Source organism: Salmo trutta, chromosome 6 (assembly GCF_901001165.1).
Source record: "Salmo trutta chromosome 6, fSalTru1.1, whole genome shotgun sequence".
Lineage (NCBI taxonomy): Eukaryota > Metazoa > Chordata > Actinopteri > Salmoniformes > Salmonidae > Salmo > Salmo trutta.
In genome coordinates, this window is record NC_042962.1 from 18,598,404 (window position 1) to 18,714,264 (window position 115,861).

The window sequence follows — 115,861 nt, forward strand, 5'->3', positions numbered from 1 at the left end:
TCAAAATCAGATGCATAGAGACTGATACAGGCATTTGCCCTGAAATAACCAGTAAGCGTAGTTATTCAGTAGTGCACGCACCTCCATTTCAATAGCTATAACAGATACTACTCTTCCTGCCGTTGCATTAGTCAGCAGGAGTGACATTTGTCTGAATACAGTAGTCCAGAGGGACAGTAACTGCTTTTATCTCGCTCAATAAAGCCACTGGAATTGAGCTCCAACAGCCAGCCCACATCTGTTTAACTGACAGTAACCTTGGCCTACGAGGATTGACCTAAAGCGTTTCCTTAATTGCGCAATAGGGGGCGTGAATGTGTGGAACGCTTGGTTCTATTGTGGAGAGCGAGAGGACTGTTTTGCAGGTGAGGCACTCTGCTGAACTGCATTTAGGCTACGGCAGCCCGCCAACTAGACATTTCAGAAATAACGGGATTTCTCTGAGCGGATCGTATCAGTTGGCTGTGAGCACAAAAATACCTACAAAAATACCTACAGGAATCAGGTAAACACGTTTTCAAGTGAAGTACCCTATATAGTTCATTCGGGACGGACTTTAGCGCGTTAATGTTAATGAGAGTAGCCTAATATCTGTTCGTTTTGTTTTTGGGTCACTGAGTAATGTTAGTGTGTTTACTGTGAAGCTCTATCGATGGGTGTTTTGAAACTTTACGGTGTTTCCATTAGAAGTTGTCTAAACATTTTTGAGCGAACTCTATTGCCTTATGCGTATTTCATTATTTGCGAAAATGACTTGTTTTTACAACAATATCCCACATCCGTGCGAGGGAGATATTCCATATATTCCCTTGAATTATGACCATTTCTCCTTTTATGCGACTGTATTTTACTGTATCAGGTCTCCATGCGTTTAACAGCTGTTGATACTAAGTATTCTGTGCGTAAAGCTTTGAGCATAGACATATGGCTACTGTATTCTACATCTGCAATTCATTCTCCTGTCGCTGTAGGCTACTCTCTGTAGAATGGTTTCATTTTGAAACAGCGAATAATTATTTTCCTGCATACTGTAATAGTGAATATATGAATATCTGCAGCAGTACACCGGTCTTTGGTAGTAGGCTGTAGGTAAAATATTCGATTTCAGTCTCTGCAGTCAAGAACGTTGGTGTGCGGTGATTGTCGTGTACAGATGGCTGGCTTCGCTGCAGGCGGGTGCCACTGTCAAAAACCTTGGCGCCTGTTCTGATTGCAGTTTGGCATTAACACTGCTGTAGGCCTACAAATATTGATGCAGCCTACATTATTACTGTTTTACAAAAGTTATACTGGTGTAGCCTATTTGATCTCAAGGTTATGTTGGTTATGTTTTGCACTTTGAGTGTTGGACATCTTATCTTTTATTACATTTTTTCCCCCACGTCACTCTGGATCAACTTGAATGCAATTCTGGATGGAACCTGGATGTGCTGTATGAATTATCATGGTGAGTACAAATACATACTTCCTACATTTCCACACAAAGGGAATATAACCTGTTGGAGGGGTCTGCCCTTGTCACCTATCAACAAATGGTGGGACATTTAAGTCTAGTGTAGGTTACAACTGTTAGGCTTCTTTGCGATTGCCTAATGCCTTGGAGGCTATAAATGCCTAGCCTAGCCTACCCCAGCAAATGGCATTGCGTGTATGACCCAGAGAGAGTTGAATTGGGGTGAATTGACTACAGCCAGGATGCCGAAGTGCCTCCCTTCATTTGGCTGTGTCAAGGAAGTGAATAAACTCAAGAAACACAGTTCAGAAAGGTTATTTTCAGGACAGCCTGTTCTGTTTGGGGTTTAACCTACCGGTATTTGTCTCGTATTTAATCTTCCGAACCCCCCAAAGCTGTGGATTAACCACAGCAAATGTCAGGCAGCACAGCACTAGAAACACTAAGCTATTAAAATACTACAGAAATGTCTGTCAGTCTTCGGTCTGGCGTGCTGTTATTGTCATTTTTGTGCAGCTGATACTTCCTATTTATATGGTTGGGCTTCTTCTGTCCATTCCCTAGGGGGAAAGTTCAGTTACTGCCAGGCAGATGTGCCTCTGGTTCTCTCCTCTCTCTCTGTCTTTCTCATTCTCTCTATTCAATTCAATTTAAGGGCTTTATTGACATGGGAAACATATGTTTACATTGCCAAAGCAGGTGAAATAGATAGTATACAAAAGTGAAATAAGCAAAAAACATTTTTACAGTAAACATTACACTCACAAAAGTTCCAGAAGAATAAAGACATATCAAATGTCGTATTATGTGCAAATAGTTAAAGTACAAAAGGGAAAATAAATAAACATAAATATGGGTTGTATTTACAATGGTGTTTGTTCTTCACTGGTTGCCCTTGTGGCAACAGGTCACAAATCGTGCTGCTGTGATGGTACACTGTGGTATTTCACCCAATAGATATGGGAGTTTATCAAAATTGGGTTTGCTTTCAAATTCTTTGTAGATCTGTGTAATTTTGGGGAAATATATGTCTCTAATATGGTCATACATTTGGCAGGAGGTTAGGAAGTGCAGATCAGTTTACACCTCATTTTGTGGGCAGTGTGCACATAGCCTGTCTTCTCTTGAGTGCCAGGTCTGCCTACAGCAGCCTTTCTCAATAGCAAGGCAATGCTCACTGAGTCTGTCAGGTATTCTGCCACTGTGTACTCTCTGTTTAGGGCCAAATAATGTTCTAGTTTTCTCTGTTTCTCCTCTCTCTCTCTCTCGCTCTGTCTCTCAGGGAAGTGTTTTCCTGCAATACGATACAACAAAAGCAAAAATAATCCTTATTGATCTGCAGGTATAACTCAGACTCAGCCTCCTTTCTCAGCAGCAGTCATAAAGTGCTCCATTACCAGAATGACTCATGCCTACTGAACAGACATTTTTCATGTAGCCAAACTTATGGGATGATTATGAATGCTTAAGTGCTATGAAAGTCAAAGTATCAACTCAGCATGGTAAATATTTGATTGTAATACCCTGGCTATGCCTGCTCCAGTGTTGCTGCCCCCTGCCTTGTAGTTTGGGAGAAAACAACCACTGTTTCAGGTAGAGGTCGACCGATTATGATTTTTCAACACCGGTACCGATTATTGGGGGACCAAAAAGGGCGCTGCCGATTAATCGGACTTTTTTTTTGTTATTTATTTGTAATAATGACAATTACAACAATACTGAATGAACACTTATTTTAACTTAATATAATACATAAATACTATCAATTTAGCCTCAAATAAATAATGAAACATGTTCAATTTGGTTTAAATAATGCAAAAACAAAGTGTTGGAGAAGAAAGTAAAAGTGCAATATGTGCCATGTAAAAAAGGTAATGTTTAAGTTCCTTGCACAGAACATGAGAACATATGAAAGCTGGTGGTTCCTTTTAACATGAGTCTTCAATATTCCCAGGTAAGAAGTTTTAGGTTGTAGTTATTATAGGAATTATAGGACTATTTCTCTCTATACGATTTGTATTTCATATACCTTTGACTATTGGATATTCTTATAGGCACGTTAGTATTGCCAGTGTAACAGTATAGCTTCCGTCCCTCTCCTCGCTCCAACCTGGGCTCGAACCAGGAACACATCGACAACAGCCACCCTCGAAGCAGCGTTACCCATGTAGAGCAAGGGGAAGAACCACTCCCAAGTCTCAGAGTGAGTGACGTTTGGAACGCTATTAGCGCGCACCCGCTAACTAGCTAGCCATTTCACCTGGGTTACACCAGCCTAATCTCGGGGGTTGATAGGCTTGAAGTCATAAACAGCGCAATGCTTGAAGAATTGCGAAGAGCTGCTGGCAAAACGCACGAAGGTGCTGTTTGAATGAATGCTTACGAGCCTGCTGCTGCCTACCATCGCTCAGTCAGACTGCTCGATCAAATATCAAATCATAGACTTAATTATAACATAATAACACACAGAAATACGAGTCTTTGGTCATCAATATGGTCGAATCCGGAAACTATCATCTCGAAAACAAAACGTTTTTCCTTTCAGTGAAATACGGAACCGTTCCATATTTTATCTAACGGGTGGCATCCCTAAGTCTAAATATTCCTGTTACATTGCACAACCTTCAATGTTATGTCATAATTATGTACAATTCTGGCAAATTATTACGGCCTTTGTTAGGAATAAATGGAGTTCACACAGTTCGCAATGAGCCAGGCTGCCCAATCTGCTGTATATACCCTGACTGCTTGCACGGAACGCAAGAGAAGTGACACAAATTCATGTTAGCAGGCAATATTAGCTAAATATGCAGGTTTAAAAAATATATACTTGTGTATTGATTTTAAAGAAAGGCATTGATGATTATGGTTAGGTATATTGGTGCAACGACAGTGCTTTTTCGCAAATGCGCTTGTTAAATCATCACCCATTTGTCGAAGTAGGCTGGGATTCGATGAGAAATTAACAGGCACCGCATCGATTATATGCAACGCAGAAAAACGTTAGATAAACTAGTAATATCATCAACCATGTGTAGTTAACTAGTGATTATGTTAAGATTGATCGTTTTTTATAAGATAAGTTTAATGCTAGCTAGCAACTTACCTTGGCTTCTTGCTGCCCTCGCGTAACAGGTAGTCAGCCTGCCATGCAGGCTCCTCGTGGAGTGCAATGTAAGGCAGGTGGTTAGAGCGTTGGACTAGTAACCGGAAGGTTGCAAAAACGAATCTGCGGCTGCAGGAAGAATTAAGTCCTCCACAATAGTATGGGGCTTGCCTGTCCTAGCCACTCGGTAGCTCACCATATAAGACGCTTCTAGACCCTTCTTGGTATCTGTTGCTTTTATACATGTCTTACTACTCAAAAGTCGTCTTAATTCGCGCTCAAAAAACTCCTGTGACTTATTTTTCAAATTGGCATGTTTTGTTTCTAAATGTCTGCGTAAGAGTGAAGGTTTTATTGAGTTGTGAGATAGTAGTTTTGCACATATAACACACTGTGGCTCAGGAAAGGCACTACTCCCAATATAAGTGAACCCCAAATCAATGTAGTTCTCATCATATTTGCCCCTCTTCGATGGTCCAACGTCCCTGTCTGTTGTTCGGTGCTTTCCTGGGTAAGGGGGCAGTAGCTCTTCGGCTGCATCAGATTCACAACTGTCAGTGTCCATGCTAGCTGGGCTAACAACAAATGTAGAATTACTGATGCTAGCATTGGATGTGCTTGTGGAAGCAGAACAACTTGTATCGTCGACAGGTGCAGGTGTAGTACTGCTGGTAGTAGCAGTACTATCAGTAGAGCTGGTATGTGTCTCTATGGACGCGGGCCTTACTTTTTTTTAACCATTTATCAATTTTCTAGCAAACGGAATGAGCAGCAGCTACATTTGGCTACATACAGACCATTAGTGAAATTCCCGCGAGAAAGTAACGGTTAATGTGATTGGATGTTCATTATTTGACTAGGCTACCTGTATTTGACATTGTGCTGTTATTTCGCTGAATATTAGATTTTTGGCAGTGAAACGAGTTTACTCATGCGAGAAAAAAACCTCACCCAAACGTATAGCCCCGTTGGAAAATATAAATGGACTGTTTGAAAATGTGGGGGAAAAAATGAATATATATAAATAAAATAAATTGGCCCAGCATCGTCCAGGTTAGGGGTGGCCGGGGTAGGCCAAAGAAGCTCGACTGTCTTAGCTTTAACACAAACGCGCACATGCAGGCACAAATGCTACACACAGACACTAACACTCAAAACTATGCCAGTCTACACCAGCAGTACCCGGGGAGCAGGCCTCCACATCTTGTTTGATATTTTTCCATTGATACTCTCACTGTAATTACAAATCTGCTACATCTCACACTGGCTAAGATCAAAAGTTGATTCCATACGCAATACACTGGTCTACTCAATGATTCAACACTTTGTTAATTTGTTTTACCTTTAACCAATTGCTTGTGCCTATGTTAAACTAAAGGTTGACTTATTGAAGCATCCCTCACCCTGGACTATGTTGTATTGATGAGGGGCTTTAAATGTGATGAATGAAACTGCAATGGATAGAGGCCCGTATTCACAAAGCGTCTCAGAGTAAGAGTGCTGATTTAGGATCAGTTTAGCCTTTTAGAACATATTGAATAAGATTACATGGGCAGGGGGGACCTGATCCTAGATCAGCACTCCTACTGTGAGACACTGGGAATACAGGCCCAGTTGTATGTCAGTTGCATTGTAAATCAGGCTCAGAAAACAGATGTAGCCTACCCAGTGCCCACTGTGTGCAAACAGGTGGATTCAATGTTGTTTTCACATAATTATTTTAATCGTGTTACATTGTTATTACAGTGTTTTTACAGTTCTACCAACATGGAAAACAAAACAGTTATCAACAGACATTTTTTGCCTTTTGTACCCAATTTAAAACCAAAGCGCTATAGCTGGCCTCAATATTTGAACTCGTTCAGTTGTTTGTTGACCAGTCTTATCAATTCTCTATCAAAAGTGAACATTGAACTGACTACCGTGCTCAGTGGGTAGGTCTCAGTTAACTCAGTGCTGCTAGGTCCTTATCATACACTGTGTGATGAGTGTTGCGCGTTGACTGTAACAGAAATAATGGTCATCGATGATTTGTTTGTTCATTGACCGTTGTCTGAAATCTTTGGCCTCAAAAGCACTTCTCTTTTACTGCTGTAATGGGCCATAAACAAAAGCTAATCTCCTGAGTCAATATTCTTCCTTCCTCTATCTCCGGCCTTTTATATCAGGGTTTGAAAGATCATTGTTCCAAGTCATGCGGTCGCAATGATAATCACTTTGACAGGGTATGACTAAGTAGCTTATCTTTTGCTTGATATTTTCTTATCAAATCCTAGTTTTGGATGATTTGTCAAGTCTCCCCTTGAGTGCATTTACAGTGGATTTCTGATACCACGGCCAAAGGTTTCACTAATAGCCGGGAGTGCTGTGTAAAACAGGAAGTGAGCATGGGTAACAGAAAAGTACGAGGCAGCACTAATGACATAACCTATCATAACAATGTACCACTGTCTGTGGAATGATGCCTGTTATGTATTTAGTGGTGAGTGGGTAAACCATTGTATCCTTAGCTTGGGACTTTTAAATGTATCTATACACTCAGATGTCATCCAAAAAGCTTTTCAGTGTCTACACAGCTGCATCAACAGCTTACATAATGAATGCAAATGGGTATTAGATGGCTGTTCATGAAAAAAAACACGTTTTTCTCCTGCCTTTTATGAGTGCTAGTCTGTGGTCTGTGGAGTCAAAAACTTGATTTCCTTGTGTTTTATATATATTTCCACACTATGAGGTTGGAATAATACTGAGAAATTGTGAAAATGATGATAATGCTTTTTTAGTGTAAGAGCTGTTTGAAAAGACTGCCTGAAGTTTCAGCCTGTTTTGGTGGGATGGAGTTTTGGCCAGCCTGGTGACATCACTCCCAGACAGTCTGAGCAAAATTCTTTCTTGAGAAATTGCTCTTTGCTAAGAAGCAATTTTTTAAATTTTTTTGACCACTTTAACTGAGTACGGTACTTAATTGTTACCCACTAAGATGATAGGGTTGCCTACTATGTCGAAACATAGTAGGCGAGTCGAGGCATTTTGAGTGTCCGCTGTAGGTTCGACTCCGCCTCAGTGCTGCTCATTTGGCTGGCTGTGCTGTGATGGCTTTCTCTCCAGCAAAGTGTGCCCATTCTTCACGTTGAGTCCACTGTAAAAGTCTGATTGAGGTTTCAGACATCATTAAAGATGATCTTCCTAAAAGTCTGTGTTGAGGGACTGCCAGAGCTAGAGCCCACTTGCTCAGCAAAGCAATTATAGTCTCTGTCATATTAGATACTGTGCAGGGGAATGGCTGAAAAACAGCCCAATAGACGAGGAATGAAGTCTGGAGCTTTGAAAATGTGTGTGTGTGTGTGTGTGTGTGTGTGTGTGTGTGTGTGTGTGTGTGTGTGTGTGTGTGTGTGTGTGTGTGTGTGTGTGTGTGTGTGTGTGTGTGTGTGTTCCCACAGCAGATCTGTCAGGTTTGGCTGCATGCCCGCGGTGAAGGAGGGAAGGAGGGAACTTGCAAACCAAAACAGCAGACAAACTCTAAGAACAGAATTATCATCCTCTCTCACAAACATGTACAGTGTGTACTAGGTTAGTCAGTTGAGTAGTATACTGAGTTATATACTGAGCAATAGCAATGCAGCACAGCTTTGGATGTAGCAAGCCCAGATCTAGGCTTTATTAGCTACTGTAGATCATGTTGTCTATCAGTATACTGTGGATCAGTACCCCTCTTTTCATGCTGTTCTTATCTGAGGCATGCCTAACTGAATGTGTGTGCATGTTGTATTGGCCCAGTTCCAGAAACAGAACGTCTAGTATAGAAGTCTGTCTCTTGAGCAGGCCTATTTCACAGTCACCACCCTCCATACAGGATTGTAGGATTCCATGCAATTGTCTGTCTAGCTTTCAGCGTGCAGATGCATTCTATAGGGCTGGCACAATTACTTATAACCATGTATCTGACGGTTATGGATGAAAATAAAATAACCGTCATAACCTTTTAACCTTTTTTGTTATTTATTTTTACAAACAGCTGACTGAAGAGGGAGCGGTCGGGAATTTGTGTCAGTTTCTGCGGTAACATGGTCTCTTAAAAACGTGACGAAGCGTTGTTGCTCCTTGCTGAAACAAACCGGGTGTTATAGCAAAGGAGCACACAGAGAAAGGTGCCAGAGAGGGGCAGCAGCAGAACACAGAGAAAGGTGCCAGCGAGGTGCAGCAGCAGAACACAGAGAAAGGTGCCAGCGAGGTGCTGCAGCAGAACACAGAAATATAATTTATGGCAGCACATGCAGGCAGGAGTGGAGGAGAGGAAATTATTCTAATTTTTTGGTCTGTTATTCACACCATTATTACGGAGACCACGGTCATTTGGCTGGCCAATTACCGTCATCCAAAATTCCATTACCATCACAGCCCTAGCATTCTAGTCCATCTTAAAATGCCGCAGTTAAGACCTTTTTTAATTACGGATCCCGCATGGCTGCACATAGAGGCAATGTTTTTGCGATTGCCTCACAAGAAAAACAGCCACTACTTTCTACTCTGTGTGAGATATTCTATTGCAGTAATTGTCCCTGGTGCCTTCTTCAGCTCGTAGACATACCTTGTGATTCATCCCCCCCTGCTGAGTGAATGCCCTCTGTAGATGCGTCAGTGATGTATTCTGGAAGAGCTTCGCTGAATAGATTTGGGTGTTTTTTCGTAACTTTTTTTTAGCTTTCACTTTTTAGAATGTTATTAGCATGGATCTGACGAACATTATATAGCTTAAAACCTGTCACAGGCAAAGAAAATGTGTGTGGGGGGTGTTGTGTGTGTGTGTGTGTGTGTGTGTGTGTGTGTGTGTGTGTGTGTGTGTGAGGCGGCCGTTGACCCAGCATCGTCCGGGTTAGGGGATGGTTTGTCCGGCTGGGATGTCCTTGTCCCATCATGCTCTAGTGACTCCTGGTGGCGGCCGGGTGCATCCACACTTAATTTGGTCGCCAGCTGTACGATGTTTCCTACGACACATTGGTGTGACTGGCTTCTGGGTTAAGAGAGCAGTGTGTCGAGAAGCAGCGCAGCTTGGCGGGATCGTGTTTCGGAGGAGTCATGGCTCTCGACCTTTGCCTCTCCCGAGTCCGTATGGGAGTTGCAGCGATGGGACAAGACTGTAACTACCAATTAGATATCACGAAATTGGTGAGAAAAAAGAGTAAGTACAAATACAAATAATAATAATAATACTGCTACTACTTTGAATGTTGTAGCTTTCAATTGTCCAATTAACAGTCACACATTAGCAATTTCAAACTTCTCATATCTCTAGTAAAGGCTACTTATCGTGGTGAATGATATCTGGTAAATGTCCACGAAAGTGGTTGGTTCAGTCAGTGTTAACTTTCGGTTTAACCTACCAGCTCAAGTGCATGCTTGCATGTTTCTGTGTGAATTTACCTGTGAGTTTGTGTATGTGTGCACATGCATGCATGTGTGTGACTTCACAAGTGTGTGTGCGTGCGTGCATGCGTGCACCAGACCTGGGTTCAAATATTTATATATTTATTTGTATTACTTTCACTTACATTTCAAAGTATTTTCAAATACAAATATTGAAATATGTGAATACTCCCAGGCATTTCAACTCAGTTCTGTTTGGTCCTAGGATTATTGTTTGGTCCTGTAATGTATTTGGAAACACATATTTGAAAATTGTTTAAAATTGTTGGCTATTTATTGGAAATTATTTGAAAATACTTTCAAATAACTAATAGAAGTAGTTGATTCTGCACCTCATTATTTGAAAATACTGAAATACGCAGAAGTATTTCAATTACAAATACTTAAATACATATGTATTTGAAGCCAGCTCTGGTGTGCACTTGTCTATATGTGTTTGTATGACTAAGCTTGTGTGTGTACCAGTCGCTAGACTGTGAGGCTTAGCTACTTCTCTCCTCCTCGTCATGGGCCATGTCTGCTCTGTGACTGACTCATCAGCAATATCAACATATATACGCGCGCGCACACACACACACACACACACACACACACACACACACACACACACACACACACACACGACCACCCTGCTATTTCCCGCTTAGATTACCGATTACCACACACCACATTAGCCAGTAGCTATCAGTTAGGGCATCTCTCTCTTTGTTGTATGGCTTTGCATGAATACACGTGTCTGCTTTGTGGCGGGCGGCTAGCCTGAGGCATCTGGACTCCCCCTGGTCGTGAATAATTGAGGATCTATTTAACCAGTGTGGGGCGGACTCAGGTGCGAGGACAGATAAAGCATCCCACCCACCTACTGCTCCAGTCTATATCTGTTTCCTAGGGTGGATCTCAATAGTGTGAAGTGACGTCCTCCATCCTCCCCTTGTCTCCTTTCCTCCATATACAGTGACATTCAAGAACTAGACAGGTGAAAGTAAATCGGTGTGCATCCTCCATATTGATTTGACTTAGCCTGTGTTTTCAGTAAAGATGAAGGAGAGGAGACAAGGAGAAGAAGCCTCACTGCAGTGGTGCTTTATCGCCTAACCATGGCTTATAACATGGTAATGACATGTAAATATCCATGTACAGTCAGTTTAATTACAGTGTAGATATCTGTGAGCTTTGCATTTCTAATGGTAGGTGAAGTCCTATAGGCTTCAGGGACTGGAGTGTAGCGGAACATGCATGTCACTTAATGGTGGTGTGATGGTTGTATGGAGCCCAGTCTTGTGAAGGCAGGAGAAAGGGTATCTGAGGAGACATACCAGTTCAGCTGCTGGGCCCATACAAAGGATGGACGGGGAAAGCAGGCCAGTCATTGGGACTGGCTTCTGTCTCTCCGCCTGTCTGCCATGTTGTTTTATAGCTTGTTGCTTTCCCTTCTCACCGTCTAGCGAATAAATCTGTCCCTCAGATATTACACTTTCTCCCCTGTTCTATATTTTTTTTAATAATTGTGATTTCAATGACTTAGAGCGTGGTGATGGCAACGCCAGGGCTGTGGGTTTGATTCCCACATGGGCCACACATAGTTTTTGTCAACAGTTTGTAGTCAACAAAATTGATCCTAACCCTCCTGGTTTATCAGATATATCTTGGTGTCACTGATGTAATAATGTGTTTTTCATTTCATTCTTGCGTCCATCCTTGACAAAAGAGGCACAGTAATGTGCAACAGCAATGTAGGTGACTGTGTTAATTTGAAATCGAACTCTAAGCCGTTGGCGGCGAGGGATTGGGGGTTTACTACAGATTAGCTGTAATCCATTGGCTAAATCACAGTTTTGGACAATGTGTGGCGGATTGGTCATAGGCTGGACTGATCCTGCAGGGTGTGAAGCAACAGCATAATCATTAAGAGCAGCCGGGAGGTGTTGAATGTTGATTGAATGTTGTTAAATGTTGATGACAGTGAGATAGTGCATCTAAGCTTGGACCATGCTAACACATCAGATGGTCTGTGTACAGAGGGCTTATTTTTGTATAGGCTAAGTGATGATATAGGCTTGTAGCTAATAGGTTGACACTGGAGAGTGGCCCACCAAGCCTTGGGCACCCTTACAGCACCATCACTTAAGCAATAATACATGAGAGGCCATGTGTTATGACATTTTTATCATGGCTGTGACGTGGTCATAGCCACGAGGCGAAGCCGAGTAGACCACAACAGCCATGATAAAAATGTCATAACACATGGACACTTAATACATTATTGGTTTTATACAATGGGTTACCAGCATTAAAAAGCAATATTCTTTCCCAAACCATAACATTTTCAACAAAACTTGATGCTACATTCACTAACACTGATTGTCAAGTGCAATTTTAGGTGTTCTCTAGTCGTTAGTTTTATTTGTGGTGCCTGCCATGTAAATCAAAACTACTCAAGTGCTGGTTGATAGTTCCAGAACTTTGCAGGTTGCTAGGGCAAACAAAAATGGTTGCTATGGAGGCTCTTCCCCCTTGGTAGCTAGCCAACTACACAGCTAACACAATCATTTCAGACTGAAAGGCAGCAAACTAGCTGCATTTCATTTAGTTTTACCTGTTTTTCCATCGATTTTATGTTGTTGGTATATATCCATTAATATTATGCCGATTCATTTTGACTGGAGAAACGCTGCCTGTCTGTCTCGTCCCGACTCCCGACACATTCATTATTATGGGACACAGTGGAGATCGAATTTCAATATTGCAACAAAAACGTCAGACATCATTTCTAATTGCTTTTCATAGTGGATATCAAGTTTATAAATTGCATGGCTGGGCAGTGGATCTGTAAAAGTAGTAGTGCGTTGCTAGGTAACGACATAAACAATGGCAATTTTTATGAATGTACTGGCCATATGTATGTTGTCTAGTATATCATGGGCAGGATCTAACAATAGGAATTCCAAACCACCCATTGTATAAATTGCTTTAGATCTCTCTTACTACCTCTTCACATTAGAACATGGCTATGCAAATAACCTGCTGGCAGCAGATGGATATACAGGTCCGATCAGCAACACATCAATAACAGGACAGGGAATGCTTACGAAACTAAACGAACCTAGTGTTGTGCGGACATATTCTCAGGAAACAGCCGTTATCATGTCTTCTCCGGCGCGCTGGTTAAGTTGCCTGTCAGAACAGCCAGTGATAATATGATTCAGGGCTCCCTTCATCTTCTCTCTTCCGTTATTTCACTCACTCGTTTCACACACACACACATACACACACACACACACACACACACATCTGAAGTGTGATTGGCGATGTGATGGGTTTCTAAATATTTTACTGACTGGTGGGATACTGTCAGGCTAGGATGATTGTGATCTTCAGTGGAACATTGAAATCTTTTGGAGACTAAATATTTGACTTTGTCTCATTGGATAATAGGAGGAATAAACACTGTTTTTACAGAATTTAAGAGATTTGATGAGATTTGATGTAGTTTTGTATCCCTTTTTGGATCCTTACACTGTGTAATTAAGCATAGTTTAGCAATTCCATGATATGAAAGCTTAATTGCCCCAATAACTTTCTGTCAACATCACAGTGTAGCCTAATTTTACTCGTTCCCCTCCTTTTACCCTTTTGTAAACACTGTTAGAAGAGATTCACAAAGAGCTCGCCATTGTTGAAATATGAATTCATTATGAGACGCGCTGTTACATTGTCTTTGATTGCAAAATAATTAGGTCTTTGTGGAGTTCTTGCTTATTCAATGGATATTTATCTTGCTGTTGTGGGCCGACTGTGTTCGGCTGAGCATCGTTTCCATTTTGGATCTTGTGAAGACTTACCCTGGATTTGAAACAGAATTCTTGATTAGATGTTATTGGTGTAGAATGTGGTGCAGATCTCTGTTTTTACTGAAGATTGCCTCATATGTTTAGTTAAACATTGCTGTGTAGGCCTACAGTACCAAACCCATATTACATATATCCCTTTCACACTAAGACGTTTTTACGGCAACTTTACCATACCGGCAACTGTTTTTCACCATACGGGCAACTGTTTTACGCCTTTTCCTTATATCTGAAAGGTATTGCCGGTATGAAAGCTGAAACTTTTATTTCCACCTAGCAACCTAGTAATCATTTAGGTCAACTTCTGCCTACGGCTTAGTATGAAACGTAACCGTAATGCTGAGGTGGCATTGGCAGGCACTACGCCGTTAAACTTGTGTATGGTTGCTAGGCAGCACCCGTTAACCATCCTCCTGCCAGTTCTAAACTTTGCTTGGCATGTCACTTGTCACGTAGCCCACCACTAAGCATGCACTGTTTTCTTAACCACAACTAGATGGATTCATAAAGAATTATTGTGGGAATAAATATCACTGAATGACAAAAATATTGGAATAAAGCATCTTAATGCAATTGAAGGCATGTATCAAATTGTTGCTTACTGAAACTCCCAAAGTCATCTAACCATTGTAATAAATTTGAAGCAATAGCCTACCCACGTGTGGTCAACTAGATTATAATTTCAGCACCGTTTTGATTGGGACACCACCATCGCGCTACTTTGAGACAAGCGTGGGGACTCGTCTTGATAAATCAATGCCACATTTTACTTTTCACTGAATCTCCATTTAGATATTGGTTAGGCTACAGTTAGTTGGGGAAATGTTAGCTAAGTTGAGGTGAGTGCTGCTCATGATCAACTTGTCTAGTTGGCTCATTTGTTAGAACATTTTGCCAGCATGTTATGTAGTTTAACAAGTGGATTATTTTGCTCTTCACTCTCAGTCACTTAGTAGCCTAGGCCTCCTCCTGACCAAAACCCCGAGACCACTGACTTGTCTCAGTGTGTCTTAACTTGTCTCAATCAATGTGATTTTGTTTCACTGAATCTCTGTCTGTATAGGCTATTAGGTTAATTGGTTTCTGGCTGGGCAAATAAGTGGAGGTGATCATCTATCAATGATCAGAAACATTTAGCATGTAATAATGTAGCCTAAATCAAGTGTAGGCCTATTATTTTGCTGGATCGCGTATAGACATCTGCAAAAGCCCACATAGGTTGTGAAATATGAACACAAGACTCACATACTTTTGAAAATAGGATTGCTATTATTTTCCATCGGTATCATGATGAAGATACAGCGGTTTCAAGTTGTGTGGGAAAAATATTATTTGTATTTTATTCTGTTATATTCCATTATATTCTTACTACAAAATATATGTGTGTTTGACTGTGATTGGGGTAGGTGTGTCTTGTCTGTTTAATGAACAAAATCATGAACTATTGACTTCATTTGGACATAACATAATTAAACAAAAGATATTACATTTATTTTTGATGGTGTATATTCTCAATGGATTTATTAAAATTGACGCCCACCCACATCTTCACACCACTACTGCCACTCATCCCCAGCATGCCGCCATAAAAGGCGTATGCAGGCAAGAATGTGGTAAAAATGGGCCTGTTTATAAGGGGGTCATATAAACATTACCCCATTTTTTTTACAGGCAAAATCTGTAAATCCAATGTGAAAGCAGCAAGAGTAACAACTAGGCTTAAAAGGCCTAGTCTCTCCAAAATGAAGGGAAAATTGTACAGCATCACCCTCATTCATGACAACTCTACTATATTTGTTCTGAAAGACTTGCAGTTGAAACATGTCATCATGGAAGCTTTTAATCTGAATAAAGAAATCTTGAAATATGCCTTGATTGCTGCTGTGCTGAATAGCCTCACAGGAGAAACAGTCACATTTTCCTTCCAGTTGTGGAGAGAAAACTACCTCCATGGATTAAGCACTTATGGCAGAAAAAAGGCTTATCCAGAGTAACACTAACACAACAAAGGGTTTTGCATGGTCGGCCTGAGCTCAGACTAAACACGTTTCAGAAGACAGTTTGTTGTCTGGCTTTGAAAACAATTAAAAAAGCAAATGCAATGTTTTTATCTCTGCCATGGCTGCTCCTCCTCCTTGCCTTTTAATTTTTACCTTTACCATCTTTGTTTTGACAGTTGGTTCTTGAAGCATACTTAAAGTCATTAAAATTCAGTTCCTGATTAAACAGTGATTGACTTGCCCCGCACGTCAGAAGCAGTCGAGTGTTTAATGAATCTCCGTCTATTTTTCATCCGATAATTAGGAGTCTGTGGTAATGAGTCATACCTCGGAGTTGACTGGCGTCTCATTGGTGGCCAGGGTCGTGTTCATTAGACTCTAAACGTAACAAAACAGACTGAAACATGGAGGGCCTACCTGGACTTGTACAATAACAAACTCTCATTTTAGTTTTCCGTTGCAAAATGTTTTAAAACATTTTCCGTTAGTGTGCCGAATGGACACCACCATGGTTTTCGTTGTGTATCTGTGAAGCTCCAGCTCCTCAGTGTCCTTGCCCAGGAGCTCACCCGGCGATGACACTTAACAAACAACAATATCCTTGAGAGTCTGCAGGCGTGGAGCCGAAGCCTCTGGGACTAAGGTTTCCCATCAGCATGCAGAGAGCATTACTGCTTTAATATGAAGGGGCCATATGGAGTGCAGAGGTACTGCATAGTGGTGAAATAACTTTTCGCTTGTAAGGGTCATTTTGTTTTATAGAGCCACGTGTTAAACAGTACTGATAGGGTTGAGAAATTCTATTCATCAGAATGTAAGACATTCACTTTTTTTGTTGTAATCCATTCACAATGTAATTGCTTCCCAAGTGTTTTTATAGTTGAATTCTTTGACCTGATGATGATAGCGTGCATCAAATAAAAATGTGATTTAAAAGAGTACGGCAACAGGGTGTTACAGGGTGCAATTCCACAAGCCACCATATACTCTCTGCTGTGGAATAGTTCCATGTGAATAGTATTATGAGTATCATTACACATAGCAAGACATGAACCTAAAACAGCTAGAATTCGCTCTTGAGTGCTACTTAATGTCGTTAGTCCCACTTGCAGGATGCTGGCTCACCGTTCGAAAACAGGTTGCCAGTTGGAGTGAGATTGGCCTACACAGAAATGCATCAAACAGTAAATGAGACTTGGAGTCGGCGCCGCTCAGGCAACACTTCCAATTTGCTGAAGGCTCTGAGTCAGAGTGCTCAGTGTCTGGAAACCTTCCAAACCATTTCCTTTTCATCCCCCTACTAATCTGTTATGTGGATTATTAGTTCCCCCAAGTGGGGTTGGGGGGGGGGGGGGGCTATGACGAAACAGCCAACCATCTACCCACTCTCTTCTTTGAAGTTTCAAGTTTTATTTGTCACATGCACAAGTACAGTGAAATGCTTAACTTGCATACCCTACCCAACAATGCAGTATTCAATAACAAATAGGATAACTAATAAAAAAATATATAAAAACACGAGAAATAAAAATTGAGAGGAAGCTATACTGAACAAAAATGTAAACGCAACATGCAACAATTTCAAGACTTACACTTACAAGTGAAATAAATGTATTAGGCCCTAATCTATGGATTTAACATGACTTGGAATACAGATATGCATCTGGTTACAGATACCTTAAAAAAAAGGTAGGGTGTGGATCAGAAAACCTTTCAGTATAAGGTGTGACCACCATTTGCTTCATGCAGCGCAACACATCTCCTTCACATAGAGTTGATCAGGCTGTTGATTGTGACCTGTGGAATGTTGTCCCACTCCTCTTCAATGGCTGTGCAAAGTTGCTGGATATTGGCAAGAACTGGAACAAGCTGTAGTATACGTTGATCCAGAGCATCCCAAAAATGCTCAATGGGTGACATGTCTGGTGAGTATGCAGGCCTTGGAAGAACTGAGACATTTTCAGCTTCCAGGAATTGTGTACAGATCCTTGCGATATGGGGCCATGCATTATAATGCTGAAACATGATGTGATGGTGGCGGGTGAATGGCACGACAATGGGCCTCAGGATCTTACCACGGTATCGCTGTGCATTCAAATTGCCATCAATAAAATGCAATTATGTTCGTTGTCCGTAGCTTATGCCTGCCCATACCATAACCCCACTGCCACCATGGGGCACTCTGTTCACAACGTTGCCATTACCTTATGGTAGAGAAATGAACATTCAATTATCTGGCAACAGGTCTGGTGGACATTCCTACAGTCAGCATTCCAATTGCACAATCCCTAAAAACTCGAGACATCTGTGGCATTGTGTTGTGTGACAAAACTGCAAAAGAATTCTGCAGCATTGAAGGTCAATCAATCAAATGTATTTATAAAGCCCTTTTTACATCAGCTGATGTCACAAAATGCTATACAGAAACCCAGCCTAAAACCCCAAACAGCAAGCAATGCAGGTCCCCAAGAACACAGTGGCCTCCATCATTCTTAAATGGAAGAAGTTTGGAGCCACCAAGACTCTTCCTAGAGCTGGCCACCCAGCCAAGCTGAGCAATCGGGGGAGAAGGGCCTTGGTCAGGGAGGTGACCAAGAACCTGATGGTCACTCTGACAGAGCTCCAGAGTTCCTCTTTGGAGATGGGAGAACCTTTCAGAAGGACAACCATCTCTGCAGCACTCCACCAATCAGGCCTTTATGGTAGAACAGCCAGGCGGAAGCCACTCCTCAGTAAAAGGCACATGACAGCCTGCTTGGAGTTTGCCAAAAGGCACCTTAAGGACTCTCAGACCATGAGAAACAAGATTCCCTGGTCTGATGAAACCAAGATTGAACTCTTTGGACTGAATGCCAGGTGTCATGTTTGGAAGAAACCTGGCAACATCCCTACGGTGAAGCATGGTGGTGGCAGCCTCATGCTGTGGGGATGTTTTTCAGTGGCAGGGACTGGGAGACTAGTTAGGATCAAGGGAAAGATGAACAAAGAAAAGTACAGAGAGATCCTTGATGAAAACCTGCTCCAGAGCACTCAGGACAACAACCCTAAGCACACAGCCAAGACAACGCAGACGTGGCTTCGTGACAAGTCTCTGAATGTCCTTGAGTGGCTCAGCCGGTGCTCGGACTTGAACCCGATCGAACATCTCTGGAGAGATCTGAAAATAGCTGTGCAGTGACGATCCCCATCCATCCTGACAGAGCTTGAGAGCATCTGCAGAGAAGAATGGGAGAAACTCCCCAAATACAGGTGTGCCAAGCTTGTAGCATCACACCCAATAAGACTCGATGCTGTAATCTCTGTCAAAGGTGCTTCAACCAAGTACTGAGTAAAGGGTCTTAATACTTATGTAAATGTGATATTTCCTATTTTTTTATACAAACCAGTTATGTTGTATTGTGTGTAGATTGATGAGGGGGAAAAAACTATTTAATCAATTTGAGAATAAGGTTGAAACATAACAAAATGTGGAAAAAGTCAAGGGGTCTGAATACTTTCCAAATGCACTGTATGTACATGTAGGCAGGTATGGAACTTGGGGAGATGAGATGACAGTCAGAAGTCAGACCATGGCAAAGATTATAATTCAAACACAGATACATCAGATTGGATTACGTTAATAGGTTGTCATTTACCAATGCATGCCTTGTGCTTTTGGGAAGGTGTCCCGGGTAGTCAATGATATAACATCTTCACTTGGAAAACGACAAGTCAGATACATCAAAGGAAAAAAATAGGATCTTTATTTACTATTCTTTATGTTTTATTTTAGGGTTGGTTTTTCAGCTATTTTATCATATGCCCGTCATACGAATGATTTCACAAAATAATAACTTTTTAGCATATTCAAAAACATGGATGCTCTTCATAGGAGGTTCCATTGTCGTTTGATCTGGTAATATGACCTGAAATGTTTGTACATTTAATAATGTTTGCTGGCTTCATAATTCAACTTGCAATCTAAGTGTAATGAATACTCAGTGAGAAAAAGGTGTAGATTCACTCGCAGAGCAAGGCCGGTGTTTATTTCGCCTTCGCAGAAGGCAGGAATCGTGATCACAGGTTGGCAAACAGGCAGGTGAATCAAAACTAGGACTGAAGGCTATAACTGGTTCTCACAAACGAGCTAGGAAAAGGCTTATTAGAGTCAAAATGAACAATACCTCACAAAGACACAAACAGAATGAACTGAACTAAATAAGGAGCTGATGAGACCAGGTGAGTAACTAACACAGGTGAAATCAATGAACAAAAATGAAAGACAGAGCTACGTTCCAGAACACAAAGAACCAGAACACAAGGTTGACTAAGAAAATAAATACAGAAACTTACACTAAGTAATCTATACTAAAGTTACTTTTATGAATCTTCATTTTGAGGAGTCTAAACTGATTTATAATTTGATAGATCATAAATGCTGGGGCATTTTAATATAAATGGATATCGCAAATATAATCAAGCCAATCTGGCTGAATGGAAATGGACCCAGATGGCCCTCTGAAGGTCCTCACCAGACTGAAGGTCAGGATTCAGGTTCTTAATAGCAGAGGTGCATAAAGATACTCTCGTTTGCTAAGTTCGCCATATTGTACATTGCTTTCTGTTACCCTTTTTTTGTTTCGGCATTAGCACATTATAAATGATCCCAATTCTAGCTCCAAGACGCCTGCAAACCGAAAAAGTAGGTTATGCTGATTTATTAGCGCATTGAACCATGTCGTGTGCCATAGTTTAAAAAATCTGCGAATAGTGCTCCAACAATGACGTCATATCTGAATTCCGACACTTTATTTTTTATTTTATTTGTATTTAACCTTTATTTAACTAGGCAAGTCAGTTAAGAACAAATTCTTATTTACAATGACGGCCTACCCAGGCCAAACCCTAACCCGGACGATGCTGGGCCAATTGTGTGGCACCCTATGGGACTCCCAATCACAGCCTGTTGTAATACAGCCTGGAATCAAACCAGGGTCTGTAGTGACACCTCTAGCAGTGAGATGCAGTGCCTTAGACCGCTGCGCCACTCGGGAGCCTTCACCATTGCACATTGACAGTGTTTACCATGGTCTCTGGCAGATTCTGTTTTTATTCCAACGCTTCAAGGATGTGTGTACCTGTATGTGTTGTATGGAAGAGCTCCAACTTGAACTGTTGCCAGGGGAGTCCCTAATGCCCAGCTGTGGGCACTAATACCACTATAGGATCACCAAATTGCTCATAACAAAAATATTATGATCCTACACTCTGCTGTAGTGGAAAGTTTATATCAATATGAAAATAAGTGTAAGCAAAAATATTTGTTCAAACATTTAATGATTTTTATCATCGATATAGAAATAATAACACTACAGAAGTTTGAATAAGTAAGTTATGTATTCCCCCAATGTCCTTTGTGAGTGCGTGATAGCTCCTTGTGATTAGGACCTAAACTGCAGGGATTTTGTAGAGGTATACTTTTGTAGAGGTATAATTACACCACATAATTCAACACCAGGTATTATCCATCTCTGGGTCGTGTTTTGTCCAGATTTTTTTTCATAAAGTGGGCATTCTTGGCTATCCCAGAATTCCGTGTGCCCGGTGTAGCCTACGGTGACAAGCTAGCTTGGCTACTGCAGGCAGTGGCAGGATGACATAGGGGAGACTACCGGAGTCAGCAGCCAAAGCTTGGAGAAACTGCACCTCAGACAACGGATTTTGGAGGACACAGGATACCCGGTAATACAATAGTAACTCCGGATTTCATAAAGGGGACTCATGTATTGAATTCAGTAGTGGCACATTAATTGTGGAAAGATAGAAAATAGTTTCATTATCGATGTTTTCATCTGAAAATGTGACGTGCGGCCGTTGCATCATTTACAGGAGATGACGAGGCAATTCCCTTGTACAAAAAAATACTGCTCATGGATAACTTAGTTATAGTAACATTCAAGACGAATAGAGATATGTTGATCTTTATTGAATCTTTGTATCCCGTATCCCTCATTGTAATTTGAGAAATCATGCTTTCTGCACAAGCTACTTTGTATCATATGAGTATAATTTTCCTCTGCATACAGTGTCATGGCCATGTGATCAAAACGCCCGATGCCTAGTTGCGACTGGTTAAAAAGTGTCTAATAATTGGATTACGCACGGATTCTTGCGCATCGAAGGAAAAGTTGTCCGTTGTATTATTTTGCGGGAGTTGTGCGCTATTTTGTGCTATTTACTATGGCGGTGTGCGTAACGTCTAGCGGTTTTGATAAGTTATTGGTAGACCATCACCGGTGTATGACAGTTATGACTTCAATCCCGAAGTTCCTGTCTCGGTTTTCGGTATGTGTTTCTGCAATGCGGTGGGTGTGGCCTGACTGTTCGGTAGATGGAGAGGAGAGAGGAGGAGAGGAGAGAGGAGGAGAGGAGAGCGTCTTCTGGCCGCTCTGCCAGCTGCTTTACTCGCCCGACGGGGCGTTTTTCAGCCCACATCATGGTTAGCAAAGTGAGGGCACATGCTACAGACACAGGTGGTGCCCCATTGTGCAAGCTCATGGGTCAGATAATGTAGCTATAGTGGTCCATTGTTTACTATTTTATGGATGTGTTTTATTTTGGTCTCATCTGTCACCACGGGACATCAGAAATGGGTTATAATAGGCCAACAATGTACATCTATGTGTGTGTGTAAATGCAATAAACTGTTTACATAGGTACATGTTGGCTATTTGTCTGTTTTTATCATCATTTTGATTTATGATGTAGAAACCGCAAACTCCAGCGCAAGGTAATGCTATGATTGATTTAAAATGAAATGGTTATGATAATGTCTGCACCACTCGGGCTTTGAATGTTTAAAGTGATAAGCCTATCTGGAACTTTATTCATTTTCTTAGCATATTTGAAGAGGTGGGGCATCAATGTGTGTCCATACCAATACTTACTCTCTCCAAATAGCAGACATGGTGGTATGGTCCACAGAATAGTGATTATCATGGTTTCCTTTACGTGAGCTGCATGCTAGGGTTGTGTTGTTGACCAGTGACCACACCTCAGAAAGTGACTCACTCTCAGCCTGTTGAGGCTAACAGAGAAGTAAACAAATAAGCATATTGCTGCAGATTTCTGTTGTGCTTTTCACAAATACCTGCCCAATATCCTTTATCTTGGCTAGAGCTCAGCCGACCATTGGTCAATATTAGCAAAATAGTTTTCGATTCAACGTAATGGTTATAAGGCCTTAGATTGAAGAAAGAGCAGTGCAGCTGCTGAAGCCATGCTGGGTGTAAACCTTCTGTAAAGCTCTTCAGTCCATAAGCAGTGCAGCTGCTGAAGCCATGCTGGGTGTAAACCTTCTGTAAAGCTCTTCAGTCCATGAGCAGTGCAGCTGCTGAAGCCATGCTGGGTGTAAACCTTCTGTAAAGCTCTTCAGTCCAGGAGCAGTGCAGCTGCTGAAACCATGCTGGGTGTAAACCTTCTGTAAAGCTCTTCAGTCCAGGAGCAGTGCAGCTGCTGAAGCCATGCTGGGTTTAAACCTTCTGTAAAGCTCTTCAGTCCAGGAGCAGTGCAGCTGCTGAAGCCATGCTGGGTTTAAACCTTCTGTAAAGCTCTTCAGTCCAGGAGCAGTGCAGCTGCTGAAGCCATGCTGGGTTTAAACCTTCTGTAAAGCTCTTCAGTCCAGGAGCAGTGCAGCTGCTGAAGCCATGCTGGGTGTAAACCTTCTGTAAAGCTCTTCAGTCCAGCTGCTGAAGCCATGCTGGGTTTAAACCTTCTGTAAAGCTCTTCAGTCCAGCTGCTGAAGCCATGCTGGGTTTAAACCTTCTGTAAAGCTCTTCAGTCCAGGAGCAGTGGATGGGTTCCATTTTTCTCATGGACGTGTATCATCCTTATGTCCTACAGTATATGACTTTGATGGATGGCTTAAAGTGTGTTATGCTGACCACGGACTACTGCAACAATACTGCTACTGTGCAGCGGTGTAAGGTTACATGGGAGAATGTCACACATACAGCATCTCTTACCATAACATTTTACGTGTTGGTCATTTAGCAGACGCTCTTATCCAGAGCAACTTACAGTAGTGAGTGCATACATTTTCGTACTGGCCACCCTGGGAGTAAAAACACAAAATACAAGATTTATAGTGTGATATGTAGGGTAGCACTGTGGTGAAGCAGTGGGGGCCAAATAACAATGCTTGGCTTGTCTGGAATGGATTTCTCAGTCTAAATATGGGTCAGTGGCTTTTGGCCTCTGTGTCGAGTGTTTCAATCACTGGATCCAGGCTACAGTGGAACACGTCACAGAGCAGCAGCCTATTCAGAGCAAAGCAGAAAGAATACAAAGATACCAAGGGACTTTTCTATCAATAGCAGGGTAAAGTCCTTTGGTTGTGCACCTCTAGTACATTTTACATTTCAGTCATTTATCAGACGCTCTTATCCAGACTGATTTACAGGAGCAGTTAGGGTTAGGTGCCTTGCTCACGGGCACATCGGCAGACTTTTCACCTTGTCGGCTCAGGGATTCGAACCAGCGACCTTTCAGTCACTGGCCCAACACTCTTAACTGCTAGGCTACATGCCGCCGCTTAGTCAAGATAGTTCAAAAAGACTGCCTTGTGTGTAAGTATACAGTCACTCAGATTACTGCATGGAGACTAATTTACAAGAGCAGGCATGTTTTATGTAAAAGAGGAAAGCAGAACTTGTTTGTGACTCAAGGAGCTGTGTTTTAGCATTGCAACAGCACCAAGGACAGCGCCACAGACTTTGAATAATAGACAGTCAGGCCCAGTTCAACTCCTATACCACTGTTGTAAGCCTATTTTTCTCATAACTGAAGGGCTAGTGAATGTCAATCAGGAAGCCTTGTAAGTGTGCTGCTGCTTTGTCATCAGGATAATTCAATCTCATTGAAAGAGATATATGCAGTAACTCAGCAATTTTTTTTCTCTTGAGTTTTTTTGCGAAACATTGCCATTCCTTTCCTTGATATAGCCTATGACCCTCAAACTCAACTCTGGACCTCGAAGCCAGTTCCACTGAATTGTTTCATTGTTCCCCTCTAATCAGGGACGAATTTAGACCTGGGACACCAGGTGTGTGCAATTAATGATCAGGTAGAATAAAACACCAGCAGGCTCCAGACCTCGTAGGGTCAGAGTTGACTACCCCGTCATGAGTTGAAACATGAGCAGTTTAGAGGAGTTAAAGTCTGATTATATAGAAGTCAGGTAGTAGCCTTTGCGGTGTAAACAGCAACAACTACTGTATAACGTGTTACTTAAGCAATAAGGCCAGAGGAGGTGTGGTACATGGCCAATATGCCACGGCTAAGGGCTGTTCTTAGGCACGACGGAACGCCCTTAGCCGTGGTATATTGGCCATATACCACAAACCCCTGAGGTGCCTTATTGCTATTATAAACTGCTTACCAATGCAATTAGAGCAGTAACAATAAATGTTTTGTCATACCTGTGGTATACTTAAGCTATAAGGCCCTTAGCCGTGGTATATTGGCCATATACCACAAACCCCTGAGGTGCCTTATTGCTATTATAAACTGCTTACCAATGCAATTAGAGCAGTAACAATAAATGTTTTGTCATACCCGTGGTATATGGGTATGACTGTATTGGCTGTCAGCCAATTAGCATTCAGAGCTTGAACCACCCAGTTTATAATATACTTTAATCAAATCAAATCAAAGTTTATTTGTCACGTGCGCCGAATACAACAGATGTAGTAGACCTTACAGTGAAATGCTTACTTACAGGCTCTAACCAATAGTGTGAAAAAAGGTGTGTGTGTGTGTGTGTGTGTGTAGGTAAGTAAGTGAGTAAAGAAATAAAACAATAGTAAAAAGACATTTGAAAATAAGAGTAGCAAGGCTATATACAGACACCGGTTAGTCAGGCTTATTGAGGTGGTATGTGTATGTAGGTATGGTTAAAGTGACTATGCATATATGATGAACAGAGAGTAGCAGTAGCGTAAAAAGAGGGGTTGGCGGGTGGTGGGACACAATGCAGATAGCCCGGTTAGCCAATGTGCAGGAGCACTGGTTGGTCGGGCCAATTGAGGTAGTATGTACATGAATGTATAGTTAAAATGACTATGCATATATGATAAACAGAGAGTAGCAGCAGCATAAAAGAGGGGTTGGGGGGGCACACAATGCAAATAGTCCGGGTAACCATTTGGTTACCTGTTCAGGAGTCTTATGGCTTGGGGGTAAAAACTGTTGAGAAGCCTTTTTGTCCTAGACTTGGCACTCCGGTACCACTTGCCATACGGTAGTAGAGAGAACAGTCCATGACTGGGGTGACTGGGATCTTTGACCATTTTTAGGGCCTTTCTCTGACACCGCCTGGTGTAGAGGTCCTGGATGGCAGGCAGCTTAGCCCCAGTGATGTACTGGGCCGTTCGCACTACCCTCTGAAGTGCCTTGCGGTCGGAGGCCGAGCAATTGCCGTACCAGGCAGTGATGAAACCGGTCAGGATGCTCTCGATGTTGCAGATGTAGAACCTTTTGAGGATCTTTTTATTTTTATTTATTTCACCTTTATTTAACCAGGTAGGCAAGTTGAGAACAGGTTCTCATTTACAATTGCGACCTGGCCAAGATAAAGCAAAGCAGTTCGACAACATACAAAAACACAGAGTTACACATGGAGTAAAACAACATACAATCAATGATGCAGTAGAAAAAAATAAGACTATATACAATGTGAGCAAATGATGTGAGATAATGGAGGTAAAGGCAAAAAAAATGCCATGGTGGCAAAGTAAATAAAGTATGGCAAGAAAAACACTGGAAAGGTAGATTTGTAGTTTGAAGAAAGTTGAAAGTTAAAAATATAAATAATATGGTGCAAAGGAGCAAAATAAATAAAATAAATAAATACAGTAGGGGAAAAGGTAGTAGTTTGGGCTCAATTAAAGATGGGCTATGTACAGGTGCAGAGATCTGTGAGCTGCTCTGATAGCTGGTGCTTAAAGCTAGTGAGGGAGATAAGTGTTTCCAGTTTTAGAGATTTTTGTAGTTCGTTCCAGTCATTGGCAGCTGAGAACTGGAAGGAGAGACGACCAAAGGAGGAGTTGGCTTTAGGGGTGACCAGAGAGATATACCTGCTGGAGCGCGTGCTACAGGTGGGTGCTGCTATGGTGACCAGTGAGCGGAGATAAGGGGGGACTTTACCTAGCAGGGTCTTGTAGATGACCTGGAGCCAATGTGTTTGGCGACGATTATGAAGTGAAGGCCAGCCAACGAGAGCATACAGGTCGCAGTGGTGGGTTGTATATGGGGCTTTGGTGACAAAACGGATGGCACTGTGATAGACTGCATCCAGCTTGATCTGACCCATGCCAAATCTTTTTAGTTTCCTGAGGGGGAATAGGCTTTGTCGTGCCCTCTTCACGACTCCATGGTAAATGTGAAGTGTTATCAAAAATGTTTAGGTTTTTGGAAGTTGTAGTCTCCATTTATAATCATATTACTCTGACAGTGTATAGGTCTATAGACAGTGTATAGGTCTATAGACAGTGTATAGGTCTATAGACAGTGTATAGGCCTATATGTATCATAATCTTCACAGTATGCCTAGCGGCTGTCCTAGATGTTTGAATGACAGCCGTTAAGTTCTATACTCTGTAATTGTGTGGATCTGTGGATAGTACTGTATCATTCAGTAATATAATGGTGCGATCCTGCTTTAGAGTCCATGGGAGATTCTCTATGATGAGAACATGTATCAAAGGGGAAAAAAACTATTGGAGCTCAGTATGCAGATCAGATCAGTACATGCCTTATTTTAATTGGGATCTAAACTCAATTTCTTTTAACCTTATAATTATTATAATTTTCTCATCTTAATCAGGTTTCTGTTTGCTCTTAGATGGACCTGATTGAATAATTCATATTTCTCATTAACATTTAAATTTTAGTCACTTAGGAGACGCTCTTATCCAGACGGACTTACAGTACAGAGCTGCGTCCAGTATGAGGGAAGTTGGAGTTAGTTTCACAGGCCAATGCTAACTAGCTTAGCACAAAGAGTGGAAGTCTTTGGGTACAGCTAGCATACATAAAAATAGTATCCACGAGTTCATCCGACTCTGGGGAAGTAGATAAAGGGCTTCATTGCCAATATCCCGAACTATCTCTTTAATATCATCAATATTATGCCACATGAAACACTGTTATTACAGTTCCTGGCTTGTTTGCTTTGGCTTCAAAGGGGTGGAGTTGAATGGAAAAACATTCTAGGTCACAGTAGCTGACTCTGTTAATGATACCTCATAAAAAAACAGATGTCAAATATTAGACTTATTCTTTATTCATGAGCAGTGTTGTTTTGGGTCATCAATGATTGAGTATAAAGTCTTTAATCCACCTACCAGGGAGAGCCATACAATAAGTAACTAGGCTCATCTAAGCCGTGTCAGCTGATTTGAACCTCTCTCCCATCCAGATCAATGGTTCCCTCATGACCCTTTCTAATCTGCCCTGGTGTTATTTACTTGGACAAAACAGGTTTCTTCTGTGATGGGCTTTGAGCGTGTTGTGACAGACAGAATCAACTCCCTCCAGCATGTCTGTTGTACTTCACACTTTGGGATGCTTTGTGACGGGGGAACACAGATGTGCTGGTAGCTAGCTCTCCCTCGGTTTGTTCCTCCAATTTCCCTAAGGGAGGTCATTCGTTGTGGAAATGTGTTCCCTCACTCATGTGGGCTACTGTTGCTTTCCCCCTCTCCCTGGGTGGTCTGGGTTAACTCCTGGTATTGTGGTTGGTTAAATTGTAGGGCTGTTTGGTAAAGAGGACCAGCTGTGGCGGTGAACTGGGTAATTGGCTGGGTGGGTCTCTGGACTCTGCCAGTCCACTGCCGGCCCACCGGCTCTATTAGCCGAAGGGGAAGAAAGCAATGCAATCAGATTGAAGGAGACACTGGTTATTTGGGAATAATTGAAGGGAGAACAATAAGTTAGAGGAAGCAAGCGTAAGATAAGATCTGAAGAGGACATCTGTCGGTACTAGTGCTGAGCGATTAGTGCTTTTTGAGGTCGTTTCGACTGTTTTCGATTTCTTTTTTGATTATAATTTTTTTAAACATTAAATGCACTATGCATTTTGTGGGTTGAATGCTGTAACAACACAGAATAAAACAAGTAATACAAGTCCAATGATGGTAGTGACTACTCATTACTGCTTATCACTTATAAACATCATTTATTCACATTACTTAAGTATTTGTTTTATTCGATGACTTTATTATTTCATTCCAAGTCAACATCTCATCTCTATAGAGCTGCTGCCTATATAGCCTGACAAATTCACTATTTTAGTAGTTCTTCAAAGTAAATTAGGCACTTTTATGACTTCTGAATACCAACTATCAATCACCTAGATCATGTATTTGTAGGAAGAGAAAGCCCCGCAATGCAACTGCTTTCTATCTCTCGCGTGCTCCACACAGACCAAGACCAGACAAGTTAGCGGGCGTGCAATGGATTATGGTTATTGTAGTTAATTACCACATTTCCTGCGCTAAACTATGTAGAATATTGGCCTGTTGGAAACTATAATTCCCTACTACATTGCAGAGTTTGGGCTAGATCAGATTTTTCTCCACAGAAACTGAGCATCAAGCTCATAAAAAAACAGACAACTAAATGGAATTTAAATAATTGAACTGACGTCAGTCAATTAGTTGTTTAAAAACTGAAAAATAAAAAGCAGAGAAATGATTTAGTGTAGAGGTGCTGACTAATGGCAAATAAACTGTAAGCTATATACTCTACATATAAACTCCCAGGAATGTATTTTGTAAACCACCAACGGTTATGTAGACAATAACAATATTGAGGGGTGTGTCATAATTATTAGGTTGATGAGAATGATTTGAGTGAAACTGTTAAAAGAATAGTTTACAACATGTTGAATATATTAGGCTAATGTTATCATATGTCAACATAATTAGATATTGTACATAATATTAGCATCAACATTCTGTACATTATTATTTAATTACATTTAATATACAGTATATATTTAATTGTTTCCAATTTCATTTTTGTTACATGTAATCTTTTGGTTGAACCATAATGCATAATAAGCATTATCAACAGTGGGAACATATTGGGTGTACGCTGATAAGCTGTAGAAAGAATATATCGATTTATCAGACTTGTTGATTAAAAAAAAGGAGGATTGTTCATAAGACTGAAAACTGAAAAAGAACAGACATTTCGGTTAATCGTTCAGCAATAGTCCGTACTCTCTGTGCTGTAAATAGAGATAGGAGAAGAAGGGTTCAGATGTTATCTAGTCAGAGGAGAGGAGACTATTCAAAGGTAATACTGTCCATAAAGAGGATGTGTAGTCAGAACTAGAGGACACACTGAGTTCAAATATTCTTTGTTTTCCTTCAGATACTTTGAGCATTTGTTTGAGCCTACCTGAAATGCCAAATAAGCGGGGTTTGCACTTTTGTTTCTTTTCCATTTCTCCAGGAGCTCAATCAAGCGCAATTAAAGAATTTGAACAAAAACAAACACCATTTGAACCCAGGTCTGTCTGACTAGAAGACAGGCCATTGTTTGATGCTATATGCTCTCTAGAAGAGTCCCACAGGTCCACAGACAGACAGACGGACAGTCTTTTGATGAGGACACTCCAGATACAGTAAGTGTCAGAAAAGGTCAGAGCGGCCATCTTTTTCGACAGCAGTCGGCATTCTGTGTGTAAAAGATACCAGTACACGCATGAATTCTCTGCACAGCTGTGCCCAACCCAACCCATATTGGCATCCTTGCTAATTATAGGCCCCAACGGGCGAGAAAGAGACAGATAGAGAGAGAGAAAGGGGGAGGTAAAGGGAGAGAGACCAATAAAGAGAGAGAGCATCATTCATGATACAATGGTAGCCCAGAAAGACGTTTTCCACTGGGGCTTTAGCAAGGGGCTTGTATGAAAAAGAACATACATCAGTGTTCACCGGAGGTTGAACAAGCTACTCATTTGTTTTACACTGAACAAAAATATGAACGCAACATTTAAAGTGTTGTTCCCATGTTTCATGAGCTGAAATAAAAGATCCCAGAAATGTTCCATATGCACAAAAACCTTATTTCTCTCAAATATTGTGGACAAATTTGTTTACATCCCTGTTAGTGAGAATTTCTCCTGGGGACAATAAAAGGCCACTCCAAAATGTGCAGTTTTGTCATACAACACAATGCCCAAAGATGCCTCAAGCTTTGAGGGAGCGTGCAATTGGCATGCTGACTGCAGGAATGTCCACCAGAGCTGTTGCCAGATAATTTAATGTTAATTTCTCTACCATAAGCTGCCTCCAATGTCATTTTAGAGAACTTGGCAGTACGTCCAACCAGCCTCATAACCGCAAACCACATGTATGGTGTCGTGGTTTGCTGATGTCAACGTTGTGAATTGAGTACCCCATGGTGGCGGTGGGGTTATGGTATGGGCAGACATAGGGTTGCAAAGGGTCGAAAGTTTTCCGGTAAATTTCCGGAATATTTCCGAACATTTTCCATGGGAAGTTAAGCCCTGGAATTTGGGGAATTCTGCTTAAATTCATCAAAAACGTTGGCTTATAACAGTGAACCTTTTTTGTGGGATACACATTAGGCAATTCTAGGTCTTGTGGCATATTTTGGTTAAACTATCCCCAATTCAATGGAATTGCAACCCACCCTCTGCATGCACAGTGCATTCTTCCATCACGTGTACAGCTGATTCTCAAGATCTTTCACTTTAATGAGATGCTATTGATCCTACACTACTACACTGTCTGAGCCAAGGACTACATGCTTTCTGGTAAGTTTTGATTACAATACTGGGTGGGGGGAATATATTTTATATGACATACATTATTTTTTGTTAACTAGTAAATAGTAGCCTACATCAAAGTGTGTTTAAATAATTTCTAACTTGTTAACAATTTCTGCTAGTTAGTTTTTGCTACCATGTGGGTTTTAGCTTACTTGAGCCTACTAACTGAGGAGTGTTAATTCACCTGTTTCCATACATGTTTCATTTTAAAACATTTATCTTACAAAGGAGTTGTTTAATCTAACTACTTAACTATTTATCTGTACATGAAATTGTATTAGGATTTTTTTTACTCATTTTTTTCTAATCCTTACAGGAAAATGCCACGGGCACTATCTGATGTGTGGAGACATTTCACTGCAGCTAGTGTAGAATAAAAAACTGTGTACATTTGAAAATACTGTGCCAAATCATATGTGAAGAATGCAACAAAGATGCAGAATTATCCGGCAAAGTGCAAAAAGTTCCCTCGGCGCTCACAACAAGCAACCTCTGACAAAAGTCCCTCTACTTCTATTCGAGATGAAAATTATGAATCCGACACCTTATCTATAGCAACAGCTCATGTTCCTCCTGGAATCAGAAGTTTTTTTGACTCAATGGAGGAACGTAGTCAGATAAATGCTGATGAATGTCTTGCTCGAGCTGTGTATGCAACTGGTTCACATCTGATGCTCACAGGCAATGTGGATTGGGAGAGATTTCTGAATGTTCTTCGCCCAGCATACACCCCTTCAACCAGACATGCTTTATCTACTCATTTGCTGGATGCAGAGTTCAACAGAGTTCAAGTGAAGATCAAGCAAATCATAGAGAGAGCAGACTGTATTGCAATCATCTCTGATGGGTTGTCAAATGTTTGTGGGCAAAGAATAATTAACTACATAATCTCCACCCCCAAACAGTATTCTACAAGAGCACAGACACAAAGGGCAATAGACACACCGCTCTCTACATTGAAGATGAGCTGAAGGCAGTCATCAATGACCTTGGACCACAGAAGGTATTTGCACTGGTGACAGACAATGCTGCGAACATGAAGGCTGCTTGATCTAAAGTGGAGGAGTCCTACCCTCACATCACACCCATTGGCTGTGCTGCTCATGCATTGAATCTGCTCCTCAAGGACATCATGGCACTGAAAACAATGGATACACTCTACAAGAGAGCCAAGGAAATGGTTAGGTATGTGAAGGGTCATCAAGTTATAGCAGCAATCTACCTCACCAAGCAAAGTGAGAAGAATAAGAGCACCACATTGAAGCTGCCCAGCAACACCCGTTGGGGTGGTGTTGTCATCATGTTTGACAGTCTCCTGGAGGGGAAGGAGTCTCCAAGAAATGGCTATATCACAGTCTGCCGATATGGACAGCCCCATCAAGAGGATCCTTCTGGATGATGTATTTTGGGAGAGAGTGGTAAGCAGCCTGATACTCCTGAAACCTATAGCAGTAGCCATTGCACGGATTGAGGGAGACAATGCCATTCTGTCTGATGTTCAGACTCTGCTTGCAGATGTAAAAGAAGAAATCCGTACTGCTCTGCACACTTCACTGTTACTCCAAGCAGAGGAAACTGCAGTTCTGAAATACATCAGAAAGCATGAAGACTTCTGCCTGTAGCCCATACACGCCGCAAAGTACATGTTGGACCCCAAGTATGCTGGCAAGAGCATCCTGTCTGTTGCAGAGATCAAAAAGGCCTATGGTGTCATCACTACCGTGTCTTGCCACCTTGGCCTGGATGAGGGCAAGGTTCTTGGCAGTCTGGTGAAGTACACTTCCATGCAAGGGCTTTGGGATGGAGATGTGATATGGCAGTCGTGCCAACAAATCTCATCAGCCACCTGGTGGAAGGACTTTGTGGATCTGAGGATCTTTCCCCTGTTGCCTCCATCATCCTCCAAATCACAAGAACATCAGCCGCCTCAGAGCGCAACTGGTCCTTGTTTGGGAACACACACACCAAAGCACGCAATAGGCTGACCAATACAAGGGTTGAAGAATTTGTTGCCATCTGGGCAAATTTGAGGCTTTTTGAGCCTGACAATGAGCCATCTTCAACAACGTTGGAAAGTGACAGTGAAGATGAGGCGGACATTGAGGAGGTCCAGGGAGAAGACATGGAAGCCTGAGAGGAAGACAACCAACGCTTTAGTTTCTAGACTATCATTTTAAAGATGTATGTTAAAAACTGTTTTTGGGAGATGCGATGGATCATTGGGGATCATTCAATAGTCCCTTTCTTTTGTTGTTCAGTGAAATCATCCCATGTGAAGAGTCAACTCTTCACATGGAATCAGAAATTCCCCAGGGTAGCTGTTTAGGCCCCTTTTGCTTTTTCAATTTTTACTAACGACATGCCACTGACTTTGAGTAAAGCCAGAGTTTCTATGTATGCGGATGACTCAACACTATACACGTCAGCTACTACAGCGACTGAAATGACTGCAACACTCAACAAAGAGCTGCAGTTAGTTTCAGAGTGGGTGGCAAGGAATAGGTTAGCCCTAAATATTTCTAAAATTAAAATCATTGTATTTGGAACAAAATACTCACTAAATCCTAAACCTCAACTAAATCTTGTAATAAATAATGTGGTAATTGAGCAAGTTGAGATGACTAAACTACTTGGCGTAACACTAGATTGTAAACTGTCATGGTCAAAACATATCGATGCAGTAGTAGCTAAGATTGGGAGAAGTCTGTCTATAATAAAGCAATGCTCTGCCTTCTTAACAACACTATCAACAAGGCAGGTCCTACAGGCCCTAGTTTAGTCGCACCTTGACTACTGTTCTATCGTGTGGTCAGGTGCCACAAAAAAGGACTTAGGAAAATTGCAATTGGCTCAGAACAGGGCAGCCCGGCTGGCCCTTGGATGTACACAGAGAGCTAATATTAATAATATGCATGTCAATCTCTCCTGGCTGAAAGTGGAGGAGAGATTGACTTCATCACTACTTTTATTCATGAGAGGTATTGACATGTTGAATGCACCGAGTTGTCTGTCTAAACTACTGGCACACAGCTCGGACACCCATGCATACCCCACAAGACATGCCACAAGAGGTCTCTTCACAGTCCCCAAGTCCAGAACAGACTATGGGAGGCACACAGTACTACATAGAGCCATGACTACATGGAACTCTATTCCACATCAAGTAACTGACACAAGCAGTAAAATTAGATTTAAAAAAACAGATTAAAAAACACCTTATGGAACAGCGGGGACTGTGAAGCAACACAAACATTGGCACAGGCACATGCATACACACACACACACACACACACACACACACACACACACACACACACACACAGTGTGTTGTGAAATCTGTGAATGTATTGTAATGTTTTAAAATTGTATAAACTGCCTTAATTTTGCTGGACCCAAGGAAGAGTTACTGCTGCTTTGGCAGCAGCTAATGGGGATCCATAATAAATACAAAAATACAAACTCATTTAAGTTAAATTCGTAAATCAATAGTTTTTTTTTATTTCTATTGGAAGGATTTAATAATTTGCAATTATGTCTACTTATGATAAGGTAAAAGGTTTATGTTTCTGTCTCCATATGATATGGTAAATATATCCAATGCAAAAAACATCTAAATTTAAATGGTATTAATATTAATTTGCATATATTTCCATTTATTCCCATTAATTCCCATATATTCCCGTTAATTACCACGGAAAATTTCCACCTCAGAATATTCCCCAAAATGTGCAACCGTAGGCAGTAAGCTATGGAAAACTAACACAATTGCATTTTATCAATGACAATTTGAATGCACAGAGATACCGTGATGAGATCTTGAGGCCCATTGTCGCAAGGATCTGTACACAATTCATGAAAGCTGAAAATGACTGATTTCCTTATAGGAACTGTAACTCATTTATATTTTTGTTCAGTATGGATGACATGTTATTTTTTGTGGAACTATTGGGCTTTATCTCTGTGGTGAAATCCTGTTTTTTCTTGAATTCCCCCCCTTGCTTCATTGGCCATGAAAGTTGATTCATTCTGGTTGAAATATCAGCTCCTTTGTCAAGTACATTTTTACTCCTTTATCTGATAAATAAATGACCTTCAGATGATGGCTTGAATAATTCAGATTTCTGCATACTACGAACATAGAGAAATGCAAATTAATTTGTCTCATGATTTTTCAAGCGAAAATACAGAACATTTACAGCAGTTGATGATTCTAATTTCCTTGTATCAGTATGGCTAGAAAGGATTTCCTGACCTTCACGGGATCTTTCTTGTTTGTTCTGTTTTCTCTGCTGGTTTAATATTAGCCCAACAGAAGACTGCTATGCTGGCCTAAACTGGGCTGCAGTTTACTGGTGTTCCTGCTGTTTAGCCTGGACTATCTTTAATGTTGCCATAGTAACTACCACAACAATGGCCACCTTTGTGTCTTTTTTGGGGGCTCCTTTTGTCAAGGTGTTTTGCAGAGCATGGACAATAGTGATAATATTTTATGAAAATGTGATGCACAGTAGGCTACAGATGTAAGATCTTAGGAAGTATGAATTATTATGTGGAAATATGAATTATTATGTGGATTATAATTAATGGGCATTTTTGTAAGGGTTGATACATTTTTCGTAAGGGAAAATCAAGTCTGACATAGTGGAAATTACAAACTTCAGAAGTCTTTTTAAACCTCAAATGCACTGAAAAGTTTTTTTTTCTCAAGAGGGGGGGGGCAAAATATTATAGTAGGCTACACTGTCCCGCGAATGTTCCGCAAAATCATCCCGCATTTGGGTATTTTAAATGTGGTCACCCTACTTCCATAAAACCTAGTAATAAATGACCAGAAAGTCCTTGCACAGCAGAAAAGCATGTTTTGCAGTTGACTTGAAACTGTAACGTAAACATTCTTTACTTTGATTGAATAGGGTTCCTACACTCTCAGAAAAAAAGGGTTCTAAAAGGGTTCTGCGGCTGTCCCCATAGGAGAAACCTTTTTGGGTCCAGGTAGCACTCTTTTGGGTTCCATGTAGAACCCTCTGTGGAAAGGGTTCTACATGGAACCCAAAAGGGTTCTACATTGAACCAAAAGGGTTCTACCTGGAAGCAAAAGGGGTTCTTCAAAGGGTTCTCCTATGGGGACAGCCGAAGAACCCTTTTTGGTACTAGATAGCACCTATCTAACAGTCTTCACTCTGTGTGGCTGATTTCATCCCTGAACCACCATAGAAGAAAAAAGACATGGGGGAAATAAAATCCTACGTTAGAGGATTGGGACACGTCCCATTTCTCTCTCTCCAGGGGTCAGTGGGGCTGTCTCAGAATATTTCTCAATATCCCCTTTGGTGGAGAGCTCGGAGCAGCTCCCATCAGTACCTATCAGCCTCTGAGAAGCAGAGCATGCTACGAGAGGAAACTCAGCCGTTGCCTTCTTCCTGTTTGCTACACATTTGTTGATGTGGTGTAAAACGCAATTGAGATGAGATTGTCCTGAGCTTTTGTAAGCTTTAATCTTCTCTATCTCAAACTCGCTCAAGCGTTATCTCACTCACTAGCCCCTCCCTCTCTTGTTTGATTACATTATTCTTTTATATCTGGGCTGTAGTGCCTTTCGTCCTCTTTGACCCCGACGTGTTTAGTCTCCGTAAAGCAAAGTCAACTCTCTGTTTTCCCAAACAAAGCTAGAATCACCCTGAGACAGAGGCAAACATCAAACAAGCTTGACAGGAGAGAGAGATGATTGTGGCTCACTGTTTTATCGGAGTGAAGCTGATGTCAGTTAGTCTGTTGACATGCTGTCAACCTGTTCAATAGACCGACCAGCTTGAACCAATAAGTGCTCAGAGTCATTCCCAATTCAAACACCAGATTAAAATGATTGAAATCACAATCAACACATAGTATTTCTATGAACCAGAATTCCCTGACTACATCAGAGATGTTCTGTAGAGTCATTTGCTGTAGCCTCACAGGGCTTCCCTGGTGGTGAAGCAGTGTTGAGTCTATCCGGGCCTGGATGAGTTAACCAGCCAGTGACCCATTAGACATGAGTCATGGGATGAGTGGGAAACATACAGTATGTGCTCGTTTTCACAGCGCCATTTACACTTAATTGGTCTTTTCATTGTACTTCACAGCAGGAGGGGTGAAGTAGGAAAGCAAAGGCTAGCTTTTTCAAACAGATATTTGCATCCTGCAGCACAAACTCCAAAATGTTCTGGGACACTGTAAAGTCCATGGAGAATAAGAGCACCTCCTCCCAGCTGCCCACTGCACTGAGGATAGGAAACACTGTCACCACCAATAAATCCACAATAATTGAGAATTTCAATAAGCATTTTTCTACGGCTGGCTATGCTTTTCACCTGGCCACCCCTACCCTGGTCAACAGCCCTGCACCCCCCACAGCAACTTGCCCAAGCCTCCTCCATTTCTCCTCCACCCAAATCCAGATAGCTGATGTTCTGAAAGAGCTGCAAAATCTGGACCCCTACAAATCAGCAGGGCTTGAGAATCTGGACCCTCTCTTTCTAAAATTATCAGCCGAAATTGTTGCAACCCCTATTACTAGCTTGCTCAACCTCTCTTTCGTATCGTCTGAGGTGCCCAAAGATTGGAAAGCTGCCGTGGTCCTCCCCCTCTTCAAAGGGGGAGACACTCTAGACCCAAACTGCTACAGTCCTATATCTATCCTACCCTGCCTTTCTAAGGTCTTCGAAAGTCAAGTTAACAAACAGATTACCGACCATTTCGAATCCCACCGTACCTTCTCCACTATGCAATCTGGTTTCCGAGCTGGTCATGGGTGCACCTCAGCCACGCTCAAGGTCCTAAACAATATCCTAACCACCATCGATAAGAGACAATACTGTGTAGCTGTATTCATCGACCTGGCCAAGGCTTTCGACTCTGTCAATCACCACATTCTTATCGGCAGACTCAACAGCCTTGGTTTCTCAAATGACTGCCTCACCTGGTTCACCAACTACTTCTCAGACAGAGTTCAGTGTGTCAAATTGGAGGGCCTGTTGTCCGTACCTCTGGCAGTCTCTATGGGGGTACCACAGGGTTCAATTCTCGGGCCGACTCTTTTGTCTGTATACATCAATGATGTCGCTCTTGCTGCTGGTGATTCTCTGATTCACCTCTACGCAGACGACACCATTCTGTATACTTCTGGCCCTTCTTTGGACACTGTGTTAACAAACCTCCAGACGAGCTTCAGTGCCATCCATCTCTCCTTCCGTGGCCTCCAACTGCTCTTAAACGCTAGTAAAACTAAATGCATGCTCTTCAACCGATCGCTGCCCGCACCTACCCGCCCGTCCAGCATCACTACTCTGGACGGCTCTGACTTAGAATACAACTACAAATACCTAGGTGTCTGGTTAGACTGTAAACTCTCCTTCCAGACTCACATTAAGCATCTCCAATCCAAAATTAAATCTATAATCGTCTTCCTATTTCGCAACAAAGCCTCCTTTACTCATGCTGTCAAACATACCCTCGTAAAACTGACTATCCTGCCGATCCTCGACTTCGGGCGATGTCATTTACAAAATAGCCTCCAACACTCTACTCAGCAAATTGGATGCAGTCTATCACAGTGCCATTCGTTTTGTCACCAAAGCCCCATATACTACCCACCACTGCGACCTGTATGATCTCGTTCGCTGGCCCTCGCTTCATATTCGTCGCCAAACCCACTGGCTCCAGGTCATCTATAAGGCTTTGCTAGGTAAAACCCCGCCTTATCTCAGCTCACTGATCACCATAGCAGCACCCACCCATAGCACGCGCTCCAGCAGGTATATTTCACTGGTCACCTCCAAAGCCAATTCCTCCTTTGGCCACCTTTCCTTCCAGTTCTCTGCTGCCAATGACTGGAACGAATTGCAAAAATCACTGAAGCTGGAGACTCATATCTCCCTCACTAACTTTAAGCACCAGCTGTCAGAGCAGCTCACAGATCACTGTACCTGTACATATCCCATCTGTAAATAGCCCATCCAACTACCTCATCCCCATTCTGTTATTTATTTTTGCTCCTTTGCACCCCAGTATCTCTACTTGCACATTCATCTTCTGCACATCTTTCATTCCAGTGTTTAATTGCTAAATTGTAATTATTTCGCCACAATGGCCTATTTATTGCCTTACCTCCCTTATCTTACCTCATTTGCACACACTGTATATAGACTTTTTTCTATTGTGTTATTGACTGTATGTTTGTTTATTCCATGTGTAACTCTGTGTTGTTGTTTGTGTCGCACTGCTTTGCTTTATCTTGGCCAGGTCGCAGTTGTAATTGAGAACTTGTTCTCAACTTGCCTACCTGGTTAATTAAATAAAGGTGAAATAAAAAATAAATAAAAAAAGTCACACATACACACACACACACACACACACACACACACACAAATATTTGTAATTTCAGCCTGGAAGGTTGTGTTTACTGAGCTCATTCCCTTCATGGTCTCTATGTCACAGACTCATCACTACTCCTACAGCAGATTAATAATACAGACTCATCACTACTCCTACAGCAGATTAATAATACAGACTCATCACTACTCATACAGCAGATTAATAATACAGACTCATCACTACTCCTACAGCAGATTAATAATACAGACTCATCACTACTCTTACAGCAGATTAATAATACAGACTCATCACTACTCATACAGCAGATTAATAATACAGACTCATCACTACTCATACACCAGATTAATAATACAGACGCATCACTACTCTTACAGCAGATTAATAATACAGACTCATCACTACTCATACAGCAGATTAATAATACAGACTCATCACTACTCATACAGCAGATGAATAATACAGACTCATCACTACTACAGCAGATGAATAATACAGACTCATCACTACTCCTACAGCAGATTAATAATACAGACTCATCACTACTCATATAGCCGATTAATAATACAGACTCATCACTACTCTTACAGCAGATTAATAATACAGACTCATCACTACTCTTACAGCAGATGAATAATACACACTCATCACTACTCCTACAGCAGATTAATAGAGTTATGGTGGTGTAGTGTGGGGCATTTGGGGAAGGGGGCAACAGGTGCTTGACTCTTGACTTTACTGTATTGCTAGTCAATCACTCTCTCCTCATCCAAGCTTCTCCGCAATCTATGCTCCTATTCTGTTTTCAGTTGGTATCATTGGTAGGGGCTTGTGTGCATAATCTATTTCTCATATGTCCTTTCTCATCTCACAATTGCAGCGAAGAAGTTAAATGTGTTTAACTGACAGTCTGTAAACTAATTATAAACCCTTTATAAAGTAAAAAGATTATGTTCCAGTCTCCAATTTCACCCGTCCTCCTTCACTTTTGGCGAGATATTTTTCCCCCGTCTGCACACATGAACAGGCCACATTTGGGAGCGGTTCATTTCAAAATCTAATGCCCTTGTTGTGTGGCCGTAAATTTTATTAGCGTTTATCCGCTCACAGTCTTTTTACCTCTTTGAATTCTCCCCGTTGCATTAGTTTAAAACTTGACTTTTTGCCTGGCCAATTTACTATTTCTGTCATCTTAAAAATATGCGTTTTGTTTTCAAGAAAATACATATTCTTTAACTATATGTAAATGACGATAGATTATACAATATTTGCAGTCAACGTTAGGTTAATGAAGCTAAAGTTATGCAAGTCAGGGAAACATTGTTTCTAGTAAAAAATTATAATCATTTACCATTACGCTATAATTTTTCTGATTACATCCACACTCGCAGGTAATATGGCATCTTTTTACAAATTGATGCTAATGCATTCTGACAAGAATCTTTGCATTATGATGATGAATTTGCATTAGCCCTACATAGGGCTGCTGCAGTGACCGTATTACCGCCACACCGGCGGCCATGAGTCATGAAGGCAGTCAAATTCCACCTGACTGTTTAGTCACAGTAATTAGTCTTTTCCAAACTCTGATGCTGCTCATTAGTAGCCTACCAAACGTGCTAACTGCCTGGTACTCAGCACTCTATTGTCCCTCTAATCACTCTGACATCAATGCAAATGTATTCGAAAATGGAATCAAACACTTCATGAGCTCATGTTGCGCAACATTTCCATAGGCTATGCAATTGGTGAGAAAACAGAGTAATGGCCTCTACTAAATAGGCTAGGCCTACTATATATATTTCTCAACTTTCCTAATATTAAGCACATTGCTTATCTTTACAACAGGAGTATAGACTACCTGGCTGGCATGAAAATGAATCACTGGAAAAGCCTTCTCCATCCGCTATTTAACATTTACATTTTAGTCATTTAGCAGACGCTCTTATCCAGAGCGATTTACAGTAGTGAATGCATACATTTCATACATTTTTTACTCTGTACTGGTCCCCCGTGGGAATCGAATCCACAACCCTGGCGTTGCAAACACCATGCTCTACCAACTGAGCCACACGGGACCAGTGAATAGATGACATGTATTTCTTCCTGCTGCCACTGTTTTGATACAGGTGCATGATAATGGTCCATTCTAAATCAAAGCAAATTTCACATATATTATTTAGTATATGTAAAGACAAAATTAAATCAAGAATAGTCTGATGGGTGACAATATTAGCCTATCACTTATATATTATCACTTGTGAATGATGCCCAGCATAAGAAACAGCCTTTTTTTCTTGGCTTTTTCGAATCATAGTTGCACACATCAAGTAACCTAGCCTATAGGTCTATATGTTTTCAAAAGGTTTATATCACAACTAAAGTGTCCAAAAAACGTATTTAAATTAAGCATATTAATTTGCTTTACAAGGGGTTTAGAGCCTAACTGGCATACATAAACAGTGCGTGACTTTCAAGTTTAGGTAAGATAATTTTCACCATAAAAATGCACCTTTATAATAATCGCATTTGTAGTCACTTTTGATAATGGTGTTTTCCCGCTAATGGAACATTGCTGCTTATAGCCTACTGCCATGTGCACATTGATGCGCGTATAATGTGAAGAAATAGCCTAATAGCTTATTAACATTTTAAGCTAAACGTTCTAATCAGTTGTGTCAGCCACATTGCGTAAAACATGATTTTGATGCTAGGGGTTGTATTAATTAAAACTTTCCCAGACTACGTTTGGAATATTTATTTCTCGCATAGAATAGATCGACTTTTGTACTATGGGGGATAGTAGATTGACATAGGCTAGTGCTTTTGCTGTTTGTTAGGCCTTCCCATCTTGTTGGCTATCGAAAAGTAAGTGTGGACAGTTCTTCCAATATCTTCAATATGCTCCTCAGAACTGGATAAGGATGCACGCAGTTGCGTTCCCGATGTGTCTGTTTTCACTTGTAGCCTGTGAGAAAGACCCGATCACGTGATGGAGAGCATGCAGCAATCAGGGAGAAGGGCACAGCAAAGGCATTGATTGTTTTAGGGTGCATTGCGGCCACAAAGGGGATGCCCCTGTGAAATTCGAGTCATTATCAAGTGATTGTCAAATTGTGAATGAGAGACTAATGAAGTGTGTACAGCCTATGCAAAAAAACAAAACAAAGCGGAGCTCATGCCTTTCAAGCGACTTTTTACAAATCATCATTGGAGTCTCATCATGCAGCCTTAAAATGTATTCACAATCAAAACATATAGCCCAACGTTTGTAAAACAACTAAAGTTACATTAATAACTCTAAATTAAACATTTAGGAATAACTATTTCTTTGTTAACCACTCAACACAATAGCCGCATGTGCGCACTCCCTCAAATCGTTTGGAGAAAATATTTATATTTTATTCAGCTTTGTTCAATTGTATTCTTCATACTATTAAATAATATAAAATAATGCCACAGAATTCTAAGCACATCTTGTCTGCTAAATGAGGACAACTCAGAGTATGCTATTTTGTTCTTCTGAAATAGACTACATTTTCTTTATATCATGCTTCTTTAGAGCTGTCTAAAATAAATCCTGGATTTATTGTGATGGAGTAGACTATATCACATGGATTTATTAGACTTTTTAAAATGGAAATGTTCCAAAGGTCTGCATCAGTGGCTTGTAGGCTATGTGTGGAAGCCAGGAGATGCTAAATATGTTTATGTTAATTAACGGTCAATTGCAGTGAGACCGACAGTTATTTGCTTGACAATCACCGGCTGATGAAATTTCGTGACCGCCACAGACCTTTTTTGGGGGTATTTTGTTCATTATGCAGAGACATACTCATGTCGTAGTTAGTCTACATCCCTTCCCTTCCAGCTTTTACATCCGCTTTGTCCTGAAGCTCCGATATGGAAAATCATTTTGGAGATTGGTATTGACGTTTTTATTGCTTATCTATGGTTTTCATGGCAACAGGGTCCGGTCCTCATAGCTGGCCTCCTCCAATCCGTCACCTCTTTGGTTGGAATAAACGGATGGAGAGCTTATAGTGTGTCTGACAACCTTCTGCCTGGTCAGCAGTGCACACTGACCTATATTAGAGATTGTAGATTAAACCAAGAGAAGGTTCCACAGGCTTACGGCCCACAGAGCCTATTTCAAACCCAGCTAGGATAAACCCGTTGTTGAATGAGGAAGAATGAAATACTCTCAAAAGTGTTTCTCTAGGGCATGTGTATCTGGTGGACCTCACAGAGTCTTTGTATTATCTGTATTCATCGCAACGCTGAGCATTAATTGAATTAAAGCATTATGGAATGAACACAGTGAGTTCAATGCCAGTTCATGATGTGTTGCTGAGGGCATGTTTTTGTAAGATGTTCAAACAACTTAAGTGCTACTTTGACTTAGTTTCTGAGGTAGAAAGCAGTAAAGAACATTACTCTTAACTGGCCGTTACAGTAGTAGCTGATTGGGTGTGGTACATATTTGAACCCTGCATACTCTGACTGCCATGGGCTTTAGTGGCCATGTGTGGGTAGGGGTGTCATGGCACCTGTCTACGTGTGTGTGTGTGCATGCCTCAGCATGTTTACGTTTAATATGTCTGTGTGTGTTTGCCCATGTTTTTGTGCATTAGTGTGTGTGTGTGTGTGTGTGTGTGTGTGTGTGTGTGTGTGTGTGTGTGTGTGCACGTGTGTGTGTGTGTGTGTGTATGTGTGTGATACTGGAACCCCGGCACCATGTGTGTGGAGACCTGAAGGGGTAACTGAGCCCAGTCCCATGTTGTGGGTAAACACTGGTGATACAGTATAAATAGCCCTAAACCTCCGACAACCCTGCCACAGCCCACTGTGTGTGTGTGTGTGTGTGTGTGTGTGTGTGTGTGTGTGTGTGTGTGTGTGTGTGTGTGTGTGTGTGTGTGTGTGTGTGTGTGTGTGTGTGTGTGTGTGTGTGTGTGTGAAAGCCACACTTCCCCAGCCAAACACTTCCAGCTATGCTGGCTAAAGTTCACATACTAACGTCTCCCTTTCCTTACTACTAAGATTTATTACAGATTCATTACAGCATGGGTACATCTTAATGACAGTAATACATATTCACTGTGATTATTTTGGAGTTAGCACGTGGTAATTATTAAATGGTAATAGGTTGTTTATAAGGTGTCAAATGATAAGCGAATGAACTGTAATGGAGTCTAGAGTGTCGTTTTCTTTACAGAATAAAGACGCATTTGATATTTTTGACTGACTTTGTCCTTTCAGACTGCTGAATATATTGAAGGGGTTTTACCATTACAGTGTGTTCTCAGGGGAACCCATATACACAACATTCTAAGTCCTTATGGTTTGTCAATGGAAAATGGGGCCATCATCATGCATATCAAAAATATAGTATTGTAAATTGTACTGCACTGTTGTAGTTACCAGTTACACCTCGATTCATTTAAATTTGAAAGACACTTGGTGGACACTGATGGACTGTCACAATGAGACATTGATGTATATTCATGCTGGGGCGAGTGTGACGTGTCTCACAACTCTTCACTGATTTAATCTGAGTTAAATCACCTGCTGTCTCAAAGAAGCTTATTATATAGAGAAGTACTGTAGTGTCACCTCTGTTTCAACCTTGAAGCTATGTAAAATACATTAGTAGTCAAATCAATGCTGACTTTCACATTACAAGAGCTTCTTATCATGGCTGTTGTCCTAGATATGTTTGGCGTACTTCATTGCTATGCAGGTTATTCTTGATTGATCTCAGATGAACACATATATGGATCTCTTCCTCAGATTGACGGTGTGGTGGTTGGAAATATGATTATGTCTCTGCATTGCAGAAAGAATTTAGGGTACATATTATTATAGCATTTCATTTTCAATTTGTTAGATTTCAGTTGTATCTAGAAATGTGGCCATGTATTAGGGCATGTGCTGCAACTGTTGTCTTGTGTTGAATTAGATTTTTTTTTGTCTCAGTCGAAATTCTTCCATCTTCTTTTGTGTGTATTTATTTGCTGTGTTGTAGGGTGAATCGTCATGACGACAGAACCAAATTCAGAGTCCAGCGCGGACCAGCAGGAGGCCAGTGCGGTTCCACTCCTGGAGGCGGACTCTTTCCCCCCGGCCGCCGCCCACAGCACGCCTGTCAGGAAGAAGCAGGTTAGCCACACCCACAAAAAATAGCACCGTCACAGAGTTTCTAAACCCAGAGGCGCAACATCGCGAGACTTCCGGGAACGGTTGTGAAGCAAGCCAAGTAGACAAGGCCGGGGTTTGGGAAGTTAATGAGAAAAATTATTCCTTATTTGTTATTTGGTCCCGTGTGGCTCAGTTGGTAGAGCATGGTGTTTGCAACACCAGGGTTGTGGGTTCAATTCCCATGGGGGACCAGTACAGGAAAAACATTTATGAAATGTATGCATTCACTACTGTAAGTCGCTCTGGATAAGAGTGTCTGCTAAATTAAGTAGTCAAACATGTTATTACTCCAACCTCGTGAAAGTGACAATCTAAAACATTTTCATCAAAAAACACTTTATATCGAAGGAGTGCCTTTGATTTAACGGCCTGCACATGTGCAGTTTGGCACAAGACGGCCGTTAGACCTGGTGACCTGTTTCTGAGCATGAGCGTAGCTAGCCAGCGTTGCTATGACATCGCCTACAAGCGTGATCGTGTATTTCTATTGGAGAAGCCTATCTTCATACTGGCACCGTCATCCTCATTTAGCCTATACAGTAAATGACGTGGGAATAGGCTTTAAAGGGCTGAATTTGAAACATTTGATACAATATCAAACAGCCACAGTAGTACTATTTAGGTTTATAATAAACAAGTGTCCAAATCATTTCTCCTTAAAGGGATACTTCTGGATTTTGGCAATAAACCCTTTATTTACAGCATCATGACTGGTTGTGTTCAAGCCACATTAAAAAGTAATTTATTTTTCTCATTTAAATGATGTATTTATTATTAGGATCATTAAAAAAATTGCCCCCCCCCCCCCGAATGTCATGATGTAATTCACACTCTGACACAGAGACATAAAAATGGAATCCACAAGTTAATCCTAGTAGATACAGGGCTTCATTGCCAAAATCCAGAAGTATCCCTTTAACATTTCCGTCACATTCATCCGGCCCGCCAACTATTTATTCCACTTGACCATTCGTGTCACAACCGGTTGGGTCCAAAACAACACATTATCATAATCATACCACTTTAACATTCTCATCACAGTGCTATGGTAAAACCTGTGCCCCCCCTGTCCAGAACGGCGAGAGAGCGGAGAGAGGCGTGGTCCCACAGGAGAATCAGCTTGAGCCATCGCAGGCGGAGGAGGACAGGACCTCACACAGGTCGTCCACCAGTAAGCTGTCCAGGTCCCCCGGTGGAGGCCGGAGCGTCCGCAGCTACAAGACCATGCAGTGCAAGGTCACCCTGCTTGATGGCTCCGACTACACCTGTGTGGTGGAGGTGGGTGGAGGGGGTCACCGCTTGGGGTTGAGGGGAGTTTAGCAGGTAGGTGGGTTAACGTGTGTGTGTGTGTGTGTGTGTGTGTGTGTGTGTGTGTGTGTGTGTGTGTGTGTGTGTGAGTGTGTGTGTGTGTGTGTGTGTGTGTGTGTGTGTGTGTGTGTGTTGCAGAGTTCACCAGGGATCAGAAGGGGCAGGACATTTATTTATCAAAGTTAGTCTCACTGACTTATAATTTCTTTCTCAAGTCATACTTTGTGGGGTTGGCTCAAAGTTGGCTTGAGATAGTTTTTTATCATGCTGAATTGATGACGTCTCCTTCTACAAAGTCACCTCTGTCTACATGAATTGAGTGGACATTAATGGTATTGTTCTACTGGAAGACTAACGCTGACAATATAGGTTAGCAAGCTTATCTATATGCAGGCTTTTCCTTTATTTCCTGTATTATCTGATCTTAACATAATTAAAGACTATGGAAGCTTGCCCCAATGGAATTCACTCTGCTTTTAACGTTATTGTAATAAACTCCCCTTAGACCTATTACTTGGCTGTATACATTGAAAAACACCCCATCCCCCACCGGCGCATAATCAGACAGTTTTTTGGCCAACACCGCCGTTTTCCCTCTAAGCAGACATCATCCATCACTCTGGATAAATCTGTCCATTCCTACACATTTACTGCTTTGTCTCCACAAAAAACAGAGGTTCTGTTCTTCAGCTTCCAGGCAACTCTGTTGACCAACTACTGGAGAGAAACCAATCTATTAGTGCAGTTTGAGCCCCAGGCTGGATATGGCCAGATTAGTCGGTACATCCAATGGAAAAAGATAAAGCATTGTGGCCGGTTGGCTCGGTCGTTTGTTGGTGACTCTGTGTTGGTGGCCATGGGAAAGCGACACTGCGAAGAGAGGGGTGTGGCTCCGGGCTAAACATGCTGCAGTGATTATTGACTGGCTCTTTCCCTGGCAGAGAGGACAGAGGAGAGATAGGGGGGGAGAAAGGTGGATCAGAGAGGGGAGGAGAGGGATGAGGGAGGAGAGGACAGAGGAGAGGACAGAAGAGGAAGAGAGGGGATAAGGGAGGGGAGGAGAGATATGGTAATGTTTTGGGGGGATAGAGGTCAGGAGAGAGGAAAGGGGGGGATAGAGGTCAGGAGAGAGGAAAGGTGGATAGAGGTCAGGAGAGAGGAAAGGGGGGATAGAGGTCAGGAGAGAGGAGAGGGGATAGAGGTCAGGAGTGAGGGGATAGAAGTCAGGAGAGGGGGAAGGAGAGGTAGATTGGAGAGTGGAAAGGCTTGAGGGGAGAAGGGAGATGGATACACTCTTAGAAAAAAGGATTCCAAAAGGGTCCTTTGGTTGTCCTTTTTGGTTCCAGATAGAACTCATTTGGGTTCCATGTAGAACCCTCTGGGAAAAGGGTCTACATGGAACCCAAAAGGGTTCTACCTGGAACCAAAAGGATTCTGCCTGGAACCAAAAAGGGTTCTTCAAAGGGTTCTCCTATGGGGACAACCGACGAACCCTTTTAGATTGTAGATAGTACCTTTAGAGAGAGGTGAGAGAGGGGCAAGGAGTTTACCGAGGGGATAAAAAGAGAGAAGCGGGTGATGGCGTGACATCCCCTCCTCTCTCGCAGTGACATGCACAGTGTCACGTCTGTCACAGGCCACTCCGCTTCTGGGTCACATGGTCTGAATCATCAATGTCGCTCTAACCTCCCAAGTCACCTCTACAACATTCCACTTAACTACCCATCAGCCCCATCAATGCCACAACAACACTCATATAGTGAATCCAAATCACCCCCTCGCCCCTACCAACTCGCTCGGAGGTCCCTCCGTTGTCACGTGTTGCTGACAAAACTCGACTTTCAGTGAGTGGCGAAGGGATCAATAAACCCATCAACTTTGGGACACACTCGTTAAATAGTATTAAAAAAGCATGAAATTCAAATGAACAAATCCCCGTTGTTTTACAAGATATAAACTCAGTAACAGTTCGACATTTAATTTGGGAGGTATTTCATCTTTTAGCTTCATGTGTCAAGTCTCGAAATCAGACATAATCTAATGCACGTGGCGTATAATTAGGCACGCCTCTCCATTCTTTGGTATCAAATTGCGCCAACTCCATAGATATCGCGGTGCATGTCGGGATAGTACTTCACTCTGAAGCCTTGCTGGCTTGGCCGAAGCGGCTATCGGAAGGTCTAATTAACCTCTAAACCCTCGATAATTTTCAGTCCCTCAGCTTTGGGACACTTGTGCATTTGGCGAAGGCGCGCGGGAGCGAGCAAATGGAGGGCCGAGGGGAAGGGGAAGGGAGTGATTTGAGATTGAGCCCTAGTCATGGATGTAGCGACGTAGGGGAGCTAGGGAAGTGGAAACACCTTTTTCTCTCCATCTCTGTTTGTCCTCATTGTTCAGGAGCTACATTCTTTGTTTGGATGTTGTTTGGGTCACTCAGACAGTGAGTGACATCGCTGAAGTGCTCCTTCTGGTGATTGGAAGGGGAAATGAAGGCTGCAGAGATGATCCTCTTTAGCGTTAGCCGCTAGCTGCCCAAGGCTAATGCACGTAGTTTATATTGTTCCTATATTACTGTGTGTTTAATAAGGTTGTGGTGGTTAAGTGGCACCCCAAGAGGTCGTACGACCTGGGAAATTGCTTGACTGCATTTCACAGTAAATCCCGGAGATGAGCATTTTCCTCATTTATACAGTACAGTCGGAAAGTATTTACAACCCTTTGTCTTTTTCCACATTTTGTTACGTTACAGCCTTATTCTAAAATGGATTACATCGTTTGTCTTTTTCTCATCAATCTACACACAATACCCCATAATGACAAAGCAAAAACAGGTTTTTAGAAATGTTTGCAAAACCGGAAATATCACATTTACATAAGTATTCAAACCATTTACTCAGTACTTTGTTGAAGTACCTTTGGCAGCGATTACAGCCTCAAGTCTTCTTGGGTATGACGCTACAAGCTTGGCACACATGTATTTGGGGAGTTTTTCCCATTCCTTTCTGCAGATCCTCTCAAGCTCTGTCAGGATGGATGGGGAATGTTGCTGCGCTGCTATTTTCAGGTCTCTCCAGAGATGTTCGATTGGGTTCAAGTCCGGGCTCTGGCTGGGCCACTCAAGAACATTCAGAAACTTGTCCCGAAGCCACTCCTGCGTTGTCTTGGTTGTGTGCTTAGGGTCATTGTCCTGTTGGAAGGTGAACCTTTTCCCCAGTCTGAGGTCCTGGGTGCTCTGGAGCAGGTTTTCATCAAGGATCACTCGGTACTTTGCTCCGTTCATCTTTCCCATGATCCTGAATAGTCTCCCAGTCCCTGCCGCTGAAAAACATTCCCACAGCATGATGCTGCCTTCACCATGCTTCACTGTAGGGATGGTGCCAGGTTTCCTCCAGACGTGACGCTTGGCGTTCAGGTCAAAGAGTTCAATCTTGGTTTCATCAGACCAGAGAATCTTGTTTCTCACGGTGAGTGCCTTTTCGCAAATTCCAAACCGGCTGTCATGTGCCTTTTACTGAGGAGTGGCATCCATCTGGTCGCTCTTCCATAAAAGCCTGGTTTGTGGAGTGCTGCTGAAATGGTTGTCCCTCTGGAAGGTTCTCCCATCTCCACAGAGGGACTCTAGAGCTCTGTCAGAGTGATCATCTGGTTCTTGATCACCTCCCTGACCAAGGTCCTTCTCCCCCGATTTCTCAGTTTGGCCGGGCGGCCAGCTCTAGCAAGAGTCTTTGTGGTTACAAACTTCTTCCATTTAAAGATGATGGAGGCCACTGAGTTCTTGGGGACCTTCAATGACACAATCCTGTCTCAGAGCTCTACGGACAATTCTTTCAACCTCATTACTTGGTTTTTGCTCTGACATGCACTGGTGTGTGCCTTTCCAAATCATGTCCAATCAATTGACTTTACAAAGACTAAATAAATTAAGATTTTTTAAAAATTTGATCCATTTTAGAATAAGGCTGTAATGTAACAAAATGTGGAAAAGGAAAGGGGTCTGAATACTTTTCGAATGCACTGTGAAAATATGGGATTTTCTTGTCTCCTGTGTGTTTCTTGCAACAAACACACACACATACGCACACATACGCACACATACGCACACACACACACACACACACACACACACACACAGTTATTTTGTACTTTGTTTAGCTTGGATGGAATAACTTCTGTATAGCCCATCTCAAGTATTCATTCTGACACTTGGTTTGTTTTAACACACCTAGCTACTACTCCAGAAACACTACAAGATAACCCAGTTTTACCACACCTAGTCCTCTACAAAAAACGTTAACAAATATAACCCTTCAAATCTTTCTCCGTTTCAAGGTGACATATTTGGAAGAAGTCTACTGTGTCAGCCCCCTTTACCCCTGACTTAATTGGGCTATTTTTACAGAGCGTTAAGGGATGTTGCTAATTTAGAGCTAGCAATAGGAGCCACACAGGTTGATGTATCGTGGTTCCGAAAGCCTTGGATCTCACCCTGCGAGGGCCAGGCAGGGTAACAACCATTAGTACAGTGATCATGATGTGACACAACATGGTGTGATGCTGGGTGATGGGAGTGGAGCCCTTTTGACAGGCGACCCCCTCCCTCTGTAGAGAGTGGAGTTATGGTAGGAAGACTGGCACCCACAGCGGCAGACATGACTGTGTGTGTGTGTGTGTAAGTGTGTCTGAATACTCTTTCCAGTGCCTATCTTTCATTAAATGGCTCCTGACCCCGTTGGAGGAATGCATCACAATTTAGCGCAGTGACACACCATTATCATTCAGGAGGGGTTAGGTAATAGAAAAATGGTCTGCCGCAGTAATCTGTCCAATGTATGTTTGTAGCATTTCTAGAATAAGAGTTTCTCATGTGCTTTTCTGTGCAGAAACGGGAGAGAGGCCATGTGTTATTCCACAAAGTTTGTGAGCAGCTTAACCTCCTGGAAAAGGACTACTTTGGCATCACATTCCGGGATATCGAAAACCAAAAGGTGGAATTCTTCTTTTAGATTTTTCTGTGCAATTAGGGGTGTTTTGGTTATTTTGTAGAGGTGAATTGACACTGTCCTCTTGAATTCTCCCAGAACTGGTTAGACCCATCTAAGGAGATGAAGAAACAGATCAGAGGTGCGTGGAATATGGGTATTTGGATATTATTTCTCTGCATGGTTTGAAGCATGCTAGTTACTCAAGCTTAAAGGGTCTTTCCTACAGTTCAATGGTCATTTCAATGAACCGCTTGTTTTTGTACGCTCCAGGAGTCGCCTGGAATTTTTCCTTCAACGTGAAGTTCTACCCTCCAGACCCTGCCCAGCTGTCTGAGGATATTACAAGGTAACACTTTCTCTAGTTTCACCTTCGGGAAGCTGTCCACTAGGTCCTTTTTCAAGAGGTTTGCTATATTTGTACCTTTGGGATGTCTACATTGACCAAATAGCTGTCTGAGTCACCTGGGATGTTTTTATTCTTCTGTCCTCAGGGTTTTACTTTAGCATAATGACACATTTTCGTTATCAATTCATTACTGTGCTTTTTGCATTTGGCTGCCAATTAACTCTCTCCTTCTCTTTTTTTCTCCTTTCTCTCACACTTATTTTTCTCCGAACAAACTCCCTTCCTCACTCCCCTTTCTCTTCCCCACCCCTCTTTCTCTGTCCCTCACCCTTCCTCCCCCTCTCACTCTCAGATATTACCTGTGCCTCCAGTTGAGAGATGACGTGGTGTCGGGGCGTCTGCCCTGCTCCTTTGCCACCCACACGGTGCTGGGATCCTACACGGTCCAATCAGAGCTGGGGGACTACGACCCAGAGGAGTCTGGGACAGACTACGTCAGCGAGTTCCGCTTTGCCCCCAACCAGACCAAGGAGCTGGAGGAGAAGATCATGGACCTGCACAAGAACTACAAGTCAGTCTGTCTGTCTGTCTGTCTGTCTAGAACTACAAGTCAGTCTCTGTCTGTCTGTCTAGAACTACAAGTCAGTCTGTCTGTCTACATTTTTCTGTCTTTCTGTCTATATAACCTATTGTAAGAGACGGTCATGGACTGAACAGTTACTGTAAAAAAAAAAACATACAAAACCCTCTGTGTGTGTTTGTCTCTCACTCAAGAGGAATGATGCCAGCTGAGGCTGAGATGCACTTCCTCGAGAACGTGAAGAAGCTGTCCATGTACGGAGTGGACCTTCACCATGCCAAGGTAAAGGGGCCGTATTCAACTTATACTATCGACCCCAAAATGTCTGCCCTGCCATGAATTGAAAAAGCCCTGTTGTTATGACCTGCATGATTCTGCCTGGTACCCTGTCCTTTGACCGCCAGCAGCTTGAATAGCCATTTGGATCTTTGTTGTTTGAATCCGTAGATCCAAACCATGGTGTTATGTACTGCCCTAAGTGACACCTCAAACCCCACAAGTGCAGGGAATGAAGGATATCACTTACATAGCTCTGAAATTAACTCATTTAACCTTTATACCTAATTCATTATTTTAGCCTGTCAAAGGTGCATGCACTTTTCATGGTCTGCGTATCACTAGCTAATGTCCTCTCTGTTTTGTGTTCAATTTTGTTCTAGTTGTTACTTTGTGCCTCGGTTGGTTGTTAATGTTGTTTGCAATGTCATCTGGGAATGACATTTTAGGACTAACTAATCACCTATCTACACAACACTGTTATATAACCAAGCAAATCAAAAACTGGCTCAATTCGCTGGCATAGATTTGAATGGACACTGCACGGTTAGATAAAATAACATTGTCAGATTGAATATACTCAAGAAGCAATAAGAGAGGAGAAAGAGCTTATTTTAGATTTTAGCTGAACTTTTTACAAAGATGGTTATTTTTTGTCTTTATCGAAGAAACATTGTTTGGAAAATGGTATTTCTGTTGCCAGCCATGTAAATATAGCCTGACCCAGCTATGTAATGTGGGTTATATCATCTGACCTCATGTAACCCCAACGCACCATGAGGAAAAATCGTTCACCCAAAACCGTTTCACAACACCTCCTAGCACCAATTGCATCAGAGAGTAAACATAGTGTTTTGTCATGAAAAAAAAACATGAAATAATGACATGCTATTCTAGCACTTATGATTTTCATTCATAACCAAATAAGAGAGAACACATAAAACACTCATAACAGACTCACTGATGGCATGGACACCTTCCCTCCGTTTGGTCAGATCAGACTGTTTTTATCTTTTCTTGTCTTATTCTTACTGAATGGCCTAGTTGGTAGGAAGCCTGTTTGAGTGCTTGTCTCCAGCTAAGGGCGAGGTAAGGCTTGCATTTTGTTTGTGTGTATATATAGTTACATGTATGTTACACGTGTCCCTGTCTGAAAACCCCTGTCTTCGTGCATGACCATGGACTGTTAGAGTCCATCGTTTAGGGCTGTGGGTTTGTCTCACCACAATTTCGAGTTGACATTGTGGATGATTGTAGTTGTAATTTCTTAGGTGGCTGTTGTGAGGTGTAGGATATCGCGCCCCCCCCCCCCCCCCCATGGTATACTGCATCCCCTCATAGACCCAGTGCTCATATCCCACACACAGGGAGTTGTGGACCACCCTCTGTCCCCCCATCTGCTCTGTGGCAGCCCGACTGTGCTCATCTGCAGACTTTAAGACCTTTTGGGGAAGGCCTCATCATTGTGATGTCATGTGAATAGTATTCGCCATCTTAACCCCACATTTAGGCTACATCCAATATCCACATTAACATGCTTCTTGAATGAAGCAACTAGGCATGTGGTATGCTAGTGTGGACATTGGAACATAGAATTAGACTTTAGACAGAGTAGATGTCATTGTAGTAACAGACTCCGCCTCGGGAGTGATAGACTCCTCCATCACCCTAACATTCACTGTCCTTGCAATGCCGTCATATTGCGATGTACGTGTATGTATGAATTATTGTATGAATGAATGTTTAGACAAAATTCCTTGTAGACCTTCAGCATCCATGGATCATGAAAAAGGAGCACAGTTCATTGTACAGCCCAGCTGAAAATACCTCAGCTTTGCTCGTTACTACCCTAAAGTACATTTAAATAGCTAAGACACGTAGATCACTGTGCTCTGTAAATTGGCTCTCAATTGCTTCCTCCCCTCATCTCCTTAACTTCATCTGCACTGATTGGAACGTGACAGGTAAAAACAATATGGTGTAAGATCATGATTAGGCTGGCTTTCACCTGTTCAGTTCTTTCAGCTGAGTGCAATGAAGGAGAGGAGGCAAGGAGAGGACAGACTTTTTAGACAATTGAGAAAGAGCCCAATACTTGCTCCTGGCTAAGCCAGACAGATAACTAGTGAAAGTAGGAGCTGTGAAGAGGCGTTTTAGGATAAATAATTGGTTTCCGGTAATGTAGGTCATTTTCTTGTCTCTTGCGTTCTTGGTTTGGCGACGGTTTGTGAAATATGTTCATCAACATTACGACAGCTCTCATTATGTTTTCATTTCAATTATCCTTTTTTTAGAAAACTCATTTGAATCCTTCATTGAATAATGCATTGTATTTGGCTTGCCGATTCGCCAGTCATCTCAGGCTGCCTCATTTCTTTGTAGGAGGAAGTGGTGGTGTCTGACAATGTCAACCATTCTTTTTTTTAAACAATCAGAAACTTTTTTTAGCCTGGTTGTCAATCTGTTTTGGCATTAGTCAACTACTCTGCCGTTATCATGTTTGGTAGAGTCTAGAAAAGATTAGGAATAAGTCTATGGGCATACTGTAGACCAGGGCTATTAGAACTCCAGGCCTGGAGGAACGAAACACTTCTGGACTCTCTGGGCCAATCAGTGACATTCAATCAATCAATGAATTACTAGTTAGTAAACAAAACCAGGAGCCCTTTGGCCCTTCAGGCATGAAGTTGAAAGGCCCTGCAGACAGTAAACTAAGGACAACAACCAATAGGTGAGCTGACTAAAACCAAAACTGACTGACACTTAGGCTTCCTCAATGTGAGATTAGTAACAAAATTACACAAACTTGAAGTTTCAGGAATTTTGCAACCCGGTGTCTCGTTTGAGTAGTGTCAGGTTGTTAACCACGCTTCCTGACATTCCTTCCCAGGATTCCGAGGGTGTTGAGATCATGTTGGGCGTGTGCTCCAGTGGTCTTCTGATCTACCGCGATCGCTTGCGCATCAACAGGTTCGCCTGGCCCAAGGTCCTCAAGATCTCCTACAAAAGGAATAATTTCTACATCAAAATACGCCCTGGAGAGGTAAGCATATCAGTATAAGGCCCTGCTGACATGAAAGCAATGTCCTGGTCCTGTTTCATGTATGAAGGTAGTATGCACATCACATAGAATGGCATCACATAGAATAGCATCACATAGAACAGGGTTCACCAACTGGTGGCCCGTGTGCCCGAATTTGGCCCACAGGTGGTTTTATTTGGCCCTCCAAGTTTTCTGAGCAAAAATAAATACATTTATTGTTGGAAATAAAAGACTGTAAAAACACCAGGAAATTAGCTCCAAGTGATTTTAATTGAAGAAATCTGTTCCTAAGTATTCCCACGCATAAGAGAGAGACACATGATCATATAGAAATGTATGCAAGGTTTTAAATGATTATCTTTTAATCTAACATTATATCTGTTTGGACTTGTTGCAGTCAACAAATTATATGTTCCGGCACCCCGTCGATCCCCTCAAGAAAAAAATCGTCCCGCGGCTGAATCTAGTTGATGATCCCTGACATAGAATGACTCGTGTGTTTGTGTGTTTTTTCTGTATGTTTTGTCATCAGTTTGAGCAGTTTGAAAGTACAATTGGGTTCAAGCTCCCCAACCATAGGGCGGCCAAGAGATTATGGAAGGTTTGCGTGGAGCACCACACTTTTTTCAGGTGAGACCTGGGCCGCCACCTCAATGTGTAAACATCTGCCATTTCAGTGGAGGGTTTTGGATGTAAATCCATAGTTATTGGACATTGTCTTGGTTAACTTCATGCTGGGTTGGAACAAACGCCTGCACACACTGCTTCCCTCCAGGACCATTTGCCCATCCCTGCTGTAATTGTGTGTCTTTCTTGACCTCTAGGTAGATTAATGTCTCCTCTTTGTTCTCCTGCCCTCAACATTCCTCTCTGTCCTCTAGGTTGGTGTCTCCAGAAACTCCCCCCAAGAAGTTCCTAAACCTGGGTTCGAAGTTCCGCTACAGCGGGAGAACCCAGGCCCAGACTCGACGAGCGAGCTCCCAGATCGTCCGCCCGGCTCCCTGCTTTGAGCGCTCCACCAGCAAGCGCTACATCATGTCTCGCAGCCTGGACGGAGGTTTGTAGTCCCATCAACCTTTCTCTTTGAAGCAGTTAGGAATGAAGGAGGATTGTATCACATTTGTCCCCATAGAGTTTGAGTTGGGGAAGCATACTACAGGACAAAGCAAGCTACAGGACATTATTAAACAACCAAACCTAAATCATCGCACTTATGAAAATCATATGTTGCCCTTGTCCTCCGTGTTCATGTCCACACTTTTCTGAAGTATTTGTTTCTAAGCTGTTCAAGTCAGAGGGATTTACAGTATCCAGAGATGTTTTTACATGCATCTCAGGCACCAATCAATCAATGCACCCATCTGTCATAATGGCCATACCATTGCACACCTTGTGATTTCTGTCAATCAATCACACTTGATTTGGTCTTCACAAACATTGAAATTCACTCAAGTCCTCCCAGACCTGTCATTGGCTTACAAGTGTCACTGGCGTGAATAGGGAATACTTTCCCTTGAATATCCCTAGAACGATAGTTGATATTCTCCACAGAGCCATTTTGGTCGCCGTTTGTCTTGAAAGTGGTCGCTTGCTTGACAGCTTCAACATTTCCTAGTCTACATGAAAGCTTAAGAGAACCTCCGTAAGCAGCCGTGCTGTGAAGGCTGTAAAGCCTCAGTACGCCGCTCATACTAATTACAGTTTTTAGCCATTGTTATCCTCGCCGCTCTGCACTCACAATGCCTTTTCATCCCCTGAAAGCACCCAGGGCTGTCCCTCACGCCCCTGTCTTTATCAACCAGTCCCAAACCACGAGTAATGTCCTTTATTTTTCAAGCCAGCTCACAGAGGAAACCGCAGTTAAATGGCTCGTAGTGACGACGGCAATGTATGAAGAGAGAATAGAAAAGATTGTTTATTTTATATCCCCTTCTGAGGGAACGGACACTCGCCACAGGGATTTACCAGGCACCCCATTGTGTTGTTTTGTCATCTTCGCTTGACGATACACCCTCTGCTTTTGTTCTCCCCCGTTCGCTGATTAATTGGAGAATTTAGTTTTTTTATTGTATTTATGCTGCCGCCCCTCCCATGTTATATCTGAGCTGTGACGAAAACCTGTCCGTTTGAATGCAAATGTTGCTGTTTCATTTAGGAATAAAGAGCTTTTTTGGCAGGATTTCACTAGCTAACTGACGTGAAAGAGAGACTCGGCCAATTGGCTGTGATATCAATTGAATATGAGCCGGCCCGGGGCCCATATTAGTTTCAGACTCCATCAGTATCATTGGACCTAAAAGGCAACATTGATTTTTCTGTCTCAACTCTTCATTGATGGGAGAAAGTTTAGTGTCTGACTGTCTGTTCTCATCCCATCAGAAAGTGTATCCATTCAGTGTCTCAGTCTTAAGAGTCTTTCCATAATACTGTGAACCAGACAACTTACACGTTCTTTAATGTTCATTTATTCAAATCCATAGTCAATAGCTCTACAAAATTATTATATAAACAAAGAATATTCTCTCCCTCTTTCTCCCAAGTGCTCAGCTGACTACCTAATGCTCAGCTTTGAATAATATTATGTGTCATGTTAATGTTGAATCTTCCCCCGTAATATTGAATTTCTATGCAATCCTCCTCAGCTCCGCAGAGTACACCCAAAAGGAGTTCACCCCAAAAAACTGTATCACCGAGAATTAAACCACCTGCTAGTTTAAACGGCACTAAACCAACAGGTAGTTATCATGCACTGTGTCTCTCTGTACGTGCTAACAGTAGATGTAGCCCCTGAGCTAGCTTTGCCTGCTAGTTAATGATCCCATCTCTGCTTCTTTCCTTTTACTTTTTCCGACGGTAGCCATTTTGTTTTGTATTTTAGGCCCTGGTTACAGACACCCCTCGGTGCTGATCAGGCTTGCGCTGCATGCTCCCATGCTAATTGGGGGGGGGGGGACACTCCCCGTCTAGCATGTGAACGCACCATAGCCCTCCCTTCATAGCTGTTCACTTGTAGTTGTTTGTTTGAAAAAAAAAATTGAAAAAAATCCCAGCCTTGTTGTGTTAGCTTGGCCGCTAATGGCTTATGTGGCCTGGATCTATAAAGAGACTCAGCAATCGCTCGCTCATTCATTCTCCCAGCTCGTTACATTGATTCAGAGTGCTTTTTGTGCTGTCAGTGACGTAGGGAGATGATATAAATTAACATAGTTACAGTAGTCATTGTTTAAGATATGTGTTTTATGCCCTGAAAGATCAACAAAGCTAATAAGCAGTGTTCTATGTTCACGGCAGGGATGCAGTGCATGTTTTGTCTGAGCTGACTCATAACAATGATGGAATATTACATTTTTCTAATTTACCAGCACACCCAATACCATATCATCTGCCAACTGCATATTTTTTCCCCCTTTCTCGTTTAGGTTCTGACGCAGTAGTTTTTATGTTGGTATTTAAGTGCATGCAGTTTGAGCCTTTCATTATCAGTCAATAGGAGGAATTCAAAAGCTGCAGTCAGTTAGAGAATGTTTGTAAGTCCGGCCCATAAAGGAGCTGAAAAATGACAGCTTATCAGGGATTGCTGTCTAATGTTAATTGAAAATTGATGACGATGGTAGTCACCCTAGCATTTAAACCTCTGCATGGAAACTGATAGCAATTTATACATATATATATATATATATATATATATTTATATATATATATATATATATTTATATATATATATACATATATATTTATATATATATATATATATATATTCATATATATATATATATATATAGCCTTTTCTCATAAAGCGTGGTATTTCGTTAGGTGCTTACTGTTGTGACTGAAACCCTTGATGATATCAATTTTAATATATAATACTGCTTATGAGATGCTTCTCATTTCAAACCAAACAATGATTTTGGAGTATTGGCTTTAATTACAGATCAAGACTAATATCTGAATGAAAAGCTCTGACGTTGATAATAATAGTGTTATTATCAATGGGAATGGGATTTAATGCGTGTTTTTAGGTTTATCTTCCATGAGTCTATGGTTGTGATGACTATGCTGATATAACCTGCAGCTTATTACATTCACGCTCCAACCTGCTAACCTGCTAACCTGCAATGTTGCCTCAGTTAGAGGAAAATGACAATTCCTTAATTCAAAATGATGTGTGTGTGTATGTGTGTGTGGGTATGTGCGTGCCTGTGTGCGTGCGTGTGCGTGCATGTGCGTCTATGTGCATGCTTCAGAGATGGGCTCGGATCTATACGGAAGGGCGAAGGGCATCGCCGTGAGTGACCTCATCACCACGGTGACACCGGAGAAAAAGGTGGAGGAGAGGAAGGCGGAGGAAGAGGTGGAAGTAGAGGTGCAGGTGGAGGAGGAAGACGAGACCACGAAAGCCACCGAGATGTCTCAGCCAAGTCCAACCTCTCCCATTCGACATGACACCAAGGTATAGTTCTCCACACCCAATCAATTATCTCTGTCCTCAGTCTACCCCTGAGCTCTCTCTCTATAATACATTAAAACAAATTCCTCTGAGTGCCCAGATTCCACTCTGAAAATGAAAGCTGTTTAATGCAGGAGCCCAGAGTGTAACCTAGCTATGCCAGCCAGAGCTATTCTGTCAGACAGACTAGAGCCAGATGGCCATCATTTTTCTAAGGTAGTGAAGCAGCACAAATCTCATTGTCTGGGAATGCCGTCCTGTGCTTTCACACTCTGCCACGCTCTTTATCAGGTAGGCTGGGCCCTGATAACTCACTAATGGATAACTCAGAGTCCCCGAACCTGAACCGTCTCTACTCTGGCTGAAAGGCGACTTCAGATCAGTGCCAGAAGACTCGGGAACAGGCAGGGACAGACTATTTCAAATGTAGAAATTAAAAATGCTTGTTTAGACGTGATGTTCATTCGTTGTGAAATTTGATGACGAGGAGCTTAAACTTAATTAATTTTGGCAGATGTAATGTCTATAGTTACTAGTTACCTAGGAGAAGAGTTCTTAGTAGAGTCCTAATGCTTATTGTGAAAGGGCAAGCTGCTAACTGTAATTTAATTTGTGATGAAAATTGATAAGGCAGGAGAGCAACCTCAAGCTGGTGGAGTCATCTGTAATGTATTCTAATGGAATGATTTTGACATAGGTCGTCTGAATATGTTTTAATGCATTTCCTGTTGTTTTTTTACCCCGAAAATGGTTTACCATCACTACTTTGTTGAACCACTTTGCTAATGGCTAATGTTTTGGTAAATATGAGTTCTGGGAAATCCTACACTCAACCCTAACAGCCACGGTTCTCTTTCTCCTCACGCTTGTCCATTGGATGTTCTACTGTGTTACTACTAAACAGACGGATCTGACTGACACTTGTGTTGATGGTGAACTGACAGCTACTGAGGTTTGTACCACGGGTAGACACTTCACCTCAACTCTCATCTGTCCTTGTAGAAGTCTTACGTTCTTTAGTTCCATATTTCTATTTCAACAATATCGGATTGTCTGATTATCCATTCAATGAGTTATTTGATAGTTTCTCTTATAAGCTATAGCCTGTTGTGTTGTATTCCGGTTTTGATATGAAATTCCCTCTCTGTGCTTCCCATGCTGCCAGTCGGACCAAGACGATGAGTCTGAGTTAAAGACACAGGTATATTAACTAGTGTATGGTGCCTTAACACTCATTTCATCCACAACCTGTGAACCTGGGATTCAAAATCACTGTAGGCTCCACAATCAAGATCTGCAATCTATGAGGAGATGTGGATTTTATATGCAACAAAATGTAAATGACTGTCATTTTCCTTCCAGAACAGTTTCATAAGGCGAATTAAAGGAGAGAATGTGTTTGTCAGACATAGTGTGCTGATGTTAGAGGTTGGTACACTATGGAATGCCAGGCTAGTGCATGGAGATTGGTGACATTTTGGTCAAGGACTAGGTTTGGACAGTAACAGTGGATTTCCCATTTTGACCACAATAACATATTGTTTTGAACTGTCCACTGTTGATTCACTAGCTAACATACTTAGTAAGCATGGAGTGTTTTTGGGGTGATTTAGTTTTTGCTGTAATACATTAACGTGATATGCTAGATTGGGAGTTATTGCTTATAAATAGAGAATAAGATGAATTAGGGTTCAATTGATGTCTATGAATACTTCTTTACAAAGAGGTGAATCCTAACTGTCACTTCAGTCAAGTTTGTACTTATTCATGCATTGATGTCAATGTGAGACTAAGTGAAAATGTTACCTTAGGATTCACCACAAAATGTGGATAATTCATAAGTATACAAGAGAGGCAAAAGCATTGCAGGGTTCTTTTGAATGCATGTTCTGCCTGTTTTGGATAGATTATACTGTATATACAGCTCATTACGCTGCACTGCACCTGCGAACATAATATAAACATACATCAAATGAATAGACATTATGTTTGTCAATCTGTCACCAAGACGATACTTAGCCACGCTACTTCAATAGCAGCACACAAGCTGCACTCACAAAGATTCAGAATTGTAATTGTCTCATAGTACACCGTTGATTTCCTATTGCGTTTGCATTGCAGAACTCATTCACTACCTCATTTTGTTTTTAAAGGATTGATTTGTAGCTTGCTGACTAGCATCCAGTAGCATAATTTTATCAATAGAATGTTATTTTCAGTATTGTTCAAAACATGGACATAAATGTTAAACAGCCTGAAAGAACAGGACACAATACTACTACGTTAAATTGATATCCATACACATTTAAAATCTAGAATTAGCAGTAGCATCAGTCAAATGACTTCTCTTTCTGTTCCTCAGGACACAGTGGGCACGCCAGAGGAGCTGTTGAAACACGCGACCAACATCAGCGAGCTCAAGAGGTCGTTCCTGGAGACGGGCGCCGACACGGCCGGCCTCACCGAGTGGGAGAAGAGGCTGTCCTCGTCCCCCCTGCGCTCGCTGCGTCTCGACGAAGCCCCCATGATCGAACCACTGGAGCTCGATGAAGTACCGGTAAATTCACTGTCAAATCGGAAAGGGACTGAATAGAGAGGGGGGAGGTATCCATATAGCGTTTAGAGACCCCTGTGTTTTAATTACACATTTAGTAGAACCTCAGTGGGTGAAAACACGTACAATTAGAAATCCGGTAACATGTAATCCATGGGTGGACATTATTCTGCTTTTTGTTCCATCCTGCTCTAACACACCTGGTTCTACTAATCAGCTGCTCATTAGCTCCTTGATAAGCTGAATCAAGTTTAAAACTGCTGGAAGTACATACACTACTATCCTGACTTAAAGAGAAATAGCATCCTTGCTTTTGATAGGACATGATTTGAAGGTTGACATGTGCCTGCTGCAGTGTGAGAAGATTGACATGTGCCTGCTGCATTGTGAGACGGTTGACATGTACCTGCTGCATTGTGAGAAGGTTGACATGTGCCTGCTGCAGTGTGAGAAGGTTGACATGTGCCTGCTGCAGTGTGAGAAGATTGACATGTGCCTGCTGCAGTGTGAGAAGGTTGACATGTGCCTGCTGCAGTGTGAGAAGGTTGACATGTGCCTGCTGCAGTGTTAGAAGGTTGACATGTGCCTGCTGCAGTGTGAGAAGGTTGACATGTGCCTGTTGCATTGTGAGAAGGTTGAATGTACCTGCTGCATTGTGAGAAGGTTGAGATGTGCCTGCTGCATTGTGAGAAGGTTGAGATGCGCCTGCTGCATTGTGAGAAGGTTGAGATGTGTGCCTGCTGCATTGTGAAGAAGTTGAGATGTGCCTACTGCATTGTGAGAAGGTTGACATGTACCTGCTGCATTGTGAGAAGGTTGAGATGTGCCTGCTGCATTGTGAGAAGGTTGAGATGTGCCTGCTGCAATGAATGAGATCCCTCCTCTCCATTTCAAATCTCAGGAGACTGGGGCCTCTACCGTGTCTCCTTGAAAAGCTACTCAATAATCTATACAGGTGGAGGAAGGTGCTTAACACCCCGCTCCTGGAGATAGAGGGACAGATGTTAGGAAATAATCGCTGCCTCATTATGACATGTGACACCTATACCCTTCCTTCTCCAGTGACGTTTTCAAGTAGCTACCAAGCATCAACCTGTTTTTCAAGTGAAGTTAAGCCACTGTGAAAGGAAGTGATTCAGAGGCAGCTCCTTGACGCAGACAAAAAGTGTAGGCTACAAAATCCAACCGCTGAAGCCAAAAGTAGATACAAGGAGCACCGGTTGAAAGTACCAGGCGACAATTTATAGTGTGACATCAATATAGGGCTGGATTGATTTTTAGCAGCCTGGCCTGTGAATGAGTAATAAATCCTTGTGCTGTAACCTTGCCATATGGAGGTGGGAGGGAGAGACTCAAGGAAGCAAACATCCTCCTCGGCTAAGTATTTTAGCAGGGCTAAGATCAACCACAGCCCTGCTATGGAAAAGCATGCAGGGACTTCAAAAGGGAGGAAGTGTGTGTGTGTGTGTGTGTGTGTGTGTGTGTGTGTGTGTGTGTGTGTGTGTGTGTGTGTGTGTGTGTGTGTGTGTGTGTGTGTGTGTGTGTGTGTGTGTGTGTGTGTGTGTGTGTGTGTGTGTGTGTGTGTGTGTGTGTGTGTAAACATCAAGCAGTCGGGAGAACGGTAATGATGATGTAACCAAGGAAAGGGGATATTTTTTTTATTTTATTCATGTAGCAGCGACGATAGCATATTTCTGCCAGTATTTCTTTTTATGACTGTTTGGATGTGATTAAAGTAGGTGTGGAAAGGAGCCAGTTTACCCCTCAGCCAAGTCTTGCAACCTTGACCCATTCTTTATTTGTGAGATACTGGAAGAAGAGGGATTGTGTCTGCAGAGAATTTTCTCATTAATCCAGACCCTTATCTCTGTTATCAACCTCATAGTGTGAGTATGTTTGGAGAGATACTTAAGTCCCATCGTTACACACTGTTGTGCCGTGTTTTATGGAAATCTCATATCCCACACACTCTTATCAAACGGAATGAGTAATGATATCCGTAATAGGATACAGCCCACACGCGTACGCCTCAAAGCTACTTTCCATTCTACTTCATTCATGCCGAGCTGTTTGTTTGTCTTCTTTTTCTTTTCTATTCATGTAGAGCAAAGAGGATGAGAGAGAGGATGAGAGAGCCATGGCTGCAGGCGGTAGCATTGAGGAGGAGATCAACCACAGCCCTGTGGATACTAAGACTACTGTGGTAGGTAGCCAGGATGTATGCTGGTCCAGCTATCTCTGTGTGATTGGAACACCTTCATCTCTGCTGCTTGGTTATATTAGAGTCAGCTAAGCCTATGAATTATTAACATATCTTACTGTACATATTTAACCAAAGATCCATTTGGGAGTGTAGGACTAGAATCCTGTTATTCATTGTCAGCAGTGGATGACAACATGACAAGAATTTGAATCTGTATGTAGGTCTACTGTAAATTAGCTGACTAACATAACTAAGGTGTTTTGTGCAATATTTATCAAGTAAAAAAATGGCCGACATGTTGTCTTATGTAAACAAAATCGGGCTGCTGGGCAGGTCTGTCTCATTGTCTATGCTATTGGATAGAGAGCAATCACCACAGCTGTTCGCCCCATGTTAGTGCACAAATGGACATTGTCAAATCAACACTGTTTTAGACGAGACTGACTTTATGACCAAAATTATCCTATTTGCACTTTGTAGTCAATTTTGACACTAGAACTCTTTCTGACTCATGCTTTTTAAAGGCCGTCACTCTTTAACAATACACTAACAACTAAGAACTATGATGTATGTTGCTGTCTATGTTAATAGTGTCTATGATCTATGTTGCTTGCAAGTCTAAAGTTGCTGCTTTAAGAATTGCTCTTCTTGGGACTGCCACTGGAAGTCCTTCTCCCCCCATTGAACTGCAAGTTGGCATTTATTGTTATGAATATTTCCCAGGAGGCAGCGGTGCAGAGTGGTCATTATCTGTCACAGCCACAAAGTCATAAAATATTTTTTAAACCTAACCCTAACCACACTGCTAACCCTAACGCCTAACAGGCTGACTACACCGCTCGTGTCGCGTGCGCGAGCATTGTGAAATAAATTTAGACATGTATGTTATTCAATTATTGCACCCACACTGCTCGCGAGCGTCTGTGTTGCCAAGGGCTAAAATAGAAGTCAGTTCTGCCTCTCCCATCTCCTCATTGGTTTATAGAAGCAGGTACCCACGTGCCATCTCCTCACTGGTTATACCCACGTGGGTGAGTGAAAGACGAAATGGGTCGATGGCGGTAATGCACGTAATTTATGAAAGTTGCCAATCGCAATATAAAGTCAAGAGAACAAAAAGCCTGGAAGGAGGAGAGATGTCTAGATACGATTTGGTTGACTGTTTTATGTGTGGATTAATTGGCGGAGTAGAGAACCTTGTGCATTTCAGGTAAAATAACAACTAAATGTTTATATCCCAGAACAAATTAGCTAGCAACAGCAAGCTAGCTAAATAGGACAAATTAGCTAGCAAGTGCAAGCTAGCTAGCTAAATTGCCATAAATGTTTAATGCTTTTCGACCTGTCCCCAAATTAATAGAATTGGTTCAGAGTTTGTTTTGATATTTTAACCTGCGTGTCGTGATCGCATTTGGTGTGGGGGGACAAAATACATTTTTGCACGATGGCGCACGAGCGCAGCCGGTTTGGGTTCCGTGTAACCCTAACCTTAAATTATGCATAACCCAAATTTTTGTTTTCATGAATTTTTACGTATAGACAATTTTGACTTTGCAGCTGGTCCATCAAGCGGAATGGCCTCCAGGGCAAGATTCATTACAATTAACGTCAACCTGCTGTTGAACTGGCTAACCCCAGTCTTTGTATGTATCTTGTATGTAGGATTCTGACGGGTGGGTAATAGTAAGTAAAGTCCCTCCTAAGGTAACCGAAAATAAAAACATTGTCAACTATAAAGTTATGATCGTCACGAACACTGTGGCCGAAGGACCGCTCGCCAGCACCAGTCGTGGCATAGTCGGCAAGGAGTTGAAAGCGTATGAGAGCTTCCGCACCGAACTCCCCTCCAAAACCGAGGAGATGAGAGAGAAGAACTATACCCTGGGCAAGTCCTACGACACCATGTCAGGCAAGATCGTCACAATGACAAAGCGGGCCAAAGATGGTGGGGAGGCAGTGGCGGCTGCTCCGGCAGCGTTTGCCAGGGAGCTGAAGAGGGCAGCAGACCAATCCACCACCACAGTGAAGATCATCCCGGTGTCGACTGAGTATGAGATGCCGGTGTCTGTCCACATGGGTCTCTCGCCCCAGGAGGGAATCGGAACCCCCATGATTACCATCAAGGAGGCCAGGACGCCCTCTCCATCCGAGCCCAGCGACGGTGCCCTGGGCGCCGCGCGGACCGTGGTGTCCATCCACTCCAGCCAGGACATCAGTGATGCCGCGAGAGCGTACAGCAGGAAGCAGCTGAGGGAGACTTTTCTCCTGGGAGACAGGAGCACCACCCCTGTTGCGCCTCACACACCTCTCTCGCCGCGCTCCCCCATGGCCAAGTCACCTATGGCAAAGTCTCCCATGACAATGCCAAAGCCTCCAATGGCGGATCTGCGTCTGAGCCCCGGCCCCGTGTCCTATCTATCCAGAACCCCATCGCCCTCCAAAGTGGTAGGATGATATGACACCCCTCCCCCCAAAATGCCTGAAGCCCCCCCCCCCCTCCCTCCCTCCCTACTGTAGCCCCCCAAAATGTTTTCAAGCTAATCCCGCCCCTGTCTGCCTGGTCTTCATATCTACTGCAACAAGCCTGGACCCGGCGCTGTTTTGCACTCGACTGAATGTTTATGGGATTCGCTTGGGAGTCTCTTTCTTTCTATCTTTTGCTCTTTTTAGTTGGACACAAATCCCTTAACCACGGTATTTGGTGTAATTTCTTTACTGCTTTCCTAAGCCAAACTTGCTGCCTCATGGGCACTGGCATTTGTTTACCCCTTTCATTTCAATGTAAATTAAATTGTGTTTCGTTTTAAGCTGGTTCCCCATGCTGCTAGCCACACCAAATTAATGCTTTACACTTTGGCTTATGGTACGGTACGGTATACTATGGTTTGTATGCCACTGACTGCTTCAGCCCTACCACATTTACTTTTGACTTCCCTTGGTATGCCCTCTATGAACTCTCGGCTGCTTGATCTGAGATTATGATATGGGTCCTATTCATAAGAGGAGACATCCCGACTCACAAGACATACTTGTCTGTCTCATCTATTGCCTTTGTGATTGACATTCTCAAGAGATGAAAGCCAAGTACTGAGCTGCCATAATGTCTCCCTAGTAAAGTTGAATTGCTGACGATGCTCCACTCTTTTGTAGAAGTGCTATAAATGTATAAAACCTCTAGTAAAGTGATTGACATGTCACAGGGTGGTGTTTCTATCAATTGCTCAGATTTGCGTAATATAACATACAAACATGGATTAAAAAACACATTTGATAAACACTGTAATTTTAGCAAATTCTGATCACTTTAAACCATTGAAATCACTCTAGATTCTTAAGTGTTCTTAAAGTATTCTATCTTCTCAAACCCAATCTTCTAAAATGACCCTCCTTAGCGATCAATCTTCACCTCATTGCTCTTATGAATAATCCCCACAAACCCCTGTCCCCTGAGCTTGTGTCTGGGCATTGTGTCAAAGGCCTGTCTGTCTGTGTCTCTCCTCCTTTGTATGTACAGTATCTAACTGTGTGTGTCTCTTCTACTTCTGTGTGTGTGTGAACTCTCCCCATCTCTCTGTCTGCTCAGCCTAAGCCGACCTTTGAGGAGATGTCCCCGGAGCTCACCGCTCTCTTACAGTCGGCCCGATATCAGACCAGCACGCGGGGTTGGACTGCCTCGCCTGCCCATAGTCAGGCCCTGCTCAAGGTGGCCTCTTATGCCCTATGGACAATATACAACTTAACAAATGGGATAACAGCAGTTGTAATTTATTTGATTTGATTTCAACTTTACATATACAGGTTATACAGGTTATTCATCTATTTTGTAAGAGACCTGTTCAGTATCTATACTGTTTGTCCCTGATGCGTTTGTCCTTGTTGGTGAAGAAATATTGTCGCTCTAGCCACTATGCTGTCCGTCAGGCATTTCTGTCATCGCCACTTGCCTGTTTCCTGTCAGTCCGTCCGTCCGTCCTTCCTCCCGATCATTAAAACAGAGGACAGGTTGATGAGGACACATGACAGGTTGATGAGGACACATGGTTTAGAACAGCTTTATGAGGACACATTGTTAAGGACAGGTTTATGAGGACATGGTTTGTCTAGACAGAGGTACCACATGGTCCTATGACTTTATTGGGGAGGAATGTGAGAGCTTTATTCAGGCGCATATTTGATTTTTCAACCCTACTCCTCTTTTAGAACATTTCGATACCTCAAAGTGGAGAACAAAGCGATCATGCAATGCAACCAATGTTAAAATGACAACATGCATTCAGAAGATCACGTCGGTACTAACATATAAAGTAACCCTTTCCTGCTGTATGGAAACACAATCATGCTATTCGTCTTTGTTTTAGCATTTGATTCCATACTAGGCCTACAGTAATTGAAGTGCCCACACAGGTTCAAGGAGACTGACTGTGACGTCTTGTTTGTTTCCTTTGCTAGACAACAGAGAAGGTGGAGCGGATCGTGCTGCAGACAGAGGTGGTATCATCCCAGCAAACAGAAGAGGTTGAGGATCAGCCGAAAGAACAGCCGGCAGAGGACCAGGAGCAGCCGGTGGAGAAACAGCCTGACGACCGGCCTGACAACATAGAGAAACAAGCTGGTCAGCAGCCTGAGCAGGTAGAGACAAATTCATTGGGAGGGCTAAAGGATGATGGGCCTCAGTCCATGCTTGGGTTTACAGGGACACGCATGCATGAGGACTCAGACACGCCCAGCGAGGCGAGTGACACTAGCGGCGCCGCTAGCATAGCCTCCGCGGGGCCTGCCCTGACTGCCGCGGCCCAGGCCGCTGTGGACGAGGCTGTAGGGGCGGCGGTGAATCAGACAGAGACTGAGGAGGAAACTCCAACCGCAGGCTCAGGTGGAGGCCTGGGGCTGGACAGTCCGTCAGAGGGAGAGGAGTCAGCAGGGTCAGTCTCAGAGGAGGAGGAGAAAGAGAACAGCCTGGACTGGAGAGGGCGCTTTGTGTCCCCCTCTCCTACAGGAGCATCCTGGCAGAGTCTCAGTGGGGAGGTAGCTGCTGCTAGAGCTCACTCAGAGGTAACACCCCAAAGAGCCCCAACCTTTTCCCTAGTTGTCCCGTAAGTACCTCCTCAACTCTCCTTCCCACTCGCCTGCATTAGCACTGGAAAAGCTAGCTGAAACTACCCTGGTCTCACATTCCTTTTTGCCCATGCTACTTAGAAAGTGCTCAATCTAGCCGAGGCTTACCCTCACAATCGCCTGTAATATCACTCGAGCCTCCCAAAATTATCCCAATATTGGCCTCCCATTTGCCTGTAATAAGCAGTGTTACCACTGGATAAGCCACCCAACTCTCCCAGTCCTGCCCCTCCTCTTCACCAATAATAGCAGTCAGCCATTACAGCCTGTGGAGCTGTGTGTGTAGTGATGTGCAGGTGGGGAAAACAATGACCTTGTTTCCTGTTTCCTGTCCCTGCCCACTGGGGTTTCTATTGGAAATCAATACCCTGGCCAGGCAGGCTGTAAATACTGCAAGCTGCAGATACACGCTACTGTATGTATTACCCAGGAGCAGTATTGAAAACTGTAGTGGAAAATTGCATAGAGGGAGGTGTGTGTGTGCCTGTTAGTGTTTGTTCTTGGATCGGCAATATAAACGTTCAATTAGAATATTTCGACCTGCACATGTACACACAGTTTCACAGCGGAAATGGTGCATATCCCTTCCTGGTAGTACTGCCTCATTTCCCCAATGTTCCCAAAGATTACCTTTGTGGCAATCATGAGTGGCAATAATTGAAATGTTTTATGGACACGCATCTATGAGAAGCACAGTTTAAATAGATAGCAGTCTGTTGCTATCAATTAAGTTAAGTCCACAGCCAATTTCAATGATATGGACCGTTTCAGTGAACGCAACAGGAATTGTTTATAAATACGTACAATCCTGCCAGGTAGCCCAATTTGGCCTTCTCCAAAATGAATTAATAGGCTTCCACACATCCAAATAAAGCTTCAGATAAATAAGACTTTCTCAGTGGTGAACACTGTTGAGTTCTGTCATGCATGACACAGACTGGCTGAAGTGAAAATCTCTTTGCCTTTGTTCTTTGGTCAGGGTCCAAAGGGACCAGGGTGATACACAACTCTTTCATCAGGAAAACAAATGTTGTTGTTGTTATTGTAAACATTTGACATTTTCTTACTTTCTTTGTAACACAAAATTCTCCCTTTTTCTGTGCTTTGGGATTTTATGTTATCAATTATGTTGATTCATTTATTGACGTTTATTATATTTTATCAAAGAGAGCATGCATCTCATGATTGATCCACAATTATTCAGACTTTCCTTAAAGGAAAAATCCACCCAAAACCACTCATTCCTATAATTTACAGTGTTAAATAACACTAATATGTGAGAACAATATTTTTTGTGAACAAATATTTTATTTTGTCGTTATAAAAAAGGTTGGTAGCAACATGTGAAAATCGTTATGGAAATCTGTTGCAGCTTAAGTCGACTACAAAACCTACAATGCAATGCTCTCTCTTAGGGCTGGCTGTCTGGCTAGCTGCCAACGTAGCTACACACAATAATATCAAAGTCAATATCGGCATGTGAAGTAGCTCGTTAGCTGTAAAATCGCCGAAACAAACTGCACTATCAATTTAGGAGTTTACAATCTCACCATGTTCAACCTGCAGATCAGAGTGGAGTCTGACATTCACAACGGCCATGCAATGCACCCTGGACTGAAGAGGCAGGCAAATAGGAGAAATGTGCTAAACCCGCCGTTAAAATACACATTTCTTGAGGTAGGAATATCAAAAATATGATCAATGGCTAATTCGAAAGAAGACAACCTCCTGCGTTTTGACATCGGCCAGTATTGAAATCTGACATGTATGACAGACGTTTTCACAATCTAAAAGTTGTATTCAGATTAACTTCCAGGTTAGTGAGAGTGACTTTATCGCAGTGCTATGTCATACCGGCAGAATTTCTGCCTGCATAAATGGCAATAGCAAATATACACATGAACTGTTCCAGGGAAGTGATAGAACATTGCTCAGAGATGCACAAAAACAATATCATATTCAAAATGGGTGAATCTTTTCTTTAAGCTTTTTTCCCCTTTTCTTCTCCTGCATTTTCTATGACCTTCCAATAAACAAATTGCTTCTGTATGTCCTGTAGACAGACGGTGAAATTGTAATTGTGTGTATGTGTGTGGTCATGAACATGTTTGTGCGTAGATGTACGCTAGCGTATGACCATAAGGTATAAAGATCTAACTTTCTGCACCAGTGTCATTTTGTCTCTCTCCATTTCACCCTTCTTCCTCTCTCTCAGACATCTGTGCTGGAGTCTCCAGAGGTCCTGACCTTCAACAGGGCAGACGTGATGGAGGAGACAGAGATGCTGGTGACCCAGGAGGTACCTGTAATACACACGGAAATGAAAACCATCACATACCGGTCACTGGAGGTAAAGGTCCTCACAAAACGTCAGGGTTGTTCAGGCTCATGCTCTGTACTGGTTCTTCTCATATACTCCAACGTGCATCTTTTCAACCTCATTCATTAGGGCACACAATATAAAAGTTTTAAAAGATTTGCAATAGAAAACAAAAAAGAGCCCAGGGAATTCCTCTGTTACAGTCCGTTTCCTTCCGTTTGGTGCCAAATGAACACAACCCTGTTCTTCAAATCAAATGTTATTGGTCACAAACACATAGTTAGCAGATGTTAATGCGAGTGTAGCGAAATGCTTGTGCTTCTAGTTCCTACAGTGCAGTAATATCTAACAAGTAATCTAACAATTCCCAAACAACTACCTAATACATACAAATCTAAAAGGGTTGAATGAGAATATGTACATATAAGTATATGGGCGATGGCCGAGCGGCATTGGCAAGGTGCAGTAGATGGTATAAAATACAGTATATACATGTGATATGAGTAATGTAAAATATGTAAACATTATTAAAGTGGCATTGTTTAAAGTGAGTAGTGATCCATTTAATAAAGTGTCCAGTGATTGGGTCTCAGTGTAGGCAGCAGCCACTGAGTTAGTGATTGCTGTTTAGCAGTCTGATGGCCTTGAGATAGAGGCTGTTTTTCAATCTCGTAGTAAGCGGAAGGGAAGCGCTACTAAGGTACACAATAGTACATTTTGGTAGACAGAAGGGGCTCTTTGGTAAACGGGGTGAATTGGTCATCAAAAAGAAAGGAGGACCAAGGCACTCTTCATATAATTAATTTAAATGCTTTTATTTGTACGGCATGTTCAATAGAAAAAGTTTTTTTTAATTTTATTTTTTAAATGTAAAATGTTTTTTCTATTGAACATGCCATACAAATAAAGGAATTTTAATTAATTATATGAAAAGTGCCTTGGTCCTCCTTTCTTTTTGATTACCTGGTTTTCAGTCTCTCAGTCCCAGCTTTGAAGCACTCAATGGAGAGGATGTATTGTATCTGTGTTGTGCCAGGGTGACGCTGACACTGATCCAGAGGCGGGGGTGTTGATGAGCGCCCAGACCATAACCTCAGAGACCACCAGCACCACCACAACCACACATATCACCAAGGTAGGTACTACCTGACCCGGCCTCAGTGGGGCGCCACTCTCATTCACCATCAGCATGAATGAATACGGGCATGAGTGAAGAGAGCAGGGATCATAAACTAAACGCAACATGCAATAATTGTAAAGATTTTACTGAGTTACAGTTCATATAAAGAAATCAGTCAATTGAACTACATTCATTAGGCCCTAATCTATGGATTTCACATGACTGGGAATACAGATATGCATCTGTTGGTCACAGATACATAAAAAATAAAAAAGGTAGGGGTGTGGATCAGAAAACCAGTCAGTATCTGGTGTGACCACCATTGCATCATGCAGCATGACATCTCCTTCGCATAGAGTTGATCAGACTGTTGATTGTGGCCTGTGGAATGTTGTCCCACTCCTCTTCAATGGCTGTGCGAAATTTCTGGATGTTGTCGGGAACTGTAACACGCTGTCGTACACGTCGATCCAGAGCATCCCAAACATGCTCAATGGGTGACATGTCTGAGTATGCAGGCCATAGAAGAACTGGGATATTTTCAGCTTCCAGGAATTGTGTACAGATCCTTGCGACATGGGGCTGTGCATTATCATGATGAAACAAGGTGATGGCGGTGGATGAATGGCACAACAATGGGCCTCAGGATCTTACCACGGTATCGCTGTGCATTCAAATTGCCATCGATAAAATGCAATTGTATTTTTTGTCCATAGCTTATGCCTGCCCATACCATAACCCCACCGCCACCATGGGGCACTCCGCAAACCGCTTGCCCACACAACGCCATACACGCTGTCTGCCATCTGCCCGATACAGTTGAAACCGGGATTCATCTGTGAAAAGCACACTTCTCCAGTGTGCCAGTGGCCATCAAAGGTGAGCATTTGCCCACTGAAGTCGGTTACGACGTCAAACAGTCAGGTCAAGACCCTGGTGAGGATGACGAGCATGCAGATGAGCTTCCCTGAAACGGATTCTGAAAGTTTGTGCAGAAATTCTTTGGTTGTGCAAACCCTCAGTTTCATCAGCTGTCCAGGTGGCTGGTCTCAGACAACCCCACAGATGAAGTAGCCGGATATGGAGGTCCTGGGCTGGCGTGGTTACACATGGTCTGCGGTTGTGAGGGCGGTTGGACGTACTGCCAAATTCTCTAAAACGACATTGGAGGCGGCTTATAGTAAAGAAATGAACATTCAATTCTCTGGCAACAGCTCTGATGGACATTCCTGCAGTCAGCATTCCAATTGCATCTGTGGCATTGTGTTGTGAGAGTGGCCATTTATTGGCCCCAGCACAAGGTGCACCTTTGTAATGATCATACAGTTTAATCAGCTTCTTGATATGCCACACCTGTCAGGTGGATGGATTATCTTGTGAAAGGAGAAATGCTCACTAACAGGGATGTAAACAAATTTGTGCACAAAATTTGAGAGAAATAAGGTTTTTGTGCATATGGAACATTTCTGGGATCTTTTATTTCAGCTCATGAAACATAGGACCAACACTTTACATGTTGCGATTATATTTGTGTTCAGTATAGATTTTTTTCTTGAGTGGATGGTCAGGGGTCCGGAACATAATTACAAATATTTGTAGACTGCAAATTGACCGCAAGAAGCCCAAACAGATAATAGTTTCAAACCTTGCCTACATTTGTATACAATCACATACAGGTATATCTCTATTATGCGTGGAAATACTTTGGAACAGATTTCCAAAATTAAAATCACTTGAAGCTGATTTGCTGGTGTTTTTACAGTTTTTTTTTTTATGTCCAACAAAACAAAAAACAAAATAATTGCTCAGTAAACTTAGGGGCCAGTTGGGGAAGCCTGGAATAGAGGATATGGATATTACTAGTCTGTTAGTGGTGTAGCTATAGAATTTAACCAAGGTGGTTCCTATGGCTCATTTGGTTTGAGCTTGGCGTTTGCTTCCCGCTTCCCACATGCTGTATACCAATATAGTTTGACTTAGTTGTTCCTTGACTGAAATGTCCCTTAAATTACATTTGATTTTTTACCAGACTGTGAAAGGAGGCATCTCGGAAACGAGGATCGAGAAGAGAATCGTCATCTCGGGGGATGCAGACATTGACCATGACGAGGTAGGAAGACACTCTTACACTGTGTGTCCTTTAGCATGCAAGTAGCCTTACAACTATTAAATAGGCAGAGCTATTTTAACAACACAGGTGGTACCTGGATACAATGCTGATAATATTGGGTTCCTTACTCAGCGGGCAATATCATCATAGCGTCTTTTATGACGTCATGGTCAGGCTGTATACTAGTTGTCTTTTTAGCAACCAGAAAAATATGTCTTTATCTGGTTGTAATCTGACTAGATAACAAATTGACATCTTTTCTTTCACGTGTTAATTTCGTCATGAACAATACGTCTTTACCTGGTTGCTACAGAAACCAGTTGGTTGCAATCTGGTTATATGGCTGCTTCTCAACCTGAATAACAGTTTACAACCAGAAAATGACATCAATTTGAAATAATTTTCCATATTATGCCTGCTGGGTACTGTGTTGAGAGATGCTTTGCCTTTAAGTGACTTAAAGCTCTGTTGTTCAACAGCTGAGGTCCGTGACCGGGAGATGTACACACACAGTGACGAACGTGTACAAACACACAGTGACTGAGGTGTACACAAACAAATACTGTGATTAGTCCAACCCTTACACTTGTGATTCTGATCATACCCATTCCATCTTCCTCTCTGTTTCCCTCCATGGGGTGTTTGGCGTACTGTCTTTAGGCCCTGGCTCAGGCCATAAAAGAGGCCAAAGAGCAGCACCCTGACATGTCAGTGACCAAAGTAGTGGTCCACAAAGAGACTGAGATCACGCCTGAGGAGGGCGAAGAGTGACCGCAGGTAAGGGGACAACGTCGGTCGGTCAGTGACGGCTGGGGCTGGCTGACAAGACACTGACCTCCCTCCATTCCTTCCTCATCCCTCCTCTGGCTCCTTGGTTGTCTACAGTCACCGCCTTCTCGATAGGGCTGCTTGACACTCAGCTAGCTCGACTAACCTGAGGCGGCTTGACACTCAGCTAGCTCGACTAACCTGAGGCGGCTTGACACTCGGCTAGCTCGACTAACCTGAGGCGGCTTGACACTCGGCTAGCTCGACTAACCTGAGGCGGCTTGACACTCGGCTAGCTCGACTAACCTGAGGCGGCTTGACACTCGGCTAGCTCGACTAACCTGAGGCGGCTTGACACTCGGCTAGCTCGACTAACCTGAGGCGGCTTGACACTCGGCTAGCTCGACTAACCTGAGGCGGCTTGACACTCGGCTAGCTCGACTAACCTGAGGCGGCTTGACACTCGGCTAGCTCGACTAACCTGAGGCGGCTTGACACTCGGCTAGCTCGACTAACCTGAGGCGGCTTGACACTCGGCTAGCTCGACTAACCTGAGGCGGCTTGACACTCGGCTAGCTCGACTAACCTGAGGCTGCTTGACACTCGGCTAGCTCGACTAACCTGAGGCGGCTTGACACTCGGCTAGCTCGACTAACCTGAGGCGGCTTGACACTCGGCTAGCTCGACTAACCTGAGGCGGCTTGACACTCGGCTAGCTTGACTAACCTGAGGCGGCTTTTAGCTTTTATGCTTTCAGCTTTCACTCCACATTCATCTGTGCCCTGCGCAGTATCATGATTCCTTCTGTGTGGATGGAGTCTCTATATACTGTATAGCCTTCCATGGCTGGCTTCTGTCTCTGAAATGCCTGCTCTAGAAATGTTTTTGGTGCTAATGTTTGCTTTTTCCTTTCAGCTTCTAATACCGTTATTGACAATAAGCAGTTAAAACGTTGTGCGTTTGCATTTTCTTTTTACTCTCTTTTGTCAAAATTTTGAGTTGGGGTTTGATTGATGTCGATAGTGCTGTCTGCTGGACGTCTCTGGTACTGTTTAGAGTGTACTGGAAATACCGACAGTACGGTTTTCAAATTGCCAGTTTGTCTCATTCCTATTAAATAAAGGGTTATTTCGAGATTGTATTGAGCAACATTATCTGATTTGGTCATTCTTTTCTGGTTATTGTTATGGCCTGATGCTGAGGAAAGAGACACCGTTTTACATGTCTTATTATCAAGGTTTCTGTACACTGTAGCAGAGGCGTGTTACTGAACGGAGCTTGTGCTTGCTTTGCAGGGGCTGTATAGTCTTGTGCATTAACCCTTTTCATTTATTTTTGTCATGTCTTAGCATGCAGCCTGTATGATAATGTGTTTGTACGTGTCTCATAAGTGTTAGTTTAGATGGACGATAACAAAGCATTGACTGTCTTTCACAGGACCCCTCTCATGCTCTGCTTTTAATCTCCAGCCATAACAGCTTCTTCCCCTTACAGGAAAATCACATGATTTCACATGAAATTTCACATGCGAAATCATGTGAATACATGTGTTTTTGGAACACTTCACATGCGATCACGTTTTCAAATGTGAAGTTTCATGTTGCTTTACATGTTGTCACATGTTATCACATTAACTTCACATTAAGATCACATGTGATAACATAAAAACATGTGTTTCTGGAACACGTCACGTGTGTTCACGTAAAATTCATGTGGTTTTTCCATAAGGGTTATCTTCAGCCATAGTAGCTGCAGTAACAGAAAACATTTATTTCATTTCCATCCTTCTGAAAAAGATGTAAGAGAATATGTGAATGCTCAGCATTCTGTGTCATCTAAGCATGTGCTCTATAAGGATAACCTCTCTGTTTTTCAGGATTGAAGGATCACTGGGTTCACCGACGTTTCAGGGGCATTCTGTTAACGTTACTTCACACTCTTCAGAGTATGAGATGCAAGCAGGATAGTGACGTTGCCAACAGACAACACACCACTGTAGAGGACACTACTACTACTACTACTACTACTACTACTCCGCCTGACTACTACTGGACTAACCTAACCCACACTCACCAACACTACTGGCAAACACAGACCTCCAAAGCTGGCCAGCCCTTCATTGGAACATGTATACTGCATGAAAAGGGATAATTTCTGCATTTTGTAAAGGAGAAAACAAATACATTGGAGGAAATATCAAAATATATACATGTTTTACTTGACCTGTGCACTCAGGCTCGAAGGGAGAAGAATGTATGTCATGAGAGTTTTGAGTTTTATGATAGTATACTCTGTTTTATTTATTATCGAACTACAATAATAATAGCTAGGCTGAACGTGTATGATGGCACAATATTTATCCATGCAATAGATGTGACATTCATCTTGCCATACGTCCCCTTATTTAGCCCAATGCTGATTTTATTCCATTTTACATACAGTATTGCCTGGAAAAAGGCAAAAATAATATGTATGGTACTGGTACGTACATTTGCTTAGTAGGCCATATACCCTCAAAGATGATTTTGTTGTTTTTACTTTAATTGTAAATATGTTCATTTGGTTTTCCTTCAATTACAAAGTAAAGATGAGTATAATGAGCCAAAATCTCGTAGAAATGTGTTAGAAGGGAATGTTAAACAGACTCCATTACTGTGACTTCCGAGTTGATCAAGAAAACCCTTATAATATATGTCTTCACACGGTGGTCGGCGGTTTGAACGTTCTTGTTGGGTTGTATCTGAAATGACACCCTATTACCTATAGTGGGCTTTGGTCAAAAGCAGTGCACTATATAGAGTGCCATTTTAGACAGTCTTGCTCATTCTTAAATCATACCCAGAATGCACCTCTCATCCCTGCGTGGCACATCCAAGCCTTAAAACTGTGAAGAACGGACAGACAACCTCCAGTACAACCCTGCAATGTGCGTTTGATTTCTCCAAGGCCGATGTGTCAGCGGCCATCCAACACAGGGGCATCATGCTCATTGAACCTGAGGTGACATGCTCCCCTCAATGTAAACAACTGGGATGAGAATGCATCATTAGTAGTGTCTTATATAAAATAAAAAACTAAGACGTATGTTTGGTCATCGGTCCCCCCTCAGAGATATTAAGAGCATGATGCCTCTGATCCCACTCCTTCGACTCATCAGCTGCAAAATCATCCATGTTGAATGTGTCTCCCACAAGATAAATAAAATGATAAATCCATTGGGTTGGATCTTTGTCAATCACTGAAATGCTATCTCTGTTATGCTTTCATAAACTCATGGCAGGAACTCTACAGTGAAGCCATTTACAGTAAGGTAATGACTTTTACAAGTTTAAGTGACACTAGACCAGAAATTCCTCTTTCACTCGTCTCTTTTCTTCTAAAGATTTGCTAATTATTGTAGGAAGGAACCCCGCTGAAAGGAAAGGTGTGACAAAATGGGTGGTCAAGTGACAGTCAAGTGTTACATGTGGTGTAAATCACTTTGGTTCTGTGTGACAAACAAATAATAATAACCAAGCCAAATGACCATCAGCAAGACAGTTACTTTGAATGACTCATATGAGAAGCAGTATTTGGTAATATGTGATAATTCAGTTCCACAACAGCATTGTCTAACCAGTCAGAAACCAGGGCCTGTATTCAGGCTTCCAGTCAGACTACTTTGTGATTGCCCTGCTCAAAGGATGCTGGACGGTTACAGCTGTTTGTCACAAATCCAATTAGGCTTTAGAACAGTAGTCTATGTGTTAGAACATATATCTATCTAGTGTACCTATCTTTTTATGTTAGTGCTCACCTGAAGTTACGGAAATGGAAATGGTTGAAATGGTTCTCAACCCAGTTAAGTAAGAGTTAATACACTCTCTTGTTCCTCCGGAAGTTATGCAATATAGAAATGTTTCGAATGTCTCTCTGGCTCTGCAAAATAGTTTTTGGTGTATCAAAAAATCTATCCAGTACCCACAATGTATTTTCCATTGCAGATTTAGTTTTTTATGGCATATTGGATTTGACTTTGCTCCAATTCAGATGCAACATGAAGTCAACTGTGAAGGCCCAGCTGGTCTGGCATGATGAGGCAGATAGGGACATTGTTCCAATGGCTGGATAAGCATCGTGTTGGTTTTTGTAATTCCCCTATAGGCTTAAAGATAGTGTATTTGTTATGGTTTGTGTTCAGAGTACCCTGAGTATACAAAACACCTTCCAAATATTGAGTTGTACCCCTTTTTGCCCTCAGAACAGCCTCAATTCGGGTGGCGCACAATTGGCCCAGTGCCACCCAGGTTAGGGGAGGGTTTGGCCAGGCCGGGATTTCCTTGTCCTATCGTGCTCTAGCTATACGTTGTGGCAGGCCGGGCGCCTGCAAGCTGACTTCGGTCGCCAGCTGGATGGTGTTTCCTCCAACACATTGGTGCGGCTGGCTTCCGGGTTGAACGAGCAGTCTGTCAAGAAGCAGTGCGGCTTGGCAGGGTTGTTTCGGAGGACGCATGGCTCTCGACCTTCGACTCTCCCGAGTTCGTAGGGGAGTTGCAGCGATGGGACAAGACTGTAACTACTAATTGGATATCACAAAATTGTGGGAGAAAAATGGGTAAAAGTATTTTTAAAGAACAGCCTCAATTCGTCGGGGCATGGACTACAAGGTGTCTAAAGCGGCCCAGGTTGACTCCAATGCCTCCCACAGTTGTGTCAAGTTGGCTGGATGTCCTTTGGGTGGTGGACCATTCTTGATACACACAGGAAACTGTTGAGTGTGAAAACCCCAGCAGCGTTGCAATTCTTGACACACTCAAACCGGTGTGTCTGGCACCTACTGCCATGCCCCACTCAAAGGCACTTACATATTTTGTCTGAATGGCACACATGCATGTCTCAATTGTCTCCAGGCCTAAAAATCCTTCTTTAACCTGTCTCCTCCCCTTCCTCTACACTGATTAAAATGGATTTAACAGGTGACATCAATAAGGGATCATAGCTTTCACCTGGTTTGTCTATGTCATGTTTTGTACACTCAGTGTATGTCGATGGTGCAATCCAATGGTTGAATAGATGTGCATCACATTAAATACATGAAACAGATGCGAAACAGATGGCGCCGAAGAACATGGCTGACGTTTTACATTCTCTCAACCAATTGTGCAATTGTTTTTTTTTGCGTAACTTAATTTAACTTATTGTGTACATAATGTTGCTGCTACTGTCTCTTATGACCGAAAAGAACTTCTGGAAATCAGAAAAGCGATTACTCACCACGGACTGAAGAAACTTTTTCCTTTAACGAGTCGACGAGAAGGATATCCTGCTTTCACCGGAACAGGCCCAGATCCACTTTTGCGTGAAGAAAAGATGCCGGAAAATGGGACGCAGATCAGGGATCATTCTGAGAATCCCGAGGCGAGTGAGTAAACTTCCAGTGCCTTCCATTCTCCTTGCTAACGTGCAATCGATAGAAAATAAAATTGAAGACCTACTATTAAGATTATCCTACCAACGGGACATTTAAAAACTGTAACATCTTATGTTTCAACGAGACGTGGCTGAACGAAGAAACGGACAATATAGAGCTGGCGGAATTTTCCATGCACCGGCAGAACAGAGACGCTACCTCTGGTAAGACGAGGGGTGGGGGTGTATGTATTTTTGTCAATAACAGCTGGTGCGCAATGTCTAATATGAAAGAAGTCTCGAGGTATTGCTCGCCTGAGGTAGAGAACCTTATGATAAGCTGTCGACCACACTATCTACCAAGAGAGTTCTCATCTGTATTATTTGTAGCCGTCTATCTACCACCACAAAGCGAAGCTGGCACTAAGACCGCTCTCAACCAACTCTATAAGGCCATAAGCAAAGAAGAAAATGCTCTCCCAGAAGCGGCGCTCCTAGTGGCCGGGGACTTTAATGCAGGCAAACTTAAATCAGTTTTAATACATTTTTACCAGCATGACACATGTGCAACCAGGGGGGGGGGGGGGGGGGGGGGAAATCCTAGACCACCTTTACTCCACACACAGAGATGCATAAAAGCTCTCCCCCACCCTCCATTTGGCAAATCTTTTTTGCTGGCACAGATTGGAATATGTTCTGGGATTCATCCAATGGCATTGAGGAATACAACACCTCAGTCATCAGCTTCATGAATAAGTGCATCGATGACGTCATCCCCACAGTGACTGTACATACATATCCCAACCACAAGCCATGGATTACAGGTAACATCCGCATCGAGCTAAAGGCTAGAGCTGCCACTTTCAAGGAGCGGGAGACTAATCCGGACGCTTGAAAGAATTCCCGCTATCCCCTCAGACGAACCATCAAACAAGCAAAGTGTCAATACAGGATTAAGATTGAATCCTACTACACCGGCTCTGACGCTCGTCAGAAAACTATTATGGACAACAAAGGGAAACCCAGACGCGAGCTGCCCAGTGACGCGAGCCTATCAGACGAGCTAAATGCCTTTTATGCTCGCTTCGAGGCAAGCAACACTGAAGCATGCACGAGAGCACCAGCTGTTCTGGATGACTGTGTGATAATTCTCTCGGTAGCTGATGTGAACAAAACCTTTAAACAGGGCAACATTCAAAGCCGCTGGGCCAGACGGATTACCAGGACGTGTACTCAAAGCATGTGCGGACCAACTGTCAAGTGTCTTCACTGACATTTTCAACCTCTCCCTGACCGAGTCTGTAATACCTACATGTTCCAAGCAGACCACCATAGTCCCTGTGCCCAAGGAAGCTAAGAACCTGCCTAAATGATTACCGCCCCGTGGCACTCACGTCGGTAGCCATAAAGTGCTTTGAAAGGCCGGTCATGGCTCACATCAACAGTATCCTCCCGGACACCCTAGACCCACTCCAATTCGCATACCGCCCCAACAGATCCACAGATGACGCAATCTCAATTGCACTCCACACCGCACTTTCTCACCTGTACAAAAAGGAACACCTATGTGAGAATGCTGTTCATCGACTACAGCTCAGCGTTCAACACCATAGTGCCCACGAAGCTCATCACTAAGCTAAGGACTGACTCTAGGACTAAACACCTCCCTCTGCAACTGGATCCTGGACTTCCTGACGGGCCGCCCCCAGGTGGTAAGAGTAGGCAACAACACGTCCGTCACGCTTATCCTTAACACTGGGGCCCCTCAGGGGTGTGTACTTAGTCCCCTCCTGTATTCCCTGTTCACCCACGACTGCGTGGCCAAACGACTCCAACGTCATCATTAAGTTTGCTGACAACACAACATTGGTAGGCCTGATCACCGACAATGATGAGACGGTCTATAGGGAGGAGGTCAAAGAACTGGCAGTGTGGTGCCAGGGACAACAACCTCTCCCTCAATGTGAGCAAGACAAAGGAGCTGATTGTGGACTACAGGAAAAGGCGGGCCGAACATTAACATTGACGGGGCTGTAGTGGAGCGGGTCGAGAGTTTCAAGTTCCTTGGTGTCCACATCACCAACGAACTATCACGGTCCAAACATACCAATACAGTCATGAAGAGGGCACGACAAAACCTTTTCCCCCTAAGGATACTGAAAAGATTTGGCATGGGTCCTCAGATCCTCAAAAGGTTCTACAGCTGCACCATTGAGAGCATACTGACCTGTTGCATCACTGCCTGGTATGGCAACTGCTCGACATCTGACCGTAAGGCGCTACAGAGGGTAGTGCGAACTGCCCAGTACATCACTGGGGCCAAGCTTCCTGTCATCCAGGACCTATATAATAGGCGGTGTCAGAGGAAAGCCCATAAAATTGTCAGAGACTCCAGTCACCCAAGTTATAGCCTGTTTTCTCTGCTACCACACGGCAAGCAGTACCGGAGCGCCAAGTCTAGGACCAAAAGGCTCCTCAACAGCTTCTACCCCCAAGCCATTAGACTGCTGAACAATTCATAAAAATCGCCACCTGACAATTTACATTGACACCCCGGAATTAATATCTCACTTCCCTGACATATACTACATTAGGAATCATTATGCAATGGAGCATCTCTAATTAGCATTAATTACTGCATTGCAGTGGAGACAAAGAATATTGCTTTAATGTAATTTAGGCATTTAGAATACCAAAAGAATGCCACTGAAGCTAACCATGCCATCCAATTACCAATGTCCATTTATTTCTCCATTACAATTGAGGACCATCAGAAAGTGAAAATAATCCTGATAAACTATTTAGGGGTACATCCATTGTGAAAAGTTTCTCGATATGGATTTTATTATTAAAACAGTATTGTAATGTGAAATATTATCATTAGAATAATGATAGATGTGTTGGTAGAGTATAATCATTTAATTTAACCTACCTCGTGTGTTTGTCTGAAGCGCCGCACTGTTTCCTTGTTGAAGTGCTGGTGTGAATTATGCATGAGGCAAATTAGTCTACGTGTCATCGAGGAATATTTATAATATGACAGGAATAACCAAAGTTATTCATTATCGCAGGGGTGAATTACTTCATGAATGTATATTGTGACTAAAAGTAGAAGTTATGGCACAAGTTATTGAAGTGTGTGTGTTTATGTAAAACCGTTGTTTATGATATATGTCAATGGGAAATTACGCATATCATTATGGAACATTCCTAGATGAAGGAGGGTTGGTATAATTTGTGGAACGTTCCAACAGGAATCTGTTCCAAAAACTTCGTAAAGTACAAGGATGCCAACAAACAACGCATACAACGTAGCATGATCAATTCACCTAGTTAACTAAATGCCGAATAGGCATCAACTCACCACGTAGCTTATTCTTAATGTTTGTCCATAGGCTACCAGAGTGAGGACAGACATTTTTCGGAATAAACGTGGTAAGTGAAAAACGTAATTAAATTGTCCACTCTCTACCCGGTATCTTAATCTGCCGTTTTACAATTGTGTATGCGTTGTTTGTTGGCAACCTTGTTATTTACGAAGTTTTTGTAACAGATTCCTGTTGGAAAGTTCCACAAATTATTCCCACCCGCTGAAGGGAGTTCCTGGAAAGAGTATTTAGACGCTCAGTTGGCCTTTGCCTTGGGGAGAGCAGGTTGGCTAGAGTAGAACTACACCCGAGTTTTGTTATAGGCAAAGAGTTGTTGCCTTTATAGTTTATACTGATGTTTGATTTATTCAAATCTTTGTCAACGTCCTGTGTGTTATTTTCTGTACAAAGTTGATTGGCCAATTAGTCCTACACCTGTGAATATTGTAAATAAAAGCCTCTAAGAGAGGTGAGCACCAGAACATTCTGTCAGTTTACTGTCCAATCCGCCCTTTCGGTTACTGCTTCACAAAAATCAACATTTGGTGCGGCATTTGGGCGGCAGGTAGCCTAGTGGTTAGAGCGTTGGGCAGTAACCAAAAGGTTGCACGATCGAATCCCCGAGCTGACAAGGTAAAAATGTCGTTCTGCCCCTGAACAAGACAGTTACCCCACCGCCATTGTAAATAAGAATTTGTTCTTAACTGACTTGCCGAGTTAAATAAAGTTTAAAAAAAGTCCGCCTTTTCATCTAAATAACTGTACAACTCGAATTATTGAATCTCTATCATCCAATGACTAATCTCAGTAAAAAACGCTTCGCGACCCAAATCTGCTACCGTTTTTCTCGCGCTCCAGAGATTTTAATCTCTTCAGTAATTTGAGCAAGCATGTTCAATCATCAGTGTGGTTTCTGCGTGTTGTATTTACGTTTTGAACGTAACCGCATCCATTTACAATTTAGAGATTAGGTAAGATCTTTGTATACATATAGATGTTTGAACATTTTCAGATGTTAAATGAATTACTAAACTTTTTAAGCCCACGTTATTTATAAAAATCTGTTAGCCGAATTTTGCGGAGGGCACATTAACTGTACACCCCTTATTCTCCCTAAATGGTTCATTCCAAGGTGCACCATGGAGCAAAGTAGAGTGAAACAGTTTTTGATTTTACCTGGGCAGGACTCGCAGAAGTTGTTTGGAAATACATTTGATCAAGCTATGCACCTATTGATTCCTTTCTTGATGAATAAATAAAGTATTTTTTTTCTCTGTAATACTAGCCACCGAGCAATTTTATGAAGTTGGCATTAGCTAGCCAGCTACTGTAGATACCCATAACTAGCTACCAAGCCATTTCATGCTATCAGTCAAGATTGCGTAGCTTGTCTAACTAACCTGGCAAGGTTGCTAGACTTTAGAAAGCAAGCAATTACTACATGTACTGAATAAGACTCATCTTTTAGCCAGATTTTTGCAGAGAAGCATATTTAGTTTCTTAAAGAAAAGAAAAAAAGCCAGGAGGATGCAGACTGCTCTAGAGGTAAGCTTAGATAGGCATCCCACGAACTGTAAACGTAATATCCTAGGCATGTTTGTGAAGTATATTGAGATGTGATTTACAGCAGTCAGACTGAAGAAATCATTAAAATGACAATTGAACAGGTAAAGCGGTATGCTCAGTGGTGGAAAAAGTACTAAACTGTCATATGAGTAAAAGTAAAGATACCTTAATAGAAAATGACTCAAGTAAAAGTGAGTCACATAGCAAAATACTGAAGTGAAAGTATAAACATATCTGATTTTAAATGTACTTAAATACAGTGGTGGAAAAATACTCAAAGCCATACATGAGTAAAAGTAGAAGCTATACATAAAAAATTCCTTGTATTAAGCAAACCAGATGACACGATTCTCTTTTTTTTCTCATTTACGGACAGCCAGGGGCACACTCCTACAATCAGACACACACTATATGACCAAAAGTAGGTGGATACCTGTTCGTCAAACATCTCATTCCAAAATCATGGGCAATTATATGGAGTTGCTGTTATAACAGCCTCCACTCTTCTGGAAAGGATTTCCGTTTCCATAAAGCCACAAGAGCATTAGGTCGCGCACTGATGCTGGGCGATTAGGCCTGGCCCGCAGTCGGTGTTTCAATTCATCCCAAAGGCGTTTGATTGGGTTGAGGTCAGGGCTCAAGGGCAGGCCAGTCAAGTTCTTCCACACCGATTGACAGACCATTTCTGTATGGACCTCGCTTTGTGCACAGGGGCATTGTCATGTTGAAACAGGAAAGGGCCTTCCCTAAACTGTTGGCACAAAGTTGAAAGCACAGAATCGTCTAGGATGTCATTGTATGCTGTAGTGTTAAGATTTCCCTTCACTGGAACTAAGGGGCCTAGCCCGAACCATGAAAAACAGCCCCAGACCATTATTCCTCCTCCACCAAACTTTATAGTTGGCACTACGCATTGGGGCATATAGCGTTCTCCTGGTATCCACCAAACCCAGATTCATCTGTCAGATTTCCAGATGGTGAAGCGTGATTCATCACTCCAGAGCGCGTTTCCACTGCTCCAGAGTCCAATGGCGGTGAGCTTTACACCACTCCAGCCGATGCTTGGCATTGCGCATGGTGATCTTAGGCTTGTGTGAGGCTGCTCCGCCATGGAAACCCATTTTATGAAGCGTCCAGAGGCAGTCAAGTGTAATGCGGTTCACCACTCAGCGGTCCGGTTCTGTGAGCTTGTGTGGCCTACCACTTTCTAGAAGTTTCCACAATAAAAGCACTTACAGTTGACCGGGGCAGCTCTAGCAGGACAGAAATTTGACGAAATTACTTGTTGGAAAGGTGGTATCCTATGACAGTGCCACGTTGAAAGTCACTGATCTCTTCAGTAAGGCCATTCTACTGCCAATGTTTGTCTATGGAGATTGCATGGCTGTGTGCTCGATTTTATACACCTGTCAGTAACGGGTGTAGCTGAAATAGCTAAATCCACTAATTTGAAGGGGTGTCCACATACTTTTGTATATACAGTGCCTTTGAAAAGTTCAGACCCCTTTACTTTTTCCACATTTTGTTAGGTTACAGCCTTATTCTAAAATGTATTAAAAAATTAAAATCCTCAATCTACCCACAATACCATATAATGACAAAGCAAAAACAATTTAAAAAAAAGCTAATTTATTACAAATAAATGTAAATCACATTTACATAAGTATTAAGACCATTTACTCAGTACTTTGTTGAATCACCTTTGGCAGCGAATACAGCCTCAAGTCTTCTTGGGTATGATACTACAAGCTCACCTGTATTTGGGGAGCTTCTCCCATTCTTCTCTGCAGATCCTCTCAAGCTCTGTCAGGTTGGATGGGGGGCGTTACTGCACAGCTATTTTCAGGTCTCTCTAGAGATGTTTGATCAGGTTCAAGTCCGGCCTCTGGCTGGGATACTCAAGGAGTATTCAGAGACTTGTCCCGAAGCCACTCCTGCGTTGACTTGGCTGTGTGCTTAGGGTTGTTGTCGTGTTGGAAGGTGAAACTTCACCCCAGTCTGAGGTCCTGAGCGCTCTGGAGCAGGTTTTCATTAAGTATCTCTGTACTTTGCTCTATTCATCTATGCCTCAATCCTGACTCGTTTCCCAGTCCCTGCCGCTGAAAAACATCCCCACAGGATGATGCCGCCACCATGCTTCACTGTAGGGATGGTGCCAGGTTTCCTCCAGGCGTGACGGTTGGCATTCAGGCCAAGGAGTTCAATCTTGGTTTCATCAGACCAGAGAATTGTGCTTCTCATGGCCTGGGAGTCTTTAGGTTCGTTTTGGCAAACTACAAGCGGGATGTCATGTGCCTTTTACTGAGGAGTGGCTTCCGTCTGGCCACTCTCCATAAAGGCCTGATTGGTGGAGTTCTGCAGAGATGGTTGTCCTTCTGGAAGGTTCTCCAATCTCCACAGAGGAACTCTGGAGCTTTGTCAGAGTGACCATCGGGTTCTTGGTCACCCCCCCTGACCAAGGCCCTTCTCCCCCAATTGCTCAGTTAGGCCCGGGTGGCCAGCTCTAGGAAGAGTCTTGGTGGTTCCAAACTGCTTCCATTTAAGAATGATGGATGGCACTGTGTTCTTGGGGACCTTAAATGCTGCAGAAATGTTGGTACCCTTCCCCCAGATCTGTGCCTCAGCATAATCCTGTCTCGGAGCTCTACGGACAATTCCCTCGACCCCATGGCTTGGTTTTTGCACTGACATGCATTGTCAACTGTGGGACCTTATATAGACAGGTGTGTGCCTGTCCAAATCATGTCCAATCAATTGAATTTACCACAGGTGGACTCCAATGAAGTTGTAGAAACATCTAAAGGATGATCAATGGAAACAGGATGCACCTGAGCTCAATTTTGAGTCTCATAGCAAAGGGTCTGAATACTTATGTAAATAAAGTATCTGTTTTTTATTTTTTAGTTATTTGCAAACTAATCTAAAAACCTGTTTTCGCTTTGTCATTATGTGGTATTGTGTGTAGATTGCTGAGGATTTTTTTTTTTATCCATTTAAATCCCCCCCTTGCCCTACACTTCATGTGCCCTCTAAAATAATGGGTGCATGACGCCCCTGTGTGACAGCAACAGGCAGATCCATTTTAAAGTAGTCAATTGTATTCTTCATCATTGGCTGATTGCTCCTAACTCAGAAATTCCCACCCAGTTGACTACTTTAAAATGGTGGAAGCCGTCATTAGCAAGCTCCGTGCTAAACCGGGTTATATCCATGATGAGTCTTCTATCTATCTCTATGGTTCTTACGCGCATAGTCACTCAAATTCTGCAGTTCCGTGCTGGCGCAGCGCGTCCTTCCGCTTATGCTCGTCCTCAGGCAAACGACACACAAAGTGTATTATTCTTTTTGGACTGCTTGACATTCATCGGAGACTTTCTCAAGGGGACAACATATTGTACCACAGGTAAGAAACATATTTTTAGAGAATCAGATCCGTTTCCGAAATATTGCATAACGTTTAACCAAGATGCCTGCGCGCTCACGGTTTCAGCAAAAGCTCGAGTTCGTCATGTCAGGAGTGTTCATGGCTGCTCGGGCTTTTTCCGTGCTAGTCTGACAGGCGCTTCTTCGCGTGCTTGTGGTTAGTCGGATAGGCACCCCTCTCTCCTTCCGTTCATAATGAGACGGATAGTGTTATTGTCATTTACATCGACATAAATTACGATTTTACGACCGTACTAAAACTAAGATAAACATCATGGTCATGCTCTGTTGAATACAATACGAATGTAAGACCAGATGGATGCAAACAATAGCCAACTAAAGGTTAGCATCGAGGCTAGCTAACCAGTTAGCTACCCTCCCCCAAATCTAAAGCTATTTTGCTAGCTTTCTAATCTGTTTAACGTTACTGTATGCATGCAAGCTAGTTAGCTAGCTCGCAAATTAGATATATTGCTATTAAGCAAACATGCATAATGTGACCAGTTTATCATGTGCAACGTTATAAAATTGTTTTTTTTTTTCTGGGTTGAAAATGATCAGTCATACAATTGCCCATTAATTGAATCTGCCTAGATTAAATGTACCCAAACAACATTCATCCACCACAAACCTTGATTGATATTGTTTCGTTAAAAAAAGCGAAAGCCATTCAATGAAGTGACTGAATAATGTGCCTAGTATATTTTCCTCTGGTCATGTGATGCATGTCAGGAGGGGATATTAAAAGCTTGCTAAGTGATAGCATAAATAGGCTACGATCACAGTAATGCCCTCTTATCCCATACATATGTACACAGATTACTACATTTATTAGGTCGATATGATAATAAATGCTGAAAAAAAAGTATGGCCTTTTCAGTCATTATTCTGCCCGCAAGCGCAATTATGGTGTCATCCAAAGGAACAACATATATCGGTCGTTGGCACACAGTGCATGAGTATAAGTATACTGCTGTAGGCATATTTCCCAATGGTTCAGAGTGAAGTGTGTAAACGACATCTAATAACGTTCTTTCTAATTTGTTCCAGAATATCAGTCCAAGATGTCAGAAACAGTGAAGTACATGGATGATGAACACAAGACCATCTTCCTGAAAATACTAAATGAGCAACGGTTGGAGGGTGAACACTGCGACATTGCAGTGGTCGTTGAAGACGTAAAGTTCAGGGCCCACCGCTGCGTGTTAGCGGCGTGCAGCAACTACTTCAAAAAGCTGTTCAAGAAACATGAAGTCGACAACTCCTCAGTCATAGAAATTGACTTCATCCGCTCAGACATCTTCGAGGAGGTGTTGAACTACATGTACACAGCCAAGATTACTGTGAAGAAAAAGGATGTGAATTTGCTGATGTCTTCGGGCCAGATACTCGGAATCCGATTTCTGGACAAACTCTGTTCACAGAAGCGTGATATGTCCACTGAAGAAAATAATGTCCATAATGCCAAACCATTTCCCTATGATATTGTCAAAATGGCTCTCCCTACTGATGACCCTACATTGGGCCAGGAGAACGACGTGCAGGTGCTAGGTGACCATGATGACACTCCCACTGACGACCTTGTGGAAGAGCCGACGGCCAATCACGACTTGGACAAATCGCCAAACACGGCATTGAGAGTGCAGGAGGCCATTCTCAAAGAGCTGGCCAATGAGGACGTGCACAAGGTGAGCTGCTACGACCAGGACGTGGAGCCCATGGACACGGAGCCAAAAGACCTGGCGGGTCATGCCACCACCACACTGACGTTCGCTGACAGCATCGGCGAGGTGAAGGACGAGCAGCCCCCTGGGTGGTCCACATCCACGACGGACATGAAGTTCGAGTACCTCCTCTATGGCCACCGCGAACAGCTCGCCTGCCAGATCTGTGGAAAGACCTTCATCGACGAGAACCGTTTGAGGAAACACGAAAAGCTGCACTCGGCAGAACGTCCGTTCATCTGTGAGATCTGCAGCAAAGCCTTTACTACACAGGCCCACCTAAAGGAGCACCTGAAGATCCACACAGGTTTCAAGCCCTACCGCTGCGATGTATGCGGCAAGTCCTTCATTCGAGCACCCGACCTTAAAAAGCACGAGCGGGTCCACAGTAACGAGCGTCCCTTCGGTTGCCAGATGTGCGACAAGGCCTTCAAGCACAAGTCCCACCTAAAGGACCACGAGAGGCGCCACAGGGGCGAGAAGCCCTTCGTCTGCAGCTCGTGCACCAAGGCCTTTGCCAAAGCCTCGGATCTAAAGAGACATGAGAACAACATGCACAGCGAGAGGAAGCAGATGCCGCCCAGCGCCCTGCAAACTGAGACTGAACAGCTGCAGGCAGCAGCCATGGCCGCCGAGGCCGAGCAACAACTGGAGTCCATAGCGTGCTCATAGCACACAACATTTGTACCTCACTTGTCATGGACAATATGAGAAGAATCTTGAGTTTTTCGATTATATTTCATTTTGTATTTTCTTTTGGGAGGCCTAAATACTCCAATAATTACATAGATTTGATGTTGAGAATTTTTCTCGAGGATATAGTGAAGTAAGATCGGATTTGAATGCGTTCATATACTTTCAGACTTATTTCATGTAATTTAGGTTTTCTTGCACTGTTCTGTGGTATGACATCGTTTTCTTGATTATATTGTAAATGGTTAAAATATTTCGTTTTTGGTAGGAATGATCATACCAAATGTGTTTGTGTAAATTTTATGGCAGCCTTATGGACAAAAATGCTCTGACTACTGCCTCTACCCGGTTTTGGTTGTCAATATATTAGTGCTGTTATACAGTACTGGTTTTATAGTGAAAACTGGAAATAAAATGTTTGATTTGTAAAATGTATGAAAAAGAATGGTTACAAACTACTACATGTTTGACAGTTAAATATTCCATTGTGTTACACACACACACACACAACTCTTAGTGTAATTGACATGTACATTTAGCACATCAAAATATGTGTTGCTTTAATAAAAATGCTACCCTCAACTGCCAACAAATCATATCTTTGCATTATTTTTGGAAATAAATTGTAGCTGTAATTTGTGCAGACTATGTTTGCATGGATTGACATGCAAGCATACAGTTTCAGTTGGTAGAGCGCTTGCACCACCAGGGTTGTGGGTTCGATTCCCAGGACCAGCCAATAAGTTTGATGTAAGTTGCTTTGGATAAAAGCGTCTGCTGATTGGTATTATTATTATACACTAAGTGTACAAAACATTATGAACACCTGCACTTTCCACTATCCAGGTGAAATCTATGATCCCTTATTAATGTCACTTGTTAAATCCAAGGGAGGAGACATGTTAAAGAAGGATTTTTAAGCCTTGAGACAGTTGAGACATGGATTGTGTATGTGTGCCATTCAGAGGGTGAATGGGCAAGACAACATATTTAAGAGCCTTTGAAGGGGCATGGTAGTAGCTGCCAAATGCACCGGTTTGTGTCAAGAACTGCAACACTTCGGGGTTTTTAATGCTCAACAGTTGCCTGTGTGTATAAAGAATGGTCCACCACCCAAAGGACTTCCAACTAATTTGACAAAACTCTGAGAAGCATTGGAGTCAACATGGTCCAGCATTCCTGTGGATCGCTTTCCAGGCCTTGTAGTCCATGCCCCCTGACGAATTGAGGCTGTTCTGAGGGCAAAAAGTAAATTAGGAATGTGTTCTTAATGTTTTGTACACTGTATAATCAATGCCACTATTACTACTTGTATGTTCATCAAGGGTATGCTATTATAGGCATATTCAGTCATCTGATGATCTATTTGCTGCCATGCTCAATTATTTTATATCTAAGCAAGTCTTACACAGACACTGTATTGGATTTTTATGCCAATCATGTATTTGTTTTGGCTGATGCGCTGATTTGATTTTGACCCTTGGCTTTCAAGAATGCGCAGTATATTTATTTTGCTACTGTCAGGTGTTTGTTCGTAAATCGTGGAGTTGAGTTTAATCGGTTACATCAAGAGGAGCCTAATTGACGCGATTGAGAACAGGACAACTCTGCTTACAGGTATAGCATACAAATACTTTATGATATGTTGGATAATGTGTCTACCGAAACAAAACTATTTTGACAATCTAATTAATTAAACAGTTTATTCAGCGAATTTCGATCTCTCCATCAGCCAATCAAAGCGTGATTTAATTTGTTTTATTTTTATTGATCTACAAAGAACCATCAGTACGTAATTCGACATCGTTTGTGTTGATAATGGTCTGAATTAAACATGTCACGCACAAAACAATATTTGTAATTGACTAATTGTTAACACTACATCTACATTTGTACAGTCTAACTTTGAGTAATGAAACTGGAGGACAATCAAGGACATGGTGAAGCCAGAACATACAGCAGGAAAAGAACAGCATCATCATCCAAGAGGGATGGGTGCCCTACAGACAGACGTGTCCTGAATTTGGCCCGGCTTTACCACTGGTCCTGGGTTAGAAATGCTCATGTTGTCATGCTGATTGGGGCAGGTTCATATGATCCTAGATCATATGGGTGTAACTTTGGTGATGTGTCATGGTGCTTATCTTTCTCAATAACAACTTAGTAGAGTATTGCTTATCCATTAGGTAGGTTTATTATTGTGAAAAGTCACACTTCCCAATGGTCCGATGCAGGAAGAGGAGTAAGAATGGGGGGAAAGAAGAAGAAAGAGGACACTGAGAGGAAGCACAAGGTAACATGGACCAGTCACTTCACTTATGCATGCGCACACACACACACACACACACACACACACACACACACACACACACACACACACACGCGCACACACACACACACACACACACACGATGGTTATTTGATTTCATAGGCGAAGCACTCCAGTTCTTAACACCCTTGTTAACCTCTGCAGGAGCCGGAAATCATAAGGTGAGCATGGACAGATCAGTCTCTTCAGGTACATTTACGTACAGGGTTTATGTGAAAGCACTCTTAATTACAATCTCCAATTTACATGTCTTCATTCACAATGAAGGGTGTAGTATAATTTTCCAATGTGCTCTGTTTCATTATGTACAGTATCTCACAAAAGTGAATACACCCCTCACATTTTTGTAAATATTTGAGTATATCTTTTCATGTGACAACACTGAAGAAATGACACTTTGCTACAATGTAAAGTAGTGAGTGTACAGCTTGTATAACAGTGTAAATTTGCTGTCCCCTCAAAATAACACAACACACAGCCATTAATGTCTAAACCGCTGGCAACAAAAGTAAGTACACCCCTAAGTGAAAATATCCAAATTGGGCCCTAAGTGTCAATATTCTGTGTGGCCACCATCATTTTCCAGCACTGCCTTAACCCTCTTGGGCATGGAGTTCACCAGAGCTTCACAGGTTGCCACTGGAGTCCTCTTCACCTCCTCCATGATGACATCACAGAGCTGGTGGATGTTAGAGACCTTGCACTCCTCCACCTTCTGTTTGAGGATGCCCCACAGATGCTCAATAGCGTTTAGGTCTGGAGACATGCTTGGCCAGTCCTTTACCCTCAGCTTCTTTAGCAAGGCAGTGGTCGTCTTGGAGGTGTGTTTGGGGTCGTTATCATGTTGGAATACTGCCCTGCGGCCCAGTCTCTGAAGGGAGGGGATCATGCTCTGCTTCAGTACGTCACAGTACATGTTGGCATTCATGGTTCCCTCAATGAACTGTAGCTCCCCAGTGCCGGCAGCACTCATGCAGCCCCAGACCATGACACTCCCACCACCATGCTTGACTGTAGGCAAGACACACTTGTCTTTGTACTCCTCACCTGGTTGCCGCCACACACGCTTGACACCATCTGAACCAAATAAGTTTATCTTGGTCTCATCAGACCACAGGACATGGTTCCAGTAATCCATGTCCTTAGTCTGCTTGCCTTCAGCAAACTGTTTGCGGGCTTTCTTGTGCATCATCTTTAGAAGAGGCTTCCTTCTGGGACGACAGCCATGCAGACCAATTTGATGCAGTGTGCGACGTATGGTCTGAGCACTGACAGGCTGACCCCCCACCCCTTCAACCTCTGCAGCAATGCTGGCAGCACTCATACGTCTATTTCCCAAAGACAACCTCTGGATATGACGCTGAGCACGTGCACTCAACTTCTTTGGTCGACCATGGCGAGGCCTGTTCTGAGTGGAACCTGTCCTGTTAAACCGCTGTATGGTCTTGGCCACCGGGCTGCAGCTCAGTTTCAGGGTCTTGGTAATCTTCTTATAGCCCAGGCCATCTTTATGTAGAGCAACAATTCTTTTTTTCAGATCCTCAGAGAGTTCTTTGCCATGAGGTGCCATGTTGAACTTCCAGTGACCAGTCAGTATGAGGGAGTGTGAGAGCGATGACACCAAATTTAACACACCTGTTCCCCATTCACACCTGAGACCTTGTAACACTAACGAGTTACATGACACCGGGGAGGGAAAATGGCTAATTGGGCGCAATTTGGATATTTTCACTTAGGGGTGTACTCACTTTTGTTGCCAGCGGTTTAGACATTAATGGTTGTGTGTTGAGTTATTTTGAGGGGACAGCAAATTTACACTGTTATACAAGCTGTACACTCACTACTTTACATTGTAGCAAAGTGTCATTTCTTCAGTGTTGTCACATGAAAAGATATACTCAAAAATTTACAAAAATGTGAGGGGTGTATTCACTTTTGTGAGATACTGTAAGTCAGTGGTCACCTTTTATAAATTGCCTCAGTTAGGCAATGCTTCCAGTTTAGCGATCATCTGATTGATCTTGTTTTAACAATGCATTTGTGGGTTCATTTGTGAGCGTGTGCCTTATTCTGTCTTTCCTTTATCAATTCGGGGAATTTAAAATTTGTCTTGGGGAGTGGCCATGCAGATGTGGAGACCAACGGTGTAGACATGGTATGACCAAAGACTATAGCATGATATACACAGGCCCAATTATTGCATATCCCTGTATTAGCAGAAAATAGTAGATGTTTATTCATGGGGTTTCTCTTTCTCTCGCAGGATGCATCACCACCTTCTGGAAGGAGTACGTTCTTCTAATGCTGAAATTATTCACACCAAAAGTAAAGTCTAACTTCAATGTAAAAAGAGAGTAAGATACAGTATGTTGGTGATGAGGTCTTCTTTATTTGCAATGAATTGACTTAAACAACAATATATCTGCCAAGGAAAAGGAATCAGATGGGAGAAAAGTGATACAGGAAATGTTTTAGCTTGAATATTTTGTGATTGGTGACGTGTTGCTTCCCTTATGTCATTTCTCACCCGTTGTTATGTCAATGTAGCGCAAATCTAAAAGTAGCAAAAAGGGACACCACGGGACGGACAAGGATACTTTTTTTTAGCAAAAATAAGTTTCTTAACTAACAGGTGAACAACGTTAATTGTCAAGTTCCACAGTAAAAATTCTTCATACTCTGTATGGTTGTTGCTATTCTCTAGTGCAGTGGTTCCCAAACTGTGGGGCGTGCCCCCTGGAGGGTGCACTTTTTTTGGGGGGGGGGGTCTCAGTCTAGCTTTCAAACTCACTCTTGAAAGTTGTAATAGTAGAATGCATAAAGAGCAATTTCGTAGTTGGTTAGTGCATCATCAGTCTTTCTCTTATCATGTAAGTCATTCCATACCTTAGAGCTATTTTTTGCTTGTCAGAAATGTCCAGATCCACTAGCCCATGTCAGCTAAAGCTTTTTAGCCCATAGATTTTGTTGTAATGTTTGAGTCATTTAAATCGCATGAATACACATTAGACATGGCAAAATTAATAGAATTGCAGGAAATATGTTTTAAACCTGCAAGAATGTCTCTCTACCAACAAGAGGGGTGTGAACAGTTTGTGTCATGAACAGTGCTTGTGCCCATAGGTATAGACGTGGAACTCTTTTTGAAAACATCTGTTGCTGTCCACTAAATACACTGAACAAAAATATAAATGCAACATGTTAAGTTTTGGTCCCATTTTTCATGAGCTGAAATAAAAGATCCCAGAAATGTTACATGTGCACAAAAAGCATATTTATCTCAAATTTTGTGTACAATTGTTTTACATTCCTTTTAGGGAACGTTAATCCTTTGCCAAGGTAATCCATCCACTTGACAGGTGTGGTTAATCAAGAGGCTGATTAAACAGCATGATTATTACACAGGTGCACCTTGTGCTGGGGACAAAAGGCCACTCTAAAATGTGCTGTTTTATTACACAACACAATGCCACAGATGTTTTGAGGGAGTGTGCAATTGACATGCTGACTGCAGGAATGTCCACCAGAGCTGTGTCCAGAGAATTAAATGTTCTTAAACAAAGCTGAAAATGTCCCAGTTCTTTTATGGCCTGCATACTCACCAGACATGTCACCCATTGAACATATTTGGGATGCTCTGGATCGACGTGTACGACAGCGTGTTCCAGTTCCTGCCAATATCCAGCAACTTCATACAGCCATTAAAGAGGAGTGGGACAACATTCCACAGGCCACAATCAACAGTCTGATCAACTCTATGTGAAGGAGATGTCATGCTGCATGAGGCAAATGGTGGTCACAGCAGATACTGACTGGTTTTATGATCCACACCACCACCTTTTTTTTAAAGGTATCTGTGACCATATCTGTATTCCCAGTCATGTGAAGTCCATAGATTAGGGCCTAATGAATTTATTTCAATTGACTGATTTCCTTATATCAACTGTAGCTCAATAAAATCTTTGAAATTGTTCAGTAAAGTCATTCCAAAAGTCTCTCTTATTTAATTTTCTCTGTAGTTCCAAAAGCAACTCTAATATGGTATACTACAGATAACAATAAAAAAATTAACTGATGTGAAAAAGGAAAAAACCAAAAATTTGAAGAATTTTCTTCTAGCTAGTTAGCTAGCTAGAAGAAGAATTCATGCTAGCTAACTAGCCGCATATCGTCAATGAAAAGGGGTAACATTAGCTAGCTAGCTACATTAGCTAGATCTGGCCTGGCATCTAGAGATGTGTTGTATTTATCTTTATTGTATCTATCACTTGAGTTGGATTTAAACCTGCATAAACATTTTATGGCTTTCTGTGCTGTAACCAAATTGTGATATGCTTATTGTCTTGGGGGAAGCAGGTCATTACAACAATGGGAAGAAATGGACAACGTTGAAGCACAAAGGTCTACTCTTCCCACCAGAATACGAATCATTACCCAATAATGTCTTTATTTTATAATAGTGAGTTACCACCACATACATACACTCACTCATCCTCATATGTTTCCTTTCTCGTATTAGGTCTGCTTTGCTGTAAAACTGAGTTTGGCTGCTGAGGAATTAGCCTAGTTTTACGCCAAGACGCTGTACCATGAGTACAGAACAAAGAGTGCCTTCCAAGATAACTTATTTACAGACTACAGAGAGGTTAGTACCACTGATTTAAATTGAAAAAACAGCCTGAGACTGATTAAACAGGAAATGACAGCAGAGGAGAGGGAGCAGATGAAGAAGCTGTCAGTGTGATTTCACGCACATCAAGAAATAATTTCTGGAGAAGTCGGAGGAGAAGAAAGCCATGACAAAAAAACAAACGGGTAACTGATTACAAAGTCCCCAAACTAAATACTAAGACTTTAAATATATTTTTAGGGGGAGCAATAACATTGCAACCCTTGTGGAAACCTGTGTTTTTTCCCTCGATCAGGTCTGAAGGGAAAAATGTATAGAATAATTAACGGAGGCGTGCGGCTACTGTGTGCTGGATGGCCACAGGGAGAAGATTGGTAACTTCCGGGTGGAGCCCCCAGGGCTTTTCCGCGGGAGGGGAGAACACCCCAAGATGGACAAGCTGAAAGTGAGCATCTAGGACATCACCATCAACTGCAGCAAGTGAGGGGTCCAGTAGAGCATACAGAACAAACAATATTCCTATAAGTTTATGCTGCTCCCAAAAGTGAATTAGCGATCTAAAGGCAATAAGCTTGAAATAAAGTGTTTTGGTTGCTTTTCCAGAGACGCTAAGATACCAGTGGCCCCTGTGGATGACAAGTGGAGGAAGGTGCAGCATGACGACACAGTGACCTGTCTGGCCTCTTGGGTGGAGAACTTCCAGGGAAACTTCAAGTACATCATGTTCAAACCCAGCTCCAAACTTAAGGTACAAAGCCTTTCTCCCCACTTTCCTGGATAATTAAACATATCAGTGGTGTTTTATTGTGTACAAAAATGAACAATATTTGAAGAATTGGAAACTCAAACTTTTGTGAAAGAAAATAATCATATTTGAATATTGATAAACCCAGATATTTATGAATGAAATTATATTTGAAGGCTTAGAAACCCAAACTTTTGAGAAGAGTCTGAAGACTGAACCCAGTAACAATCATACATTTCAAATTCTATTCTATTTCTAGTTTATTCTTTTAAGCCATAAACTCAGAAGTCTTTCTCTCTGTGCTCAGGGAGAGAAGGACTGGCAGAAGTATGAGGTGGCTTGTAAACGCAAGCTGAAGGTGGCGACCATCAGGAGGATGTACCGAGGACTGGAAGCACCGGGAGATGAAGACCAGGCAGAGAGGAGTGGCACTCTACTTTATAGACAAGATACAGACCTCACAACTATCCTCGGTGTGGTTAACAAAGTGCAAGCCTGATCAGTTAACCTTAAACACATCATGTAGAACAGTCATATCTCCCTCACTAACGTGTGTGTGTGTGTGTGTGTCTTTCTGTGCATGTAGCTGGCCCTGCGAGTGGGGAATGAGAAGGAGGAGAATGAGATGGCCAACGCTGTGGGCTGCTGCTCTCTGAGAGTGGAAACCATCACCCTGCACCAGCAGAAGGGAGGCCAGGAGTTCATGGTGGAGTTGGACTTCCTGGGCAAAGACTCCATCTGCTACTATGATGAGGGCAGGGTGAGCAGCACTGTCTAGCAACTGTTCTATATCCATTCCCCTGTACAATGTATTGTTAAGCAGGGCTTAAACATCCATCTAATGTACACAGCCATATTATTTGTACACATGATTTCAAGAACCTGAAGCTATTCATGGAAAACAAGGAGCCTGACGATGACCTGTTTGATAGAATAAACATAAGTTGAAGACCCCGTGTACCTGGTTATTTCATGTTTAGGTCATGTTTAGGTCATGTTTAGGTCATGTTTAGGTCATGCTTAGCAAAGGCTGGGAAATGAGTGTAACCAAAGAACGACTAGCTATGTGGTTCATTCAGTATGCTTATCTACCTCAGCAGATACGGTTAAATTTGGTTGTCGTTTGTTCTTAGACCGCCTACTTGAACAAGCACTTGTACCAGTCCATGCCGGGGCTAACAGCCAAGAACCTTCAACGCCTCCACCACTCTGCAAGAGCGGCTCAACAAGCTCACCACTGGTTAGTCCACTTTCTATACCAACATCAATACACTCAGTGCAGGTTTTGGAAGATCTAGTTCACAATAGTTGACAAGAATTCTCAGCTCTTCTCTGTGACATACGTGACCCTCGTTGGTCTTACTTTGCGTTATTTTTTACTCAGATGTTCTCTGTGTCATGACTACATGAATCTCTGAAACATGCAAATTTATAGTAAAGAGAGTACACCAATGAAAGATATGCCTGTCGTTTTCCTCCTCAGCTGACATGAGTCTGCTGTCCTATGACCGAGCCAACAGAGCTGTGGCCATTCTCTGTGACCACCAGAGGGCAGCACCCAATACCTTTGAGAAATCCATGAAAAACATGCAGGGCAAGGTAACTGGAATATTTGCGTTCTCAGATTTATGTAGTAGCTAGTAGTGCCATTGTTATGCCATTTTAAAATACTATATGCCTCTTTTACAATATTGTGTCCAATGTAGATTATATATATAGGTTATATATATATAAATAACAAAAATTCACAAATATATATATATATATATATATATATATATATATATATATATATATATATATATATATATATATATATATATATATATACATTGTCCTGGTAGTTGTGACATTCTATGTGGAATCTTTTGTGAATTTTTGTTGAAATACTAATTATGCATGTAAGGTAAACACAGTCTAACATTGTCCCTTTATTGTTCCAGATTGCACAGAAGCAGCAGCAATTGGATGTGACCAAGAAGGAGCTGAAAGAGGCATAAAATGAACACAAGAAGGAAGGAACTGATAGGACTTGAAAGTGAGTGCATTTGACCCCTACTGTTCACATTTCACCCTACAGTTCCTCGTTTACAGGAAAACATTGTAGAATAACAGCTAGTGGACATGACCTTTCATAACCCAGCTTTATGGCAGTTTTTACATTTAATTTGAATTTAACCTTTATTTAACCAGGTAGGCTAGTTGAGAACAAGTTCTCATTTGCAACTGCGACCTGGCCAAGATAAAGCATAGCAATTCGACACATACAACAACACAGAGTTACACATGGAATAAACAAAACATACAGTCAATAATACAGTAGAACAAAAGAAAACAAAAAGTCTATATACAGTGAGTGCAAATAAGGTAAGTTAAGGCAATAAATAAGCCATGATGGCGAAGTAATTACAATATAGCAATTAAACACTGGAATGGTAGATGTGCAGAAGATGAATGTGCAAGTACAGATACTGGGGTGCAAAGGAGCAAGATAAATAAATAAATACAGTATGGGGATGAGGTAGGCAGATAGATGGGCTGTTTACAGATGGGCTATGTACAGGTGCAGTGATCTGTGAGCTGCTCTGACAGCTGGTGCTTAAAGTTAGTGAGGGAGATATGAGTCTCCAGCTTCAGAGATTTTTGCAGTTCGTTCCAGTCATTGGCAGCAGAGAACTGGAAGGAAAGACGACCAAAGGAGGAATTGGCTTTGGGGGTGACCAGTGAGATATACCTGCTGGAGCTTGTGCTACGAGTGGGTGCTGCTATGGTGACCAGTGAGCTGAGATAAGGCGGGGCTTTACCTAGCAGAAACTTGTAGATAACCTGTAGCCAGTGGGTTTGGCGACGAGTATGAAGCGAGGGCCAACCAACGAGAGCGTACAGGTCGCAATGGTGGGTAGTGTATGGGGCTTTGGTGACAAAACGGATGGCACTGTGATAGACTGCATCCAGTTTGTTGAGTAGAGTGTTGGAGGCTATTTTATAGATGACATCACCGAAGTCAAGGATCGGTAGGATGGTCAGTTTTTCGAGGGTATGTTTGGCAGCATGAGTGAAGGATGCTTCGTTGCGATATAGGAAGCCGATTCTAGATTTAATTTTGGATTGGAGATGCTTAATGTGAGTCTGGAAGGAGAGTTTACAGTCTAACCAGACACCCAGGTGTTTGTAGTTGTCCACGTATTCTAAGTCAGAACCGTCCAGAGTAGTGATGCTGGACGGGCGAACAGGTGCGGGCAGTGATCGATTGAATAGCATGCATTTAGTTTTACTTGCGTTTAAGAGCATTTGGAGGCCACGGAAGGAGAGTTGTATTGCATTGAAGCTCGTCTGGAGGTTAGTTAACAGTGTCCAAAGAGGGGCCAGAAGTATACAGAATGGTGTCATCTGCGTAGAGGTGGATCAGAAAAGTGGACAGCAAGAGCAACATCATTGATGTATACAGAGAAGAGAGTCGGCCCAAGAATTGAACCCTGTGGCACACCCATAGAGACTGCCAGAGGTCCGGACAACAGGCCCTCCGATTTGACACACTGAACTCTATCAGAGAAGTAGTTGGTAAACCAGGCGAGGCAATCATTTGAGAAACCAAGATTGATTACCCACAATTGATGTGGAAGGGTTGATCCAAACTGCTACTGAGATGCTTGTTTAGGCCTCCATTGTTTTAACATCAGTGGTGGTTTGTCTGTTTTGAGACCATTCTCTTGGTCAAATTAAGTCAAGCAAGCTCAGTCAAGTACAGATCAATAATTTGAAATGATTTCAAATAATATTTAAACAGAGGTGTGGTCTCCTCTGCTCTCCTCAGGCTGGTTGAGAAGGAGGCTGTGGTGAAGATGATGGAGGGACTGCTGAAGAAGCTATATCTACAGATGACTGACAGGGAGGAGAACAAGGTCATTGCTCTGGGCACGTCCAAACTCAACTACCTGGACCAAAGGATATCAGTTGTCTGCTAACAGACTTTAGCCTAACATTGATAATTTAGCCTAACATGTATCCTTGACCTCTGTCAGTTTCAGAGTGAAGTGCTACAACGCTTATTGTTGCCCTCTAAAAATATGTTTTCACTTTGTGTATTTTTGTAGCATGTGTAAACATGATTTTTTTTGTTTACTCTTCATGTCTCTTCAGGTATAGGAAATTCAACGCCAATCGACAAGATCTACAATAAAACGCAAGGAGGCAAGTTTACTTGGGCCTGTCACGACTACTGCCGAGGGTAGTTCCTCTCCCTGTTCGGGTGGCGGTCGTCGTCACCGGCCTACTAGCTGCCATCGATCCTCTTTTCGTTTTTCTGTTAGTCATGTCTTTATTAGTTGCACCTGTGTTCTATTATGTAATTAGTAGTGTTATTTAAGCCCGCCTCTCCACCTGTTCTGTGTGTGGGCTTGTTACGTGTTTTCACTGTGTTCGTGTTGTTGGACTTTGGGTTTTGTTACGCCCTGTTGTGTTTGGGCATTTTTCCTCTTTTGTGGTACTTATTAAATTATATTGTACCAAACATTTTTCTGCCTCCTGTGCCTGACTCCACACCCACGATGTCCAAGCGTTACAGGGCCATTGATATGACTGTAAAAGATTTTCAGTTCTGAACTGTGACACCTCATTGCTTTTGTATTATTATAAAAAATAAAAAAAATGATGTGGCATTTTCTAATGTTCATTATATTATTTGCAACTCCATATTTCCTTATTTGCTATTGGTTACCAGAAGTGTTTGTTTTCTGACTGTGAGAATTGAGCAGCAATAGTAGACAAGGTACATTTTGTGTTTGATAAGATTTGTTTCCTTTGTTAACAAAAATATATGTGTGAAATTAAATACCTTTTCATTGATATGTTTAGTTTTTGTTGCTGCCTTACTCATGAGCGAATTCCTACAGCCCTTCAAAGTATAAAGAAAAATCTATATATACAATCATATTAATATCCCAACATATGTATAAAAGATGCAGGAATGTACCAGATTTGATATTGTCTTATGCAGTTTGAAGCTGTGATATGTTGGGCTGTGTTAGCATGGCATGTTGAATTCTCTGATCTTCTCAGAATGTAATCCTCAAAACCTGCCTCTGGTCATACTGGCTGGATTGCAGTCCCTCGTGTTTTACCAACCTTTTTAGCATAGGTAAATGTCACCAGGCTAAAGAACATGCGTGGACTTCCAAAGTCCGTCTGTAGTGTACGAAAACATGTTTTTTCTGTTGTGCGCCACTGGCATGGAGACGTAATGTACACTGTCTCGGGAGATATTTTAGAGCTCGAAGCCAATGTAGTACAACAATTGTTTTGTATTCATCATCAGGTCTTTACATGTGGAGAATTTTTTTGTACCTTTTTTGTGAAGCATACAAACCATAGTGTTTTTACATTAGTGAATAGTGCTGATGTGACTGCTATTTCCCTTTTCATATGGATGAGCTGCTATAGACCCAAGTGACGCCAGACTCATGTGGTTTCCCACAGGACTGTGGTCAGTAGACTGCAACGCGCCACATCAAAACTCTGTGTGCAGCTCCTCTGAAAAAGAGAGACAGGAAATGTGGGACAAATTCCTCTAGACTGCACCGCGTCTGCTGCCTGACTGCCTACCGCCCTGCACAAATGGAACGTGAGCAACTTCTGTCATTGAACAACTTCTGTGATGTCTCTGAACGCAATCTCCTCACTCAACCTTTGTTGCTTCAACAGAGTTTACGTTTCTTTAACCACCATGCCAGACATAGATGTTAAATTATTCACTGTAGTACACATGCTGCAGGCCAGGGCCAACAATGAGTCATGCAACAGTATTTTTATTTAACATTGCTGCAGTGTGTTGTGTGGCCTAATACGCTGAAAATGTGAAAAAGAAAGCTTCTCAGCTCTTCTCCTGGAGGGCCCTTGCAGTCTACATATTTCCTCTACCTTTCAATAGCAATCTTGAGATCTGGCCGTAGCCTATTGGGCTCTGTCTCAGTACTAAGCTTTTGATCCCTGCTTTGTGTTGCTGCAGTCTGATTCGATTCGCCGGTGTTCTTCACTAATCTAATCCAGACGGAGGGAGTTCTTTGGGACAAGGATTTGGGATTTCCCTCTCGGTTTGTTTAGAGATTAGCAGCAGAAGGTACACAGTGGTAATGAGTTTAAACACAAAATGGGGAAAATATGCCAACGTAAGATAATAGGCATTCACAGAACCCAGTATGCTTCTAAGGCCATGGTTTGAAAGAGCTTGTGAACTTTGAAACTTGAACCTTGAAACTAGAACCTGGGAGAAATTGTAGGATTATATGTAGCCAAGGCCTGGGATTTCTATCCTAGAGATATTGTCAAATTTGATGGTGGTGTTTTTTAGAAGAAACTTTGTTGCTCAGTGTTTGGACAATTTTCTCTGCAAGGGAGAGAGACAAAAATCATATTTTGACCCGGATTGGTGATTCCATCACTGAGGGGCTTTCATTCGCTGTTGGTGTTGTGAACTTCACAAGCCCCGGAGGAAACAGGAAGCCCAGTCAGAATTCTCATTGTTCCAGGCCCACGTTTGAAGTTTGGGCTTGCAGGAAGACATTGTAGAATAACCGCCAGTGGACTTGACCTGCCATACTCTTGTTAATGGCAATTTGCCATCTATGGATGTGGAAGGGTTGGTTCAAACTGCTACTGAGATGCTTGTTACTGATCTGCCATTGGTTTGACTCCTTTTTCTCCTTTTCTGGGCTACATTTTTTTATTAGAGTTATTAATGACTCAATCACAGCCTACTTTATGGCAGTTTACCATTTATGGATGTGGAAAGGTTGGTTCCTCACAACTGCTACTGAGGCTTTTGTTACTAATCCACCATTGATCATCTGTGGTTTCTCCTTTTTTTTCTTTTTCTGGGCTACATTTCTCAAATTAGGGTTATTACTAATGACTGATTATAATTGCTTTGCACAGTGGGGGGAGATGCTCCAATTGGACTCGACACAGATTTCTTTGCACATGTGGAACGTTTTCAGAACCCCAGAGCCAGAACGACATTCCTTCTTCCCCTATATCTGGGTGTGTTTGTCTTCTCTTGTTGGTCGTCAATGCACCATATGTACACCACATTGAGATGTTCAAGCAACAACCCCAGCCAACATGTCCAGGTGGGCCCCACCTGGGTTTTAAATGGGTTTCAACTGGGCAAGGGCTCTAATTGGTTATCTTAGCAGGTACCCAATTGGGTTAACATTGAGGCCAACATGGATGCTGAGGATAACTTTGTGGGTCACTGTTGGGTTTCCCTCATGTGACCTGTGGAACTGCCCTTCATTAACCCATATGAGCCCCACATGGAAATGTTCCCTGGGAAAACGCTGCATATTGTTTCTTCTTCAAATATTTAGAGACACTTAGCATTTCAAACTGTTTGCTTGAGGATGAAACATCAACTTTTTCTGGTTTTGTCTGACCAGACAACAGAGACGACCTGTCTAAAAAAGAATACTTGAGGCTTGTGGATATTTTCCTCTAAAGCATTCCCAGTTCTCACATAAATACGTTATTGTCTTATTTGTTAAGAAGAAATTCTTTGTTAAGGTCACAGAAGCTACAGTATCTGCATGTATGATTTGAGTTGATGTTTCTGGTTCCTAGTACACCCCACTGGGCTCACACCGTCATTTCAATGTGGGTTATAATCGGTTGAGTCGTTGATCAATGAGATTTCAACCATTATTCACCCCCTCAGAAAGACAGCCAGACGTTTGTTGAATTCCCAATGTGTAATCACTATCCTTTCAACCATCTAAAAGCACAACAAAGTTCAAATGGGAATACAATGTCAGATATTTTGTATTTATACAATGAGAATGTGTTATCACTGTTTCATCTAATAGCACAACCAAATGACCTGGATTGCAGTTGAGATTCCATTAAAAGTACATAGTGCAAGTGATTAATGCTGTTCAAGATTCTGCACAGATTATCATAGCAATTGTGAAGATCTCCACAGACCTGGGACCTTTTCATGCTATCTTGAACATGCACACTTTCTATGATTAGGCTACATAAGAATATTTTTATAGTGGATGTGGATGTGTTACTCATTTTAAGGTTGAATAAATACTGTTACGTTAGTTTTTAAGATAGCCTTAACTTTAGGCTATTTACAGTGTCACAAAAGTCGTATTGAATTGTGTTTTGTTCACAACGCAACCAAATATCAACATTTAAAGCAGTTATATATAATGCTTGGATAGTTAAACCTGTGCCACTAGCTTAATCCTATTCTTCAACTTTTGGTTTAGTTGGAGACGTGAATCAAACATATCATTTGTTAATAGGCTATTTACTGTACTGCAAAGGTGATGTTGAATTGTGTTTGTTTGTCAACCCAACCAAATATCAACCTTAGAAGGAGATGTATCTTTTGTGCTACTGACTTAGTCTGCTTTAATTCCAGTTTTTCTAAAATTATGAATTGATATGTTGGATTCACATCTCCATCTCAACCAAAAACCTAAGTTAAAGAATAGGACTCAATCAAATTTTAAATGCACTTTAAAGTTTGATTTGATTTAGTCCTATTCTTTAACTTAGGTTTTGGCTTGAGATGGAGACGTGAATCACCATATAAATTATTAACTTGAATATTACATTTGAAATCAACCCAAGCTTGAAACCCTAGGCCTATATCCAGGCTGCATCACATCTGGCTGTGATTGGGAGTCCCATAGGGCGGCGCACTGTTGGCTCAGCGATCTCCGTGTTTGGCCGGGGTAGGTAGCTGTAGGTAGACCAACTCTCCAGTAGGAGGTGCTGCATAGCCTATAGTTTTTTTTCTGATAGTGGATAAAGATTGATATTATTTATTTAAGTGTCATACACCTACCGGTGCCCAGCCCACACGGGCTTACAAGACACTAGTAAACACAGTAACATTTTCCTTGTACTCAAAACAAAATAACATTTAATAAATGATATACATAACCATGGCAAGTACAGATACCATCTAGCCACACTACACAAACAATACATTTCTCCTCCAGGCATTGTGAACAAACTAAGCAATCTCAAACACGCCCTGTCTGAAACAAAATTCAAGCCTCTGCTCGTCCCGTAACCAGAATACTTCAAAAGGCTTCTTAACAGCTTCTACCCCCAAGCCATAAGACTCCTGAACAGCTAATTAAAGGGCTACCCAGACCCCTCTTTTACGCTGCTGCTACTCTCTGTTTATTATTATGTCACTTTAACTCTACCTACATGTACATATTACCTCAATTACCTCGACTAACTGGTGACCCCGCACATTGACTCTGTACCAGTACCCCCTGTAAATAGCCTCACTATTGTTATTTTACTGCTGCTGTTTAATTATTTGTCACCTTTATTTTCTATTTTTTACTTATCCATTTTTTACTGAACACTTGTTTTTCTTAAAACTTCTTAAAACATTGTTGATTAAGGGCTTGTAAGTAAGCATTTCACTGTAAGGTCTACATTTGTTGTATTCGGGGCATGTGACTAATAACATTTGATTTGATTTGATCTCTGTCCATGAAACATGTGAAACATTGCATGTGTGGTGTGCATTTTAGAACAGTTTTTTCCCAAATTGTATTTTGGAGCATTCACGCATAGGTCTACTGCCTATGAGCTACTATGAGCTACTGAGCTGAAAATGTGAGAAATAATAGTTTATAAAAATGTTAAACTAAACATTCCGATCAGTTCCATCAGCCCTATTAATTGATACAGAGTATAGCTGCACTACACTACTTTGATACGTAACAGTGGGGATTAAGAAGTGAGTATATGGAATGCTCACTGAAAAATAACTGGGTATATGGCGTATACCTGGATATACCCACCGCTGGGCAGGTCAAAATATTTAGGTGCCTTTGAAGGGGATATGGGGTTTTCACGCTCAACAGTTTCTCATGTGTATCATGAATGGTTCACCACCCAAAGGACATCCAGCCAACTTAACCCAACTGTGGGAAGCATGTCAGCATGGGCCAGCATCCCTGTGGAACGCTTTTGACACCTTGTAGAGTCCATGTGCCCCGATGAATTGAATCAGTTCTGAGGGCAAAACGGAGTGCAACTCAATAGTAGGAAGGTGTTCCTAATGTTTTGTACACTCAGTGTACACTGCAAATCAGTTTCACAACAACATTTATAAAAATGCTCTAGCCCACTGATATCTACGCGTAAGGTCCCAGTCAAACACTTTTTTTGTGATTCTGTGTTCTGGCATATTTATCAGTCTGTTCTATAGACGTACCATGTCATCTTTTTGTCTAATCACACATGGTTACCAGCCCATATCTCCACGGATGACCAGGTTTGGAGTCAGTTTGTGCACACCAAGAAGCAGCAGATTGCTCTGTTTTGAACAACGTTACAACTCCAGCAGCATGGTCCATCACTGGACACACGCAGGATTTATACAGCTGAGAATACGCACAGTAACCAAGATCCTCACATATTTTCATTTTGTTTAAAACTGACCCCAAGGCTCTACCTGCAGAATCTGCTAGTGATCTAATGTGATCTTCAAAGGTCATGTGTTCATCCAGAGTGAAACCAAGGTATTTGTAGAGCCCAGTGTAGAATGATGAGGTGGTACCAATATAAAAGTTGTGTGCACTTCTCTACACGTCCTTCTTTCAAATATGAACAATCTGGGTCTTCTCTTGATTTATCGCTAGTCTCCATTTAGTACACCATAAATTAACAATATTCCACATTTTCTGGAGGTCATCGTCTGTCTCATCAAAGATAACTATTTCATCAGCATACAGCAAGATCTCCAGAAATATATCTGCAACTTCAACACCAAGTTTAGCATGTTTGATTTGTAGGGTTAAATCATTAACATATGGTGCAAATAAACGTAGAAGATCTGACGTTGTTTCAAAGATACAAATCAATCATATTTTATACAAGGTCTGTCTATGTTGAAAATTGGTTACAATGATGACACTCCCGTTGTTGAAATTTCAACCTCAAAACAACAGTTTACGTTGTTGAGTTTTTGCAAATCCAATGTATTTTCTACATACATTCCCCACGTCACAATACTTTGACAAATTTTGGGGCGGTAGGTATCCTACTGGTTAGAGTGTTGGGCCAGTTACTGAAAGGTTGCTAGATTGAATCCCTGAGCTGACAAGGTAAAAATCTGTCCTTCTTCCCCTGAACAAGGCAGTTAACCCACTGTTCCTAGGTCGTCATTGTAAATAAGAATTTGTTCTTAACTGACTTGACTAGTTAAGTAAAAACAAATGATGTTGATTCAACCAGTTTGTGCCCAGTGGGACCTCAAATCACTTCAGATTGGGTTGCAATGTTCAACACCAGTGTGGTATATCTATCCATCTCTATATCTGCCATCCATCCACAATTCCTGCCTTCCAGAAGATGAGGTCAACTGACTCCCATCTGTGAGGGCTGACTGACCCTTGATCTCTGGGTCCTGTCACCCCAACGACAAAGGCCACAAGGATTCCATCCCTAATCGGCTTTCAGATCCCCCTGAGTGGAGAGGAGTCCTGTGGGGAACCACAGACACAGCTGCTCTTTTCATCTCCTCACAGACACTCACTCACACTCTCTCGTCCTTCAGTGGAGTAAGTCCAAGATTATTTTGTGTCCAGCGTCCGGGAAACCGGCCCAAAGTGCACCTAACAGTCAACATTATGAAATGGGTAGTGGTAATTCACAAATCCTTGAAACAAAGTTGAAACATTGGTGCAGTGGTGTAGTGGAGGGTATACGGCGTACTTTTGCAAACTCCATCTCATGTGCTACAGAAACAATGCTAATCAAACAACAGTGCTAGGTGCCTGCACACTTGAATTAAAGGGTAGCTACTCTAAAAAAGAATTGGACAAAATTAAAGTATACACACTTCTCCAGTCACAACCTACATCACTGCATTGGTCAAAATGTATCACTATGTGGAAGGAAGGGATAGGGATGGAGAAGTTGTGGCTGGATGTCAGTCAGGGATTGGTGTGGGGTTAAACACTGGGACTTTATAGCTGGTTGACGAATCTTAATAGCTCTTTGTCCGGACATTGCCATTGAGGAAACATTTGTAACGCCTCAATTACACCACAAACTGAGTTTTGATATCAGAACCTTTCAATGCCTTCATCAATGCCAATACTCAGTGCTCATTCAAGACATTCCCATTCATAGACATGAAAGGTTATTTTTCTACTTTCTCGTGTTGCATTTTACCCATTTGAGTATCAAAGTGGCGTCCAACGCAAGCATGTTTTCATTTAGCAACACAAATGCCCATAGTAAGTATATTTTGGTCTTGTTAAATATGCTTAGGTTCCCTTAAGGGTTTGGGCGAGCCAGTGCTAGGCTGTGCTAGCAGGCTGGCAGGCGCCCAGTGAGCACAAGGAACAGTCTCTTCCTACTACACACACGCACACTAAGGTGAGACCTTCTGCGACTTAAATCCAATTTATGCTTGATCCGAAAATGTGGCCGGAGGCGCCATATGGATGGTGTGATGCAATTGCGGAGCCTCAGGAGGCACGCAGAGGCCAAATTGATCTCCGTACCACATTGCAGTGCTCCTCTCAAATTTCAAAACAATGCGGAGGGCTCCATATAGCTCTGCATTGACATGATTGGTTGAAGGTAGGTGAGAGCGGGAGGTCCTGTATAAACACAAACTCACTTCCTTGACAACTGCCTTCACAACAGCTCTGCGCTGCTCTGCGAAGTGCAGAAGGTATGTTTGCTCTGACGTCTGCGGAGGCCGCATCACAGTAAATGCTGTATGGCCAATGCAGACGTCGGATTGACCAGGCAGCACCTTTTAGAAGATGAATATCAAATTTGAATGCCTGGTCTCATAGACAATGTAAATCCGGGGACACTCAAATTAGTATGATCTATGGTTAAATAAGACAGATGGTTACTTAAGGCAAAAATGAGAGAGTGTTTGGTCAGCATGGATGGGTGGGCGTATAACGCAAACATCTAGCAACCCAAAGGATGCAATTTCAAATCTCATCATGGAATACGTTAGCATTTTAGCACATTTTTAGCTACATTGCAAGTACTTAACATGTTAGCTAACCCTAATCCTTTTAGCTAACCCTTCCCCTAACCCTAACCTTAACCCTTTTAGCTAACCCTAACCTTAACCCTTTAACCTAACTCCTAAACTTAACCTTAACCCTAACCCCTAACCCCAAGCCTAGCTAACGTTAGCCAGCTAGTTAGAATTTGTAACATATTATACAAAACGTTCGATGGTTACCCTCAAAATAAGACATACTATACGAAAGGTAACAAATCATACTAAATGGTGTGTCTCTGATTTGCGTACAGAATAATACGAAATGCTTTGAGACCAAGTTGGCCATAATGATTGGTAGTGATATTGTAAATAGAATTATTTAGAACCCACTATGTATTATTTACATTGGTACATTAGAAATGTGTGTGGATACAATGAATCAAAATATACATTATCTCAGTGCATGCATTGATTCTCTAACTGCAATAACATTATAATGGAGGAGAGGGCAAATGACAGAAACAAAGAAAGAGAGACGAATCCATTTGCAGAATCTTGCTATTGGACTTCACAATTTTTCGGATAAAAATCTTGAGTGGATCATCGACTTTACTGTTTACTTCAGGAGCAGGATTTCATACTGTAGGCTTCTTGTATGTTTCTACTCAACCAAACTGATAAATGATTTATATAGCTGAAAAACCCATCAGGTCACTGAGGAAATACAGATGAGGACAGATTGGAGTGAGAGGTATTTTTGACCACACACTGACAAATATCCCTCTCACTACTCAACTGCAAGGCATATTTATATTCCACCAAATAATTCATAACCCAGGAGATTTCAATAAAAATAGTGAGTGCATTGGTTATTGCATTAGTATTGCAATAGCCTGATGTACAATGTAGAACGTAGAATTATTATGTGTCATTACTGTACAATGCATTCATGTATGGTGTGGTAATGTTTTCAACATTTATTTATTTGAATGTGTAGTATTTTATATTAATAATCATTTATACCACTGGTCTGAAATTGGATACAAAAGCAGCAAGTGAAAAATGAAAGTGAAAAATGAAAAAGCTCCTTATAAGATATCTTATAACTTTTGCTCAAATTGTCAGTGCTGTGAGTGCAGACCTAGGTGTTCTAAAACTACATTTGTTTTTAAACTGCCCACGCATATCACTGGTTATTTTTTGCGTGTCGGAGTTTACTTTGCTCACGTTCACTTTAGGATTTGACTCATCGGTTTGATGGGGGGCACTGAGTCAAAGCATGATAGTGCCCTCCTATGAAAATATTACTCGTGTGTGTGTTCTTCAACTATGACACAGAGGGCAGAGAGGAGTGCGCCTGTCCATTTAAAATACAAAAATCGGATAGAGGAAACATAACAAAATGAATAACATTTCTCTAAGAGCAACATTAAAGAACTGCTAAATTGGTAGCCTATATTGTTGAAAGGAACTCGTTTTATTTCGTGTCGGGGCAGCAAGCCACGTTTCTTAGAATGATTGACAACGGAATTTTCAACGATCGATTTGATTATTCTGAGATGAAC

At 42.2% G+C, this 115,861-nt stretch overlaps 3 protein-coding genes and 1 pseudogene across 16 annotated transcripts in view; all 4 read left to right on the forward strand.

The window, feature by feature from the left end:
• Positions 1 to 332: 332 nt before the first annotated feature.
• On the forward strand, positions 333 to 80,655 carry epb41l3a (erythrocyte membrane protein band 4.1-like 3a). 12 transcript variants are annotated; one of them, XM_029755562.1, is made up of 25 exons: positions 334 to 1,447; positions 46,071 to 46,204; positions 47,318 to 47,521; positions 52,432 to 52,536; positions 52,630 to 52,687; positions 52,804 to 52,879; positions 53,232 to 53,450; positions 53,654 to 53,741; positions 56,626 to 56,778; positions 57,311 to 57,408; positions 57,660 to 57,835; positions 59,421 to 59,513; positions 61,023 to 61,228; positions 62,130 to 62,177; positions 62,391 to 62,426; positions 62,588 to 62,653; positions 63,588 to 63,782; positions 65,884 to 65,982; positions 69,566 to 69,685; positions 70,432 to 70,611; positions 73,313 to 73,396; positions 74,454 to 74,552; positions 76,567 to 76,647; positions 77,308 to 77,424; positions 79,292 to 80,655. In XM_029755562.1, the coding sequence occupies exons 2-24, from the start codon at positions 46,082 to 46,084 to the stop codon at positions 77,416 to 77,418; spliced, it is 2,718 nt and encodes a 905-aa protein (XP_029611422.1). In that variant the 5' UTR covers positions 334 to 1,447; positions 46,071 to 46,081; the 3' UTR covers positions 77,419 to 77,424; positions 79,292 to 80,655. The 12 variants fall into 12 exon arrangements, with proteins under 12 accessions (XP_029611427.1, XP_029611422.1, XP_029611419.1 ...); XM_029755559.1 differs by having other exon boundaries at positions 336 to 1,447; positions 73,313 to 73,447; XM_029755561.1 differs by having other exon boundaries at positions 337 to 1,447; positions 52,630 to 52,672; positions 73,313 to 73,447.
• Positions 80,656 to 87,595: 6,940 nt separating this feature from the next.
• zbtb14 (zinc finger and BTB domain containing 14) lies at positions 87,596 to 94,170 on the forward strand. Of its 3 annotated transcripts, none has more exons than XM_029755574.1 (2): positions 87,596 to 87,716; positions 92,211 to 94,170. In XM_029755574.1, exon 2 carries the CDS (start codon positions 92,225 to 92,227, stop codon positions 93,554 to 93,556), a length of 1,332 nt encoding a protein of 443 aa, XP_029611434.1. In that variant the 5' UTR covers positions 87,596 to 87,716; positions 92,211 to 92,224; the 3' UTR covers positions 93,557 to 94,170. The 3 variants fall into 3 exon arrangements, with proteins under 3 accessions (XP_029611434.1, XP_029611432.1, XP_029611433.1); XM_029755572.1 differs by lacking the exon at positions 87,596 to 87,716 and adding an exon at positions 90,957 to 91,140; XM_029755573.1 differs by lacking the exon at positions 87,596 to 87,716 and adding an exon at positions 91,293 to 91,502.
• A 1,655-nt stretch (positions 94,171 to 95,825) lies between these two features.
• Positions 95,826 to 103,287, forward strand: LOC115195276 (DNA topoisomerase 1-like; annotated as a pseudogene).
• Positions 103,288 to 115,542: 12,255 nt separating this feature from the next.
• Positions 115,543 to 115,861, forward strand: part of LOC115195574 (protein APCDD1) — a 5,783-nt gene continuing 5,464 nt past the window's right edge. Inside the window, exon 1 of the mRNA XM_029755575.1 lies at positions 115,543 to 115,861. This exon is cut by the window's right edge and continues 179 nt beyond it. The gene's annotated coding sequence lies outside the window, so the exon portion shown is untranslated.

Coding starts and splice junctions, on each gene's coding strand:
- epb41l3a (XM_029755559.1), top strand. CDS start 46,082: ATGACGACAGAACCAAATTCAGAGTCCAGCGCGGACCAGCAGGAGGCC. Junction 52,688..52,803: donor CAGAGGTGCGTGGAATATGG/GTATTTGGATAT, acceptor TGTACGCTCCAG/GAGTCGCCTGGAATTTTTCC. Junction 73,448..74,453: donor TCACATACCGGTCACTGGAG/GTAAAGGTCCTC, acceptor GTGTTGTGCCAG/GGTGACGCTGACACTGATCC.
- zbtb14 (XM_029755572.1), top strand. CDS start 90,972: ATGGTTCTTACGCGCATAGTCACTCAAATTCTGCAGTTCCGTGCTGGC. Junction 91,141..92,210: donor GACAACATATTGTACCACAG/GTAAGAAACATA, acceptor AATTTGTTCCAG/AATATCAGTCCAAGATGTCA.